At 53.2% G+C, this 120,639-nt stretch overlaps 7 protein-coding genes and 2 long non-coding RNA genes across 14 annotated transcripts; 5 read left to right on the top strand and 4 right to left on the bottom strand.

The window, feature by feature from the left end:
- Nucleotides 1–7,441: 7,441 nt before the first annotated feature.
- On the bottom strand, nt 7,442–8,805 carry LOC132010889 (uncharacterized). The gene is made up of 3 exons (XR_009402300.1): nt 8,719–8,805; nt 8,384–8,530; nt 7,442–7,719 (listed from the first exon to the last, which is right to left on the bottom strand). It is a non-coding gene; the product is annotated as an uncharacterized LOC132010889 (long non-coding RNA).
- Nucleotides 8,743–41,547, top strand: CERS4 (ceramide synthase 4). Of its 3 annotated transcripts, none has more exons than XM_059388848.1 (11): nt 8,743–8,852; nt 33,429–33,602; nt 36,459–36,576; nt 37,258–37,376; nt 37,474–37,531; nt 37,799–37,849; nt 38,201–38,293; nt 38,750–38,878; nt 39,194–39,300; nt 40,838–40,994; nt 41,098–41,547. In XM_059388848.1, exons 2-11 carry the CDS (start codon nt 33,430–33,432, stop codon nt 41,272–41,274), a joined length of 1,182 nt encoding a protein of 393 aa, XP_059244831.1. In that variant the 5' UTR covers nt 8,743–8,852; nt 33,429; the 3' UTR covers nt 41,275–41,547. The 3 variants fall into 3 exon arrangements, with proteins under 3 accessions (XP_059244831.1, XP_059244830.1, XP_059244829.1); XM_059388847.1 differs by lacking the exon at nt 8,743–8,852 and adding an exon at nt 9,512–9,795; XM_059388846.1 differs by lacking the exon at nt 8,743–8,852 and adding an exon at nt 10,126–10,551.
- A 13,972-nt stretch (nt 41,548–55,519) lies between these two features.
- On the top strand, nt 55,520–55,921 carry LOC132009600 (NADH dehydrogenase [ubiquinone] 1 beta subcomplex subunit 4-like). Its single transcript, XM_059387638.1, has one exon. The coding sequence runs from the start codon at nt 55,520–55,522 to the stop codon at nt 55,919–55,921; it is 402 nt and encodes a 133-aa protein (XP_059243621.1).
- A 6,081-nt stretch (nt 55,922–62,002) lies between these two features.
- On the bottom strand, nt 62,003–66,368 carry CD320 (CD320 molecule). The gene is made up of 5 exons (XM_059387696.1): nt 66,166–66,368; nt 63,561–63,674; nt 62,989–63,222; nt 62,572–62,730; nt 62,003–62,456 (listed from the first exon to the last, which is right to left on the bottom strand). Exons 1-5 carry the CDS (start codon nt 66,290–66,292, stop codon nt 62,314–62,316), a joined length of 777 nt encoding a protein of 258 aa, XP_059243679.1. The 5' UTR covers nt 66,293–66,368; the 3' UTR covers nt 62,003–62,313.
- A 3,298-nt stretch (nt 66,369–69,666) lies between these two features.
- NDUFA7 (NADH:ubiquinone oxidoreductase subunit A7) lies at nt 69,667–76,486 on the bottom strand. Its single transcript, XM_059388844.1, has 4 exons — nt 76,376–76,486; nt 75,902–75,951; nt 72,781–72,930; nt 69,667–69,856 (listed from the first exon to the last, which is right to left on the bottom strand). The coding sequence occupies exons 1-4, from the start codon at nt 76,424–76,426 to the stop codon at nt 69,766–69,768; spliced, it is 342 nt and encodes a 113-aa protein (XP_059244827.1). The 5' UTR covers nt 76,427–76,486; the 3' UTR covers nt 69,667–69,765.
- Nucleotides 76,487–76,525: 39 nt separating this feature from the next.
- RPS28 (ribosomal protein S28) lies at nt 76,526–77,602 on the top strand. The gene is made up of 4 exons (XM_059388845.1): nt 76,526–76,631; nt 76,729–76,776; nt 77,198–77,331; nt 77,526–77,602. Exons 1-3 carry the CDS (start codon nt 76,593–76,595, stop codon nt 77,318–77,320), a joined length of 210 nt encoding a protein of 69 aa, XP_059244828.1. The 5' UTR covers nt 76,526–76,592; the 3' UTR covers nt 77,321–77,331; nt 77,526–77,602.
- A 107-nt stretch (nt 77,603–77,709) lies between these two features.
- Nucleotides 77,710–88,923, bottom strand: KANK3 (KN motif and ankyrin repeat domains 3). Of its 4 annotated transcripts, XM_059388840.1 has the most exons (12): nt 88,853–88,923; nt 86,170–86,298; nt 85,838–85,899; nt 83,679–84,986; nt 83,500–83,599; nt 83,092–83,298; nt 82,906–82,990; nt 82,240–82,456; nt 78,908–79,050; nt 78,584–78,784; nt 78,402–78,500; nt 77,710–78,021 (listed from the first exon to the last, which is right to left on the bottom strand). In XM_059388840.1, the coding sequence occupies exons 3-12, from the start codon at nt 85,869–85,871 to the stop codon at nt 77,944–77,946; spliced, it is 2,472 nt and encodes an 823-aa protein (XP_059244823.1). In that variant the 5' UTR covers nt 85,872–85,899; nt 86,170–86,298; nt 88,853–88,923; the 3' UTR covers nt 77,710–77,943. The 4 variants fall into 4 exon arrangements, with proteins under 4 accessions (XP_059244823.1, XP_059244824.1, XP_059244826.1 ...); XM_059388841.1 differs by lacking the exon at nt 86,170–86,298 and having other exon boundaries at nt 88,853–88,878; XM_059388843.1 differs by lacking the exons at nt 78,584–78,784; nt 78,908–79,050; nt 88,853–88,923.
- Nucleotides 88,924–89,065: 142 nt separating this feature from the next.
- Nucleotides 89,066–91,113, top strand: LOC132009672 (uncharacterized). The gene is made up of 3 exons (XR_009402031.1): nt 89,066–89,280; nt 89,835–89,941; nt 90,364–91,113. It is a non-coding gene; the product is annotated as an uncharacterized LOC132009672 (long non-coding RNA).
- Nucleotides 91,114–113,922: 22,809 nt separating this feature from the next.
- On the top strand, nt 113,923–120,127 carry ANGPTL4 (angiopoietin like 4). The gene is made up of 7 exons (XM_059388839.1): nt 113,923–114,729; nt 114,894–115,004; nt 115,139–115,256; nt 117,410–117,523; nt 117,863–117,958; nt 118,048–118,329; nt 119,458–120,127. The coding sequence occupies exons 1-7, from the start codon at nt 114,394–114,396 to the stop codon at nt 119,637–119,639; spliced, it is 1,239 nt and encodes a 412-aa protein (XP_059244822.1). The 5' UTR covers nt 113,923–114,393; the 3' UTR covers nt 119,640–120,127.
- The last annotated feature ends 512 nt before the right edge of the window (nt 120,128–120,639 follow it).

Below are 120,639 nucleotides of genomic sequence, written 5' to 3'. Positions count from 1 at the left end.
AAAAAAGAGTGCCCACCTCACAGGGCCACTGAACGGTCTGATGAGTCATTTAATGGCACTCAAGGCATCCCGGGACAGTTTTTTTGTGGGTGTTTTTACTTTAAATAGGCAAGAAGCCGAGGACATGCCCTGCCTTTGGGAAATGGTCAATACATGATGTTTTCCCCTCCCACGCCTCCTCGCGGATTGTCTCCGTGCTGTTCTTGACCCAGGAGGATCTAGAGGCCAAGTTCCAGCAAGTCTGCCCCATGGCCTCTGCTGCCTGAGTGCAGAGGGCAGCCCATTCCACCAGCCCTGGGAGATAGGCAGGACAAGCCCTGGCCAGTGGCCCCTTGCAGTTAGGCCTAACCTTTCTCCGTAGCCCCCTCTCTTGCCCTCACCCATGGGGACTGTCACCTCCGGGTGTCCTGCCCTCCCATGGCTCTGCCTGCGGGCGGACACCAGGGACCACACCTCTCCAGCTCAGAGAGACACAGCGAGCTTCCAATGCATCCCTCTCATGGTCATTAGGACTTCTCCCCTGCGACCGGGCACTGTCCCACCAAGTCTTCTGTTGCCCCGTGCCCCCCACTCAGGGTCACCCACCTGGCCAGCCAGTCAGAGAGGGATATCATGCGACGCGCAGTCCGGACCTACCCATGACTCTCTCAGGCTGCCCCCTCTCAGGTCACATTGGACTTTGTTTCAAGGGACCCCCCACCCCCACCCCGCCCTGCTTCCCAGCCCCCTGCATCTCTGCCTACCTGTCCCCTAAGCTAAGGGACATTCTGTCTTTGGGAAGATCACCGTGACCTCCTACCCATGTCCTGAACGTCTCGTGCCCACCCAACGTCCCCCGTCACACACCCAGCCCATTGACCTGGAATAACCAACAGGCCTCTTCAACAGCTTTGGCTCACTGGTCCCAGAGAAAAGCCCCTCCAGTGAACACTGGCACCAAAAGGCCAAAGCGAGAAACAAAAGGGTTGATTGGAAGGAACTGTGTCTTTTGAAAACAGAGTACAAATTATGACAAGGAATTCATTCTACTTTAGAGTAAACAAGATGTGAGCTTCAGTTATACACTACAGGCTAATTCTTCAAACAAAAAAAGAAATTAAATCATTGGGAGTTTTTTGGAAGGGCATTCCCCCCACCACCAAGTTGTATTTCATAATTTAAATTTAATATTGTAATAGGATTCTGGAGTCATTGGAGGAGAAAATAGACAAAGAAAGAGAGAGAGTGCGCAAAACACAACAAAAATGCTTGGAGGGTACTGTGGTTTGAATTGTGTCCCCCAGAAAGATATGTTGAAGCCCTAACTCCCAGTATCTGGGAATGTGACTTTTTAAAGATTTTATTTATTTATTTGACAGAGAGAGAGACAGCGATCGAGAGAGACAACACAAGCAGGGGGAGTAGGAGAGGGAAAAGCAGGCCTCCTGTTGAGCGATGCCAGGAGGTGGGGGGCGGGGGTAGGGGTCGATCCCAGGATTCTGGGATCATGACCTGACCACCTGATCCAGGCAGATGCTTAATGATGGAGCCACCCAGACACCCTGGGAATGTGACCTTTATTTGGAAATAGGATCTTTGTAGATACAATCAAATCAAGGTGAGGTCATCCTGGAATTGAGTGGGCCCGTAATCCGAGGACCTCGCGGGAGAAGTTTGGACAGAGAGACATGCAGAGGAGGGAAATGCAGGCACCGGAATGACATGTCCACAAGAGTTCAGGCAGCCAAGGAGTTCAGGCAGCCATGAAAGCTAGAAGAGGCAGGAAAGAGCCTTCCTTGGAGCTGTCGGAGGGGGCACGGCCCTGTGGATCCCTTGATATTGGACAAGGAACTCCGTTATGGCGGCCTCAGGAAACCAGACAGGGGTCTGCGTCTGACCCATCTAACGTCTGAGTCACTCACCCGGGAGCAGCCTGTCCCGCCTCAACCAATGGGCACTTTCTCCGTGTTTAATTATTCCTCCAGCCCACCACCCATCCCTCCTTGGTCGAAAACTCACCTGCATTTTGGTCCCTGCCCACAGCCACTTTCTCTCACCACATGAAATCCCACCAGGTTGCCAGGCTGGTCATATCATTTTTCAATAAACTTGCATTGTGTTCACGTCGTTTTGGGGGCGGGGAGGGGGACAAACAAACAAACAAAGAAACATCGTTTGGGGGAATGTTTACAACATCCCACAACCAGAGAACAATGGATCCCCTCCGCCCCACCAAAAAAAAAAATAAATAAATAAAATAAAATCGTGTTCCATGGTTGTGGCTTGGGGCTGATATAATCCTAGAGACTGAAGTGGGGTCTGATTTCTTAAATCATCAATTTAGTAATAAACAGCTTTCCCATTGTGACAACTCTAGCTTCCCTCCACACTCTACTACTACCCTCCTTACAGAAGGGACGGCCCTAGCCAGCTCCCAGATCGCACATCTAAAGGATGGCTGATGCCTCAAATGTCGCGGGGACAACCAGGAGAATAAGTCGGATCCCTACCTCACACCTTACCTCAGTATAAATTCCTGAGGGGCCAAAGTTTTACACGTGAGAAATAAAATCATGAAAGGTGAGGCTGAGCGAGGGGAAAAAAAACACATGGGGACCTCATAAAAATAGTAATTTGAGAATAGGTAAGGTCTTTCTAAGAAAAATAATTAAACACAAAAGCCGTGAAAGAAAGCAGAGTCCAGCTTCCTAAAAATCCAAATAGATGCATGGGGAGAGAACACTATAAACCAGGTAAAAGTACAACAAATGGGGGGTGGGGGTGGAAACGGTATTGCTGCTTGTATCAGAGAATATGAAGTTATTTCCTTATATTTCCTTAATACTGAAAAGAGCTTTGGGGCACCTGGATGGCTCAGTTGGGGGACCGTGAGAACCCTGATCTCAGGATTGTGAGTGCAAGCCCCACATCAGGAGTTGAGATTGCTTAAATACTTTTTTTTTTTTTAAATCTCCTAGATGTATGGGGCACCTGGGTGGCTCAGTGGGTTAAAGCCTCTGCCTTTGGCTCAGGTTGTGATCCCAGGATCCTGGGATCGAGCCCCACATCAGACTCTCTGCCCAGCAGGGAGCCTGCTTCCGCCTCTCTCTCTCTCTCTGCCTGCCTCTCCACCCACTTGTGATCTCTGTCAAATAAATAAATAAAATCTTTTAAAAATAATAAAATGAAAGCTTCTAGGCGTATTTTCCCATAATTTTTTAAAAAACTGAGACGCTCAGCCTCACCTAAAGCAATTAAAAATGCAAACTCCATTATTGTTAATTTCTCAGATTAGCAAAGCTTGATAGAACTGCTACTGTGCAGAGTGGGGAACCGAGGCAAAATTCTACCTTTGGGAAAAAATCTACCTTTGACACCCTCTGACTGGCACTTCTTCTGGGGATGTATGGCTTGACATCACCTTAACATCACTGGCTAGAATCACCTCTGCACCAGGGTCCTCAAAGGAAGGGACTGGTTCCCTTAGAAAGAACAATGGCGTGGGGGACCTGGCCAGCTCACTTGTTAGAGCACGCGACTCTTGATCTTGGGATCATGAGTTTAAGCCCCACACTGGGTGTAGAGCTTACTTAAAAACAAACAAACAAACAAAAATACCCAGATGGTGATAGTTTCCCAACTCTGTGACTATCTTAAAAACCCTCCACCTGAAGAATGTTGTAAATAGGGGAATTAAATGGCATATGAGTTATATCTCTAAAGCTACTATCAAAATAAATAAATAAGTAAATAAAACGACCTCCCTTTCAAAGTGAGAGAGAGAGACCTCTTCATCTATTGGTATCAAGGGACACCCAGGAATATTAATAAAAAACAAGGTTCCGTTTTCTCAGAAAGTTGAACCTAGTTTTACCGTACGAGCCAGGAACTCCTCCTCTGGGTATCCCTGGAAAGCAAGGACTCCAGGAGGTCCCATACCCCATGTTCCCTGTAGCACGACTCACAGTGGCCGGCTGGTGAAACGACCCAAGTGTCCATCGACACATGAATGGATAAAGAAGATTTGGTCCATCCGTGCAATGGAATATTCCTCAGTCATGAAAAAGAATAAAATTCTAATACACGGATGGACCTTGAAAACATTATGTTAAGCGAACTAAGCCAGACACGAAAGGACAAATACTAACTAATTCCACTCATACAAGATGCCTCAGATGGGTACATTCCCAGAGACACAGAGTAGATGGTGGAAGCCAGCTGCGGAACCTGGGGGTGGGGAGTCAGTGTTTCTTGGGGACAGAGGTTCAGTCCAGGAAGATGAGAAAGTTCTGGAGATGGATGGTGGGGATGGTGTTTGAATCTTCTTAATGCCCCTGAGCTGTGGACTTAAAAATGTTACAGTAGAGGGGCGCCTGAGTGGCTCAGTGTGTTAAAGCCTCTGCTTTTGGCTCAGGTCATGATCTCAGGGTCCTGGGATCAAGCCCCACATCGGGCTCTCTGCTCCGCAGGGTGCCTGCTTCCTCTTCTCTCTGCCTGCCTCTCTGCCTACTTGTGATCTCTGTCTCAAATAAATAAATAAAATCTTTTAAAAAAATGTTACAGTAGAGGGGGTGCCTGGCTGGCTCTATCAAGAGAACATGTGACTCTTGGTCTCGGGGTTGTGGGTTCGAGCCCCACGCTGGGTGAAGAGATTACTTTAAAAAATAAAATCTTTTAAAAAAAATTTAAAATGCAAAAAAAAAAAAAAAAAGAAGAAGAAGAACAAGAAGAAAAAGGAGGTATACATTTATACACAAAAACTAATTTCAGGAAGCTGAACCAATTTATTGAGCCTCTAGGAGCCCAGAGCTGGGGACTTGGGAGACAGACAGGGTAGGACTCTTGGCCCTAGTAAACCTTTGCCCAGCGTTTGAATGTTATGTACTGACTGTTCCAAAGAAAAAACATTTCAATGCAAACCAGATTGTCATCTCCTATCTTAAAAAGACTTATAAAGGGGCGCCTGGGTGGCTCAATGGGTTAAGCGTCTGCCTTCAGCTCAGGTCATGATCTCAGGGTCCTGGGATGGAGCCCCAAGGGTGCTCCCTGCTCTGTGGGGAGCCTGCTTCTCTCTCTCTCCCTCTGCCTCTCCCCACCCCTCATGCTCTCTCTTGTTCATTCTCTCTCTCTCAAATAAATAAATAAAATCTCAAAAAAAAATTAAAATACAATGAAATAGTACTCAATTTCCTCCTAATCAAATCCAGGAGAGGGGATGTTGTCTTGAATCTGCAGGTGTTGACATGAGGGCTCCCAGTCTTGCTGTGTCACCGAGGGGAAGTACCCTCACCTCCCACCAGGATGACCAAGCACCTCAGTTGGCTCAGGACCGTCTGGTGCCAGCACTGGAAGCCCCGTATCCCGGCCACATTGGATGGCTGGTCACAGCCCCTCCAGGCCCAGGATGTTTTATCTGCCGGTTTGTACAGACCTTGCGGGTATGCAGGTGGGGATTGGGAGAAATGAGAGCTTCCCGGATGCCCTTGGAGTGTCGGGGTGGGGTGGAGGGGGGAAGGCAGGAATCAAGGACCCAGGAGCCTGGAAGGTAGGTGTGGGGGCCCTTTCCCATTACCCCCAGGGGGCCAGGCCAGCCCTGGGGATAGGGAAGTGCGGACAGTGAGTGAGGGAGTGAGAGGTGTGAGTCTGCCAGGGCTGAGGGAGGGTGAGGATCCTCTGTGTCCCCACCTGGGTGCCTCCAACCCCACAAAGGGAAAGAAAAGTGGGGTTGGGGCACCTGGGTGGCTCAGTGGGTTAAAGCCTCTGCCTTCAGCTTGGGTCATGAGCCTGGAGTCCTGGGATCGAGCCCCATATCGGGCTCCCTGCTCGGTGGGGAGCCTGCTTCCTCCTCTCTCTCTCTCTCTCTGTCTGCCTGCCTCTCTGCCTAATTGTGATCTCTGTCAAATAAATAAATGAAATATTTTTTAAAAAAAAGAAAAGAAAAGGGGGGTTGCTGGCGGAGGATAAGAGGTCAGGAGGAGTTGAGTTCAAAGCTGCCCCCTCTCTGGCTGTGTGGCCTTGGGCAGCTAACTGCACCACTCTGGGCTTGTGTCCTCATCTGTGAAACGGGAATTTTAAATGCACTTGCTTCACAGACAGGCTTGGAGATGTTCACCTCCGTAAAGCTCCCAGCATGTGTGCCTGGCATCCATGCAGTCATGCTGTTCCCTGCCCAGTCATGCTGTTCCCTGCCTGGCTGCTGGGAACCTCAGGCCAGCGGGGGTGGGGGTGGGGGGATGTTGCATCATCAACTCAAGAGGATTAGCCTGCTGCCCCTGGGGAGCTGGGAGGGCCCTTGGAGAGGCAGCAGCAGAATTAGAAGAAGGCAGAGCTGCTCCAGGGAGAAAAGCGCATCTTCCTCCCTCCCACGTCCCCACCCCTGCAGGCAGCCAGAGAAGTTGACGCTGCCTGCGCTGCCTGCGTCCATGCTCAGATGCTTGCACACAAACACACACAAAGAAACACAGAAACACACAGAGACCCAGACCTGCAGGCGCACAGACAAGGACACACAGACTCAGACACACCCAGCAGGCTCCCTTCTGAACCTTTCCAGAACAGACTTCATTTCTCACCTTGCCGCTCCCCATTCTCCCCGCCCTTCAAGACCATCTGTGAGACACCGTGTACCAGGCCCCCTTCCTGGCGTTACGGTCACCAGAGGATCAAAATGGAACCCCCCAGCCTTGAGGGGTGAACATTTTCTGGGGGCGGCCATCAGGCACAGGCGAACCTTTCACTACAGACCCAAGGGATGGAGGGAGGACTCGCAGGCAGTGCTGTTCCAGGCAGAAGGAACAATCAGTGCCAAGTCTTCTCCACGCCCCATCCCACCTGTCTCAACCCTCCCCAGCCCTGGCTCAGGCCATTTGGCTGGAGAAGCATGGAGACGGAGGTCCCTCCTGGTTATCCTCCATTCCACAGATGAGCACACCACTGGGCTCAGAGGGGCTGCGTCACCCAGCTGAGGTCACACAGCACAAACGTGCCCCCGCCCCGCCATTGTGAACGGAAGTCTTGATTGGCAAAGGCTGGGCCAGGGAGGACAGTCGGCCACAGGCCTGGGGCAACAGGCCCGGCGTGAGTTGGGCAGTGCAGGGCACAGAGAGGCAGTGACAGACATCTGGGATTTCAGTCCTCACCCTGCTGGAACAAGGGTGCAGCAGCCCTGGAGACCACCAGAGGGGACCAGAGGTCTGGAAGGGGTGGGTGATGCGGGGGGGGGGGGGGGGACACAGGGGGGGGGAGGGAGGATTGGGGGTCTGACCCGGGTGGGGCCCCAGGCTGCTGATTTGGAAAGGGAGTGCAGCTGTGTGTGCTGGGGGAGGGGTTCCTGAGAGCGCAATCAGGCAGGTCTCTGGGTGGGAGAATGGAGGTCTGTGTGAGTTTCCTTTCCAACAGTGATGAACGATGACACATTTGGTGGCTTAAAACAACACACATTAAAAAAAAAACAACAAAAACAAAAACAAAAACCAACACACATTTATCTGATAGTTCTGGAGCTCAGAAGTCCAAACGGGTCTCCTGAGCTCAAGTCAGGGTGTGTGCAGGGCTACATTACTTCTGGAAGCTCTTGGGGAGAACGTGGTTCTGGCTTCTAGGGGCACCTGCTTTGCTTGGCTCGTGGTCCCCTTCTCCATCGTCTGAATCAACAGTCTAGCCTCTTCCACCTGGATCAGGGCTTCTGCTGCTCCGGGCCTACCCTTCTGTCCCCCGTTCAAGCGCAAAAGGTGGGGACACCTGGAGGAAAGGCAAGGGGCTTCCCATGTCTCCCTCAGGTCCCAGGGTCCCCTGGGTCCCCGCTGCCCCTCCCCAGACACCCCACAATGGACTTGCCATTTCTCCGCTCCTGCCAACCAGGTCCCGGCCTCCCCTGATGCCCAGAGCCCTGGCCAGTTTACCACTCCGTCCCCCTGGAGTCCCTCCTTTCTCTCCTGTCTGCACCCCCTCCCCCACTGGGCCGCAGAAGCACCCACTGCAGAGTCAAAAATGAAGTCTGACTGTGTCTCTCATGGGAGAGCCCTGGAGCGCCTTTGGTGGCTGTCCTCTCTTCTTCACTCACCTCTGGACCCTAACTCGGCTTAATGCCCCCCTCCACTCACCTCGCAGGTTCAGAGGTCACCTCCTCTAGGAAGCCCATCCTGAATACTCCATGCTCACCCATGGGGTGGGGGTAGGGGAAGGAGGGCATCAGGCAGCCAAGCAGCAGCCCAAAGGCAGAGAGCTCAGCCCGCATCTCTTCCTGCCGGCTGACCCTTCCCTCCAGCCACCCCACCTCCCGCCTGAAATCTCTCTCTGACCTCGGCCCACATCTCTCTCAGGGGCTTCCCCCTTCGCTTCTCCCAGGATCTGCTGCTTCTCTCCTGGGGTCTGGACTCCCCCATTCCACTATGTCTCCCCTTACTATGAATAGAAACAGCTGCCGGCTCCGAGCCCCCACAGGCGCAAGGCGATGTCGCCTTAAACGCCATAAAGCAGCTTCCTCTCCCCGATGCGCACAGGAGCTCTTGGGGGTAGCGGTGTGGGGTGCTCTGCAGAGGGCCCCTGAGGCCTGAAGGAGAAGGATGCACACATTTGGAAAGGGAAATCACAGTCTGGTGGAGGAAACAGCAGGTGCAAAAGACGCGAAGCTGGGTTGGGAGGCGCAGGTTCGCTATCCCACGTGTAGAAATCAGACCTCAGCGATGTGAAGCAACTTGCTTGGGGCCCCACAGCCAAGAAGGCGGGGCCTTCCCCCACCTGCCCTGGATCTGCTTCAAGGAGAGGCTTGATGTCCAAAGGTGAAGCCGCTTTTCCAGATGAGGAGACGGTGGCCTAGCCGCTCTGGAACCCCTTCCCTTCAGCCCGGAGCAGCTGGATCATGAGCCCCCCAGGTGGGACACAGGGGTTCACAGACCACCTCTGCCTCGTCCAGCGTTGTCTTCCCTTCGAGGCTGGCCCAGGCTCCCCGCTCCGGGGCGCTGCTGATCCTGGGCCACTTTCACTTGCACCTGACAAGAGAGGGTCCCGGGCTACGCTGCGCCACCACCCACGCTGCCTCTCTCCACAGCTCTACCTCCTGACCCCCGCACCCCACCAGGGTCTGCCTGGCTGACCTCCTCCACTCCCAACCTCCCAACCCGGCAGCTGGCTCCTGCACACGCTTCGGCCTCACCAACCACGAACTCGGGCGTCTTGGCCTGCGAGCTGGGAGACGTCTCCAGGCTTGGGGAACCCGAGGGGGCCTCTGAGGCCTGAGACGGAGTGAGGGCGTCCCCCAGCAACGCCCCGCTGCGAGATCCCGCGGATCCGGGCGCCCGCCGTGTGTATGCGGATGGGCTGGTCAGAGCCACGCCAGAAGAGGGGACCTGGGAGGGGGTCGAGCGGACGTGCCGCGAACGGAACAGAACCCTGGGCCAGACTGAGCGCGGGCCGCGCGGGGGTCAAAGGCGAGAGATAAGGCGCAGGCAAAAGACCTGCGGCTGGATCTCCGCCAAGCGCGCCTCCTGGCGGACCTCGGGGGCGGGCCGGGGGTGGGTCGGGGGCGGGCCGGGGGGCGGAGCTAGGCCCGGCCGGCGGCGCGGGGCGGGGGTCCAGGAAGCGGTCTCGTTGGCGGAGAGGGCCGAGCCCCGCCAGGACCCCGCGTCCCGCCGGGGCCCGCCCCGGCCCCGCCCCTCCAGGCCCCGCCCCTCCAGGCCCCGCCCCGGTCCCCCAACCCCAGCCTACCGCCGGGCCCCACGGCAGAGGCCGCGCTGGGAGCAGAGTCCGGCGGCCGCGTGCGGGGTGCGCGCGCTCCTTCCTCTCCGCGTCCGCCGCCCGCCCCTGCCGTGCCCCCAGGTAAGCGAGCGCCCCGCGCCCCGAACGCCGCCGGGAACGCCACCCTCGCGGCGAGCCCCGGCCCCGCCTCCGCGGCCATGGCGGCCCCGGCCCCCATCACCCCGCCCGGGGCGGCCTCTCGGGGCTTCCCATCCGGTCCCAGGCCCGGGCCGCCGCCCCTAGAGAGACCCGCTTCCCCGAGGGTCGGCGCGCCGCGAGCGCGGGGACGAGGCTGCGAAACGGGCCGGAGGGAGTCGGGGCGAGCCGGCGCGGCGACGCGGGGGAGTCCGGGCGTGTGAATGCGAGCGGCGCGCCGCGAGGGTGGGTCGGGCACCGGGGAAACCATGCGGAGTACCTGCTGGGCGCCACCGACGTGCCCGCGCCGGGGATGCAGTCGGGTCCCTGACCTCGCAGCCCGGCTGCGTAGACGGCTAGCCACCGTGTAAACAGGCTGCGATCACTCCAGCCCGCGCCGAGTGCGGGGAGGACAGCACCTCGGGGAGATGGAGTCAGGGTCAGGGAGCGATTCTCCGAGAGGGTGTCATCCCGGCCTGAGTGGACCAGCCCGCGAGGGCTTTTGAGGCCCAGGAAGCGACAAGATTTGGAGGCAGGGCCCAGCGTGGTGTGTTTGCAGGGCAGAAAAGAGGCCAGCTTGGCTGGAGCTCCGGGAGGGAGGCTTGGAGGTGGGAAGAGGTTGGCCCGCGCCTCGAAGATGGCGGGGAGTGAGTGGATTCCATTCTCAAGTCTGGGGGGGTCACGGGAGCGACGCCGAGCAAAGTGAGTAACCCGGTCCTGCTGTGTCTTAGGAAGAGCCCCTGCTGTGCGCGGGAGGGCTGGGAGGAAGCCCGGCAGGAGGCTGCAGGTTTGGGCCCCGCCGGAAGGGGTGGTGGAAAGGGGGTGACGCGGGGAGGAGGGGTGCGTTTTGGCAGAAGAACATGCTCTGTGTTCCCTGCCTGCTCAGAAGTGGGGCGTGAAGGAACCCGAGCGGAGATTTCTGGAGCTGGCAGTTGGGAGTATGCACAGACCTTGCCTTGTTGAGATGGGGAAACTGAGGGAGACGCAGGTGGGGTGGGGCCATCGTGGCTGAGTCTGACTTGCAAAACCTGTGAAATGCCACCTGACCGGGGAGGCTCCCGGAGGAGGCACCCGGAGATGGACTCCACACCCAGGCAAGGTCTCCCGCGGCCCAGTGCAGGGGTCAAGCTGGCTCCAGTCTAGTGACCTGAATCTCTTTTAGGGAGGCTGCCGGAGAAAGACATTCTGGAGTGTGGGGTTGTCTTTGAAGGTCCCAGGGTCCCCAGGCTCCACTCAGGGCCGTTTCAAGAGCAGCTGCTGTGAATAAACGTGGCTGGGGCATGGGTGCCGGGAGACTCACTCAGCACACCTGAGTCCCCACAGGCCAAGCTGGGACCTTCCCTGCCTCCTTTCCCAGCACACCTGCTCCCAGTGGAGGTGTCTTGAGAGGGGAGCGAAGAGGCGGTAGAAATGAGCTGGGACACTTGGTGGTGGAACTGGCCTCGTGAGCCCCCAGGGAGAGTTTTCCAAGGTTCAGTTTGCCCATCTGTAAAATGGGTCAGTAGAACCTATCCCTGGGAGTGTTGTTCTGATCCAAGGACGTCTTGGCTAGGAAAGGGCTTGGCTGATCCCAGTGGCGGCCTCTGGCCTCGAGGGACTGGGGAAGGGCACCAGAGCCAGCAGGAGTTCACAGCCTAATGAGCCCCCATTTCCTGCTCTGAGAAATGGGGGCGCTGTGTAACTGTGGCCACCTCCAGACCAGGGCCTTCTGCAGATGGAGTGAGTCAGGCGTGTAAAGTGTTCGGCTGGCCCAGCGCCTGGCTTGGAGTGATCACTCGGCACAGGAGCCCCTGGGCTAGTTGGCCAGGAGGTGAGGGGGAGAGAGGAATGGGCCTCCCCCCACCCTCGGGATGCCCACAGGAAAGCAGGCGCCCGGGGACAGTCTCCTCTTATCTGGGCACCACAGGCTGTCCTCTCTCCCGCTGTCTGGAGGCTGCCTTTGACCTTGTCCTGCCCGCTTGAGTTCGGTGCCCGCAGGCTAGTGACTTCACCTTTTTCTTGCTTCAGCTGCTTCTGTAAAATGGGACTAATAGCAGTCATCACCGCAGAGGTGAGCACAGCACCCGCTGCTAATAAGCACCTGAATGCTAATAGGCATCCAGGTGCCTGGATGTCTGGGGGGAGGGAGCCCGCAGGAGTGTGGCTGGTTCATCCCGGGGTGAGCCTCCCCAGGGAAGGCTTCTTGGAGGAGGTGATCATTGGTGAGTTACTAAGGATGATTCAGAGGGAACAGGGTGGAGAGACCAGGGTACAGGGATGTGGAGGAGCTAAGAGACCAGCCTGGAAACAACCTCACTGGTCCAGATGGAGGTTAGGATGAAGAAGTGATGAGGTCCTGGAGAGAGCGCCGGTGGGGGTGGGGGAGCAGCGGCTGATTGGGGAGCAGGTGGTTTATTGGGGAGCAGGCTCAGGTGCGTCTGAAAGTTGTGATGTTGCTAGACACCCAGGTGGATGTGAGGTGCAGGGTGGGCTTTGAAGAAGCAAGCTTGGAGTTTGGGAGACACCCCCACCTGGGGGGAATTGGGCAGAGAGAGGGCACAAGGAAACAGTAGGTGGCAAGCCAGGAGCCAGGGAGCAAGGGCTTCAAAAAGGAGGAAATGGTCAGCTCGGCTGCATCTCTGAATCCTCTGCTTGAATAATTCAGTGAGAGAGGTCTCCCTCCCTTACTTGGCTGTCTTGCCCACTCCACCCCAAGCCATTCAGAATGGGCCCTTCTTTGCCACACTTTGAATGGGCTCAGGCCAGAGTGGCATAGAGGAGGTCTTTCTCCTCCTTCGATCTCGACTTCATACCTTTGTTAATATGAGACGGTCCCACCAGTTCCGCACAATGAATGGGCAGGAGCTCAACTCTCTCCCTACCCCATCTTGGGCTCCCAATCCCATCTTTTGCTCCAGGATCCCATGACTGTGAATCTGAGGAGGGGCCAAGCCCGTACCATCCACACCCTGGAGAGAGCCCCGCTAGCCTGTGCTTGTCCCCCCCCCCCTCCCTGCCCCCACCTCTGTCTACCCCCGTATCTGTCACTTATACGTGCCGCACATATGGGTGTGAAACCTGGGTGAGGAAGAGCCAGGTGGACATCTGGAGGAAGGGCAGTCCAACCAGAGGCACCAGCATGTGCAAAGGTCCTCAGGCAGAAGCTGGTCGGGCATGTTGGAGGTATACCAAGGAGGACAGCGTGGCTGGATTGAAGTGAGCAGGGGGGAGCGTGGGCAGAGGGGCAGATGAAGAGACCGAAGGTCTCAGGGGGCCCCAGTCCAACGACAGCAGACCCTGGGAGGGTCCTGGCTTGAAGGGTAAGAGGTTGTGGAGCCCCATCGCTTTGCAGTTTGCGGGGTGCTTTGTCCCCTAAGTGCAGGGGTCATTCCAGGAACCCTGGTGGCCCAGGAGGCTGGCAGGAGGAAGAAAGAGAATCCACCCCTTATCCTGGTGGGCAGGTCTACCCGTTCCCATGATGGGAACTCCACTGACCTTGAAGACTTCCCCGAGGAAGTGAAGCAGCCAGGGAGAGGGCGCAGGTAGGGGGAGGCAGAGAGGAGACTGCAGGAGGAGGGGGTGGGCGGCAGCGGGGACCCGGTGGGCAGGCCAGGCAGGGCACAGAGCTCCGTATGGAACAGGATGCTCTCGGGGAGGGGACAGAGATGGCAGGTGGCCCCAAACCAATGCAACTGTATACCGAGCATGGTCCCGCCATCAGCCTGCCAACACTCCGTTTCCAGGTGGAGGAGAAAGGACCCAGCCCCCCACTCCCTGCATGTGCGAGGGCCTGGCTGCCTGGATCTTGTCCCCCTTCTCACCCTCACCACCGACCCAGGCGTGTCCCCAAACCTTAGCAGCTTCAATGCTTTTTTTTTTTTTTTTTAAGATTTTATTTATTTATTTGACAGACAGAGATCACAAGTTTGCAGAGAGGCAGGCAGAGAGAGAGAGAGAGAAAGGAGGAAGCAGGCTCCCCACTGAGCAGAGAGCCCAATGCGGGACTTGATCCCAGGACCCTGGGACCATGACCTGAGCTGAAGGCAGGGGCTTTAACCCACTGAGCCACCCAGGCGCCCCAGCTTCAGATGCTTTAATGAGAGGATGCAGACACTTGGACTCTGGAAGGGACATCGGTGGTCCCGCTGGGCCCGGGCCCTGTGGCTGCCACTGTCCTCCCCACCCACCCCTCTCCAAACTGGGGATGGGTGCGCCTAAGGGCAGCTCCCTTTGGCCCCGGCTCTGCTATGACAATGATCCTGGCAGGCACCATGGAGCTACAGCTGGAGCGAGGGAGACTGACTCCCCTCTTAGATTCAGGGGACAAGGACAGAGACAGAAGGGGAGAGTAGGCAGGACAAGCTCTGCAGACTTGGGCCTCTGGATCTCATTTTTCCATCGGTGTTGTTGACTGGGGTAGGCTTTAATATAGGGCTGTCACCTCTCTGCCCTCATGTCTTCCCGCATACCCCTCTGTTCAGCCCTGTGGGCTTCATCTGGATCACTTGAAGCTACTGCCTGTGGCCCAGCCTCAGGGCCTTTGCACAGCCTGTTCCCTTTGCCTGGAGTGGTCTATGCCCATGGCTTCTTCATCTCTTTTCTCAAGCAACACTTTTTTTTTTTTTAAGATTTTATTGTTGGGGCGCCTGGGTGGCTCAGTGGGTTAAAGCCTCTGCCTTCGGCTCAGGTCATGATCCCAGCCTGGGATCGAGCCCCGCATCGGGCTGTCCGCTCTGCGGAGAGCCTGCTTCCTCCTCTCTCTCTTTCTACCGGCCTCTCTGCCTACTTGTGATCTCTGTCTGTCAAATAAATAAAGTGTTAAAAAAAAAAAAAAAAGATTTTATTGTTTATCTGACACACAGAGAGAGCCAAAGAGCGCAAGCTGGGGTGTAGAGCAGGCTCCCCACTGAGTAGGGAGTGCAGGGGCTCTATCCCAGGACCCAGGGATCATGACCCAAGCTGAAGGCAGATGCTTAACCAGCCGAGCCCCCCAAGCACCCCTCAAGCATCACCTTCTTATTTTTTTTTAATTTTTTAAAAACATTTTATTTATTTATTTGGCAGAGATCACAAGTAGGCAGAGAGGCAGGCAGAGAGAGGCAGAAGCAGGCTCCCTACTGAGCAGACAGCCCGATGTGGGGCTCGATCCCAGGACCCTGGAATCATGACCTGAGCCAAAGGCAGAGGCCTTAACCCACTGAGCCACCCAGGCGCCCCAAGCATCACCTTCTTAAGGAGACCATCCTGAGCTTCCCGTTTAAAATCACAGCCCCCACTGCCCAATTCCTGATCTCTTTCCCCTAACCTGTTTTTCTTTCCACTACGGGGCATAATGAAATTAATTAATAAAATGTATAGTATTTGCCACCCCTAACCCTCACCCTGTCCTGGACCTCAGCTCCAGGCACACAGTGTGCCGCAATGACAAGGAGGCAGCCTTTGCAGACGGGCGGGATAACCCAACCCCCTGCCTTCTCCTTTGTGCTCTTGGGCGATTCTGTGCCTCAGTTTACACAGCTGCAAAATGTGGATGACAGAAGCAGTTGGTGGCAATTTAGACTCTGAGGCAGGACACTTAGAACTTTCCCCCACATAGTCCTAGAATTTTCCACAAGCGTGTTGAGAGTGGGGGGGAGGGGGGCCGAGCCTTTCTAAGGAGGTCCTGTTTTTTCCCCTCTTCATAGATTTCAGATCTTTCACTTTTGAATAAGAAGGAAATTTTTCTGATAGACCATGAACCCCAGGCGAATGCCATGACCCTTTAGGATGCTTCATTTCTAACACCGACGTCCTGTTTCTCCTCCACTGAGAGTCGAGAGGTCCCTTGGGTCTGCAGACTGAGGCGGTTCTGGGGGGTGGGTGCCAGGTTATACCCATGCCTGTGCTTCCTCTAAGGTCGTTCTTCCTGGCAAAGGACTGATTGTGAATTTTGACACTTGTAGCTTTTTTTACGCCCTGAAATTTATATAATTCCCGAGAAATATTGTGATGCAGGCAATAGGAATTGCTCATTAAATCCAAGAGCTGTGGGATGGGCTCAGGGAACGAGGTCTCTCGCTTACACGCCTGACTGGTTGGTCCCACGTTTAGTGAAGCTGGCCATTGGGGCTGCAGATTTTCAGATCACTTTCCCGAGGGTGGGGCTGTGGGTACCCGTCAGAGCTTTGGCTTTGGCATTGATGACCTGTCAAAGGTGCTTGCAGTAACTTCTGGATTGAGACAGGAGCAAGCCAGAGGGCAGGAGCTGCTTACCGGTTTCAACCTGTTTCAACGTTGGGCGGTAGAGGTAGGACCAAGTGAACACACTGATTAAACTTCTGGAAATAGGTGAAGAGGTCGTGCCTTGGGACCTTGGGAAATCCAACCAGTACATAAGTCACTTGCACAGCATTGCTCAAATACTGCCTAGAGATCGGGCGGAGAATATTTAGAAACCATTACTACGTGGACATTTGAAGCCACTGGCTTTCATCTGGAGTAGCTTGCTCTTGCCCAGGACACACAGACTGGATGCCTCTATTATTCCTGAAATATTCTGGAAAGCCCTTTGTATGTTTCAGTAGCATCTTCTTTGTAGCTTGCGAAGGCATTCTTCATTGCTGTGCTGATGTAACCTGGGTCTTGTCTTCTGAGGAGGTCTTGTTGGAACCGAGGCCTGAGTTGGAGTGGACAGTGGACACAGCCAGGAATCGGACCCCGTTGATTGCCCTCCCAGAGCCCCCTGCCGCGTTCTTTGGGGAGATAGATAGAGATACATTGTTACAAGGCAAAATAAAGCAGACCAAATGGAGAGCCCATGGTGCAGCCCGGAAGTCTCAGAAGGCTTCCTAGAAGCAGCAACAGGCAGGCTACTTACTTTGAAGGGTTGGAGGAACAGCGAATAGTGACTCAGGCCGAAGAGATATCCGGGGATTGCATTAGAGTGATGTTCCTGAAATCCGACCGGACCCTGGGAATCTGGCCACAGACCCTGGCTGAGAACCGTGGATGTGGGTGGGTGGTGTCTGCAGGAGGTCCCTGGGGGGACCAGGTCGGGGGGGAGGGGAGGCTTGTCCTTTGAGCTGTGTGCTGCGGAGGGTGGGGACGAGGGCTCAGCCTGCTTGCACCCCCCCGCCGCATCTGTGTGCTTCCCATCTGAGAGGAGGGGCTGCCCCCAACGGGTCGGTCATGGTCATCATTGGAGAGGAAGTGCAGCTTGGCCTCTAGTTACGCAAACACCTCTGGTCCTTAAAGGGCCCACGGACAGCCTGGCATTCTGGCAGGGGGGCCCTTCTCTGCTCACCCCATGAGGTTTGGGACCCCAGCCCAGGCCCCCAGAGGGCGACCAGTGCTCACAGGCACCCCGCACAGGCTCCATCCCCTTTCTGGGCAGGTGAGAGTTTCACAGAAGGGGCTGCTGGCCAGAGACCACCCCCCAGGAGCAGATCTGCCCAGGTGTGTGGACCTGAAGTTCACGGTTGGCAGCTGTGTGATCTGGAACCTGGACAAGGGCGTGGGCCCACGTTCAGAAGCATGGCAGTCGGGGCAGGGAGGCAGTGCCTGGGGGATGCTGGGGCTACAGAGCCCTCAAGGACCTGCTCTTCCCCAGCATCACCCCTTTATGTGTTCAGAAGGCACCTTCTCCGAGTCCCACATCCTGGATTCCCCCACAAGGGCTCTTCTTGGCCCCACCCACGCCTGGGCTGCGGATCCCCAAATTCCTGCCAGGCAGGGAGTTCCCAGATCAGTTGCCCACCCCAACATCCTCAACCCTCCTGCCCTTGAAGATGTCCCTCCTCAGCCCTGTCTCAGCCACTGAGGAGCTCTTGGGGAAACATTTCCGTCACCTTTGAAACCCAAGGACCGCCCACGCTCAAGGAGGGGTCACGGTATTGGCTCCCTGCTGGCGACCTCGCAGCGGGACCCGCCCACGCCCCCACTGTACCTTATGGCCTAGGTGACAGGCACTTTCACCCTCCCCCTCGAACCAGGAGAACTCTGACCGACTGGACTGGCAGCCTCGCCAGTATCCAGCTCTGGTCAGGACTGAATGTCATCTTGTTTCCATTGTATCTGTCTTATGGCTACTGTCGGGCAGTGACATTGACTTTCTCTGTAGGAGAGGGAGGGAAAGTTTCTTCTGAAAATAAACATGCTGAAAAACAAAGCGAGCCTTTTGGAGGAGTTTGGTGGGTGCGTAGTGCGCAGATGGGAGAGGCTTGGGCCGACCAGTGACCGGGCTGTGGGAGGGATGGAGGGGAGGCTCCCAGTCCGGCCCAGGGACACTGGGCAGGGCTTCCTGGCCACCGAGGGTGAGAACAGAGTCTTGAAGAAGCGGAAGGCATTTGGCAGGCAGAAAGGGCATTACTGGTAGGGGGAACAGCCCGGACACAGCGCTGTGGGGGGCAGGAACGTTTGCAGGATTTCAAGCCAAGGCTGTGATTCTTAGGTTCGAAGGGCAGCCTGGGCCAAACCCGAGGCTGGGAGCCCGGGGAGGAAGGCCCAGTTAGTGACAGGAGAGGAGAGGGCGTCGCTGTGGGCCATGAGCGGGAAGGGAACTGCTCCGTGGTCACGTGGCAGGCGGACACGGTTGCAGCAGGCGAGGAGGGGCCGAGCGGCCCGGCTGTGCGCGGTGGACTCCGGGACATCTCCCAGATTCCTGTCCGCAAAGCCTGGGTGGAAGGTGGGACCTTGGCCAAGAAGCCTGGGGAGGAAGAGTGCACACTCTGGTGCAGGGTGACTTGATCTTGATCGTGGTGTGTCCGGGCAAGGAGCGGGCAGGTGCTCCGGGCTTGTCAGGTTTGTTGGGGGAGACACCTGGGCGCTGCGGGAATCGGAAACCCACCATGCACCTGTGCCCGTGGCAGATCCCAGGCGCGTGCGATTTCCAGGCACAGCAGATGGCAGTGGGGGGTCCAAGACTGGATTGGGAGCCAAAGGGGAGGAAGACCAGCGTGGATTAGAGACAGAACAGCAGAGAGGGGAACCAGGATGCTACAGCTCTTGGAAGGAGGGGCGGACAAGGGGTCCCATATGCAATCAGGGGTCATGAATACATAGACAAAGAATTGGCCACTGCAATTAGCCATGGAAGGGGGGGCATGTGTCCCCAGGGAACTAGGCAGAGTGCAAAGCAGACAGGTGGAGATGGAGTGGAGCCCGGGCTCAGAGGCAGGTTCTGCTTTCCAAGAATGCCAGAGGAGCTGTGGAGGAGCTGAGGTTCCGTGAGCCTGGGTTCATCTCGGATGCCCAGTGGTGTGGAGCAGAGTTGAGATGCTAGCTGGGTGACCCTGGGTAGATGACTCAGGGTCCCCGAGACTCAGTTCATTCATGAAATAGGGACGCTGGAGCACCTGGGTGGCTCAGTGGGTTGGGTGTCTGTCAATTTCAGCTCAAGTCATGATCTCAGGGTCATGAGATCAAGCCCAGCGTGGGGCTCTGTGCTGGGCATGACGCCTCCTCAAGAGTCTCTCCCTCTCCATCTGCCCCTCCCCGTCTCCCCCCCACCTTCCCCACCACACACACATTCTCTCTCCCTAAAGGAAGAAGGAACTATGGATGCCGACAGCATCTTCCTCAGGGCATGTCTAACAACATTTCCGAGGTAGGAAGGCAGGGCACTTGGCGCAGGGCCTGCCGTGGGTAAACCTCTCTGGGTGGCACCTGGCACGGTACCAGCACCCCAGGTACGTTGGGCAATCCCTGCTACAGGTGTGGGCAAGGCCTGCTGTCCCAGAAAGCAGCCTGGCTTTTGGGGCTCCTTGGCCCTACCTGAACCTGCCTCCATCTATGCCGTCACCAGGAAGTGGCAGAGGGGCCCAGTGGCCAGCTGGTGGGAAAGAGGAGGGCAGATGTGAGACCAGGTTGGGTGGAGAAGGTGCCATCAGAGTGCAGCCTGGAACCCACAGTTGTCTCTGCCCTGGAAGGTGGGTAGTAGCATTGCTGGAGGGGATGATTGTGTTTGGGAATGGGTTTCGTAATGATGAGCTGGGGTGGGGAGCTGGTTGACAGCTAACGTCACCTCTGAGCCTGTATATCCTCTACCAGCCACCCCTTCAGCAGAAACCTTTATTTTCCTTTTGTGCTAATATGATTTTCTGTTTAAAAAGTCACCTTTAATGTTTATACTCACTAGACTCTTATTCAACCTTAAAAGGAAGGATATTCCGGGGGCACCTGGGTGGCTCAGTGGGTTAAGCCTCTGCCTTTGGCTCACTCAGGTCATGATCTCAGTGTCCTGGGATCGAGTCCCACATCGGTCTCTCTGCTCAGCGGGGAGCCTGCTTCCTCTTCTCTCTGCCTGCCTCTCTGCCTACTTGTGATCTCTCTCTGTCAAATAAATAAATAAAATCTTTAAAAAAAAAAAAAAAAGGGAAGGACGTTCTGACACCTGCTACAACATGAATGGACCTTGAGGACATTATGCTCCATGAGGGACACCAGACACAGAAGGACACACTGTATGATTCCACTTACAGGAGGGACCTAGAGTCGTCAAATCCATAGAAACAGAAAGCAGAGTGGAGGTGACCAAGGGTCAGGGGTGGAGGAGTTGGGGGTTAGTGTTTAATAGGGACAGAGTATCAGTTTTACAAGATGCAAAGAGTTCTAGAGACGGATGGCGGTGATGGTCGCCCAATGATATGACCACAATTAATACCACCGATCTGTACACATAGAAATGGTTAAGATGGTATATTTTTATGTTATTTGTATTTGACCACAATTTAAAAATTAGGACACCTGGTGGCTCAGTTGGTTAAGTGACTGCCTTTGGCGCAGGGCATGATCCTTGCGTCCTCGGATCCAGCCCCGCATCAGGCTACCTGCTCAGCAGGGACTCTTGCTTCTCCCTCCCCCGGTGTTCTCACTGGCTCTCTCTCTCTTTACCTCTCAAATAAAGAAAATTTTAAAAAATAATAAAACAATAAAAATGTATGTAGCTGTGAAACATTCCTTGTAAAAATCAGTGAATCACAAAACAAGCAGACCAGCTCCTCCCTTCCCTGACTTCCTGATGCAATAACTCTGAGCATAGACTACATCCTTATGGCCTATTTCCATGAGTTCATGTGCATATGTGTAGCTGTGGGAAAAAATACAGAGTCTTCATATGCTTTAAATATTTTTTCCTGCCCACATTCTTCTTCCTTTCTCTTGTTGGGCCTGTTAGATCTTCTGATAGTCCCAAAGGTCACTGGGACTGTGTACTTTTTTTTTCCCAATTGTGGTAAAACATACAAAAGATAGAATTTACCATTTTAAAAAATTTACCATTTTAACCATTTTTAAGTGTGCTACTTAGTAGCCCTAAGTCCCTTCACAGCATTGTGAGGATGGCACCACTATTTCCAGATGGCGTTTTTTTTGTTTTTGTTTTTGTTTTTTTTTTTTAAGATTTTGCTTTTAAATAATCTCTACACCCAACCTGGGGCTAAAATTTACAACCCTGACATCAAGACTCACAGGCTGTACCAGCAGAGCCAGCTAGACACCCCAAGTTTATTTATTTATTTTTCTTTTAAAAATCTCTATACCTATCATGGAGTTCAAACTCACAACCCCGAGACCAAGAGTTGCATGCTCTTCTCTGTGAGCCAGCCCAGCCCAGCATCTCCCAGATGACACATTTCTTTTTTTTCTTCCTTTTTTTTTTTTTTTTTAAGATTTTATTTATTTACTTGACAGAGATCACAAGTAGCCAGAGAGGCAGGCAGAGAGGTGGGGGGGGGGGAGCAGGCTCCCCTCCAAGCAGAGAGCCCAATGGGGGACTCAATCCCAGGACCCTGAGATCATGACCTGAGCCAAAGGCAGAGGCTTAACCCACTGAGCCACCCAGGTGCCCCACTAGATGACACATTTCTATTTCATCTTTGTTTTTTCTTCTCTGTTCTTCCGTTTGAATATTTGCTATTATCTAGCTCCAAATTTGTTAACTCTTCAATAATCTCTGATTGCTATCAAGCCCACGTGTGATTTTGTAATTGCAAGTATTGCATTTTTGCAGTTTTAGAATTTACATTTGATTCATTTTTTTACCTTTCCACTGAGGTTTCTTTTTTTTTTTTTTTTTAAGAATTTATTTATTTATTTGACAGACAGAGATCACAAGTAAGCAGAGAGGCAGGCAGAGAGAGGAGGAAGCAGGCTCCCCGCTAAGCAGAGAGCCCGATGTGGGGCTCGATCCCAGGACCCTGGGATCACGACCTGAGCCGAAGGCAGAGGCGTTAACCCGCTGAGCCACCCGGGTGCTCCTCCACTGAGGTTTCTTATTTGTTTGTTCATTAGGAGCTATTTTTTTTCCTTTCCATCCTTGAATAGATCATAATAGCTGCTTCAAAATCTGTATCTGTTCCTTCCAACATCTTGGTCACCTCAGATTTTAGTCCCTGTTAATTTCCTTCTGTCTTGAGTATGGTTCGTGTTGTCTTGTTTCTCCAAAGATCAAGTAATTTGGGGTTGTATTCTGGACATCATCAAGATGTTATCGTGGTGACTCTGGGTTCTGTTATGTTCCTCTGGAGAGCACTGATTTTTTTTTTTTTTTTTTTTAATCAGGCAATTAACCTGTCTGGACTCAGGCTCCAAAGTCTGTTGTCCTCATGGTGGGTAGCAGGTGAAATCTCTCTTCCTTTCTTTTAGCCTTAGCTGGCCTGGTTGGAGTCTGCCCTACACACGTGTGGTTCAGGGCTTAGCAGGAGACCTTTTGTGCACAGACCTTTTGTGTAGAATTCGGAACTTCCTTTTTCGGACTTGCTCCCTTCCTTCATGCTCCATCCTGTTGTTAAGCAATTGTGATCTTTCTGGGCTCTTCTCATTTTTCAAGCCAGTTTCTATTTCCAGCAAAGAGCAGTACAAATGAGAAACCCACCTCCCATATACCAGGTATAGACTCCCCTCCAACTACTATCTCTTTGGCGTCACTCTAGAGCAGTACCACCTGGTAGAACTTTCTGCAAGGATGGAAATGTTCCATACCTGCACAAATCTGGTGGCCATAAGCCACGTGTGGCTCTTGAGCAGAGAAATTTTGCTGTGTGCAACTGAGGAATTGAATTTGAAATTGTGTTTCATTTCAGTTCATTGTAATTCAAATAGTCCTATGCTGCTGGTAGCTACCATGTGGGGACATCACAGCACCGGGCTTTCAAGTAGTCTGTTTTTGTATGTCAGCCAGGGTTTCTGGTTGTCTCCAGTGGGGCTGGTCTGAAGCAGCTGATTCTGACTTCAGTGGAACTGAGCTCTCCTGGTGCTTTTCCATTGCCTAAATGACGTATGAGGCCATTAGTGGCTCCCCGCATTTTGCTTTTATTTTATTTTTTTAACTCCCTGAGCCCCCATTCCGCTCACTCAAGTCAATGAGCATAATATTCCTCCTCTTTTTTCCCCTTTGGTGATTTTTTTAAAAGATATATTTATTTATTTCAGAGAGAGAAGACATGAGCAGGATGGGGAGAGGGAGAGAGAATCCCAAGCAGACTCCAAGGTGCGGAGCTGTACATGGGGCTTGATCTCATGACATCAAGAGCATTACCTGAGCTGAAACCAAGAGTCAGTTGCTTAACTGCACTATCTGGGTGCCCCTCCTTTGGTCGTTTTTTAAAATTAATAATTGGGGGGGCACCTGAGTGGCTCAGTGGGTTAAAGCCTCTGCTTTTGGCTCAGGTCATGGTCCCAAGGATCGAGCCCTGCATCAGGCTCTCTGCTCAGCAGGGAGCCTGCTTCCCTTCCTCTCTGCCTGCCTCTCTGCCTACTTGTGATCTGTCAAATAAAAAAAAAATCTTAAAATTAATAATTGGGGGCACCTGAGTGGCATAGTTGGTTAAGCATCTGACTCTTGATTTCAGCTCAGGTCATGATCTCAGGGCCATGAGATCGAGCCCCCCACTGGGTTTCATGCAGGGCATGGAGCCTTCCTAGGATTCTCTCTCTCCCTCTCCCTCCGTCTTTCAAAAAAAGTAAGTGTTGTAAAATACACATGACATCAAACTTACCATCTTGACCATTTTTGAGTGCACAGTTTAGTATTGATATATTCACATTGTTGTGCATCCCTCTCCAGAACTTTCTCATCTCCCTAATCTGAGACTCTGTCTCCCCACCCCCCCCCACCCCTGGCACCCACCATCCACTTCCTGTCTCTACAGATGGATCTCTCTAGGGACCTCCTGTGAGCGGAATCCTACAGTGTCTGTCTTGTTGTGACTAGCTTCCTCAAAGGACATCCTCAAGGTCCATCCATGATGTATTTTCCTCTATCTTTCGGACTGTAATGTAAGATTTCTTCACATGGAGCCCTGAGGTTTCCAGTCCCCGACTGTTAGACATCCAGATTGCAAATTTGCCCTGGAGGGGAGAGGGGGATGGACTCCAGAAGGGCACCGGGAAATTCATGGAGCGATGGATATGTTCGTTATCTCGGTTGAGGGTGACGATTTCACATGTACATACATAGGTTAGAACACATCAGATCACACACTTTAAATGTGCACTTTCTTGTGTGTCAAGGATACCTCAAAACTGTATTTTTGTTTTTATTGTAATGGCCCAAGTGGGCTCCCCTTATCCCCCACCTGTAAGCTTCATCAGTCCCTGTGCGGGTAATAGTCAGCTCCTGCTGCCCACCCCCTCCCCCATCCCCACTTGCTTTTGGGGCTGAGGACTGCTCCCTTCCCCCTCAATGTCCAAGAGACCTGATCCTCTCTCCTATCTTGGTCCTTGAAACCTCCCTGACCACCCCCAATACACTAGGTGAGGCTGGGGACCCCAGAGATCTCTCCTGGGCTCTCCCTGCCCAGGGGGACACCCAGAGCCAGCAAGCTCTCTAAGCTCCAGGGCTCAAGAAAGCTCCAAAGAAAGGCCCAGGGATAGGGCACAGTGAGATGGGCAAGGCTGTGGGGAGGGGGCTCTGCTGTGTGGGGGGAAGCCTCTTGAGGAGGCCTCTTAAGGAGGAAATAGAATCTGACCCAGGTCTTGAAAGGCTAGTGGGAACCGGCCCCCTGAAGCAGGCATTTAGGGCAGAAGGCGGAGGGCGGATGCTAAGTCCCTGCTGGGCGGGGCCCTAGGAGGGAGCTGAGGCCATCAGAGTGGCCCACAGCCAGCCCAAGGCAGCTGCAGTGATCCTCCTGGCCCCGCTGGTGGCTGTCTTCTCTGGGGGGTGGGGCATTGCCAAGAGGGTGGCCAGCAGGGGTGCAGCTCACCTAAGCCCCCCGGGCCTGCCCAGGGGTGTAGCAGTTAAGAAATCATGTGCTGAGGGGCGCCTGGGTGGCGAAGTGGGATAAGCCTCCAACTCTTGATTTGGGGCCGGGTTGTGATCTCAGGGTTGTGGGATCGAGCCCCGCGTCAAACTCAGCCCAGTGTCTGCTTGTCCTCCTCTCTTGCTGTTTCCCCCACATGCGCTCATCCTCTCTCTCTCTCAAATAAATAAATAAAATCTTAAAAAAAAAAAGAAGAGAAGAGAAGAGGGGTGCCTGGGTGGCTCAGTTGGTTAAGCCACTGCCTTTGGCTCAAGTCATCCGGGATCGAGTCCCACATCAGGCTTCCAGCTCCGCAGGGAGCCTGCTTCTCTCTCTGACCTTCTCCCCTCTCCTGCTCTCTCTCTCACTCTCAAATAAATAAGTAAAATCTTTGAAAAAAGAAATTATATGCTGAGCAACTGGTTCGCTGAAAACACAGAGAGGGTGGGGGAGGGGCTTGAACCTGGAGAATGATTGACAGGCAGAGGCAGGCCCGGGGGGCGGCTGCACAGAGTCCCATGAGCCCTGAGCCCACTGGTGGTACAGGGCAGCCCCCTCACCACCCTGATGAGCTTCTGGTTCCAGCTCTCGCCCTTGCTGGCTAAATGGCCGGTAGCTTCTTGCTTTAAGCCTCGGGCTTCCCAGTTCTGAAATGGGGCAACAGGGAATCTCCTTTACTGGGATCGAGCTGACCTTGCCTGTTGAAACAGATGGTTTCTTTTTAAGTAGGCTCCACACCCAGTGAGGGGCTTGAACTCACAGCCCCAAGATCAAGAGTCACCCGCTCCTCCAACTGAGCCAATCAGGAGACCCGGTGGGGTTGGGTTTTTTTCTTTTCTAGAAGATCTCACCACCTGCACTGAAGTCCTCGCATCCACCCATCTGTCCATGTGTCTGCACTACTCATACCCATTCATTCGTCTGCTTAGCACTTAGTTGGCACCCGGTGTTGTGGGAGGCCCTAGCTTAGGATACTGCAGTGCCTAAAACAACATTCTAGCCTTCAGGAGTCTTATATCTTGGGTGAGGCAGAAAAACAAATAATAGATCAAATAGGACAAGAGGGCTGAAGGAACAAAACAGGATGAGGAGATGGAACAATACACAGGCTTCTTGGGTAGCGATCTGAGAAGATTTCTCTGAGCTGAGATGTGAATAATGAGCGCTGGACACAGGGATGTGTAGGGGAACAGCATGTGCAAAGGCCCTTGGTTAAGAATGAGCTTGGTGAATTGAACACAGCACATGCAAAAGCCCTGGGGCAGGAATGAGCTTTTTGAGCTAGGTATGTATATGTAAAGGTCCTGGGGTAGGAATGAGCTTAGTGAATTAGAAGGCCAGCAAGCAGCCATTGCCAACAGTTGAGTTGGTGGGGTGTGGGAGGGTGTATCAACAGAACCAGAGTATGGAGGGCAGACGTGTGTCGTCTTTTTTTTCTTATTTTTAAAAATTATTTAAAATTTATTTAGAGAAAGAAGAGGGAAAGAGAGACTCTTAAGCAGGCCCCACACCCAGCACAGAGCCTGACACAGGGCTTGATCTCACAACCCTGAGATCATTACCAGGGTGGAAATCAAGAGTCGGACACTCAACCAACTGAGCCACCCAGGCGCCCTCAACAGTGTGTCTAAATCTGAGGGGTTGGGGTGGGAGGCAGAGTCCTGGACCTGGGGCTGGGCAGGGAACACCACCCGTAGGGATTCTGCTCAGAGAGGTTCATGGTGGAGGAGCCAAGGCCAGCCACAGGGGACAGCCGGGGCCCAGGGCAGGGGAGGCTGTGGCTGTCTCCACACCACCCCCACTTAGCACATCATGTGTTCCCTGCCTGGGCCTCCAGCCGCGGGAGTCAGGTGACCCCCGGCAGCAGGCCAGGCTGCAGGAGCCCGGAGGGGTGTGTGTGTGTGTGTGTGTGTGTGTGTGTGTGTGTGTCCGTCCGTCCATCGTCACTGGGCAGCCCAGACATCTGGAGTCTGAATTGATTTCCTTTTTCACAACCCCGGGCAAGTCGTGCATTTCCAGCCAGGTTTAAAATAAAACAAACCTTCTGTGCACAGCCCTGCTCTGCTGGCCAGTCTGGGTGGCGCTCAGGACTTCCAGGGAGCAGGAAGGATGGAGTCCGCTCCCTCGGACCCCTGAGAGGGGACAGGGATCCTCCGCTCATCCTCCCCTGCCCGTACTATCACAAAGCCCTAATCCCTCTCTCTCCCCCGGTCTGAGGATATATTTTTAGCCACTCGGAAGGATTATCAGAGTCTGGCTCCCAGGTGGCAGGGGCAGGGCTGGGAGTGAGGCCAAAAAGGCTTCAAGACACAGCGGCCTTGCTGGGAGACTGGGGGGCAGGGCAGGGGTGATGGGGGCAGGGTAGGGGTGTGGGGGGTTGTAGGCTCAGGCTGGTTGGGCTGACCAGCCACTCCCTCACTCGGTGAGTCTCCAGATGACCCCTCAGTGGCCCTGGCTAAGCCCAGCCTGAGTTCATGAGCTACAGCTTGAAGGGAAAGCTGCAGAGGTCAGGGAGGTTCTGGGAAGAACCTTCCAGAATCTGCTGCAGGCCAGCACCCCACCTCCCCAGGCTGCCCCTCATCCCACCACCCCTCTCTGCTGCTAATAACATGCAGGTCAGTCCTACTTACCACTCACTCCACTGCCCCATGTGGAAAGGGTTCTTATTAGCCTATTTTACAGATGAGGAAACGGAGGCACAGAACAGCCTGCTTGCCTGCCTGAGGTTGATTGCCTGGTGAATGGGTGAGGCAGGAGTCACCTCGGCGTGGTACGGCCCCTGGCCCACACAACAAACTGGAAAGCAGGTGGTTTGGCTGTACCCATTTTTCAGATGGGGCAGCTGTATGGCAGAGTCCCAGGAAATGAGCAGAGGAAATGAACAAGGAAAATCTGAGCCTGAGCCTCCTTCCTTCCCGTCCTCTGGGAAGGAGGGCTCTGATGAGGGTCAGGTGGTGGGAGAAGAGAAGTCTGGGCCTTGCTGGTCGTGAATGTTTAGTAACAGCCGCACATGAGTCCCTCCTGTGTGCTAGGAGGGGACAGACAGACAGACAGGTTGGAGAAGGGGTAGGGCTTCCAGGGCTGAGACCTCTGCAGTCCAGGTGGGTCAGTCTAATGTGGACGCCAGAAAGGACCAGGCTTGCTTCAGCTGAGGGGACTGGGGCTCCAGGCTGGTCACGCATCCTTCCTTCTCCACCCCGGGCTGTCGCCAGAGAGCCTCCGTGACGAGCTCCCAACCTCACAGTGAGTGAAGCAGGACTGGGGGAGTGTGCTTCAACTAAATCCAATCAGGAGCTACTTCCAGGAGGAAGCAATAAATGAACTGGGTTTTGAGGGATGCCTAGGAGTTTGCCAGACAGACAGGGAAGGTGTATAAGCCCTGTGGAGACTGTTTCATGTTCTCAGCACCCAGCATAGGGCAATAAATATTCAATGGGCAGTCTAGGCAGAGGGCAGCACTTGCAAAAGGGGCTGTATGAAATCCTATGGTGTGGTGGGAGCCGAAAGTGTCAGGCAGTGAATGGGGGGCTTGAGAAGCCCAGGACATCAGTGGAGGCCTGAGATTGGAAGATGCCCGTAGTCTTGTGTGTTCCCCCTTGTCTCTGAAGCTCATCACGACTTGCTGGTGGCACAGAGGCAGTGGGTATTCATCTGGGCATCCTTGAGTGGGGGAAGCATATGGGGCAGGGGGCCAGGACTCCCGGGTATCTGCTTCAGCTCTGGCTGGCTGGGGGCTTTCCTGGGACTCCTTGCCTATTTGCATCTGCACTGGGCGGCAGAGGGAGGGAGGTCTGCTGAGAAAGTGGGAGGAGGCCAGAGGTACCATGCAGTAGATGTGGCTCCAGTTGGGAGGTGGGAATCCCAGGCTGGGCATGCGCCCTCAGGTGGGGGGTGAGGGCAGTGCACCAGATCAAGCCAACCTTGCCTGTCAGTGCAGCTAGTTTCTTGTAGAGCAATCAACCACCCAGACAGAAGACTCTGTGCCCATCTGTCCCTTCTGTCTGGGCCATCTGAGCCTGCTAGGTCTAGACTAGCCGCTGTCACATACCCTTGTTTGTCAGGCTGCTGGTGCTGCTCATCACCTCACTGACTGCCAGATGTCCCCCCCACCGCCATGGGGACTGCAGACTGCTCCTTCATCTCCGTCCCTCCCTGGGCTGGCCCATCCCTCCCCATGGACTTGAACGCCGGCCACATGCTGGTTCTGAGACCCAGACTCTCAGAATTTTTCTTTTTTCTGTATTTGACTTGTGATGTTATGATTTATAGTAAGAAAGAAATATTTGTTCTTTGTCTCCGGTCTCACACTGAACTCCTAAAACCCTTGGAATTTCCAGCGATGGGGGTGATCTAGGTGTCCTTTGTTAGGTTGACATGGCCGACTTTGGGAAAGCCTCTGGGGCACCAGGGTGGGTGGCAGGGTTGTCAGGGAAGGCAAAGAGTGAAGAGAGAGACAGTAGAAATTTCGTGCGGGCCCCTCCCACCTCCAGGGAGGGGAAGGGGCTGCAGGCTGACTCACTGGGCAGTGAGCAATGATTTAATCGAGCATGCCTTTGTAATGAACCTCCCCAGAAACCCAAAGGGCGAGGTTCAGACAGCTTCTTGGTTGGTGCGTGCATGGAAATTTGGGGAGAGTGATGCACGTGGAGGTGGGGGCCCCGCCTCCACCTTGCTGTCTACGTCTCTTCCATCGGGCCGTTCCTGAGTTGTGTCCTTGTCTAATGAACCGGTGACCTAGTAAGTAAACTTCTTTCCGAGTTCTGTGAGCCCCTCTAGTGAATTACTCAAAACCTCCAGGAGGGGGTCGGGGGGCCTCTGGTTTACAGCCAGTTGGCCAGAAGCACAGGTGACGATTTCATGTAGACACACCTGGCGGCAGAAGTGGGGGGACAGTCTCTGTAGGACTGAGCCCCTTACCCCATGGGATCTGACCCCACCTCCAGGTCCAGTGTCAGAACTGAGTTGAGTCCCGTGGACAAGCCCACAAGGTGGGATTGGAATCAGATGGTGGACTCTTAAAATGCAGGCATTTTCATGAGCAGGAGAAAAGGGCCCACACCAGAGATGGATGACTCAGGGAATTTCCTCAACCAGAAGAGCACTGGCTCGGATCGGGAGACGGAACATGCCAGCCTTAGGCAACCCCACAGGGCCCCTCTGGTCACTGTCCCAAAGGCAGCCGCCTGTCCCGATGCCCAGCAGTGTGGTCACGGACTAATGCCCCCTAAAGACGCCACGTCCTGATCCTGGAGCTTTGTGTGACGAAGGGGTCTAGAGGTTGCTGACGGTGTGGGGGCTGACCCCGGATTCCCCGGTGACTCAGTGTCATCCCAGCAGCCTTTATAAGGGGGAGGCAGGAGGGTCAGAGAGAGAGATGTTGGCTTGGAAGACAAAGATGGGACCTTCATCCAGGGAGTGCAAGTGGTTTCTAGAAGCCAGAAAAGGCAGGAATGGATTCTTCCCCAGAGCTCCGAAGGAGCCCAGCCCTGCCCAACCTTGCACTCAGCCCAGCGAGACCCCATTTCAGACTCCTGAGCCCCAGAACCATGAGAGAACACATCTGCCACTGCGTTAGTGGTAACCGGCGACAGTGGCTGCGGGACACAGATGCCGCCATCCTCGGGCCGTTTTGCCTGCTGTTGAACTTGATAAAAATGGAATTCTCTGTGTGCGTCTCTGCCCTGCATCGGGCTCTCTGCTCAGCGGGGAGCCTGCTTCCCCTTCTCTCTCTGCCTGCCTCTCGGCCTACTGGTGATCTCTCTCTCTCTCTCTCTGTCAGATAAATAAGTAAAATCTTAAATAAACAAACAGGGGCGCCTGGGTGGCTCAGTGGGTTAAAGCCTCTGCCTTCGGCTCAGGTCATGATCCCAGGGTCCTGGGATCAAGCCCCGCATCCGGCTCTCTGCTCTGCCAGGAGCCTGCTTCCTCCTCTCTCTGCCTGCCTCTCTGCCTACTTGTGATCTCTGTCTGTCAAATGAATAAATAAAATCTTTAAACAAACAAACAAACAAAGAAGTCTCTGGAAACCTGCCCCTCCTCTCTACCCCCTTCCAGTGGACAGCACCTCCTTCTGGCCTCCGAAAGGCCACTTCCCACGAGGCTGCCAACACCCCATGGCTTGTGTCCTTATCTAAAATAAAACCCAGGGCCACAGAACCCCCGGACATCCAGAAAACAGTTTGGCCGCTGCTTATGAAGTCAGATGGGCGGCTTCCCTGCCGGGCTGACCCGGGAGATGTGTCTGCTCGTAATCGCTGTATTCCTAATCACCCCAAATGGGAAGCATTCCAGTTGCCATCAACAAGCAGATGGTACATATCCACGATTTGGGGGCAGCGGGGCGGCGGGGGGAGCTACCAGTAGATGCTATGACACACAAATCTCAAAACGGTTCCCCAGAGCGAAAGCAGCCAGACAGGAAGATGGAGTGTGTGATTCTGTTTATAGGAAGTTCTAGCGCAGACAGGATGAATGCATGGTGGGAACGAAAGTCAGAAGCCAGGTTACCTTTAGCTGGAGGAGATGGAGGTTGACCACAGAGGGGCATGGAGAGCTTTGCGGGGGGAGGAGGATGTGTCCGTGGTTGGAGGCTGCGTCACGCGGCTGCCTGTATTTGTTCGGACTCGGCAACCGTTCGGTGAAGGATTTATGCATTTCGCTCTAGCAGATTTTACCTTGAAAGAAAAAAAAAACCCATTAGCAAATATTGAAGCCTAGCTAATGATCTGCGTGCTGAAATATTTAGGGGTGATGCAGCTTGATGTCTGCTGCTTGTTTTAAAATGCATCCAGGAAAATAAGATGGCCTGATCTGGGGGGGGCGGTGGGGGGAATGGATGCACTCGCAGATATCCGATAGAGCAGACAGAGCAAACTGTGGGCGGCAGAATCTAGTGCTGGGGTGTAGGAGTTCACTGTAAATTCTTCCAACTTTTATGTAGGTTTGAAATTTTTCATCACGAATGTCATCCCAACTCCTCCCTGAAGCCCACAGGCCCAGCACGACCTGCCCCTGTCCCCTTCCCTCTCCCCCGCACCTTGCTCATTCTGCTCCAGGGGCCTCTTGCTCTTCCCCTAACACTCTATGAGCTCAGTCCTGCCTCAGGGCCTTTGCACCTGCTGCTGCTTTCTCTGAAAGTCCCTCCCTACTACCACTACTCTCCTCTGCGTAAACCCAGGCCCTTCTCATCTCTGGGTCTCTGCCTAGAAGGCATCTCCTTAGACTTTCATTGGTCACCTCGTTTAAAATCGTGGTACCCTGCTCATTTTCTACCAGGCCTCATCACACGGTCCTGTCTCATTTACGAATCTGTATACTTGTGTGTTGGCTGCCCCCCGTATGGGGACAGGAATATGTCTGCTTTTTTCCCTGATGTGTCCCTAACACCTAGCTGCATGCTGGCATGAACAAGTCAATCAGAGAACACCTTGTGGATGGACAGACAGATGGACAGTCGGGCAGGCACATGGATGGATGGACGGATGGACAGATGGGTAGATGGACAGACAGATGGGCAGGCAGGTGGATGGATGAACATACAACTGGATGGACGGATAGATGGATGGTGGGTGGGTGGGTTGGTTGGTAGGTAGATGAATTGGAGGGACACGTGGATGGACAGACATCAGCAGGTAACGTGGGTGTTTAGATGGATGGATGGATGGATGGACAGACATAAGGATGAACAAACCTCCCAAGTGGGGGCTAGTGTGGGGGTCCAGGCACTTGTCTTAAGATCTCGGGAAAGGGCAAAGCTGCTTGGGCGCCTCAAGATGGCTGTCGGAAAGCCTTCTTGGTGGAAGGAAAGCTCACTTAATTGCGGCTCCAGTGATCAGGCAGGCACCGTCACGCACCAGGGACTCTTGCCCAGCCGCAGCCCAGCCTCACAGCCAGCGGGGCTGCTGACCTTCACACCCGGAAGGATGCTCAGGAAGGGAATTGCGGATTTCCTCAGCTTCTCACCTTTGGGCTGCCTTGGAGACACCTTCCCACAATGGCGGGACACCTCCCGTGACATTGGAGAACTCGAGTTTATGACCCCAGTCAGCCAGTCCCTTGACTTCCAGCCACCTTTTTTTGCACCTGTGAAGTGCAGAGCACTAACTCTTTTCATGAGGTGTGTCTCTGGGACCAGCAGGCAGGGAGACACTTTGCCTAAGTGGGCTGGGCTCCCAGGTGGGCTGCTGTCCCTGTATGACAAATGAACTTGAGATTCAGAGCCGGCAGGTCACTTGCCTGAGGGCACACAGCGCAAGTCTCTCTTTCACACCGGTTGTCATAAAGTCAAGGTTGCGGGGGCGGGGCGTTGGGGCACAAGGGGGTGAGGATGGGGTGGTGGGCCCTCCCACACGCTGAGCTCCCACTAACGGGACCCTGTGCCCACAGGATGTTGTCCAGCCTCAGCGAATGGTTTTGGCAGGAGAGGCTGTGGCTGCCGCCCAACAACACGTGGGCTGCCCTAGAGGACCGGGATGGCCTGGTCTATCCTCACGCCCGCGACTTGCTGGCAGCCCTGCCCGTGGCGCTGGCCCTGGTGGTCATGCGCTTGGCCTTCGAGAGGTGAGTTTATGCCTCGCGGTGGTGCCTGGCCCTGTTGTCCTCCCCTGTGCACAGTGCTCACCCTGGCCAACTGTCCTGTGTTGTTTCGTCCTCATGTGTCCTGGATAGAGCCTGGTTTGGAGCTGGCGTGCCTTTCCTGGCACCCCCCTTGCCCCTAGCTGCTACCACCCACACTCCTCCAGCCTCTGAGGGCTGGTTCCCTGTCACCATGGCCGCTGCTCCAGTCTGGAGGCACCTGCATCTTTGGCAAACCTGGGGGGCGGGGGGTTGGGGGAGTGGGCCTGGAGGGCGCGTTCTTGCTTTGCTGACCACGTAAGGGTCTGCAGAGGCCAGTCAGTGAGCAAAGAAACGTGTTTTTTTTTTTTTTTTAAGATTTTATTTATTTGAGAGAAAGAGGGCACAAGGCCTGGGGGTCGGGCAGGGGGCTAGGGTATAGGGAGTAGCAGAGACTCCCCACCGAGCAGGAAGCCTGATGCAGTTGGGGGAGGGGAGCAGCACCATTCCAGGACCCTGAGATCATGACCTGAGCTGCTTACCCAGCTGAGCCACCCAGACTTGCTTCTCGCCCACTCCCTCCTGCCTCTCTCCTATGGGCAAGGTGACCCTCCACCCCTCCTTCCTGGCTCCTAAGGCTTCCCTCCTCCCTTTGTAGCAAAGGAAGGAGCAAAAAGCACTGGCTTCCCCTTTTGTGCCCTAAACCACCCCACCCCACCCCCGGCGGTCCCCACCCCCAATCTCTTGCAGCCTGCTGGTGCCCACACCCCTGAGTGTTTGCCGCAACCCCCCCCCCACAGGTTCCCAGCAACCTGGTTCCCAAACTCTGTAGATTTTCAGTCATTTCTCATGGGACCCAGACCCTGCTTCCAACCGAGTCTCCTCCTCTTTTCCTGGCTGGCTGTCTCCTGGGTGTGGGCATCTCTCTGGGGTCCCTTTCCTGGGTCCCAGGTACTTCCCACCAATTCTGTAGTTACAGCTTTCAGACCTGTTCTGCCAAGTCCCTTGGCTGCCGGCACCCCCATGATCCAACCCCCCACCATGATCAGCTGCCTCCCCAAGATTCCCTCTCCGGCCTCCCGCCCCACGCCCTGCCCTCTGCAGGTCCGCTACTCCCCATGTGGCCACCCAGCCTTTGCACTCTGTCCTCTGCAGTCCCTTCAAAGCTGGGTTGCAGAAATGCCCACCAGGCCCCTCCGCCATCCCCCCCCCCCCCCTCCAGAGCCCTTATCCCCCTTCAACCCCCTCCACAGCCCCCGGAATCCCCCCTCCCCCCGCTTTGGGTCCCTGGCTTTGCCCTCCCCTGATGACAGGGACTCGGGAGCATTCTACTTCTTGCTTTGTCTCTCCAGGCCAGGCTTCCTGGATATAGGCTGGACCCCAGGAGACCCAGGGAATACCCACAGAGGTTGTATTTATGTCACAGATACCCTCTGAGCGCCTACTGTGTGCCTATCATTGCTCTGAGCAGCTTATGCATCCTAAGGCAGCCCTTAGCGCAACCCCGTGAGGCGGCACTAATGCTCTCCCCATTCTACAGAATAGGAAATGGAGGCACAGAGGTTGAAGGACCAGCCTGTGGTCACCCAGAGGGAGAGTCATCTGGGACTGAGGCCTTTGCCTAAGGGGTTCTAAGAGGCTCAAGTCAGCGGGGGACAGGAGACCTGGCCCGATTCACTACTGGAGCGTGGAGTGAGCAGTTGTTTATTTAACTGATGGCCTCATCAGACGTAGGTGGGGTGTGTTCACATCCCAGAGGTGATAGCTTTGGTGAAGTTTGGAATATAGGGCAGGTTCAGTGGGGGTGGGGTTGGGAGCCAAGAAAGAATTCTTGAGACCTCTTTGGTGGTTTATTAAAGCTCCGGGGACGGGCGCTGGAGGCAGCCGAAAGCTGCTGCACTGGGCTTGTGAGGGATTAGGTACCAGGGGTTAGGGAGGTAAGGAACAAGGTTTTAAAAGAGCTTTCCTATGCTAAAAAGGACCTTTGATACCAGAGGGCTTGCCATTGTCAGGTTCAGGAGGGTGTTTTCCCCTCTAGCAAGGCTTTACCCTTAAGATAGTTGGGAAATTCTTGGAAGAATGGCACACACGAGTCCCACCCAGGACTGGGGGTGGGGGGAGCTCACAGGGTGACAGCTTCTGCTTTGTCCTCAGCCGGCCTTCTGTCCCCTCATCAGCTTTTCCAAGGTCGAAGGCAGAGGTTTTCGCCATTTTTAAAGTCAATGCTGGGCCCATCTGCTCCTCCCTAGCCGGGCAGCCCTGGGCATCGCTCTGACCTGTCTGAGCCCTGTTTGCCCATCAGGACAGTGGGGACTATGACAGTAGAGTCAGACGAGCTGCAGCTGATGCGGATTTGTACCCATGCTCGGCACTCATAAAATGACAGCCCCCTCCTCCCCCACATCCTGTCACTGTTGCGCTGGAAGGAGTTCCTTGCTGAGCTGCCCTGAGCCTCAGTTTCCCCAAATGCAGGCTGATGGTCGGTGGGTATGAAGTGCTGGGGGACACCCCCCCATTGTGGGACATGTGGTGACCGGCCAGGGACCAGGGACCTCTGCCTGTCTACACCGCTCCTGCCTGTGGGGACCCCTGAGCCAGGCAGGGGACAGACAGGGACCCAGACCATGAGACAGGCAGTGAGGAGGCCCTTCTTCCTGATGGGGACTGTGTGAAGCTACCTGAGACCCCGCAAGTTAACCTGCACACCCCCACCCTGAAGACCGGTCACCCAACTGCCTTTTCTTAGGTTTGGTCCCAGTGCCGTGGCCGGGCTACCCCTCCGGGCTCCCAGCATGTGACCCGGCCCCTTTGAGCCTCAGTTTCCCCACCTAGATTGACAGGCTCTGTCTCCCCTGCACCCAGATTTGTTGGCCTGCCCCTGGGCCGGCTGCTCGGTGTGCGTGATCAGACCAGGAGGCCGGCGAGGCCCAATGCCACTCTGGAGAAGTACTTCCTCACAGAAGGGTGGAAACCCAAGGAGGTGAGAGTCCCCCTCTGCCCCCCTCCATCCCCTTCAGCCAGCCCAGGCCCCCTTGTGGGCGGGGCCTGGGGAATGGGATGTGGCCCTGTTGCCAGGAACAGGGAAGTCCAGGGCGGCCTCTGCACACCCACAGTGCTCCTACCCCCAGGCCACCAGTGGGCAGATCCTGCGACTGCGGGGCTGGGGAGCTGAGGGCGGTTGGGGGGGGCTGGTATCTCCTGAGCTGGTGAGGAGAGGAAGACCTGACTGACTGATGGGGTTGGGGGGAGACCACAGCAGGCCTGGGACACCTCCGCATTCCCGTGTGTACTGTGCTCTGGCTGTCCCTATGCAGGACCTTCCTCCCTCTCTCTACAGGTAGGGGTGGGAGGCGAGGTCGCAACTGCCTGCCTGGGGTGGGGGTAAGACCGGACTTTTCTGGAAGGGTAGAGGAAAACCTGTGCTCCACCACCGCCCCCTTTCTTAGTCCCGGTCCCTGTCAGCCACCTGTCTCTCCTGTGAGCGGGGCTGGCTTGTATACGGCCTGTTTCGGGGGGCCGCCTCCGTGTCTACAGGCAGACAGTCCCACAGGCAAGGTCTGGGGGAGCAGGGGAAGGGGTAACGCGGCCGGGTCTCATCTGTTCTGGGACAGGGACAGGAAGGAAGCCACCTCTGTGACCTCCCCCACTCACCCCTCCCCAGCACCAGATGGCCGTCCTCGCGGTCCAGTGCGGCCTCACGCTGCCACAGATCCAGCGCTGGTTCCGGAGGCGCCGGAACCAGGACCGGCCCTCCCTGACCAAGAAGTTCTGCGAGGCCAGGTGAGCCCGGGGCTGGGGGGAAGCGGGGGGCGCTGGGGGTGCAGGGGGAAGCGGGCGCCTCCGGTGGCTGCCTCACGGGCTCCCTCCCCGCCTGCAGCTGGAGGTTCAGCTTCTACTTCTGCTCCTTCTTCGGAGGCTTGTCGGTCCTCTACCACGTGAGTGCGCCGATGCACTGGGCCCGGACTGGGGGGTGTGGAGGGGTGCGGGCAGAGGGGGGAGCCCGTGCAAAAGCACAGGGAGGGGAGAGCACTGGGAATGGGCGTGGCGGACATCCACGTGCCTGGGAGGACACACCATGCCCAGGAACTGGGGGTCCAGAATGAGAGCAAGCGGCCCTGGGGATACCCCACCCACCCACCCCCACGGTAGAGGGCTGGGCAACCTCTGACCTCTGAGCAGCCTCAGACTCCGTGTCCCTGCAGGAGTCATGGCTGTGGGCACCGGTCATGTGCTGGGACAATTACCCAAATCAGGTGAGTGGCAGGGAGAGCCCGGAGGCTGGTGGGGGCTTGGGGTAGTCAGAGTTCCTTCAGCCACAGCCGGGAGAGCCAAACCCAAACATGACATGACTCCCCCCCAGGTTCCGATCTATATTTTTGCCTCCCCTTTGGGATGGATAGGGGCCAGACTCCGGGAAACGGGGAGCAGGAGCTGCCGCAGAACCACTGCCCTTGCCTACCTCCGGGGACAGGGATCTCACTCCTTCTTCACTCATTGGGATTCAAGGGTCCTGGTTCTGAGCAATGGAGGAGGGCCCTGGGGAGCCTCCCTGCCCCTGGGGAGCCTCCACCCCCCACAGCTAACCTTGGCGGACACCCCTGCAGCCCTTGCAACCGGCCCTGTACTACTGGTACCTCCTGGAGCTGAGTTTCTACGTCTCACTGCTGATCACGCTGCCCTTTGATGTCAGACGCAAGGTGAGGCCTGGCTGGGAAGTGACGCGGGAAGAGGGGAAAAGGACCCAGTCTTGCATGTGGGATGGCCTCACCGCCTACCCTGAGACCCCCTGGTGCCTCAGGTGGGAGACCCAGAGTCCATAGGGTACAGACGCCAGGGGCGCCTGGGTGGCTCAGTCGTTACACGTCCGTCTGCGGCTCAGGTCATGATCCCAGGATCCTGGGACTGAGCCCTGCATCAGGCTCCCTGCTCTTTGGGAGGCCTGCTTCTCCCTCTCCCACTCCCCCTGCTTGTGTTCCCTCTCTCTCTGTGTCTTTCTGTCAAACAAATAAATAAAAGCTTTTTTAAAAAAAAGTACAGACGCCAGCCAACCAGCTCCCTGCGAGGGCCTCCACCCATCCCGGCGGGGTGTTCCCCCGCCCCCCACCCCCGTACCACCCGGCCTCATCCCTGCTGTGACCCGCTGTCTCCCGCAGGATTTCAAGGAGCAGGTGACACACCACTTCGTGACCATCCTGCTGATCTCGTTCTCCTACAGTTCAAACCTGCTGCGCATCGGCTCTCTGGTGCTGCTGCTGCACGACGCCTCTGACTACCTCCTGGAGGTGGACCTGGCCCAGCCCGACCCTCCCCCCGCCCCCCCCACAACACCCTCCCCCAACACCCTAGCCCTTCGTGAGGCCACGCCCCCGGCCACGAGGCCACGCCCCCGGCCACGAGGCCACGCCCCCTCGTGGCTTGCGGGGGGGGGGGGGGGGGGGGGCGGGGGCGGTGGAAATGAAGGTTCTCACGCTCCGCACTACACCTTTCTACACAGTTCCTGGAGAGGAGGCCCCGCTCTTTCCCAGTGCCCTGCTTCTCACCTACTTTCCTGTCCCCACCATTGGCCTGAGGCCGGTTCTCTCTGTTGCCCTCCGCAGGCTGGCAAGATGTTCAATTACACGCACTGGCGGAAAGTGTGCGACACCCTCTTCATCATCTTCTCCTTGGTCTTCTTCTATACTCGCCTCGTGCTCTTCCCTACGCAGTGAGCACGCCGTTGGGGGAGCAGGGAGGGAGGGCATGTCTGAGATCCAGGCCTGCCTCCCTCTGGGTTTCCTGACCCATGGACTTGGGGCTGTGGGCTGGGTGGCTTCCAGGAGAAGGCAAGGAAAGGTGTTCCTGGAACTGGGCACAGCATGTGCAAAGACCCCGTGGTAGGAGAGACAGAAGTCTGGACTCAGTCATTCCCCCCTGTGCCTGGAACATGGAGCAGGAGGCAGGGTTGGGCACCCACTCACTAAAGTCTGCCCAGTCTGTTTGCTGATGAGGGAGCAAGGTGAAGATACCTGCTCAGGTGGGGCTAATGTGTGTGGGGGTGGGGGGGACTATAGTAAATAAGGCAAACAGGTAGAATCTAAAGCATGAGAGAATGACGTGCTAAAGAGAAAGTGAGGTTGAGAAGGGCACAGGGAGTGCGTTGGTAGTTGGAATTAGGCTGGTCAGGGAAAAGGCAGCATTCATTGGGAAGGACTGGAGGGAGAGAACTTAAAACCGATCTTATGGAAAGAGTGGTCAAAACAGCAGGCACAGCATGTGCAAAGGCCCCGGGGCAGAACTGGGCCTGGTGTGGAGGTATGGCACGGAGGCCCCTGTGGGTGGAGCAGAGTGAGTGAGGAGGGGACGGGGAAGGTCATTTGGGGCTTTGGGGTTCTCCGGGAGGACTTGGGCTTTTACCCCAATGACGAGGGAGCCCTGGAGGTTTGTGGGCAGAGGAGGGACATACCCACGGGCTCACAGGCGCCCTCTGCTGGCTGCTGGGGAATAGCGGATGAGAGGCCTGAGCAGGAACTGTGGGGGCCCAGGGAGGTCAAGCGGAGGGGACTGGGCTGGCCCAGGTGAGCCATGGTGGGGCTGGACCAGTGCAGGTGACAGAGGTGGGTACAGTCAGAGTCATCGAGGCTCATGAAATGGGTATGAGGCCGGAGTTGCTGCTTGAGGAACAGGTGCGCAGCTGTGGCTGTGCTGGTTTGCAGGGTCTGTGGGGGGACTTAGAAATGTCATGGAGAAGGCATGAGCACACCAGCCTGGGGTTCTGGACAGAGATGTACGTGTCTAGAGTTTGTAGCCACAAGCCTGGAGGAGGTCACTGGGTGACCTGGAGCCCTCGATATTTGCAGGCCGGGGGAGCCTGTGGAGGAAACAGAGGGCTGTGGGTCCCTGAAGGCCCAGGAAGAGAGAGCCAGCTGCCCGAGCAAGGCTGGCTCATGGTGGCCCCACAGCCAAGCCAGGGGGCAGGGCAGGGCAGAAGCTCACTGCCTGGGGGACCAGGGTGGGGGAGGGAGCAGCTGGGCCACTAAGCATCCCCTTGGGGTTCATGTGTGTTCTGACAAGTTAATATGACCAGGCAAGAAGGGCACTTAAATGCCCAGCTAAAGAATATCACTTTCTCTGGGGGGGGGGGGGGGGGCAGCAGAGGGAGCCATGGTAGGTTGTAGAGCAAGGAGGGTCACACAAGTTAGAGGTTCCAAGGACTGGGGGCCTTGGTGGCGGCTGAAGCCCGTCTCCCCACTCCCCTGCTGTAGGATCCTCTACACCACCTACTACGAGTCCATCGCCAAGTGGGACCCCTTCTTCGGCTACTACTTCTTCAATGTCCTCCTGGTGATGCTGCAGCTGCTGCACGTGTTCTGGTCGTGCCTCATCCTCCGCATGATCTACAGCTTCGTGAAGAAAGGCCGGGTAGGGCCGGGGTAGGGCAGGGTGGGCGGGACCGGGGGGGGCCGCCTGCGGGTGCCTCCCTCCAGCCCCCGGCCCAAGCCTCATGCCCCGCCCCGCCCCGCAGATGGAGAAGGACGTGCGCAGCGACGTGGAGGAGTCCGATTCGAGCGACGGGGAGGCGGTCCCCGAGCACCTGCCGCTGAAGAACGGCGCGGCTGCCAGGCCCGGGGCGGCCCCGACCGACGGCCCTCGGAGCCGGACGGCTGGGCGGCTGGCCAACGGGCACACGCCGGCCACATAGCTCGCAGAGGCCCGGCCTTGAGGGCCGCCCCCAGTGCCCCATAGCTGGGATTTGGCTGGGGGCGGCTGGACTGGTAGCCCTGGGGCCAGCTCTGGAGACTGGGATGGCCCTCGCCCGGGGGAGGGGAGAGGGCTCATGATCTGTCTCCAGCCCCTTCCTTCTGCCTGCCCTGCCCTGCCCTGCCCTTGGGCAACTGGACAGAGCCGGGGAGGGTGGGCAGCAGCGGAGGGCCCAGCTCCAGGCTGAAAGGGGCCCAATAAAACTTGAATGGAACCAGCTTCTCTGAGAGCTTATGTCCCTGTTAAGAGTCCCTGGTCCATCCCCAGAGGCCCCAAGGGGACTCTAATTACCCTACTGATGAGACACCTTCACCCCAAAACACACGTGCACCCCCAGGGGACTCAGCAAGCAGTGTGCGTGGGGACGCCCCCCCACCCCAGGTGAGTCCCTACTGGGCTCACGCAAGTGAGAGGCTGGGCGGCCCCTGCTCAAGGCTGGCAGAGTTCCAGGGCCTTCCTGGGGACAGTGAAATCAGGCCCAGGGGCTGAGGTCCTGTGGCCCTCCACAGGTTCAGCCTGGGTAAGGCCGCCCCCTCCTGCAGGAGCTCTGCGGGAAAGGAAGGCGTTGAGGGTCCAGGAACCACGCGACAGCCCCACACCCCACCCAAGGCCACTGCAGAGGAGGCCTGGGAGCCAGAGGTGGCAGAGGACAGGGACCCTGGGGAGAGGAAGTGTGTTAGAGGACATCACTGAGGGTGAGAAAGAAAAGACAGTAGAGGAGCAGAGGTGGGGGAGGAAGTAGAGGGCGAGGGGGGGGGAGCAGGCGAAGACGGGACAGGAAGTGGGGGAGGGGTGCGGATCCGGTCACACTGGCTCAGCAAAGGGGAGGAGAAAGGCCCTGCTTTGTGCCCCCCCACACACACACCTGGAAGAGGGACTGGCAGGACAGGGAAAGGGGAGCACCGAGGAGGTGCAGGCAGCGTGGGTGGGGGCGAGCACCCAGGAGTAAGGAAAGGAGAGACCCTGAGGGCTCAGCCAGGGTGCGCGGGGCTGGGAACCGGGAGCTGGAGGCTGAGACATTCCCGAGGAGATGGAAAGACCTGGAGGGAAGAGAAACGAGAGCCCAAGGACCAGAGCAGGCGTTACCAGAAAGGAAGGTGGAAAGTGAAACAGTGAGAAAGAGAAGCGGGGGCGCCTGGGTGGCTCAGCTGGTGAAGTGTCCTGGGATCGAGTCCTGCGCCGGGCTCCCTGCTCAGTGGGGAGCCTGTTCCTCTCCTGCTCCCCCTGCTTGTGCTCTCCCTCTCTCTGCCAAACAAATAAATAAAATATTTTTTTAAAGAGAGAGAAGCAATGTCAATTATCCCTCTTTTTTTTTTTTCTTTTAAGATTTATTTATTTACTTGACAGAGAGCTTACAAATGGGCAGAGAGGCAGGCAGAGAGGGGGAAGCAGGCTCCCCGCTGAGCAGAGAGCCCGATGCGGGGCTCGATCCCAGGACCCTGGGACCATGACCTGAGCTGAAGGCCAAGGCTTTAACCCACTGAGCCACCCGGGTGCCCCCATCCCTCTGTTTTTATGCATCAGTGAAGAGAGCTGATCTGAGAGGAGGAGGAGGAGGGAGGTAGGAGGCGAGCAGGTGGTCCACAGGAAGGGGACGAATGGAAAGGTGCTCGAGCTCACTCAGCACAAGCTGGGAGAAAGGCAGGGGGCAGCTGAAGACTGCAGTGACATCTCCTTCTCACCAGCTGTCCTGGTACAAACACTGTTGGCACCCACTGCTGGGACAGGCAGGGAAAAGGGACCGGTCCTGGCAGGCCCCCTGAGGAGGGGAATCCAGCAAGAACTAGAAGTACAAACGCCTTTCCTCCTTGTCCCTAAAGACACATCCCGATGTTCTCAAGAAACTCCCAAATGAGCACGAAAAGACAGAAAACAGAACCAGAAGACACGGACACTTATAGCAGAGAAAACAGTCAAGACCGAGAAGCGTAAGACGGATTCAGTCTCATTAATGATCAGGGACATGCAAAGCAAGACTAGCAGATACCATTTCAGACCCATTCAACTGGCAGAAAGACATTGGACAAAGCCAGTGCTGGAGGACATCAGGATCAGGAATCTCCCATCTGCTACAGCAGGAAACGTGAGTTGATAAAATCGTTTTTGGGAAACCATTCAGCATCATGTAAAATTGTGGACCATTGGACAAAGTTCGATGCAACCAAGGAGATGATGTACCCTGGAGGCCCGAACATCTGTTCAGTAGGGCTGGTTCTTTAGGAAACAGGAAATAGAAAGTCAGAATCGTGATGTTACCTTTGACCTTGGGAGGGCAGGAGGATGCGATTTAGGTAGCTAGACCTACAGCCACTTTTTCAGCCTTCAGAGATGTTAAGCATGGTGAGAGACACTCATTTTAATAAATGTCAGTTGAAAGGGACATGTGAAAAGACAGCCCGCAGAGTGGAAGGAAGTATTTGCAAACCACAGATCTGAAAAGGGCCTAGTCCCCAGCATATGTAAAGAAGTTCTGAAACACTACAGCAGCAAGAAACAAAAGGTGAGCAATGGACTTGAATTGATTTTTTTTTTTAAGATGTTATGTATTTTTTGACGGAGAGACAGCGAGAGAGGAAACACAAGCAGGACAAGTGGGAGAGGGAGAGGCAGGCTTCCCGCTGGGCAGGGAGCCTGATGTGGGGCTCAATCCCAGGATCCTGGGATCGTGACCTGAGCTGAAGGCAGATGCTTAACCCACTGAGCCCCCCAGGGACCCTGAACTGACATTTCTTCAAAAAAGATACACGAATAACCAAAAAGCTCATGAGAAGAGGTTCAGCGTCGAAAGTCCTAGAGAAATGTAAATGAGGGTGCCTGGGTGGCTCAGTGGGTTAAGCCGCTGCCTTCGGCTCAGGTCATGATCTCAGGGTCCTGGGATCGAGGCCCGCATCGGGCTCTCTGCTCAGCGGGGAGCCTGCTTCCCTCTCTCTCTCTCTCTGTCTGCCTCTCTGTCTACTTGTGATCTCTCTCTGTCAAATAAATAAATAAAATCTTAAAAAACAAAAACAACAACAACAAAAAAAGCATTAATTAAAAAAAAAAAAAAGAAAAAAGAAATGTAAATGAAAACCACAAGATAGTACTTCACATCCATAAGGATGGATAAAGGAAAAAAAAAAAAACTAAAAAAACAATGTTAGTAAATATGTGGAGAAAGGAACAACCCACATACTTTGCTGGTAGGAATGTAAAATGGCCAGTCACTGTAGGATGCTGTTTGGCAATTCCTCAAAAAGTTAAACAGAATTAGCACATGACCCAGCAATTCCGCTCCGGGTATATACCCCCAGAGAACTGAAAACAGATAAACAACGCTTGTACATGAATGTTCAAAGCAGCACCATTCACGAGCCAAAAGACAGAAACAACCTAACTGTCCATTAGCGAGCACATGGGTAAACAGTTTCCATACCAAGAAATACTGTTTGCCGGAAAAAGGAAATACTGATTCATACTATAACATGGATGAACCCTGAAAACATGAAACACACAAAAGAAGCCAGACACAAAAGCCAGACACATTTTATGGTTCCTTTTATATGAAGTACCCGGATTAGCTAAAGCTATACAAAATAGAATGTAAATTTATGGTGGTCAGCGGCTGGGCGGGAAGGGGGGAATAGGGAATAATTGTTTAGTGGGTAGGGATTCTTTTTTTCTCCGAGTGAGCCTTGCTAAAGAACTCTTGGCGGGGGGTGGTGCCAGATGGCTCCGTCGTACAGCATGGGACTCCTGATCTTGGGGTTTGAGCCCCATAATGGGCACGGAGATGACTTAAAATTGAAAGAAAGGAGGGGGGGGGAGGGAAAGGAAAAAAGGAAACAAAAGGGAAAGGAGAGAAGAAAGGAACAGAGAAAGGAAATGAAAGAAAAGGAGTTCCAAATATCACTGAGTAGAAGAGCCACCCGAAAGAAAGAGGTCAAGGGGCGCCTGGGTGGCTCAGCGGGTTAAAGCCGCTGCCTTCAGCTCAGGTCACGATTTCAGGGTCCTGGGATCGAGCCCCACATCGGGCTCTCTGCTCAGCGGGGAGCCTGCTTCCTCCTCTCTCTCTGCCTGCCTCTCTGCCTACTTGTGATCTCTGTCTGTCAAATAAATAAATAAAATCTTAAAAAAAAAAAAAGTTAAAAAAAAAAAAGAGGTCAACAGGATATAAACAAGCATGTCACAGAAGTGGAATTTTTTAAACATGAGAAATACAATGGCGGGGCACCTGGGTGGCTCAGTGGGTTAAACCTCCACCTTCGGCTCAGGTTGTGATCTCAGGGTCCTGGGATTGAGCTCCACAAAGGGCTCTCTGCTCAGCGGGGATCCCCCTCTCTACCTGCCTGCCTCTCTGTCTACTTGTAATCTCTGTCAAATAAATAAATAAATAAAATCTTCCCCAAAAAAAGAAAAGAAAGAAAGAAAGAAAAGAGTTAAAAAATATTTTAAGTAAAATTTTTTTAAAAATGCAATGGAATATAATCTTAAAAAGGAAAGAAATTCGGATACATGCAATGACATAGACAAACTGTGAGAACACTATCCTAACTGAAATAAGTCAGACACAGAAAGACAAACATTGTATGAGTCCACTTATGAAGTGTCTAAAGTAGTCATATTCATAGAATCAGAAAGTAGAATGGTGGTTGCCAGGGGCAGGAAGAGGGAAAAATGAAGAATTATTTAAGAGGTAGAGAGTTTCTGTTTTGCAGGATGGAAAGAATTCTGGAGATTGGCTACAATGTGAATACACTTAAACCTACTGAAGTGCACACTTAAAGTAGCTACAATAGTAACTTTTCTGTTACCTGTATCTTACCATACAGCTTGCTTGCTTTGTCAGAGAGAGCACAAGCAGGGGGAGTAGGAGAGATAGAAGGAGGCTCTCCGCGGAGCAAGGGAACCTGATTTAGAATTCGATCCCAGGATGCTGGGATCATGACCTGAACCAAAGGCAGACGCTTAACTGAGTGAGCCACCCAGGCATCCCGTGTATCTTAACCATAATTTCAAAGGGTGGTGGGGGGGGGGGGGCGTCTGGGTGGTTCAGTCCCTAAGCGTCTGCCTTCGCCTTGGGCTCAGGTCATGATCCCAGGATCCTGGGATCGAGCCCTTGCTCCGTGGAAAACCTGCTTCTCCCTCCCACTCACCCTGCTTGTATTCCCTCTCTCGCTGTCTGACTCTGTCAAATAAAATCTTTAAAAATAAGTAAATAAATAAAAGATGGGGGAAAAACATGGGGATGCCGGTAAACTAGGAATAGAGGGGAATTTCCTCATCTTGATAAAGAATATCTACAGGGTTCCTGGGTGGCTCAGTGGGTTAAGTCACTGACTTCGGCTCAGGTCATGTCCCAGAGTCCTGGGATCGAGTCCCACATCAGGCTCTCTGCTCCGCGGGGAGCCTGCTTCCCCCCCCCCACCGCCACCAGCCTGCCTCACTGCCTACTTGTGTTCTGTCTCTGTCAAATAAATAAATAAATTCTTTAAAAAAAAAAAAGTCTACAAAACCCCGCAGCTAGCATCCTACTTAATGGGGAGAAGCTCGAAGCTTTCTAAGAACAGGACTACGGCAAATCAGGCTCCCAGTTCTGTGGGAAGCCTACTTCTCCATCTCCTACTCCCCCTGCTTCTGTTCCCTCTCTCGCTGTCTCTCTCTCTCTCTGTCAAATAAATAAAATCTTAAAAAGAAAAAAAAATCCAAAATAATTGACAAAAAAGTCCTCCTGGAACTAATAAGCACTTGGAGTAATGTGGCAAGATACAAGGTCAGTGTATAAAAGTCTATCACTTTCCTATGTACTAGCCGTCAGAAAGCGGAATTTGAAATTAAAAGCACAATATCATTTATACTATCACCCCCCAAATTAAATCCACTGGTATCAATCTAACAAAATACATACAAGTCCTTCATGAGGAAAACTGCACAACTCTGATGAAAGCTCCGTGTTCATGGACAGGAGCGCTCACAGTGTCAAGCCTTTAGTTTTCACCAACTTGATGTACAGAAGAAATGCACTTCTGGGGGCGCCTGGGTGGCTCAGTGGGTTAAAGCCTCTGTCTTCAGCTCAGGTCATGATCTCAGGGTTCTGGGATTGAGCCCCGCATCAGACTCTCTGCTCAGCGGGGAGCTTGCTTCTCTCTTTCCCTCTGCCTCCCCCCCAACCCACTTGTGTGCTCTTTCTCAAAAGTGAAATCTTAAAAAAAATAATAACAAATAAATAAAATGAAAAATTCCTGCTCGGAGAGAGACGGCATCAACAGAGTGAGAAGACAGGTACAGACTGGGAGGAAAAATTGCAAAAACATGTGATAACTCTTCTCTAAAAAAAATAAGGAATACTTGGGGCACCTGGGTGGCTCAATGGGTTAAGCCTCTGCCTTTGGCTCAGGTCATGGTCTCGGGGTCCTGGGATCGAGCCCCGCATCGGGCTCTCTGCTCAGCAGAGAGTCTGCTTCCTCCTCTCTCTCTGCCTGCCTGTGATCTGTCACATAAATAAATAAAACCTTTGAAAAAAATAAAATCCTTAAAAACAAAACAAAACAAAAAATAAGAATACCCAAACTCCGGAGCGCTGACAACACAGTTGCTGGCGAGCAGGCCAAGCAACAGGCCTGCCGGTCCCCAGAGCATGATGGCAGCAGGTTCTCTGACTGGACCAAAGGTACCCATCCGGTGGGGGTGGCGGCTGTGGGGTAGGCTGTGCCTGTATGTGGCAGTGAGTATATGGGAGCTCTGGTTTCAGTGTTGCTGTGAAGCTAAAACTTCTCTGGAAAAAAAGTCTATTAATAAAATATAAAAAAGCAATCAGCCTCCCTAATGGTCAGGAAAATGCCTATGGAAAGCCCCGTGAGACTTCCTTTCCAATCAGGAGGGAGGAAAAAAGGTAAATTCGATAATATCAAATGTTAATGAGATGGCGGGAGGGGGGGTGATGTTTTCCTGGGGGGCAAACCGACGCAGGTCATTTATGAAGACAAGTAGGCACTAACTAAAACAGCTGAAAATATGCTGACCCCACAAGCCCCCACCTCTGTTTCCCAGCATTTCAGACACACGGGGAAAGGCTGAGGCCGTAGGGGCTTCGCAGCTAGCAGGAAAAAGGAAAGGTGTCCAACAGGCCAGTACCAGGGAAAGGTACTAGCAAAATGCACAAGATCAGTGCAAATGACAGTCATATCTTCAACCTGGAGAGGCACCAAAAACATGCTATTAGAGTAAAGGAAAAAAAAACTTGCTAAAATATGTATAGAATCACATCTACATAAAAATACAAAATTATGGTTTTATATATATATATAAATATTCTAATGTGAACTAAAGACTGTGTAGTAGGGGGCGCCTGAGTGGCTCACTTAGTTAAGTGTCTGCCTTCAGCTCGGGTCATGATCCCAGAGTCCCGGGATCAAGCCCTGAGTTGGGCTCCCTGCTTATCAGGGAGTCTGCTTCTCCCGCACTCTGCCCCCTCCCTCCCCATTCATGTCTCTCTCTCTCTCTTTCTCTCTCAAATAAATAAATAAAATCTTTTTTAAAAATTAAAAAATAATTGGGGTGCCTGGGTGGCTCAATGGGTTAAGCCTCTATGTTCGATCTCAGGGTCCTGGGATCAAGCCCTGCATCAGGCTCTCTGCTCAGCAGGGAGCCTCCTTCCCCCCTCTCTCTGCCTGCCTCTCTGCCTACTTGTGATCTCTGTCAAATAAATAAATAAAATCTTTAAAAAAAATTTTTTTAATTAAAAAATAAAAGACTACGTAGTAGAAGGTTGGAGACCAGAAGGCAGTTTCATTATAACTTCCTCCTTTTTAAGGATGCATTTATTTATAAATTATTGGTATATTTTTTAAGACTTTAAGTCATCTCTACATCCAGTGTGGGCCTCAGCCTTACAACCCAGAGGTCTAGAATTGCATGCTCTACCAACAGAGCCAGCCAGGCAAGTGAAAATTATTTGCATATTTTTAAACAAATATACACAGAAAATAGTAGAAGCAAATATGTCAAAACATCAATGGTAATGAATTTGGGGCGGTTGAGGTAGCGAGGATTATCACTTTGTTTCTCCTGTTAGTATTTCCCTGTTTTTCATTTTTGCCAAAATTCCAATAAAACAAAATGGGAGGGAAGAAAGTGCGAGAATGAGCTTTTTAACTGAAAAGTGGGTGTAAGCAGGTGTTCACTTATAAGTATCCATAATGTTTGCTTGGTGTACCTTTTTATAGATGCCGACTCACAATAAAACAATAAAAAGATTTCGAAAACTGAGTAGGGGTGGGACAAGGTGCCCAGCTGGTTCAGTGGAAGGAGCATGTGACTTCAGCTCTGGGTTGTGAGTTTGAGCCCCAACGTGGGACACAGAGATTACTTAAACACACACACACACACACATACACACAATCCTGTGCAGAGGAAGCCGGCAGACTGCAGAGGGGCTGGCTAGAGCAAACTGGAGTCTCCTTCATACTCCACATCTACAGAAATGATGGAAAACTTCTCCTTAATATATGTTATTCTATGGAGGTCAAATTCACATAAAATTAATCATTTTAAAGTGAACGATTCGAGGTCACCTGGGTGGCTCAGTCGGTTAAGCGTCTGCCTTCGGCTGGCGTCATGATCCCGGGGTCCTGAGATCGAGCCCCACATCGGGCTCCCCGTTTCTCCCTCTGCCTGGTGCTCCCCTGCTCCCCTGTGTCAAATACATAAATAAAATATTTTTAAAAAGTAAATCAATCGTTAAAGTGAATGATTCAGTGGCAAGCCACCACCGCCTCTACTGGGTTCCAAGACACTTCCATCCCCACCAAAGGGCTCACCCCCCACTGGTACTCACCCCCGCCCCTCCTTCCTCGAGCCCCTGTCAACCACCCACCTGCCTTCTGTCTCTCTGGGTTTGCCTGTTCCAAGCCACAGAACCATAGCGATGGCATCACAGGAGCCATGACCTATCGTGTCCACGCCTCTCACTCAGCCCCATGTTTTGAACGCTCATTATGTTGTTCATTACCCTTCATTCCTCTTGATGCGTGAATGCTAGTCCATGGTCCGGCTAGGTTACATCTGGTTTATCCATTCGCTCACCAACAGACATCCAGGTTGTTTCTTTCGACCATTGTGAACTACGCTGCTATGATCGTTCATGTGCAAATCTTTGAAGATCTGTTTCTGGGTCAGGTGTGTTCTTTTTTATTTTTTTTTAAGATTTTATTTATTTATTTGGCAGACAGAGATCACAAGTAGGCAGAGAGGCAGGCAGAGAGAGGAAGGGAAGCAGGCTTCCTGCTGAGCAGAGAGCCCGATGTGGGGCTCGATCCCAGGACCCTGGGACCATGACCTGAGCCGAAGGCAGAGGCTTAACCTGCTGAGCCACTCAGGCGCCCTGTGGGTCAGGTGTGTTCTGATACTCACTGAGGTCACGCTGCTTGCAGCCCATACGTGCTCAGGTGTGCTCCCCGTCGTATCTTCATGTGTTTCTCCTTGCAACCTAGGCATGCTGTCCTGTGTATCTGTGCGCTTTCTCTACAGTTGTTTTGTTCTTATTCTAGGAATAAGGTTTTTTTCCATTCTTTAGAGGGGCCCACAAGCCCTCTCCAAGATGCTAAAGGCTCACCATTCAAGGCCCACTTCTACCCACCTCTCAGCCCAGACAAGGCTACTCCTCCAGGAAGCCCTCCAGAATTGCTCTCATCTCTTCTTTGACTGGCTTCACCCCCTTAATGGATGCAACATCCCATTACCTTACCTGTACCTGAGTCCCCAACCCTGCCCTACCGCTCAGCCCTGAGAAGCCTGGCCTCACCCACGCAGACCCTAGATTCACAATCCAGGGCCGGGAGCCCATCAGCCTGGCTGGGATCTCTGAACAGGATTGCAGCCACCCAGCCAGGCACTCCCATGGCAGGAGGCTGAGTGCAGCCAGAAAGGGGACCTGGCGGCAGGCCAGCAAGTGCACAATAGAGAAAACCCCACACAAGAAAACAAGGAAATAACACAGATTAAAGCGGGAATCAACCATACAGAAGGCAAAGGAACAAAAACGCCAAGAATAAAAACCAAACCCTGGCTCTTTGGGAAGACTCAGGAGATAAACACTTGGGGAAAATGAGCGGGGGCAAGTGAGGAGAGTTTTAAAAATATACGTGAGGTTAAGAGCAACTGTAAGTCAGAACGGTGAGAAGTAACAACCGCCTCGGGCCAGGGACAGAGGAGATGCCCCGTGCACCTGCCGGTGGGAGAGCGAACAGGTGCAACTTACCATGCTGGAAAAGAGTCCAGAGGGTCCTCAAAAAACAAAAGCGAGAACCGCCACTGATCCAGTAATTCCACTTTTGGGAATTTACCCAAAGGAAGTAAAATCTGCCGTGAAAAGATATCCACAGCCCCAGGTTTTCTGCCATGTGACTCGCGAGAGCCGAGACAGGGGAAGAACCTAAGTGTCCATCCATGGATAAAGAAAAGGGATACATACAACATGATACAACTCGCTTCAAGAAAGAGGGAAATCCTGCCATTTCCGACAACATGGACGGACCTTGAGGGTGTTCTGCTCAGTGAGATAAGTCAGAGACAAACACTGCATGACCTCACTTGTAGAATCCAAAAACAAAAACAAAACAAAACAAAACAAATAAAAAAAATAAAACCCCAAATCGAATTCAGATACAAAGAACAGATTGGTGGCTACAGGGATGGCGGGTGAGGGGTGGTAAAAACAAAACAAAACAAAACAGAAGACTGAAACGAAACCAAAGAACTCTAGGGTCGCCTGGGTGGCTCAGATGGTCACCTGCTGCCTTCAGTTCAGGTCATGATCCTAGGGTCCTGGGACTGGGCCCCGCGTCCCTCTGTCTGCCACTCCCCCTGCTTATGCGTATGCTCTGTCTCTCTCTGTCTCCTCTCAAATGATTAAGCAAAATATTTAAAAGCAAAAAACCAGAGAACTATAAGCCCATAAATCTGAAGATCCAGCTGAAATAAATACATTTATGGGGAAACATAAAAAGCAAAAACTCACACCAAGAAGAATCAGAAAACCTAAGTAGATCCATAAATGTGACTGATGGAAACAATGGGGGGACAAGGCCCTCCTCCGGAAAGGACAGAACCAAGGTTGTTAAACCACAATCAAGTTTTATCAGCCTTTCAGGTAGCAGATAATTCCCATCTGATGCTGGTTGATATCAAGAATAGGAAAAGGGAGCAAGAGGAGGGGAACAGCTGGTTTCCTTTCCGAGGACGGAGTAACATACTACAAGATGCTAAGGGAAAGAAGCCAGACACACACAGTGACATATCGCGTGATTCTGTTCGTATGACATCTCCACAATGGGCAAATCCATGGTGACACAAGGCAGATCGGTGGTTACCTATGAAAAAGGGAAGGGTGGGGGGTGGGCATTGCAACTGCTTAATGAGTATGGGGTTTCCTTCTGTGGGGATGGGAACGTTCTGGAACCAGACAAAGGCGGTAGCTGTGAAACACTGTGAACGTACTATGTGTCATTGAATTGTTTGTTCAAAGGGTTAATTTTATTTTTCTTTTCTTTATTTATTAGAGAGAGAAAAAGAGAGTGAGCACAAGCGGGGAGGGGCGGAGGGAGAGAGAGAATCTCAAGCAGACTCGGTACTGAGCCTGGAGCCCGACCACGCACAGGGCTCAATCTCATAAGCCTGAGGTCATGAACTGGGCCAAAATCAAGAGTCTAGTGCTTGGGGCGCTGGGGTGGTTTAGTGGGTTAAAGCCTCTGCCTTCAGCTCCCGTCATGATCCAAGGATCCTGGGATGGAGCCCTGCACTGGGCTCTTTGCTCAGCAGGGAGTCTGCTTCCCCCATCCCCCTGCCTGCCTCTCTGCCTACTTGTGATCTGTCAAATAAATAAATAAAATCTTAAAAAAAAGAGTCCAGTGCTTAACTGAGTCACCCAGGCACCCCTCAAGGGTTCATTTTCTTATGTAAATTTCACTTCAATAAAAATGAAAACAGGTAAGGCCCTGGACCAAGACAAGAAAATTGACACCAATTTTCAGTACTGTCCCTCGAAGCAGAAATCCTAACATACTGCCGACCAAATCTCACCAGCGGAGCAGGCGGCAGGGGTTGGGGGTAGGGGACTTCAGAATTATATCATGACCAAAGGACAATTCAGCCAGAAAAGCTCAGATGAGTAAACCTCAGAAAATCAGGGTAATTTAGCTCTGGCAGCTGACCCACTTGTCTCTGACATTGATACTTGCTTTTGCCACGGCATCATGGACAGGTTCTCCGAACTCGGACCTGCAGCATGATAGGGCTAGGGCAGACCCAGGGCTGGGGCAGCGCACGCAATGTCCTTGCAAGTCTGTTAGCAAAGCATTGAGGAAAGGAGAAGCCAGCTTAAAATGCACACTAGCTCAGTTTAAAAGACTTGTCACATTTCTAGTCCATGGAAGGAAATAAGGGAGCCTTTCAGAAATAAAAATAAAAATAAAAAATACAGAAATCCTGACACCTGCTGCCACATGACAGCAAACACGTTGGAGGTCAAAGGAGCCAGGCACAAAGAGCCAAAGGAGGCATGATTCCACTGCTGTGAGGTCCCTGGAGGAGTCAAAGTCATAGAGACAGAAAGTAGACAGTGGGAGCCAGGGGCGGGGGAGGTGGAGTGTAACAGGGTCAGACGAGCTTCAGTTTTGCAAGATGGAGAGCTCTGGAAGCGGATGATGGTGACGGCTGCACACCATGCCACTGAAATGTGTACCTAGAAATGGTTAAAACGATAAACTTCGTGTTATGTATGCATTTTTTAAATGATTTTATTTATTAGAGCAGGCGGGTGCATGGGGGGAAGGGGCAGAGGGAGAGAAACAAACCCCACGTGGGGCTCCATCCCAGCACCCCTAGATCATGCCCTGAGCGGGAGCCAGCTGCTTCACGGGGACACCCCCCCCCCCCATTTATGTTTATTTTACAACAAGGAAAACACAAAGGTGAAGGTCACCTGAAGGGACAGCGAGCGAAGGTCAGAAACAAAAGCAAACGCGGAACCCGGGGAAGAACTATGGGAAAGAACCAGAAGCAGCACGTGGTGAGGGGGAGACTCCAGGCCGGATGGTGAAGGGAGGGAGCGCCACCTGCAGGTCGCTCGCGGCATTCTCGGGGACGCCGGCGCACCGCGCACCGCGCAGCGCCGCCCCAGCCCATCTGTCGTCCTGCGGAAATCGCGCTCCCACCCTTGGGGCAGAACAGACGCCCCATCCCGGAAACAGACACCAGCAGAAAGACATCCTTAGTCATCACAGCTGCCAGCCTGCACCTAGACCCACAGGCCAGCCTTCCCTCCGGGGCTGTGGGTAAACAACGTGCCCGGAGCCCGGGCAAAGCCCCCGGGGGCCACCAGCTCCCAGACCTTGCCCCGGGGGCCACCAGCTCCAAGACAGGCTTGCCTATGCCAGAAGCCACCCCAGAACCCTCCCTCTGCACCAGATGGTTCCCATCAGCACATAGATAGGCTGGGTCATCTTCCACCTTTTGCTTTTTTCCGGGGGGGTGGTGGTGGTGGTTTTATCGTTGAGATGAAATTCACATAACATAAAATTAAACTTCAGCAGCGAAGAGTACACTTAAAAGTAAACCTTGGTGGCAGTTAGTGTATGTACAAGGCTATGCAACTGATTTCTAGTTCCGAAACATATCACATGGCAAAGAAGCGTTCAAAAGATGTTCCGCACATCTGTGATCAGGGAATTGCAAATTAAAACAAGATACCGCTACGCACCTACTAAAAACCCAAATTGGGGGGGGCGCCTGGGTGGCTCAGTGGGTTAAAGCCTCTGCCTTCAGCTCAGGTAATGATCCCAGGGTCCTGGGATTGAGCCCCACATAGGGCTCCCTGCTCAGCAGGGAGCCTGCTTCCCCCCAACCCCGCTCTGTCTCTCTGCCTACTTGTGATCTCTGTGTGTCAAATAAATAAATAAAATCTTTAACAAACAAAACAAAACCCGCCAAACTGGTGATGCCGGGGCGGGGGGGTTGCTCAGTTGGTTAAGCATCTGCCTTTGGCTCAGGTCATGATCCCTGGGTGGTGGGTTCAAGCCCCACATCAGGCTCCCTGCTCAGCAGGAAGCCTGCATCTCCCTCTCCCTCTTCCTGCCCCTCCCCATGCTTGTATTCTGTCAAATAAATAAAATCTTAAAAAACAGGCAGGCGCAGTTGTGTGCCGGATTGCCAAGATGTCATTCCCTAAGTACCAGCCGTTGCCTCTGGCTACCCTACCCTCTACCCTCAACCCTGCTGAATACAACATCTCTCTGGAAGCCCCAAAGGCACAAACCTACCGGTTGGCCGCAAGATCCCAACCTAAATGGGAGTATATGCTTCAGTACAATGACCCCAAATGCCAAGAGCTCATGGAAGATCCTGTCTTGATCCGTTGCACCCAGGCAAGATCAGGAAACATCTATCCCAATTTCAGACCCACTCCCAAGACTTCGCTCTTAGGAGCTCCGTTTGGGATTGGGCCCCTTTTCTTCTGGTTTTATGTTTTCAAAACTGACAGAGATAAGAAAGAAAAACTTATCCAGGAAGGAAAATTGGATCGAACATGGAACATTTCATATTCAGTCTGGCAGTGATGACTGTGTATTATTGTTTAAATAAATCTATTAATCATTTTTTTAAATCTTAAAAAGAATAATAATAGGGACGCCTGGGTGGCTCAGTGGGTTAAGCCTCTGCCTTCGGCTCAGGTCATGATCTCAGGGTCCTGGGATGGAACCCCACATCAGGCTCTCTGCTCAGCGGGGAGCCTGCTTCCCCCCTCTCTGCCTGCTGCTCTGCCTTCTTGTGATGTCTTTCTCTCTCTCTGTCAAATTAATAAAATCTTTTAAAAAGAACTCTTTAAAAAATAATTAATAAAAATAAAAGAACCTCTGAGGTATGACACACCATTTAGTCTGCTAAGGTGACCATAACCAAACACGCCACACTCTAGGACTTAGTTTTTTTTCTTACAGTTCTGGAGACTAGAAGTCCAGCTCAAGATGCCAGGAAAGCTGGTTCCCTCTGAGGCCTCCCTCCTCTGCTGGCAGGTGGCACCTTCTCCCTGTGATCGCATGTGGTCATCCCTCCGTGTCCACATCCGTGACCTGCTCTGTGTATCCAAAATTTCCTTTGCCCAAAGGACACCCAACAAGGGGCGCCTGGGTGGCTCAGTGGGTTAAGCCGCTGCCTTCGGCTCGGGTCGTGATCTCCGGGTCCTGGGATCGAGTCCCACATCGGGCTCTCTGCTCGGCGGGGAGCCTGCTTCCTCCTCTCTCTCTCTGCCTGCCTCTCTGCCTACTTGTGATCTCTCTCTGTCAAATAAATAAATAAATAAAATCTTTAAAAAAAAAAAAAAGGACACCCAACAGATTGGATCGGGGCCCACTCCAGTGGCTTCCTGAATCACCTCCTTAAAGGTGTCACAATTTAAAAAATTAAAAGTAAATGATAAAGGCCCCATCCCTAAATACAGTCATGTTTTGAGGTACAGAAGATTAGGGCTTCTGCACAGAAGTTGGGAGAGGACACGACTCAGCCCACGACATACCCTAGAAGACCCTAGAATTCGCCCACTACATTTTGTTTGATTTTAGGAGTTCAGGAGATTTAGGATATTTTAGGATATTTGCAGATTTTGTGCCACGAGCACTATGAGGAATTGTAGGGGATTTCAGCCCTCAAGGAGAAACCCCACAGCCTCTAGCTACCTACCCCTATCCCTCTCTCCTCCCCAGACCCCGGCAACCACTCTCTTTCTGCCCCTAGCTGGGATACGAACGGGACCATATGATACCTGACCTTCTGCTCCTTTCACTTCCCGTATTTTCAAGGCTCTCCCGTGCTGTAATACGACTTCACTCCTTTTTACGGCTGAGTAAGACCCCCTTGTACAGATGAGCCCCGTCAGGTTTATCCATTCATCCCCTGATGGACCTTTCCACTGGTTCTACATTTGGGCTCTTGGCGACTGGCTGGCTGGGAACATTCATCTACAGCAAATACGTTTTGAATAAACGAAGAAACCTAATCATGTAACCCAAAGAACCCCATCCAAGTGGAAATTTCACACTGTAATGAGAATAGAAGAAAGCATCCAAGATTCCTTTCTTCCCCAGTCTGGCCTTTTGTTCCGCATTACAAATTATAACGTAAGCGTGGCTTCAGCACAAAGTGTACCTACACACCGCGGCTACTAAACCAATTTGGCAAAAACAAATGAAAAAAAAACCCTTGTCCTGAGCCAGAAGATTTCAGTTAGATAAATCACTGCCTTAAAGAGGGATTTTTTTCGTTATTGCAGGAAGACCCTTCAAAGCCTAAGTCAGACCATGCATCTCTCCGCTGAAAACTCCAAGAGGACCCACCATACCTCCCTCACTCTGTGCCTCCCACCCCCCCCCCAGCCATCTCTGACATCACCTCTTACCACTGCACCACCCCCTCCACAAGCCTCCCGACTTCCTGTTTCTGGAACGCACTTCTGCCTCAGGGCCTTTGCACTTGCTGTTTGCTCTTCTCAGAATGTTCTCCACCTATATACCCGCACTGTTCACCTTACTTCCTTCATGTCTCCCCTCAAGTGTCTCCATACTCTGGAAGCCTCTTTTGATTATCAAATAGAAAGATAGTGACCCTTCTTCCCCCAACCCAGCAAGCCCACCCCTCCTCCTTTGGTACTCAGATTCCAGAACTTAGCACCATCTGACACTGATGTGGTTTTAGTAGGGTTTAGTAGCTGACCATCTGCTCCGTCACGCCACCTCCACTAACTCCTCTCCATGGGGGAAGGGGTCTTGTTCGGTTCAAGGCGAGTCTCCACCATCTACAACACCTGCTACCGTGTCGATGCTCAATGAATATTTGTCCTCCTCCACAAACTAACCTAGAAATGCAGTGCGATCCCAAAGTCCCAAGTCGATATTTTCTGAAATGCTACACGCCCGTGAAAAGATTCGCGCACTACCTATTAGAGGTGCTGGTTCCAGAACATTACGAGTGTGCTAAATGCCAGGGAGTTGTTCTCTTGAAAATGATTAATTTTCTCTTACGTCAATTTCACATCAATGAACAATGGCTTGATGTCATACTATCACGCTCCTATTAGAATGGCTAAAATTCCAAAGGCTGCCCACAGCAAGCGAAGGGACAAGAATAAATACGTTGCTTGGGGAGGAAAGTAAGAGTGCACCCACTCTGTAAGGCACGTTGGCATTTCTTTAAAATTAAAAGGGGCACCTGGTTGGCTCAGTTGGTAGCGCTTGTGACTCTTGATCTCAGGGTTGTGAGTTCAAGCCCCGTTTTGGGCATGGAAGCTACTTAAAAAAATTAAATTAAATTAAATTAAATATATACCTACCATGTGATGCAACCACTCCTCTCCTGGGGTACTTACCCAAAAGGAATAAGAGCACATGAAGAAACTTAGACCTAACTTCAAAGCAGGGGGCACCTGGGTGGCTCAGTCGATAAGCCTCTGCCTTTGGCTCAGGTCATGATTCCAGAGTCCTAGGACGGAGCCTGCTTCCGGCTCCCTGCTCGGTGTGGAACCTGCTTCCCCCTCTCCCTCTGCCTGCCTCTCTGCCTACTTGTGATCTCTATTAAGTGGGTAAATTTTAAAAAAATCTTTAAAAAAAAAATGAGTTAACTTTTAGCACATGCAACAACGGGTACAGATCTTAAATATGTCAAGTAAAAAACACCAGATAGAACAGGCCACCTATGACATGCGTCTAAAACTGCAGTTGGGGGCTCAGTCGGAAGAGCGTGCAACTCTTGATAGAGTTCGAGCCCCACATTAGGTATAGAGATTATTTAAATAAATATTTTTTAAAAATAGAAACATGATGAATCTATAGTGTCAGAAGCCAATCAATCGTTGCCTGGGTCATGAGGGGGTAATGAAAAAGGGGCACCGGGAAACGCCGGGGGAAGACCCTTGAACACTTGATGCTAGGTGCAAGAAGTATGGCATCAGAGGCCACCTGCGGTAGACTCCATCGTTATGACATGTCCCGATCAGGCAGTCCCACAGAAATGGGAAGTGGGTTATTAGGAGTCGGGGGCTGGGGGATGGCCATGGGGAGTGAGGGCTAATGAGGGTTAGGGTTTCCTTTTGGGGGATGACAAGGTGCCGGAACTAGGTGCCCAACACTGTGAATGTACTAAGTACCACGGAATGTCTACTTAAACTGGTTATGGTTAATCCAATGTTAATTTTTCCTTAATTAAAAAAAAAAAGAGGAAGGTCAAGAGTTAGAGAGACAAGCACACCCCCCCCCAGGCTCCCATCATCCCCTGGAGCCTCTAACCCCCCAAACACCTGCTCCCAGCCACCTGTCAGGGTCCACCACCTCCTCTTCCTGGGCTCCCCAAACACTGCCCTCCCCAACTTTTAAGTTTGGACCGTCCCTGTGGTTTCCTGGAAGTGACTCACTGAGCCTGCTGTACGGGACAGCAGAGCGAACCCCACTCCGGGGGAACAGAGGCAGCTGCAACCCCAGCCTCTTCAGAGCGACAGACATTGGTCCCCGTGCCTGTCCCAGCAAGCAAATGGCAGAACTGCTGTCCCACATGACATTACACAGAACTGTCATCGGCATGCTGGGACAGGCGCGGGGACCAATGTCAGTCTGTGGGCAGAGCCGCGGGCCCACAGATAGTCAGCTGGCTGATGGGGACAGGCGTCCCCCCACACCGGCCTGCCCCACCCTCTGCCCTCTGCCCTCTTCGTGGAAGGTGGCCTGCAAGCATGGCACCACGATGCGGGTCCTGTCAAGGTTCATGCCCTTGTGCGGTCCCCACGCACATGTGGGCTGACCTAGGACTCCACAGAAGCAAGAGCAGGCATCCAAAGGACGCTGGGCCGTCGCGCTCAGGGGGCCAGAGAGGGGAGGGGGTGGCTCCACTGCCCTGGCCATCCCAAGGCACCAGACATGCCACAGAAAATCTAGATGCCGATGTCCACCCGGCCCAGCCCCCAGAGGACAGCAGCCACCATTCACTACGTGGGACGGAAGAGCGGCAGCAGACGTGACAGAGAACACGTGGCGGGAGGTTTGCGCCTCTGAACCCACGTGATGCCGACGGATGATTAGGTGACATGTGCCAGTGGCTTCATACCCCCCTTCCTCCCTTGCCCTCTGACCCACGGATGCTGACAATGCCTGAGCAAAGGGGACAAAAACCTAAAAACAAGAAAATCCAGCCGAGCTCCAAGCAACACGGCCAGATAAGGAATCCGTTTACCTGCCCCTGAAACTCCCTCTTGCTGAAAGCTCTGGGGGGCCTAGATAGTCGACTGCCCAAGTTACCCCACTTCTCCTTCCCAGCCTCAATTCCTCTTTTTATGCTTCAAATTCACTAAAAAAGGGGACACCTGGGGGCCTCAGTCGGTGAAGCGTCTGCCTTCAGCTCAGGTCATGATCTCAGAGTCCTGGGATCGAGCCCCGTGTCTGGCTCTCTGCTCAGCGGGGAGCCTGCTTCCCTCTCTCCCTCTGCCTGCCTCTCTGCCTACTTGTGATTTCTGTCAAATAAATACAATCTTAAAAATAAATAAATAAATCCATCAGTGAAGTGTGAGTTCCCAAAACCCTGGACATTCCGCCCTCGGACCCTGACAAAGGCAGAGCCCCAGGTCCACTCTTTCTCTCTCTCTCTCTCTCTAGGTTCCCTGTGACCTCGCTGTGTGGCCGGCGGGGCTGCCGTGTGCCCTCTGGTGAGGACCCGTGAGTCATCACCCTCGTTCCTCGAAGTTCCCAGATAGTCTTTGCTGAAATGCGTCCAGCGATTGTAAGAACCCCAAGCACCGACCCAGCCGGAACACTGGCTGCAGACAGGAAAGGTAAGTGGAGGCAGGCCGGGCAGAGCAGAAACCCAGGCGGATGCCACAGGCGCTCCTAGCCCGTGGCGACCCTGTCAACAGGCCAGTACCTACAGGACAGACAGTGCCTGCTCCCAGAGCCCGCTGGGGTTATTCCAACGAGCCAACCCCAAGCCCACCTGCCCACGGGAACCACAATAAACCTTCTTGCCCATGTTCTCCTCGAGCTCCCCCCGACTCCGGACCCTGGTGCTTTCTTCCTGGGCATGGGGTAGTGTGCCCCCTGCCCCCCGTCTTTTGGGAACTGTGAGTCTTTTCAGTGGCAGTCCACAGCCCAGAGCACAAAGCCCCCATGTTAAAACTGGGTGGATGGGGCTTCTGGGAGGCTCAGTGGGTTAAAGCCTCTGCCCTCAGCTCCGGTCATGATCCCAGCATCCTGGGATCGAGCCCCGCATCGGGCTCTCTGCTCAGCAAGGAGCCTGCTTCCCTTCCCCTCTCTCTGCCTGCCTCTCTGCCTACTTGTGATTTGTCAAATAAACAAATAAAACCTTTAAAAAAACCAAAAAATCCGGGTGGAGCCCAGATCAACCCTGGGATGCCAGCTTACATCTCAGGGAGCGAGAAGCCCCGACAGGCGGCGGTCCCCCGGGACTCGGCACCGGGGCTGGCAGGTAAGGAAGGCCACCCCGCTGCCCCAGGCCCACCGCCTCCTCCTCTGGGTCCCAGGAAGCCAGAGGCAGAGCGGCCGAGGGAGCGCGCAGGGCTGGGTCCCTGAGCCCCACCCTCTGGGGAAACTACCACCGTGGAGGAGGGGCTGCCCGGGCAGAGGGAGACAGAGGCCCAGAGGCAGACGGAGGATGTGAAGTAACTTTAATCAGCACCTTCCGATGAGGGCAGGAGGAGTGTCTACGTGTGGGGCCGCGCCCCGGAGCAGACTGGGGCCAGCCCCTCCGTTCCGACTGTGATGCACTCCCCATCCAGGGGCCCGGCACCCCCAGCCTCTCTGGGACCAGCTGCAGGAGCTCGGCTCCACGGTGCTGCCTGGCCAGAAGGACCCATGGCTGAGGGCCGGTGTGCCAGCACCCGTGCGCTGCCGCTGATGTACCAGGTCTCCAGAGCTGTCGCCGCTCCGGGACCGGGAGCCTGGGTGGCAAGAGCTTGTCCTCAGAGCAGCGAGGGCTTCCTGTCTGACAGCAGCAGCGACTCCTTCACGACCACCAGCAGCCCCAGCGGGTGCAGGCGCCCACGGGCACAGAGCCGGGACAGCACGAACAGGGAGATGGCGGCCACACCGGCACTCAGCACCACTGTGGGGTCAGACAGGCAGGGGTCAGCAGGAGCAGGAGCTGGCCGCACAGAGAGGGGCGTTTGCAGCCTGTGTCCTCCCCAAGCCCCAGGAGGAGGAGGGCCTGGCCATCTTACCCGCAGCTGCGATAACCCCCCAAGCACTCCGGTTTCCAGACTGGACGGAGTCCTCGTCCCCAGTGGGGGTGGCTGTGACATTCCTGAGAGAAGGGACACTGTGCGGGGTCACGGGAGTCCCCGTGGATGTGGCAGTCCCTTCCTGGAGGGTCTCAGTTCCTGCAATAAGTCCAGGCATTCAGCAGCTGGGGGTGGGCGGGGAGACCCTGGGGACACAAACATGTGTTCCAAATGCGGGGGACGGGGGCGGGAGGGACCTTGCGGCTCATCTCCCGCTGCCCCCAGGGGATGCAGGCCCAGGTGGATGCAAGTGTCCACACTTTCAGCCTGGTCACCCACCAGAGGGTGTCAAGTGTCCTTATCTAACGGCCAGCCCACCCCACCCCTCCAGACACGCTGAGGTCCCAGGGCACACACCACAGCCAAGTTCATCACTGGAGTCGGGACAGTCGGGATGGCCATCGCAGAGCCACGTGTGTGGGACACAGGCACCGCCCAGCAGGCAGCGGAGCTCCCCCGCCGGGCAGGGCTGGGAACTGCAGTTGTGACCGTTCTCGTGGATGCCATCTGGGCAGTCCTCGACGTTGTCACAAGGGCAGGGGCTGCCAGTGGGTGGCTGGCACTCTCCGTCCTGGGCACAAGGCTTGATACCTGGGGTACAAGGTCAGTCAGGTCCCAAACACCCACCCAACAGTGCTGCGGTACGCCCCTCCACCAAGCCTTCTCCTAAGCCCCGCCTTCCAGGAACAGGTGACCTTAGAAAACCCACACATCCTAAAGATCCCCCCCTTGTGAGCTCCACCTGCCAGGCCCGGCCTCCCTTCAAGCCCCTCTTCCCGAGCCCCACCCCCAAGTCCCCTTCTCAGTCAACCCACCTCTTCTTGTAAGCCCTGCCCACTCTCAGGCCCCGCCCCATCACCCCCAAGACCACACCCCTTGCACCAGCGCCTCACCCCATGCGGCCCCAACCCCAGAGCGAAGCCACTCACTGCAGTCCTCCTCATCGCTGCCGTCGGGGCAGTCCTGGTCACCGTCGCAGCGCAGAATGAGGGGCACGCAGAAGCCACTCGTGCGGCACTGGAAGCTGGTGGGCGAGCAGGAGCCTACAAGGAGCACACAAGTGAGGTCTGGGAGGCACCAGTCCTGGCTCCCTCCGCCAGGGGCATGGAGGTTACAGACTGCGACCACTAGAGACAGGCCAGGTCCCAGGGCGCTGGAATGACACTGGTAGCCACCATTTGCGGAGGACCTACTCGGTGGGAGGCCTGGAGCGCAGGTTCTCCTGCCATGCCCATGCTGCGGAAGACACTGAGGAGAGTGACAAAGCCCCAGGCTGCAGCGCTGGTGGCAGAGTCCAGGTCTGAACCCAGGTCTCACTGATCCCAGAGTCTTTACAGGCTCCAGGCCAGACGGTCTCCCCAAGAGGCCCTCCAAGATCCACAGGTCAAAGCACTGGGGTAGCGGCCATCTCCAAGCCTGCCCCGCACCAGGCCCGTGGTCAGGGTCAGCACGGCCCGTTATATCCCACCTGCTTAGCCAAGGGGAAACTGAGGCCCTGGGCAGAGGACCTGCTTAGTTAGCAAGGCTTGTCCACTCACCTCCTAAATTCCTCCCAGATCCAACCACCTTCCCCATCCTGAACGTGCCGCCTCCTCACAAGGCCCCGTCCCCACCTCCATTTGGACACTGGGGACCACAGAGCCACATCATTTAGTCACCTGCCCTTGCCCCCGCCTCTGCTCAAAACCATGCCCCCTTCTCGTGCCAAATCCGTTTTGTCTGTGGGGTTGCAAGGCCTGGCCCGGCCCCACCGCTTCCGGGACCTCACCGCCTCCCTCCGCCTCCCTCTTCAACCAGCTCCCTCTGGCCTGACTGGCTCGTTCCCACCTCAGGGACTTTGCCCATGCAGGTTCCTGGCCCAGTCCTCCCTCTCTCCTCCCCACTCTGCAACTGGCGATTCCTTCTCAGCCTTCAGATCTCAGCTTCTTTCTCGGAAAGCGTCTCCTGCACCTCTCAGAGAGGCCTGACGCTCTGCCTTCCCCCAGTAACAACGGTCCTCAAACTGGTATCCACACAGACTGGACACGTGGTGGAGATCAGGGCCGGGACCTCGTGGCCGCAAGCCCAGGGCGATATAGACACGAGTCACACCAAGGTCCAGGCTGTGTCCTGATGAGAGCTGAGCCTTCCTGGGCCCCAGGCAGTGAGGCTCAAGCTACGTGCGGATCTGGAGGAGCACGGACGGCCTAGAACGAGGGCCAGCAGGAGGGAGTCTGACAGACGGAGGAAAGGAATGGCCCTTCTCTTGGGTGCAGTGGTGGGAGAGAAGGGGGGGGCACAAATACCCCAACCTAGTGGCTCTCCAGTCCATCCTGGTACTCTTGCCACTTTCACCTTTACTTGGGCCTGTGCCTCCAGACCCCCTGTTCCCCAGAGCCAGTCTGTCCACAGGCCCCCGGGCACAATGATACCTGTGGCCCACAAAGTCCCTGAGCTTTTGAAGTCAGGAAGAGGTATGGCCGGACCTGGATCTGGCTTCCTTCCCCGCCCACGAGGGTGGGGGTGTCTGGCCATCTCTGGGTGCGGTTTCCTCTCCAGGCCTAGCCATTCTCAGCCCTGCAAACCTCCAGACCTCCCTCCCTGGAGTGTGGGTTCTTCCTGGACACTGGGAGGGGGGGGGGGGCAAAGCACAGCACACCAGGCCTCATAGGGCTGTGGGGTCAGACAGGAGTTAGAAGTGACCAGTGGGGGAAAAAATGAAAGTGACCGGTGACTTTTCCGTCCAGCCTCAGTTCCCTCCCCTGTAAAACGAGCACTCTAGAAGTCCCTATCATAGGGTCCGGAGGAGACCACTTGCAGTTTGGTACTTGGTTAAAGTGAGTCCTGCCCCCTTAAAGGACCCAGGAACATTTAGCCTGTAAAGGCAAGGTCTTTGGGATGAGCCAGGAGACCAGATCAGACGGGAGCTCCCAGCTGAAAGCGAGGGTCACCTGTGCCTACAGGGAGATCACTCTATCCCACCGCTCTGGGAACCTCAGAGATGGCCACCAAGATCACTTAGGCCCAGGAGCAGGTGTCCAAGGGCCTGGGGTTACCGGGAGAGAGAGAAACCTTTTGCTCTCTAAAGCCAGAGGAGCAAGGCGCAGGGATGGGGAGGGTGGGGCCTGGTGGCCCAGGAAACTCTGCCATATGGCCTCGGGGTCGGACGGGGGTATATTCGCCCCAGCGGCTGCCAAGAGGCGCCAGGTGACCGGCCATGCAGTTAGAGGTCGGACAACCGGAGCCTCCAGCAAGCCTTCCTGCCCACGCTGGGCTGAAGGGCTGCTTGGAGGTGACAAAGGGGTCCGCCAAAGCGGAGCGGGAGTGGAGTGTGAGAAGGCAGAAGCCGGGCAGCGAGAAGCAGTCAGGGTCACCCAGGCGACGATCGCTCTCTGGGGATGGCTGGCTCAAGGGCCAGGCTCCCGGCACGCCAGAGTCTCAAGCCACGTGCGGGGGGAGTGTCCGGGACCCGCGAGCGGCACAGCCAATAGCGAGGCGCCGCCGGGGCGCGGGGCGGGCCGGCGGAGGGGTGCGCGGGGCGCGGAGCTCACTCACCTGGGGCCTGGGCCAAGGACTGGGTCGGCATCGGGGTCGGGGCTGCCTGCAGGCCCAGCCCGAAGCCGAGCAGCAGCCGCAGAGCCAGGCCCAGGGCTGCCGGCCGCCGCACTCCGCCCTGCGCCATGCAGCTCCTCGCCGCACCGCCCCTGCCCTGGAACTGACCACGCGCCGACCCGGCCTCGCTTTTATCCCCGCGCACGCGCGCCGCCGTCGGGGGCGGGGCCCACGCCTCGAAGATGTGCGGCGCCCCCGGCTACGCCTACCGTAAAGGTCCGAATACGAGGAGACCCACAATTTGAGGCTCTAACCCACTTTTCCCAGTGACAAGGTCTATGGAAAAATCCAGGCCCGTTTGAAGTTAGAAACTGTGGGGATGTAAGGGAACTCGTCGGTGTCTACTCACAACATCGAAGGCGTCGTATGAGTCCTGCGGCAAATGTGACTGTCTAATTATTATAGTTAATATGGCAGCCATCCCCTGAGGCACGCTCCAGCCTCTGCCTCCTCCAGCTTCTCTTCTGCACCCAGCCTTTGCTACTTTGCTCACTTTGACCTAGTGTCTCTTGACCCACTAGAAGGTCAGTGGTAGGACAGGAGTGCTGTGTTGTTCACTGCGTCCCCAGTGCCCAGCACAGGGTCTGCCACCATAACGGGCTCTTCAATATTTAGTGAATAAGTGAATGAAACACTTCCAGAAGTTCCATCAGGGGTCCTGTCCCTCGCACCTGGGAGCGCTCACCCACGCCCACTGCCTCCTTCAGTCTTCCTCACCGGGAAGTAGGTCGTATTCTTCCAGAACAAGATACACGAAGGCCGCCCATGGGCTTTCTCTTCTTGTGCTTAATCCATAGGCACATAAAATACAAATCTTCTGGGGCGACTGGGGGGCTCAGTCGGTTAAGCGTCCGCCTTTCCCTGGGGTCACGATCCTTAGGGTCCTGGGATCAAGCCTTGCATTGGGCTTCCCGCTCAGCGGGGAGCTTGCTTCTCCCTCTCCCTGCGGCTCTGCCTACTTGTGCGCTCTGTGTCAAATAAAATCTTTAAAAAAAAAAAAAAAAAAAACCTTCTACAGACTTTCTAGCCAATGAGTGGCTGAGTTTTCTTGAAAATAAATACTTTATCAATAGCTCTGCCTTCAGAAGAGGCAACAGGTGGACTGCCAGCAGAACCCCAGACAAGTGGTGCGCCCTCAGTGTTAGGTGTACAAGCATTGACCCCCCACCCCAAACCCCCACCCCCGGTTCCTGGGAAGCAACACTAAGCATCCCGAGTTTTCCCACAAGGGGCTCTGTTTGCAGGTTGTTGGCAAGCTTCACTATTTGAAAATGTTGAAAGTTATAGCTGCTTTTGGAGTGTGTATATTATATGTGTCTGTTGGGGTTTTTTGTTGTTTAAAAAAAAAAAAACCCGGGGTGCCTGGGTGGCTCAGTGGGTTAAGCCGCTGCCTTCGGCTCAGGTCATGATCTCAGGGTCCTGGGATCGAGTCCCGCATTGGGCTCTCTGCTTGGCAGGGAGCCTGCTTCCTCCTCTCTCTCTCTGCCTGCCTCTCCAACTACTTGTGATTTCTCTCTGTCAAATAAATAAATAAGATCTTTAAAAAAAAAAATTAAAAAAAATTAAAAAAAAAAAACTCCCAGATATCCCAGGGGAAATGGGTTAAGAGGCAAAGGTGTACAGGTGCAGAGGCAGATGGAAAGCTGACAAACAGGACTGTGCATGGCAGAGGTGGGGAGTGCCCCATCTTTGAGGCTCAGGGGTCTCTGGGGTGCAGGGATAAAAGCTGAAGATGCCATGGATCTATAGTTGTTAGGCAGACTCATCAGCTGTCAGGTTCAATGTCATTGAGCCTGAGCAAGTTCTTGTCCTTCCATTCCTGTTTTTCTGCTGAGGGGGTGTGGCATCATCCATGACCTCCCAGGATTGTTCCACAAAGGAGCCGAGATCCCCAGAGCGTTCAAAACAGTACCTTGCGCACAGACCTTAGGTGTCAGACCTCCTTCCCACCCCCACTCCCTTGCAAAACTTCAAGTCTGTGTCACGGAACTATTCAGAAACCTCTTGCCCGCAGTCTGTGGAAGCCCTCAGGGCAGCCTTCCTTGTGACCTAATTACAACCTGCCCAGACTTCCTCTCCCTACCAATCTCTTTCCAGAATCTGACTCAGCCTTTGCTCTAATCAGAGTCCCACCTCCTCCAGAAAACCTGCCCTGGGGGCTGCAGCCTGGGGTTTTCTCCCAGGTGAGCTTTTAGCATTTCTATTGCCAACTCTGAGGCTCCAAGATACAACCTGCCTTGCTCTTGGCTTCCTGAGAGCAGCGCAGTAGCAACACCCAGATCTTCCTACATCTCTTCACCCACTGAAGGACTGTGGGGTTCTTCCGCAGGGCAGCCATGTCACGCCCCCACTTGAGGTCCCTACATGGCTCCCCATTGTTCCTTCGGACAGACCTGGTTTTTCTGGCTTTCACTCAACATCTCATTCCTCCACAAGTACCAGCCCCTTCTTTTCCTAGGCTGACTCCACCTTGCTCCCCAAGACCACAATGAAAGGTTTCTGGTTCATGGGGTGCCTGGGTGGCTTAAGCCTTTGCCTTTGGCTCAGGTCATGATCTCAGGGTCCTGGGATCTAGCGTGCATTGCTTTCCACCCACCCCACCCTCCCCCAACCCCACCCCTCCCCCCACCCCCACTCCCCACCCAGCCTCTGCCTGCCTCTCTGCCTACTTGTGATCTCTGTCAAATAAATAAAATCTTTTAAAAAAAAGAAAGAAGAAAGAAAGAAAGAAAGGTAGGTAGGAAGGTAGGTATCTGGTTCAGGGAGGCCTTTCTTCACCTGTTCTAGGTGAGCCTTCTCTGGGAGTTGCCCTGCAGTCCTCGGTCACCCCCATGAAGCTGCAGGGCATTCCAGGCCAGATGGGGGCAGCCGTGGAAGGGCGCTGGCTGGTGTCTACATGAACAACAGCAATGGGAACGCGAGAAACCTAAGGGAGCAGCTTGCGTTCAGCCCTGGGGTCCTTCACAGTCAGTGCCCCCCAAACAACCAAAGGTCCTAGAACCCAGCCTACTGATCTCTAGGTTAGCCAGGCCCCCAAGAAGGGATGGTGACAACACCAGAGCCTCTGGACCCCATGGCATCAGACTCGGTGCCCAGTGACAGCGTGTCACCCTGAAGCTCAGGAACCCCTCTCCCTCCTGCCACCCTGGAGCGCTGGCAGAGTGAACAGAATGGGCACCAACTTCCCCAGGAAATCCAGGAAGTCGTATGCAGCTTCAAAAAGTCAGAAGAGGGGGCACCTGGGTGGCTCAGTGGATTAAGCCGCTGCCTTCAGCTCGGGTCATGATCTCAGGGTCCTGGGATCGAGTCCCGCATCGGGCTCCCTGTTCAGCGGGGAGCCTGCTTCCCTCTCTCTCTCTCTGCCTGCCTCTCCGACTACTTGTGATCTCTCTGTCAAATAAATAAATAAAATCTTAAAAAAAAAAAAAAAAGTCAGAACAGAAGTGACACTGGAGAGCTGCGTGTATTTGTCATAAATTAGGTCGCGTTCTCCTTGGAAGGAACACACGGAGGGGAAGCACTCAGGTGGCCCTGGGAGCAGAGTCACAGGTAAGGCTGGTCTTTGGACAGCTCCCACCTCTTCATGGGAGGGGCTGGCGACACAGCCTTCTTCTCAGTGGCAGCTGCGGCTGAGCTGGAAGGGAAGAGACTTTGGTTAGGGCCAGGTCTCTGGAGAGCAGCGTGGGCGGATCTGAGGGAGCCCCACACCTGCGCCCAGCAAGACCAGGCCTGCCAGGACTGTGTGCAGGCCAGCAGGAGCGTGTTTCAGAATGCCCAGACGCCTTCACTGGGGTCCCCCAGAGGGTCAGCCAACCCTCGCTGGGAGCTGGCCAGCCCCCTACCCACCCAAGCCCCTACTTAATGCCCAGTCAGCCTGCCTGGCTCCTGAGCTCAAAGGCAGCCATGAAGGGCTGGCCGCCTCCTCTAGTACCCCCTCCCACTTGTGGCCCTAGGGTGGACAAGCACCCCACTCCTGTTGCCCCCAAATAGGATACTGGCAAAAGGGCCAAGCAATCAGGTGACGGGTGCCCACTGCTCTCTCCCCCTCGGGTGCTGAGCACTTGACACGTGGCAGGCACTGCCCGTACCCTGGCAGAGCGGTAAGACCGGGCCTCAGTCTAATGAGGCTGAGAGTCAAGTGCAATTGGTAAATACTCTGTTTGGGGAGCCCGGGTGGTTTAGTCAGCTAGGCGTCGGACTCTTGGTTTCAGTTCAGGTCATGATCTCAGGGTCCTAAGACAGCCCCGCATCAGGCTCCCGGCTGAGTGGGGAGTCTGTCCCCACCACCCTGCTCCCGACTCTCCCCCTGCTCGTGTGTGCATGCATGTGCCAGCTCTCTCTCTAAAATCAATCAATCTTAAAAAAAAAAAGAGGAAAAAAAAAAAAAAGAATGCACCATTTGACCCACAGTGAGCCCCAAGAGAGACACTAGCAACAAATCCAAGGAGGGTGTCCAGAGACACCCAAGCCCCTGGGCCCCTGGTGCCTCGGGCCGGAGAGGCTGGCGCATGCTCAGCCAACTAAGGAGAGGAGGCGGTGGGGAGGTTCTCTTGTGCAAAAGACCCCCAAGAGCAGGGGTTCCAGGGCTGCCCGCCCTCCCAGGGGTCTGAAGGAGGTATAAGAGACAGAAGTGGCCTCCCTAGGAAAGTCAGGCATCCCAGGAGCAGGTGAGGGGCTGTGGGGGGAACTTGGTAGTGTGCCAGTCTGGTGCTGGACTCTGGAGAATCAGAAGGTAACAAGGACCATGACATTGGCCATTCACCGAGTTCTAACACAGCAGGTCTTGCCTGGCCTCATCACCTTACAGATCTCGCCACAGTGCAAGCCTACCCTCCCATTTTACAGATGTAGAAACTAAGGCTCAAGAAGGACGGAACGGGGCGCCTGGGTGGCTCAGTGGGTTAAAGCCTCTGCCTTCAGCTCAGGTCATGATCCCAGGGTTCTGGGATCGAGCCCCACATCGGGCTCTCTGCTCAGCGGGGAGCCTGCTTCCTCCTCTCTCTCTGCCTGCCGCTCTGCCTACTTGTGATCTCTGTCTGTCAAATAAATAAATAAAATCTTTAAAAAAAAAAAAAGAAGGAGGACGGAACACTGGCTGCAGACCATACGATGAACCAGCTGTAGAGCCCAGACACCACTGGGGGGCTGAGCAAACTGGTCTGAAATCCTGCTTCTGCTCCTCACTAGCTGTGTGACCCAGATAGGTCACATGGCCTCTCTGTGTCTTGATTTCCTCTTCTGCAACAGGGGCCATCACTGCCCAACTTGTGGAGGGATCAGTAGGCAGGCAGGGCCGACTCCATTCTAAAACCTTACAAATATTAACTATGAAGATTAAACTTCCTAACAACTCTGCTATAGACTCAATGTTTTGTGCCTCCCAAACTCCTGCTGAAATCTCAACCCCCAACATGACAGCATTTGGAGGCAGGGCTCTTGGGAGGTGATTAGGTCCTAAGGGAGGAGCCCTCATGAATGGGATTAGTGCCCTCATAAGAGACCCCAGACACCCCTTACCCTTCTACCACGTGAGGACAGAGAAAGAAAATGCCATCTGCGAATCAAGAAGAATGCACTCGCCAGACACAGAACCTGCCAGCACCTTGATCCTGGACTTCCCAGCCTCCAGAAGTGTGCCAAAGAGGTTTCTGTTGTTTATAAGCCACAGCAGTCTATGCTACTGTCACAGCAGCTCAGTGGACTGAGATACACTCCCTAAAGTAGATACTATTATCATCCCCTTTTATTTGAGAGAAGGCACCTGAGGCCACAGACCAAACTGGGTTTTAAGGGACCTGAGATTTACACGATTCTTTCTTTGGGGCGCCTGGCTGCTTCAGTCAGTGAAGCAGCCGACTCTGGATCTTAGGGTCCTGAGTTTGAGCCCCATGTTGGGCGTGGAGCCTACTTGAAAAGAAAATACAATTCTTTCTTTAAGAAGAGTTCAAAGAGGGACACCTGGGTGGCTCAGTTGGCTGGACGACTGCCTTCGGCTCAGGTCATGATCCTGGAGTCTCGGGATCGAGTCCCGCATCGGGCTCCCAGCTCCATGGGGAGTCGGCTTCTCTTTCTGACTTTCTCCTCGCTCATGCTCTCTCACTGTCTCTCTCTCAAATAAATAAATAAAATCTTTAAAAAAAAAAAAAAAAAGAAGAAAAGGAGTTCAAAGAAAATGTGGTGGTATGTGTATATGTATATATATACACATACACACACGTACACGCACAATGTATGCAAATACCAAATCTTTACCTTGTGCACCTGAAACTCACATAATGTTATAGGTCAATTAACACCTCCATTTCAAAAAAAAAAAAATTGCAAAAACAAGGCCTGGGCTTCTCCCAGAGCCCTTGATGGGAGCACAGAGCTTCATTTGCTTTGTAGGAAATGCAGCCCAGGCTGAGGACCCAACCGTTACTCTGGGCTGGGTAGGGATGAACAGAGCTCTCCCATGAAAAGCCCCCACAGCACAGTTCCTGACACAGGTTACGCTCAGTGGGCCCTTGAAAAGCACAAGCAAGAGAAAGGGCTGGTTCCGGACTGTGGGGTCCTCACCTCTCCGCAAGCTTGCCGGACGCCAGTACCTTCTGGGAGGACATGATGACTGAGGGCGGCACAGCTTCCCGGCGGCCATCGCGAGTGCAGTAGTGGTTATTGGAGAGCTTGTGGCTAGGGCCCACGGGAAGCTTGGGAGGAGGCTGAGTTCTGCGGGAAAAAAAACATCACCATTGAAGCAAACAGAAAATCACTTTAAGAAATTTTATTTATTTGAGAGAGCGAATGCAAGTGTGCACGCTCACATAAAGATTCTGAAGCAGACTCCCCACTGTGCACAGAGCCCAACATGGGCCTTGATCCCACGACCCCAAGATCATGACCTGAGCGGAAACCGAGAGTCGGACGCTTAACTGAGCCCCCCAGGCAGCCCTAATATAAAGTCACTCTTCCTGGCTACACTGGCCTGGGCTGCCTCCATCACTGCTGCAGGCCAGGACAATTCCTTGATCCGCTGTCGTGGATGCATGGCTAGGGAGGATCCAGGGCCCTGAAGCAGGTAGCAGTCTCTGCTTCGGGTGGGAAGGTGCTGGAAGGCAAGGCCTAGATATGCCCCAAATGCATGGAGGACCTTTTTCTGAGACTTCTCAGGGAAGAGGGCAGCCCAGATTGGACACCCAGGCCTGTTCCCACTCCACCATGGCCCAAAGCTTCCATCTGGCCTCACTTCCAGCTGCAGGACAGCCCCAGACCTCGTGCATTGTGTGTTCTGAGGGTCTTTGTTCCCAAAAGCCAGGCTACAGAACTCCTGGGCTTCCCGTTACCTCAGGAACTCTGAAGAACCATGCTGGGATCAAGGCTTACTACTCAAATAGCACCTTGTCCTCTGAGGTCTCTGCATTTCCTGCCTGGTCACCAACACTATAGTCAGGGCTGGACGAGTGAACAGAGCTCTGCCCTGGGTTGGGCTAAAACCTTTGTAAAACCTTCTTTACAAAGAAGCCAGAAGCCTAAAATGGAAATGCTAACCTCAAAACAAGAGAGAAGCCTCCCTGGAAAACATAGCAGAGAGGAGAAGACAGAGAAAATAAGAGAAATCATAAAATCACCGGATCTTCATTCAACCCTGTTTTACAGTAATTGGTTTAACTAATTTACAATAATTGGTTAGCCGTTTTGCCAGGATTTAAGTTCTTTTTTAAAAACAAGCAACAGCCATTGTATTAAAAAAATGAGAAATATACATAAAAATATAAAAATTTGGTATTAAAAGCAATATCCTGGGGCACCGTGTGGCTCAGTCGGTTAAGTGTCCCACTTTTGGTTTTGGCTCAGGGCATGATCTCAGGTCCCCACATCAGGCTCTGCGCTCAGTATGCCTCTGCTTGAGATGCTCTTTCTCCTGCTTCTGTCCTGCCCCCAGTTCACACGTGTGTGCATGCTCGCTATCAAACAATCAATCAATCAATCAGATCTTTGGAGTAAATAAGTAAAAGCAATATCCTCGGGTACCTGGCTGGCCTGGTCAGTGGTGCATGCGACGCTTTTTTTAAGATTTTATTTATTTGACAGAGAGACATAGCCAGAGAGGGAAAACAAGCAGGGGGAGTGGGAGAGGGAGAATCAGGCTTCCCACTGAACCAGGAGCTGAATGCGGTGGCACGCATGACCTGAGCCACAGGCAGACGCTTAATGACTGAGCCACCCATGCTGTGTGACTCTCGATCTCTGGGTTGTGAGTTCAAGCACCATGTTTGGTGTACAGATTACTTAGAAATAAAATCTTAAAAGCGGGGGGGGGGGGGACTATCCCGTGTGGCAGTTAGCATTTGCTTAACCCCTAGAGTGCAGAGGACACCCCCCCCCACCCTCGGTGGGTGGGCCATAGCTTTCTGCCACCTAGCAGAAAGGTTAAAAACCACACGCCCAAGAGACACAAAGGAATCACTAGGGGGCGCCAGGCCCTAAGGAAGTTTGTAAATTTTATAAATCCTTTTCCTCAACTGGTCTACCAACTACCCTGGCTAGAAAGCAACCTGAAACTTCTGATATTTGGAATTAGTTGTAACAGGTAGACATTCACATAAGTTTGGTTATTCAAATGCTAGTTGTCTTCCTTTCGTGCTAATTCTCAATGGCTGCCTTACCTTTGCCTACTCCTCTGACTTCCAATATACTGATATCCCTCCTTCCCTCCAAGTGTTCCAGCCACAGACCTCCTTCCTACTTCTGGCTCTGTCAGGCCTCAACAGCCTTGGCACATACTGTTCCCTCCGTTCAGAATGTTCTTTCAATCATGACCATTTGGCTCATTACTCTGGTCATTCAAATGTCAATCCCAGAAAAAAGACCTTTTCTGACCACTTGACCTAATGTAGCCACCCCACAGCTGACTCTAATTTAGTTTGTCTTCAGAGCATTCCAGAATGCTCTTTACCTGTTGCATTTATTTCCCTACTATATCTTTCTCTTTCTAGAACTTGAGCTCCGTGAAAGGAATGGGGATAACTTTTCTTCTTGGTCCTGGTATCCCTGAGGACATGGCAGGGCCTTATAAATATTAAGTAATTTTTGCCCATTTTAAATGAGTTTGGAATCAAGGCACCTATGGGTTCAAATCCCAGCTGTCACTTTCTAGCTTCTGAGTGACTTTAAGAAAATGATCGATCGTCTCTCTGAAACTCACATTTTTTCATTTGTAGCTTGAGGATGATAACCCTAACTGGCAGGACCACACTGAGGACTCCACAGCTACACGATCCCCACTCTGAATTCATGTCCAACCTAACTATATCACGAGCAGCCGGCTGTGAGTACAGGAAAGTTAAAAGCAAACCTCTGCTTCCACAGCCTGCCAGGGGCAGGAGGGAAGATGCCGGTCCAGCAAACTGGGGACCTAAAGGACAAGCATTTTGTTCCCCATGTTAAGAATAACAGGACAAAGGGGCGCCTGGGTGGCTCAGTGGGTTAAGCCTCTGCCTTTGGCTCAGGTCATGATCTCAGGGTCCTGGAATCCAGCCCCGCATCAGGCTCTCTGCTCAGCAGGGAGCCTGCTCCCCCCACCAACCGCCTGCCTCTCTGCCGACTTGTGATCTCTGTCAAATAGTTTAAAAACCTTAAAAAAAAAAAAATAAATAACAGGACAAGGCCAGAGTGTAGGCAGCGAGCGGGGCTTGCTCACCGCTTGGAGATCTCCTGGTAGCGCAGCTGCAACTTCGACTGCAAATCGTGCTGTGGGAGGGGGGGGGGGAGAGGAAGGCAGTCAACCCGCAGGGTCCTCCAGGAGAGGAGAGAGCGAGGGAACGGGGCATCCCAGGGGTGTAGAAGGGAAGGTCGGACGGAGATGGTACAGGGATGTGGGCCCTAGAGGTAAAGACGAAAGCTAAGGCCGGGGCCTCAGAATACAAAGTTAAGAAGGTCCGGGACTAGATAGATCTCAGTCCAGAATGGGTCCAGGGCTGGGGTGCAGTTGCTTGTGTTGGCTGAGGCAGTCACCAGTTGGGGGTCCCGGGCTGAGACACGGGTTCCGACCTAAGGGGATCTCGGTACTAAAAGCCTCAGGCCCAAGGGTGCAGAAAGAAGGGGACTAGTGGGAGCGGGTCCAAGGCGCACGCAACCCTCAGCCTCCCCGTTTGGCCCCTTCCGCCCCGCGCACCCCCGACGCCCAGTTCCGCAGCCGCTGGATGAAGCGAGTGGCGGACGCCATCTTCCGTTTGCACTGAAGGACGCCGGTGACGTCCCTACCGCGAAGGCTGCTGGGAAGAACGTACGCGGTCTCGCGAGAGGATGGGCAGGCGGGGCTAGGATGTACTATAAAAGGTCTCCTCGGAGCACGTGACCCCTCTCCGCCCGACCGCCGCCGCGCCGCCATTATGGACACGAGCCGTGTGCAGCCCATCAAGTTGGCCAGGGTGAGGTGGGGAGTCCTGTTTTGGGGGGCCCGGGATGAAGAGGCATGGGGTGGCGGGCTCGGGCTGCCTAGGTCTGATCGCAGCTTCCCTCCGCTAGGTCACCAAAGTTCTGGGCAGGACCGGCTCGCAGGGACAGTGCACACAGGTGAGCACGCGGGTGGGGACGCCCCAGGGTCTGAGCCCTGCTGACTGCCTGGCCAGCTGGACCCTGAAAACCGGAGTCCGTATATAGTACTCTGACGTTCCTCTTTCTTGTGGCTTAGCCGGTCCCAGCGATCTCTTTGTGGCTCCATGCCCTGCTGAGTGTGTCCCTCTCCCGAACAGGACTGGAGCTGCCGCTGGCCCTCCTGGTGGCTGCTCTTCCCGCTCGAGAACTTTGTTCTCCGCGACTTGTCTCTCTCGGGTTTCTCTCCTGGCTCTGCTCTGCCTCCCAGGCGCAGCCCCCTTTTTAAGTATCTCTGGGTGGGTCCCAACAACGTCCTTTGAATCGAAACCTGTTGCCCAGCCCGCGGTGCCTATCTGCGGCTCTAGCTGACTCGTTGGCGTCCTCGGGGTGGGCCCCGTAGGTGCGCGTGGAGTTCATGGACGACACGAGCCGCTCCATCATCCGCAACGTGAAAGGCCCCGTGCGCGAGGGCGACGTGCTCACCCTGCTGGAGTCAGAGCGAGAAGCTCGGAGGTTACGCTGAACTTGGAGTTGGTGAGTGCGGGACAGGGGTGGGGATCGGCAGGCCTATTAGACCCTTCCTTGGTGGTAGTAGGGAGGCTTCCCAAGTCCATGGCGTGAGAGGCTCATGGGGTGGGAAGTGTAGAAAGAGGCTATTGAGATTTGGAAGACCAGGGAGGGAGTTGCTGGGCGGCCCCTCAGTATCTCATCTTTGGGTTTGTTTACAGGGTCCTGGATATCTGGGTTGGCCGCTTGCTCGCAGGGATGATCTGCATGGATTAATAAATCATTTGTCTGGCTCTGAGTAAGGCTTATAAAATCTTCTAGAGGGAGCCTCTTCCACCTTTTTGGGCTCTGGTGAGTTGGGGGGAGGGGGAACTATGTGTATGTGCCCCCAAAACAAGACACAGGTTGAGTTAGTAATGTTTTATTCTGCAACAGGGTGGACTCGGGCCTTGTCAGTTTCCAGCCCCTTCCTCACCCCACTGGTCCAAAGCGAGCCGCTCCTGAGCACTGGGTCATCTGAGCCTTTCTCTTGGCCCACGGTAACATCTGGATAGCAAACCCTGGCCCTTGTGTGACCCAGAGGCTGGGGTGGAGGAAGGAACAGACTCTTTGCAATCCAGGTCCAGGGTGCCAGGCTGCTCACTGAGTCTGGGGGTCATCTTCATGGTCGCTGTGTTCTCCTTCACCAGGTGCAGCTGTGGGGGACTCAAGGGGTGCCTGGGGAAAGGTGGGGGAGGGGTCCTGTTAGTTACTGGTGGGCAGGATTCCCCTGTGGTGGAAGCCTCTTGGAGGCGGTAGCAGGAGTTTCCCTACAGTGAAGGTGGGATTTAGGTCTAACAGCTCCCACATGCTCTTAGATCACTGCCCCTTTGGAGACGTTGGGCTTGTGACATGGAGGTGTGTCTCACAGGTGTTTTGCAGGGGGACCCTCAGGTCCCAGTCACATGCAAGGGGTCAAACCCAGGTTCCCCTGACCCTGGGTGCTTCCCCAGGAAAGCCGGAAAGGAGGCCTCCTTCCTGGGGCACCCTTGGTATGCTCTGTGAAGCCAGCGTGTGGTGGGGGAGCCTGGTCCCTGCAGTCTAGGGGCTGCACTCACCGGGGACTGCGGCTGGCCCGAGCTCAGGTGTGCATGCAGCAGTGCAGCCACCTCGTCCTGCTCGGCCTCCAAGGCAATGGCCAGGGCGCTGGTGCCCTCCTGAGGGATAGTGGGAACAGTCAGGTCCCTGAACCAAGGCATGGCTCCCCTGCCATCCCCATGTCAGCCCCGTGGTGGCTCACATTGTCCAGGAGGGCTGGGTCACAGCCGGGTTGGGCCAGCAGCAGCCGGACCGTGTCCAGGCGCCCATACTCGCTGGCACACATCAGCGCTGTGGCCCCATCTGCATCCTGGGCATTCACATCTGCCCCACATGCCAGCAGGGCCGCCACCATGTCCTGGCGGCCGTGGCTGATGGCCAGCATGAGGGCTGTCTGTCCTGTCTGGGGACAACGAAGGGGAGATGGCTGTGGGGGAGCAGCACTGGAGGAAGGGAGGTCCAGAGACAAACCCAAAGCAAAAGTGACCCCACCAGACAGGGAGCAAGGGAAGAAGTGTCCACGCACCTGGCTGGCCTTGGCATTAACGTTGCCCATGTGGAAGAGTCTCTGAACCACAGCCATGTCCTCTTCCCGCCCCACAGAGGTGAGTGCAGCCAGCATGAGGGCTGTGTAGCCAGCCCGATTCTGGCGGTCAACCTCGCAGACCCCTGGGAGAGTGGAGGGGGTCAGTGAGCCAAGATGCTGACACCCTCAGCCCAACCTGGTTTACTCCCCTGCCCCCACACACAACAGGTTTACCGCCAGTGTAAGGGGGTTGGTCACTGGTCATGGATTTACTATTTCCTCTGCCTCTTAGGCTCTCCCTGCCAAGAACCACATGGCTCCGTGCCCTTCAGGGTCTGCTCAGATCTCTATTTCAAGCTGGTTCAGACTTGGCTTTCTGCTGTATCTCCCAGACCTAACACCTGACCCATAGTACATCCTCAATAAACCAGTGCTTCTATTTTTGTGGCTATCATCCACCAAACCAATATCATTGCCCACCCCACCCCTGCCTCCACCCAAGTACTATATTAACTTGGGGCATCTGGGTGGCTCAGTCAGTTAAGCATCCAACTCATTTTTGGCTCGGGTGGTGAGATCAAGCCTGGTGTTAGGCTCTGCGCTGGGAGTGGAACTTAAGAAGTTTCCCTCTGCCCCCCCTAAAAAACAAACTAAAAAAAGCTATGTCGGCTGGTTCCCTTTTATGTCCAAATCCACTCATTCCCATGCAGATCAAGAGGAATTTGGCTCAGTCACTTATTTAAGACACACATCTCCCCATTGCTCCTGGAATACAGGCCACTGTCCACCATGGCTTCTGCAGCTGTCCCCTAACTTGTCCCTTCCTCTGGAACCCTTTCTCCTCCAAGCCTGTGTTACATATTAAGTTGTGTCCTACCCCCATAGCTACAAAGTTGTACCTACCCTGTACCTGCAAATGTGACCTTAATTGAAAATGGGGTCTTTGCAAATGTAATCAAGTTAAGGTGAGGTCATGATGGTAGGCCCTAATCCAGTGTGGCTGGTGTCCTTAGAAGAGACCCAGAGACCTGCAGAAGGCCACGTGAAGACAAAGGCAGAGAAGAGAAGCTGCTATCAGCCACCGGATGCCAAAGATGGCAGGCAACAGCCAGGAGCTTGGAGAAAGGTCTGGAGCAGATTGCTTGGAGCTCCTCAGGAACCAGGCCTGCCAACCTGGATTTTGGATTTTGGGCCTCCTGAACTACAAGAAAATGCCCATGTTGTGCTATTTTGTTATAGCAGTTCAAGGAAGGAGCACTGAACACGAACACTGGCTCTGTCCTTTGGGATCATCCCCGAGGATGATCATGACCTGCCATCACAGCATCTCCTCTGGGCACAGTTAGCAGAGTGACTGATGCTGTTGTACCCCACTGTTTGGAAAGTTCCATGAGGCTACAAAAGCTTGGGGAGGTCTGAGGCTTGGGTCAGGGTCATGGAGTGGATGCCCTGTAGAGAGGGTCTCAAACAGTGGGCTGGGAAGAAAAGGGGTTAAGTAGTATGGAAAGGAGGAGGGTGGGTTTCCTGGTCCTGCAGCATGCCCTGTAGTGTTCACTGCCCCCACGAACTGCTGTGACACTGCTGGAGTGTGCTGGAGTGGGGAGGGGCACATAGAAACAACCACAGTGGGGCCTCTGCTGGGTAGTGGGGGCACCCGGCTTCCTCTGCCCTCCTACCTCAGGCCTTCCTAAGCCAAAGGGTCAGTCCATTTGATTTCCTCCCGTTGTGTTTGGTTGTGGCCCTCCCTGTTTGTAACCATTTCACATTTCCCCCGTCTCCCCATAATGCACGTGCTCACAGCCATTCGTTCTACATTCATGAGCATTTGCTCATTCAACTGGCACTTTAGGGTCTACGGAGCTCGGTGCTGGGGCCTGCCATGCAAGTAGGGTGAGGTGAAGGGGGCCGTGGGGAGGAGTTTGGAAAGGGACAGAAGTAGTTAATGACAAGGAAGCAGCGGGCAATGATGTGAAGGCCGGGGGGTAGGGGGGACAGACCATGGTCCTGTGATGACCAAGGGCTGTTAGGGCTGGGCAACTGGAGAGCTGAAATGTTGGGAGGTGAGAGCTGAGAAGAGACTGGAGGGGGCGTGGTTATCAGTGACCTCCAGATCTTGGGGTGACCTTACAAGTGTAAGCTGATGTAGGGCGGAGGTCAAGGAGAAAGGAGGAGCAGGGGGGTCAAGGCGCTGAGAAGCCTGGAGGTGGTGGGAGTGATGCTTCATGAGGATCCTGAAACTGGGGAGGATTCACCTGCAAAGAGGAGCTGCTGAGCTGCAGAAAGGAAGAATGGCCTCTATTGTTTGGAGGGAGATGCCAGAAGGGGTGGAGGGAATAGGGGTCTGATGGATTGGAGGCTCCAGGGTAGGACGGAAGGGGGAAGGGTCTGGAGGTAGAGATGAGGGGCAAGGATACACAGCCACGTCCAGCGCAGCGTGGAACAAACCTGATGTGGGGAGTACATTGAGGACTCAGGGTCCTGGGGCAGGGGAGGGACCCGACAGCAGGCAGAAGGGCAGAGGGAGCCCGGGGCGAGGTCTGGGGAGTTGGAGCTTGGGGGACTGGCATGAATGGGAATAAAGGGTCTGTGAGGTTTGGGCTGCTTGTGACTGACCGCCAAGCCTGCCTTGCCTGTTGCTGAAGCCCCGCCCCAGCTCCCTTGAGGGGAGGAGATGCCTTGAATCATGTATCGACCTTTCCTCCCAAGCTCAAGCTCCGGGTCCAGCTCAGAGCAACTGTACCCTTCCCCAGGTCACCAAGATCTTCAGAGACGGGACAGACCTGTATGTCTGGGGGCATTGGGGCCGGGGAGGGAACAGTAGGGCCTGCCGTGAAGGTGAGACCCCTCCAACAACAGGCCCCGGCAGATACTGGACCTGAAGGAGAACACCCAGGAGGGCTCTTGGTGGGCAGTCTGTCTACTGCCCTCTGCTGGGAGTCCCCTGCGGAAAGTAGCTGTATGTGGGTGGCCCACCCCCACCCCCGCACAGTACTGGAACCTAGTAGGCTTTCAATACATGTCTGTGGGCTCAGGAACACCTGGGTGTGTGTATCTCAGCTCCAGAGGGGGGAAGCTGGGGAGAGAATGAGCAAAAGCAAGTGGCAGGAGATAGAAATGGGTAAAATGTGGAGTTGCATCCCCATTTCCCAGATGAGGAAGGTAAGGCTGGTGACACTAATTCCTCTAAGTTTAGGTCAACCTAACTAAAGCTGGGTATTCGGCAAAGTGAGAGGCAGGGTCCGGGTGGAGTGCTCAGAGCAGAAAAGCCTAAAGGCCCTTGGCAGTCTGCCCAGGACACGCGGATCCTCTAACCCTGGGAGGAAGGTGCTGACCGGTATCCAGCAGCAAGCTCGAGATGGCCAGGTTCCCGTGGGACACGCTGTAGTGCAGGGCTGTGTTCCCGTTGCCGTCGGCCAGGTTCACCACGTGCGCCAGGAGCTCGGGTCCCAGGCGCGCCACCGCGCCCAGGACCCCCGCCACGGGCTCCGCCTGAGAGCGCCGCTGACTTGACACTCGAAACCACTCCTGGGCCACTAGGCGCGCCGCGCCCTGCCGGGACCGGAGGAAAGACGTCAGAGATGGTCCAGGCTGTGGGGGCGGGGAGGGCGTGGGGGCGGGGCTGGGAATCGAGGCGGGGAGGATGGTCGCGGCTTGTCTGAGGGGGTGCGTGGGGCCGCACCCTTTTGTAGGAGGGAGTACAGCCAGTGCGGGTCCCAGGCTCAAGCCAGCAGGGGTCCTCCCCTCTGGGAAAGAGCCTGTGGGAGAACCTGGAGTGGAGGAAGGCGGTGAGAGCTTGCCTTTGGGGAGTATGGGGGTGGGCCCGGGGCTTGGGGTGCACCCTTTTGGGGGAAACAGAAGTCTTGGAGCCAAGGGGTGGAACTTGGGACCGCCCCCCACCCCAACTCTAAGAAATCCGATGCACTTCCCCTAGAGGGCGTTAGGGGAGGTCCTAGATGGGGCCACGACTCCAGGTGTGAAGGGCTCTGGCTGGCACTCACGCCATCGCGGGTGATTCCTCGGGGCCCGCTCAGCTGTCGCTGCAGCGCTGCGCACGCCTCCCTCAAACGCGGGCTCAGCTCGCACCTATCAAGGTGGTCGGGAGACGCTCAGGAGTCGGAGGTGGGGTGCGAGGCAGACAGAAAAGAAAGCAGCGGTCCCCACTCTGTGTCCCTAACGCTGCTCACCTCCCCTGCGCACCAGGCTGAGGCTCGCGCTCGGGCTCCGGCTCGGGCTCCGGCTCCAGCTCCGGGTCCAGGGCATCCCTGCCACTGTCGTCCCCAACATCCCTGCCACTGTCCTCCCCGGAGGAGCTGCTCCTTGGAGGCTCGGCAGCACCGTCCTCGCTGTCGCTGTCACTGTCGCTGTCGTCCTCGCTGGATGAGCTCTCGTACCTGGGGGCAGGGTGGGAGGCGGCCGCTGAGCCACCACGTGGGCTCATTCTTGTGTCCTGCGCGGTGGGAGTGGTTTCCCCACTTTACAGAAGAAGAAAACAGGCTTTCCAAGACCACACTGCGAGTCAGGGGCAGAGCCGGGATTCAAACCCCAGACTATGTCCCTGCAGGTGCTGCCTCGGGGAGGGGTAAAGTGCTCACTCTCCATTGAGGACCCCAACAAACTGCAGGCTCTTGGGTCCGGGGCTGGGCTGGGCGCCAGGTGTACCATCCCTCCTCTTCATGATGGATTTGAGGATGCCTAGCAGGGGTCAGATGAGGGTACTGAGTTCGAGTCCAGCAGCCATCAAGCTGGGGCTTGGGCAGGGCTTGGGACTCACCCGCAGGGGCCAGGGCTCTGTCCGCATCCATGGATCCCGTCAGGTTCTCCTGGCTCAGGCCAGGGCCCTCGGCGGGGGTCTCGGTCTGTGTGGCCTTCGCGGCACAAGCCCACGGGGTCTGGGTAGCAGCCTCGCGCGGCTGGGGCTGAGCCGCCGCAGCTGCCGCGGCCTCCTCTTCGGCAGCCTCGCGGGCCTCCTCCAGCTCTCGCAGCCGGCAGCGCAGGAGCTCGCTCACCCCGCGCTGGTGCTCCAGGCTGGCGCGGAGCAGCTCCAGCTCGCGCTCGGCGGCCTCGGGCATCCCCAGCAGCGCCTCGGTCACCCACGCGTCCGACTCGAGGGTCTCAGGAGCCGCTTCTACGCTGGCCTCCCGGGTCTCCGGCACTGCCTGGGCCGTGGTGTCTTGGGTCTCCAGCACCGCCTGTACGCCAGCCTCCCGCGTCTGCAGCGCCCCGTCTGGAGTCCCGGCCGCGTCGGGGACCTCGAGCGTGCCCTCACTGCCCCTAGAAGCCGGCCCGTCGGGGCCATCGGCCCAGGGACTGGCCCTGGAGCGAACGCCACGCTCGGAGGTGGCGAGGCGCTCGGTGAGCCGGCGCAGCTGAGCTAGCTTGTCCGGGCGCGCCTCGGCCTCCCCGTCGGGCTCCGGCTGCCCGCGTCCTGCCAGCAGCCGAGCCTTCTCCGCACGCAGCAAGCGCACCTGCTCCTGCAGCCCGGGCAGCGCGCGCGCCTGTTCCTCCAGCTCGCGCAGGCGCCGCAGAGCCCCGGCCATCTGCTCGCGCACCAGCTGCAATTGCGCGGGACCGGGAGAAGCGAGGGCGGGGTTGGAGGCGGGGCTGGGGGCGGGGCTGCTGCGGCCAGATCCTCGCGGACTGCGCAGAACAGCGCGGGCGGGGCTGGGCGCGCGCTCGTGCGCCTGCGCCAGCTCCAGCCGTCGGCTAGTTTCCAGGAGCGTGTGCTCGACGCGCGGGTTACGCACGGGCACTCGCGGCGACAGCGGCGGCAGCAGGAGTCCCGAGGGCGCGCCGGGGGAGAGTGCGCCCGATGCTCCCCCATCGTCACTGGCCAGAGATTCGCTGGAGGTCCAGGCGCCTGGGCTACGCGCGCCTGCGAGGCCCCCCCGGGGTGCACGGGGGCGGCGCGCAGGTGGGGGGCCGGGGGCGCGGCGGATGGCGGGGCCGCGCTCCAGCTCCTCCACGTACTTGAGGAAGTCCAAATCCAGATGGAAGCCATAGGGCGTCTCCACTGAGTAGGGCGAGCTCGGGCTGCGGGTGCCCGCGGTGGTGCCGGGGCATAGGCGAGGGCCACCCAGGTCTGCAGGCATGACGGGGTTTGGGGGGGGGTTGTCAGGCTGGGGGAGGGGACGCCCCTGGGGGAAACTGGACAAATAGAGCGCTTCCCCCGCGGCCCCATGACAAGGAGTCCTGCAGGGCTCCACCTGCACCAAACCCTACACACCTGCCCTTCCGCACATGCATACCCGAGGACCAAATACCTATCTGCACCAAACAGTCAAGCAATCCCACCCTTACTGAGCACCTACTATGTGCCAAGAACTTTTCTAGGCGCTGGGGACACATGAGTGAACAAGACAGACAAACCCCTGTCCTCTGATAGATAAATAAACACGATTGTTCCAAATGATGCTTAGGGCTCATAATAATAACAAGATGAAATACAAGTAACCGGAGGAGGTGCGTGACTTTGGCTCTAATTGTCAAGGCTGGTTTCCTGCGGAAGGGACTTAAAAGCTGAGCCCTGACCCGAGGAGGAGGAAGCAGTTGGGGACAGAAGGTTCCTGAAGGGAAACAGTCAGAGCAAAGGTCCCGGGATATAGTGAGCAGGGTGGACTGGAGTTAACAGTGAGGTGGACGGAGGTGGGGGTACCCGAAACAGAGTGAAAGAAGGAAGAGGGAGAGGAGTCCGAGAGGTGGTTTGGGGCCAGATCGTGGGGGGCCTCCCAGGCCCCAATGAGGAGTTACGATGATATTGCACGCGTGATAGACCACCACAGGCAGGGTTGAAGCAGAGCCATGACATTATCAATGGACCTTTAGAAAGGGCTCCCTGGCCACATGCAATGGAGGGAACCACAGGACTGTGTCCATATATGGGCACCAAGTATCAATCCGTGCACACACACATATCCCACTTTGCACACTCACCAGGCAGGTTCTGATTCAGGGCAAACTTGGCCATGTTTTCTGGAGTAGCTGCCAGACACACCCTGGAAAATGTCCCCAGAGGGGGTGAGGCTGGGGCTGGGACTCTAAGTGAGTAAACAGACCCGCATCCACCCTCCCACACACATATATGTGTCCTCCCTGATCCTTCAAGAGGCCTTGGAACTTCAGAATGAATGAATGCAAGCGGGCGTCCCCAGGTCCAGGCCTCAGCGTGCTGGGGAGGGGGAGGCAGGAAGGGCGACAAGAAGAGAGGAGAGTGATCAGAGAATGGGAGGGACTAGCTGTGGGGGCTGGGAAGGGTCATTCCAGACCTGCCAAGCTCGGTCAGTCCCAGGGCAAAATTAGAAGCTGGTGCTCAAAGGGATGAGGTGTGAACCTTCAGAAGAAGGTGAGAGCTGGAAGCCCTCCATGGGCTCCGCAGAAATTCATCTGGTCAGATTCTGCATATTAAGAAAGGGACAAACGCAGGATCACTTGAATCCTTTTTTCCTTAAAGAAATGCAGACAAGATATAATTGTGCATCTGAGTTTTTACCAGGTCACATGCGAGAGCCTTGTGGTCAGGATGGAGAGTCGTGGGCCAGATGTACCAAGGATTCAAATCAATGGAGACTTTTCTCCCTAGGATGTCTCTAGTGGAGTGCCACAGAGTTCTGTTCCTGGCTCGTAGGAGCTTGTAATGGAACTATAAGCACCAGGTTGTCAGAGCTGTGGCCATACCTGGGGCTGGGGGGACTCTTCAGGAAACGTGATGGAGGCTCTACGAAACCGAGGGACGGCGGGCCACATCTCATGTGATAATTAACAGGGACAATCAGAAAGCACAGGGCAGGGAAAATGGGGCTTTGACGAGCTCACTTGAAAAACTTTGCGGAAGGGAAAGCTGCTTGTCTTCAGTACCTACTGTATGCCCTGCCTGATTAAATGCAAGCTCCATACAATCGTGTAAGGTGGATATTATCATTCACATTTTCCAGATGGGGAAACTAAGGCACAGAGCAACTAGGTCCGCTCTCTGCGGGAAATGCCCTCAGACTGGGCTCTGCCCATCTTCCGGGGACCCTCTGCCCACCGAGCCTCCACCACCAGGAGCCTGCCAGACCCATCTGTCCTCTCCCTGACCCAGTGCTCTATGTGCCCACCACCTGGCAACCTTTGCTGTCGCCCCTCCCCACCTCCCTTGCTTCCGATGACCACCTCTGTCCCGACACCCACCAGCCATTGACTATCCCCTGCTCCACTGCTGGGGGAACCCCGCCACTCCGGACCTACGCCCAGTCTGTGTCCCTAAAACCTCCCTCACCCCACCCCCAGGCAGGCAGGGCCCCTTCCAGTCCTGAAGCAGCTGTTTCCTGTCCCCTCACACCGGCCGAGAGGGGCAGGCCAGCAGGGCATCTGGTCATCGGGGAGGACGGCCCGTGCTCGCACAACTTGTTTTCAGGAAACTGCCAGGGAAGAGTTGAGTCGCGGAAAAAAAACCTGGGCGGACTTAGGGGTCTGGGCCCGCCTCCCACAGCTGGCAGTGTGACTCAATGGGCTCAGCCCCCTCCTCTGGTGACCTTGTCACACCCAAATTTGAGGCCCTGGGAACGTAAAAAAAAAATCAAAACAAAACAAAAAAACAGTTGTGGGCCGTCCCTAAGACCCCAAGAAGCTAGAGCAGCTGGACCTAGGCACTAGGGTGAGAAATGATGCCTCAAGAATGATAAATAATAATAATAACAACAACAACACTTTTGCCATTTACTGTGGGTCTCTCTCTACTAAAAGCAATTTGTGGGTATTAACTTAAAAAAAAAAAAAATCCTAGCTAACCACTCTGAAGAAGGTTTTCTTATCATTACGCTTTACCCTACTGCACAGATGGAGAAACCGAGACCCAGAGAGATTAAGGGACCCGTCCCAGGTCAAACATGGGCAGAGGCAGGATTTTAACCCAGGAGGTTTTGCCAGTGTTTCTGCATTGGCCACCCACTTGATGGCCTTCTAGAAGCAGCCCTCTTCTGCAGGGCAGTGGCAGAGAGCCCGATGGGGTTCATCCCTCCCAGCCCTCATCGCTGCCCATCCCTGCGTGCTTCCCTAAGGGGGGAAGAGGCAGGCCCACGCCGCGGCGGCTCCAGGGGCCGCAGTCCGACCAGAGTGGGGGCGCGGCTGCCCTCCCCTCTTCTCCGCTCCCTGCAGGAGATGTCAGCTAGATCGGATCCTCTGCCTAAGACCCCCTCATTAGGCCGTCAGAGCCGACGCCATACGCCCCCGCTCCCGCCCCAGGGACTATTTCGGGACTTGGAGTTGCGATCAGGAAACCTGCAGGGTGGGGGACTCGGCGGGTAGCGCGGATCCCGGTCCTGGGGATTGGGGGGGTTCTTCCCGGCTTGAGGCCCTGAATGGTAGCATCCCCTAAAGTTGGCGCTGGATTCTCAGACCCCTGACGTGGGCGTGGAGGCTGATGATGGTGGGAGGGGGAGATACTTCTCCCTCCAGGTACCCCCCGCCACCCCCAGCACACACACACACACACCCCAAGACAGCCTCGTAGAGACAGAGCAGTTTCCTGCAGGAAACGCCGCCGGGCGGTTCCATCCGCTACCCATTGTCTGCCCGCCCGGGGGCCGTCCGTCCCTCCCCCCAACGCGGTTTCCGTATCACCCCCCACACCCAGGTCCAGAATGAGGGACTGGAACCAGGTCCCCAAGCTCTCCAGGAGCGACGCCGGGAAAGTCCCGGAGTCGGTTGGGGCGCTACAGGGTGAACAAGCCCCCCACTTGGCTCCTAAGGGCGGCAGAAGGGCCATCTCCCGAGTCCAGTGTCCCCAACTCTGCTCGCTGCCCACCTGGGGCTCCCAGTGCGGGAGGGGTCCCAGCCAGAGGACATCAAGGCCACCCCATCACAGGGCACTGAGCAAGCAGAAGGGCAGGAGGCGCAGTACCCCTTTCCGGTACGCCCACTAATTCCCCCCAAAACCCCCATTGATGGCCCCGAAAATTGGCGCTTTACCTGAAGCCGCAGCCCCCGCCGCGCCCGCACCCGAGCCCGCCCCCTCGAAGCTCGGGGACGGGTTATCAAGGCCTTGGTCCTAACTGATGGCGACGCCAGCCAATCAGCGCCCGATGTTCTCCGAACTGTCCAATGGTGACGGGGGTAGGCGGTGCTGGTCTGGACAGAGTGTGGGGCGGGGCTGGGGGCGGGGCCTGAAGTGACTGTCCCCGTGCGCCTGCCGGCCAGGAGGAGAAGGTAGGGGGCGGGGGCGAGCGGCGGGGGACGGCCAAATTCCTCCCAGCGCAGGACTGAGGAGCTTGGATTTGATCCATTGGGAGCTAGGGAGCCATGGGAAGACCGCGAGAGACTGTCCCGATGGGATTTGTGTGTTTCGAAGAGCCTTGGGTGGAAACTAGGAAGACTGATGCTCGTGTCCCAGTGTTTGGGTGAGGTTCCAATACCCTGGCTCTTTCCTACCACAGGATCTTGGCACAAGCTGTCCCATCTTTCTGAACTGTTCTTCCCTGCACATGTTCCCATGGGCGACCTCTATTCCGGATGACTCGATCTGTGTGTTCCCAGCTCTAAGGGCTTAATGCGGCCCGCCTCCAGCCTCTCTCTTTCCCATTGCTCTGTTTTATTAACTTGATAGCTACTTTCGTTATCTGAAAGAAAAAAGAATCTCTGTCCTTTGTTTACTTGCTTGCCGTCTATCTCTGCCTCCAAAGTGTCAACACCATAGGACAGGGAACTGATTGATTTTGGTCACTGCTTCATCCGGGGGCCCTGGCACACAGTAGGTGCTTAATAAATGTTTGTTAATTTTTTTGAACTACTTAAATTTTTTTCGTTAAAGTAGAACACGTGCCCAACATGGGGCTTGGACTCCCAACCTTGAGATCAAGAGTTGCATTTTCTCCTGCCTGAGCCATCCAGAGACCCCTGTTGAATGATTTTTAAAATAAGATTGAATTCTTTACCCATTTCCCGATTCATTTAGCATTTATTGAGCACCTAACCTACACCAGGCACTGTGCGGGTCCCTGAGGGGTCACAATGCCTGCCATCCTGGGCCACAATGCTGAGAGGCAGAGAGAGACTTTCAAGGTAATGTTTATGGTAAGAGGGTGACAGAATGGATGGGAGGAAAAGGGAGGGGCAAATCCCTGACTTTCAGGGTTCAGGGAGGCAGCCTGCGGTGGGGACACTTCGAGAATTGTGCTCCAAATGGGATAAACTACACAGGCAAAGGAGAAGTACAAAGCTTCACAGATGGGGAGCTCACGGTACTTCTAGATTCATCTGTCTTGTTCGTCCCAGTGCCAGTCTGCTTTAACTACTGTAGCTTCAGGATACGGCTCGATATCTGCTAGTCCTCTTTTTACAAAATTCCTGGCATTTTTCCATTGTCTTTTTTTTTCCCCCCTAGATTTTTCTTTCCCCCTGTAGATGTCAGTTGAGTTTCCCATGAAAACGCCATTGGAAATTTAAAAGTTTTTTTTTTAAGATTTTATTTATTTATTTGACAGAGACAGAGAGCAAGTAGGGGGAGCAGCAGGAAGAGAAAGAGGGAGAAGCCGGCTCCCTGCTGAGCAGAAGCTCTATCCCAGGACTGCAAGATCATGACCCGAGCCAAAGGCAGACGCTCAACCAACTGAGCCACCCAAGAGTCCATGAATGTATTTTTATTGTGAAATAAAGTGCATACACACACAGAGTCTGATCCAGGAACCCACACAAAACAAATATATTGCCTCTGGAGGTACTGAAGAGGACATTCCCAACCAGGGGTAATTTTGTTCTTAGGGGACACCGAACAATATCTGGGAGACACTTTTGGATTGTCATGGGGGGGGGGGGAAGAGCTGTTATTGTCATCTAGTGGGTGGAGGTCAGGGATGTTGCCAAACATCCTGTGATACACAAAGCACCCCCCCCCCCAAGAATGATCTGGCCTGAATGTCAAAAGAGCTGAGTTTGAGAAACCCAGCTCGCAGGTGAACATCATGATAACCCCCACCCTGGTCCACATGTAGCATGTCATCAGCAACCCCAGAAGTCCCTCCATGCCCCACGTCCCGGTCCCAGTGACTCTTCTCTCCACAAAGTAACCAACTGTTGTGACTTTGATAATAATCCCTGCTTTGTGTTTTTGAATAGTCTGTCACCCAAGCAGGGTCTGCAAACATGGTAGTTTTGTCTTGCACATCCAAAAAGGAAATGATATGTCTTTTAAGTCTCTTTTAATTCGCAGTGTTCCCCGTCACCCCATTCCTTCCCTTCCAATAAATCAATCGCTTAACTCATGCTGTTTGTTCTGGAGCATTTCCCAGGGTCCGGGTGTTGCTGATCCCACACTGGCGTCCCTCTGTCCTCCACATTCCCTGCAAATTGGCAGCTGGGTCTGGAACTGGGGTCAGACTCAGGTTTACTCCTTTGGCACAACTATGGGGTGTGCTCGGGTCTCCCACCAGAACCCCCACATTCTGATGGTCTCTCCTGCGTGGGGCTAGCAGCTGCTGACGTAGCGGTTCTCTGGGGTTGCACCATGGTGATGTCCTCCTAGTCTCTCTTTCTCACTAACAAGCTAGAATTCTTCCCTTGCCAGATGCTTCTCCTTGCATCCCATTTGGCTACCCAGGGGCATGTTCATAGAAGAAAGGCAAGACAAGTGTTTGATTCTTTTTCCCTTCATATATCACTTTTCAAAATAATGAACTGAGTCCCCATCATCCTCTGAAGGTGATGAATTAGGTTGTTGTTGTTGTTTTTCTGAAGATTTTATTTATTTATTTGACAGACAGAGACCACAAGTAGGCAGAGAGGCAGGCAGAGAGAGAGGAGGAAGCAGGCTCCCTGCTGAGCAGAGAGCCCCATGTGGGGCTCGATCCCAGGACCCTGAGATCAGGACCTGAGCTGAAGGCAGAGGCTTTAACCCACTGAGCCACCCAGGCGCCCCGAATTAGGTTTTTTTAAAAAAAGTTGGGCCACCTGGGTGGCTTAGAGCTCAGTGGCTCAGCTCTCTCTGTCAAATAAATAAATAAAATATTTTTTCAAAAGGAAATCTTTATACAAAACGGATGAACACAGAGGAAGGGAAGGAAAAATAAAGTAAGATAAAAACAGAGAGAGAGGCAAACCACAGGAGACTCTTAATAATAGAGAACAAACTGAGGGTTGCTGGAGGGGGGTGGGGGATGGGCTAGAGGGGTGGTGAGCATTAAGGAAGACTCTCGTTATGATGAGCACTGCGTGTTCTGGGTAAGTGATGAGTCACTAAATTCTACTCCTGATACCAATGTTACTGTATACATTAACTAACTTGAATTTAAATAAAAACTTGGAGAAGGAAAAAAATAAAAATAAAAAAGTCATCATGAGCTTATTAGTTTAAACACATCATGTTTCAATCCATTGTGGTTTTCCTCTCTGCTAGGTCCACGTGGCTAGCGGGAGCCTTTGCAGGTTGGGACCTGGGTAGCTCATTTGGTTAAGTGTCTCTCTGGTTCGGATCATGATCTTAGGGTCCTGGGATGGAGCCCAGAGTGCGGCTCCCTGCTCACCTGGGAGCCTGCTTCCCTCTCTTCCTCCTCCCCTCCCCCTTCTTGTGCTCACTCAGGCTCTCTCTCTCAAATAAATAAATAAAACCTTTAAAATAAAATAAAATGTCTATAGTGGCCTTTGATAGGGCTCTTGCTCTCTCCATGACCAGATGTTCCAGGCTCATTTCAGACACCTTCTGCCCCTCACCTGCATCAGATAGAAACTCCAAAAAACTCTAGGTTTTTTGGTGGGAAGTTCTATTAGTTTGGGTGCTAGGAATGTTTATTACTAGGTTGGTAATTGTGACCAGACTTTATAGTGAACAAAGTTGGGGGGAATATATATTATATTTTACATATACATATGTACTGTGCATACAATATAACATATTATGATATATAATTCATAATATACATAATAATCACAGTATACATTGTACAATATCATAAGACACTATCAATAGAGTGAAAAGACAACCCACAAATGGAAGAAAATATTGCAAATCATATGCCTGATAAGGAATTAATATCCAGAATATATGAAGAATTCCTACAACTCAACAAGCAATTCAAAAAAAACGAACAATTTAAAAATGGGCAAAGAACTTCAGTATATGTTTCTCCAAAGAACTAGCAGTAGTCACCCTTCCTATCCACCGTTTCACTTTCTATGTTTTTTGGGGAGGAGGGAGGGGGGTTTTCTTTGTAGTAGGAGGAGGGGGAAAAGGTTTATTTATTTATTTTACTTTTTAAAGTTATCTCTACACCCAATGTGGGTTCCAACTCATGACCCTGAGATCAAGAGTCACACGCTCCACCTACTGAGCCAGCCAGGAGCCCCAATGCTTTACGTAGTTTTAGTTACTTGTGGTCATCCATGGTCAGGAAGCCAATGATCCTCCCGCATGGTGAGGTCAAGAGTAGCCTAGCACTGGGGCACCTGGATGGCTCACTGGAAGCCTCTGCCTTCAGCTCAGGTCATGATCCCAGGGTCCTGGGATTGAGCCCCACATCGGGCTCTCTGCTCAGCAGGAAGCCTGCTTCCCTTCCTCTCTCTGCCTGCCTCTCTGCCTACTTGTGATCTCTCTCTCTCTCTCTCTCTCTGTGTCAAATAAATAAATAAATAAAATCTTAAAAAAGAAAAAAAAAAAAAGAGTAGCCTAATACTATGTCAAAATGCTGACATCATTCACCTCACTTCACCTCATGACTTAGGCGATTTATCATCTCACATCATCACAGGAAGACGGGTGAATACAGCACAATAACATACTTTCAGAGAGAGCGAGACCCCAGTGACATGACTTTTATTAGAGTATATTGTTATAATTGTCCTATTTTATTATTTGTTACTACTGTTAATTTTTTACTGTGCCTAATTTATAGACTATGTCATAGGTATATATGACTGGGGGGAAACATAGTATTTATAGTATATAAATGTAAACACAGTATATGTGTATATAGGGTTCAATATATTCCACTGGGGTCCACGGAAGTCTTGGAACATGTGCTCGTGGAAAAGGGGGGAAGACCGTACACATTACAATGCTGTACGAGCACACAAGAAAATGTCCAACATCACTAGTTATCAGGGAAATGCACATCAAAACTGCGATGAGATACCCTTCACGCCCACGAGAATGGCTATTATCAAAATAAGCATTGGCAAGAATGCAGAGAAGTCTGAACCCTCCTCCGTTGCTGGTGGGAGTGTAATCGGATAGAGCCACCTTGGAAAAAGATTTGGTGGTTCCTCTAAAAGCTAAACATTGTTTTTTCCAGATTCCTAACACCATTCCTGGTAGGAAATGGGGCACTTCTCTGTGCCATCCTGTCCAGCTGAGGCTTGAGCTGGAAGAGGCTTGAGAAGAGAGGGGGGCCTCCTGGTCACTCCAGGACTCACGTGAACCTCTTGGGAGCCACTTCAGCCCCTTTGCCAGATCTAGGGCCTCCTGGAAACTGCAGAGCAGCCCACACCCCAGCGTGGAATGTCCAGCTGCCCCAGAGTGGCTGTGTCGGGCCCCGCAGCACTCACTCCTCCCAACGTGAGAGCTGATGGGCGCCAGGTGGGAGTCTGGAAGGGCAGGATCCTTCCATCCACTCTCCAGTCTCAGCCACCCCGCCTCCTCCCCAGACTCCGAATCCAGCTGATCCACAGCCTGTTGGTTGCCTCACCTGAAAAGCTCTGGAATCCTTGTCTGGTTAACCCAGGACCCCATCACGCCAGGCTTCGCTGCCCTCCAGCCCCCCGCCCCCCAGCTTTGAACAATTTGTACATTTCAGCAGGCAGGAGTGGTGCTGGAGCTTCTCTCTTTCTGCTGCGTCAACTTCTCAGCCTGGCTGAAAGTTACAGAAGTGTGTGTTGCCTTTTTACTCCGTACATTTCACATGCATGTTAAAAGCAGGCTTTGGGGTACCTGGGTGGCTCGGTCTGTTAAGCATCTGCCTTCAGCTCCAGTTGTGATCTAGAAGTCCTGGGATGGAGCCTGGAGTCGGGCTCCCTGCTCGGTGGGGAGCCTCCTTCTCCCTTTGCCTGCTGCTCCCCTTGCTTGTGCACTCTCTCTCTCGCTCGCTCTCTTTCAAATAAATAAAATCTTTATTTTAAAAAAAGCAGCCTTTTGTCCTTATTCAGTATTTATTTAAAACAATCTTGAAGTAACCAATCTGGACAATGATGCAGGCAAGAAACTAGCGGGTGAAAGTTTGAGGACAAACAGTATCATTGCGTAGCTTCCATGTATCTGCTTAGAGGATACATATTGATTACAAAGGAGAGAATTTTAAGGCTGCGGAGAAACAGAAGGGATCTGAACCATGTGACTGTAGTTACAATGGCTGGTAATGGAGAGTATCACGCGCTTCCTGATACGGCGCACAGAGGACACACCATCACCTGGGCAGCGTTCTTCCCAAAGATGCAGAACCCGGATCTAATCATGAGGAAAAGTCAGACAAACCCAAACAGGGACACACTATGAAATGACTGGCCTATGATCTCCAAAAATGTCACCGTCACGAAAGACAAGTAAAGGAGGTCGAGGAGGAAGAATGTTCCGGGGAAAGGAAGTTAAAAGGGCAGTGGAGTGCCCCAGTGGCTCAGTCGGTTGAGCATCTGATTCTTGATTTTGGCTCAGGTCCTGATCTCAGGGTTGTGAGATCAAGCATCACGTTAGGCTCTGCACTGAGCGTGCACCCTACTTGGGATTCTCTCTCTCTTCCTCTCCCTCTACCCCTTACTCACCCCCAACTCTCTCTCTTTCTCTCAAATCAATTAATTAATTAATTTAAAAAGCAGGGGATGTGGCTGCCACATGGTCCACATGATCCTGGATTAGACCAGAGAGCAGAAAATGAACATTGTTCTAAAGGATCTTACTGGATGATTGATAAAATTTCAACACGGGGGCGCCTGGGTGGCTCAGTGGGTTAAGCCTCTGCCTTCAGCTCAAGGTCATAATCTCAGGGTCTTGGGATCAAGCCCCGCATCAGGCTTTCTGCTCAGCAGGGAGCCTGCTTCCCTCTCTCTCCGCCTGCCTCTCTGCCTACTTGTGATCTGTCTCTGTCAAATAAATAAAACATTTTAAAAAATTTTCAACACGGTCTGTAGTTTAAGGAGCAGCATCATATCAATATTAGGTTTCCTGATTGTGATGATTGTACCATGGTTGTACAAGCAAAGTTTTGTAACTGGAGCCAGTTCTGTTACCCAGGGGACATCATGGGGGGCGTGTGCTCCTGACATCCAGTGGGTGGAGGCCACAGAGGCCAAAAATTCTACCATACATTGGGCGGTCCCCCACAGCAAAGAATTCTCCAGCCCACTTGTCAACAGTGACAAGGCAGAGAAACCCTTTGTAAGAGAGTGTCTTTCTTATCAGAGAATGCAGATGGGCGGATAAGATGGGGTCTTATCTGGGACTAGCTCTCTAAACCTTTAGGAAAAAAAAATTGTGTGTTTCTAACTAGACCCCACCTTTCTCTCTCTCTCTTTCTCTCTCTCACCATGGACCCTCTTTATGTTCCCTACACACATCAGCCACATTCCTTCCTCAGGGCCTCTGCCCTGGCTATTCCCTCTGCCTGGAATGCTCTTCCCCCCCCAGATACCTGCTTGACTTACCTCTCTATTTAAAATCGCGAACATCGTGGGGGAGCTGGGTGATGGACATCGGGGAGGGTATGTGCTATAGTGAGTACTGTGAACTGTGTAAGACGGATGAATCACAGACATGTATCCCTGAGACAAATAATACATTATATGTTAATAAAAAAAAAAAAGGAAAGAAAGAAATTGCAAGCCCCCCCTCTATTCCAATAACTCCCTTCCTGGATTTATTTTTCTCCCTAGTATCCCTCATCATGTAATATGCTATATATTTCCCTTCCTTATCTTGTTTATCATGTCCCTGAGACACAGTTATTGTGCCACGTCCTTGTTTAGGACAAGGACCTTTGTGCCCATGACGAGGCACACAGTAGGTTCTCAATAAATGTTGGATGTATGGCCTAAAAGAAGGAGGAGGAGGAAGAGGAAAGTTGCTGTTCATCATCTCCACATCTCCCCCTTGGACTACTCCTCTGGATCTCTCATCTCCTAGGCCAAGCCCCCCCCCGAGGCCACCTCGGTCGCCCCCGCTGCCTTCCGGAGTCGCACAAAAGGGGTGCCTGGAGCACCTCACCTCCCTCGGGTCTGGAAGAGCGGGAATGGGAAGCCCAAGGGCTGCTCTCGGGTCCGCCACCAGGGGGCGCTTCCCTCCGGCCAAATCCCGGGCTGGGGCGCTTGTGCGCTGAGTATCTGCGAAGAAGTTTCCCTTCCGAACAAAAAAGGGCAACTTAGATTTTTCTTATTGTTATTAAAAAACTAACTTCTAAAAATTAACATATTCATTACAGATATTTAGGAAACTAAAGAGAAAGACAAAAATTGCTGCCATAGCCCCCCCCCCCCAACTCAAAATGAGATCTACCAGCATATTTTACTTTGATCACCATGTGCTCACTCTAAAATTTTTATTTTAACTTTTATTTTGGAGAATTTTAAACAAACAAATAAAGAAATGTACTTCATGCCACTAAACTGTACACTTAAAATGGTTAAAATGGTAAATTTTATGTTACGTATCTTCTCCCATAATGAAAAAAAATCTGTATATATCATAAACCAGGTTATCAACTCAATCCTGCTTCGTCTCCTTTCATTTCCTACTTCCTTCACAATTGGATTCTTTTTTTTTTTTTTTTAAGATTTTATTTATTTGCGAGGGGGAGAGCAAGAGAGCACAAGCTGGGGGCTGCCAGAAGGGGAGGGAGAATCAGGCTCCCCACTGAGCAGGGAGCCCTACTAGGGGCTAGACCTCAGGACTCCAGCCAGGATCATGACCCCAGAGGAAGACAGTCACTTAACCTACTGAGCCACTCAAGCACCTCTAGCCACTTTAATTTTTTTTTAAAGATTTTACTTATTTATTTGACAGAGAGAGATCACAAGTAGGCAGAGAGGCAGGCAGAGAGAGGGGAAGGGAAGCAGGCCCCCTGCTGAGCAGAGAGCCCGATGCGGGACTCGATCCCAGGACCCTGAGATCATGACCTGATCCGAAGGCAGTGGCTTAACCTACTGAGCCACCCAGGCGCCCTAGTCACTTTAATTTTAAAAGGCAAAGCCGGGGTGCCTGGGTGGCTCAGTGGGTTAAAGCCTCTACCTTCAGCTCAGCTCATGATCCCAGGGTCCTGGGATTGAGCTCTGCATCCAGCTCCCGGCTGGGAGCCTGCTTCCCCCTCTCTCTCTCTGCCTGCTTGTGATCTCTCAGTGTCAAATAAATAAATAAAATCTTTAAAAATAAAGGGAAATAAGGTGGAATGTATTGTAATCATTTCATTTTAACTCAGCATATCCAAAATTTAGTTATTCCAACACACAATCAATATCAAAAATTAGTGAGGAATGCCCAGGTGATTCAGTCAGTTAAGCATCTGCCTTTGGCTCAGATCATGATCTTGGAGTCCTGGGATGGAGCCCAACATCAGGATCTGCTTCTCCCTCCCCCCCCAACCCCCCACATGCTCTCTCTCACTATCATTCTCTCTTTCCAATAAATAAATACAAATTTTTTTAGGGGCGCCTGGGTGGCTCAGTGGGTTAAAGCCTCTGCCTTTAGCTCAGGTCATGATCTCAGGGTCCTGGGATCGAGTCCCGCATCGGGCTCTCTGCTCAGCAGGGAGCCTGCTTCCTCCTCTCTCTCTCTGCCTGCCTCTCTGCCTACTTGTGATCTCTGTCTGTCAAATAAATAAATAAAATCTTTTAAAAAATCCTTTTTAAAAAAATAGTCATATATTTCACACTCTTCTCTTTTCTTTTTTCTTTTTCTTTTTCTTTTCTTTTCTTTTTTAGCCAAGTCTTCCAGCTCTGGTTTGTTGCTTCGAGCACATCTCAACTTAGACCAGCCACACTTCCAGGGCTTGTACGCCACTGGTAACTCATTGTTATTATTTTGGACAATGAATGAACTCTGGATGTTTTTTCATCTTCAAGTTTGATTTTTCAGCAGGCCGACTTTATCAGTGGCGATGCACACTTTCATTTAGTGGTCCACGCTTCCTCTCTTCTGTGACATAGCAGCAGTAAATATCCTAGTGAATGAATGAATGTGCCCACAGAAAACTTGCCGGAGGTCATTCATCTGCTTGTGTGTCTCTCACCAGCGTCCTTTCTTGTAAACATGTTTAAAAAGAGGAATTGGAGGGGTACCTGGGTGGCTCAGGGGGTTGGACCTCTGCCTTCTGCTCAGGTTATGATCTCAGGGTCCTGGGATTGAGCCCTGCATCAGCCTCTCTGCTCAGCAGGGAGCCTGCTTCCCCCTCTCTCTCTGCCTGCCTCTCTGCCTACTTATGATCTCTCTCTCTCTCTCAAATAAATAAATAAAGTCCTTTAAAAAAAAAAAAAAAAGGAAAGAGAAATTGGAATGCCACCAGTTACGCAGTTTGGATTTTTCATTTAACACACCTTACATTTTTTTCCCCAGGTCCCTAATGCTTCCTTAAACCAGCTTGCAGTTTGAAAGTATGTTGCACTCAAGGTCTTTCCCCCAATTTTGGAACACTTAGGTCGTTTCCTGAGTGTTACTGTTGCAACAGATCATTGTTTCAGGAGGTGGTGTAGCTAGTGTGTTAAAATGTTCTGGCTTAGGGGGCTCCCGGCTGGCTCAGTCCGAGAGCACCCTGCTCTCGATCTTAGGATCCCGAGTTGGATGCCGACTCTACTTCACGTGTAGAGATGATATTTTTTAAATGTTGTTGTTTGAGTCAAATATTTATGCATAAAAATAAAACCATAAATTCTCAACCAAAAACTGGAGAATTATCCTGCAAAAGTAAGATTTTCTGAGACTTAAAACCCAGAAATTTAAAAAAAAAAAAGTTTCTTCTTTCTCACACAGAAATAAAACTTCTCTATGGCAAATAATATATTCAGAGCAGGCAGCTGCTCTTTCTGACCCTGGGTTCTGTCCCCATGTTTAATAAAATCTCCTTTTTGCACCAAAAAAAAAATTATATATGTGTGTGTGTGTATACACACATATATGCATGTGTGTATATATATACATATTTACATATACATATATATATAAATATATATATATATTTTTCAAAGCAAAGAGGCACCTGGCTGAGTCAGCTGATAAAGCAAGCGATTCTTTTTTTTTTTTTTTTCATTTATTTGACAGAGATACAGTGAGAGAGAGAACACAAGCATGCGGAGTGGGAGAGAGAGAAGCAGGCTTCCCACCGAGCAGGGAGCCTGACACAGGGCTCGATCCCAGGACTCTGGGACTGTGACCCAAGCCAAAGGCAGATGCCCAACGACTCAGCCACCCAGGTGCCCTAAACATGCAATTCTTAATCTCAGGGTTGGGAGCTCAAGCCCCACATTGAGTGTGGAGCCTACTTAAAATAAATATATAAATATATAGATACAGATATAGATATGCTGAAAAAATTACATATGTACTTGTATATAATATATTCCTATATATTATATACGGTATGTGTATATATTAAGTATAAACTTATATATATAAATGATATATGCACATATATAGTTCATATATATGAAATTAGATATAGATATAGATATATATAAACTGAAAAAAGTTTGCCATTCGTATCCCAGAAACAATCTGTCTGACTGATAAGGAACTGCTAGAAATTAGGAAGAAAAAGGACAAACCAATTTCCTCCCAAAAAGATAAAGGAAATATAAATGGCTATTAAACATTTGAAAAGATAATCTTGTACTACGATAACCTTCTACTAAGATGATACTTAAATGATGAGATGCCATTTTCTGCATCTGGATCAGATTGGCAAAAGCCTGGAAGTTTAGTAAGACGCTCCATTGACCATGCTGTGGGGGGAATAAGTGCTCTCATACATTGTTGGGCCAGCCCATACTGGCCAAACTCCAGCGAGAGCAGTTTGGTAATGGTTGTCAAAATCACAAATATACATCCCCTCTGACCCAGTAATTCCACTGTGGGAAATTCATTCTGAAGGTCTAATTGCACAAGTGCAAAATGGTCATCTGCAAGGTTATTACTGCACGGCTTATAGTAGCAAAAGATTAGAGATCTGGTTAAATAAATTATAGTACAAACATAAATGGAATATTATATACCCATAAAAATGACCGATCAGACCTCTGAGACTTATGTCAAGTGAAAAAAGATACAAAACAGTGTGTGCGTTGCCCTATCCTCTGTGTAAAAAGAACTTTTGGAGAGATCGCTTATATCTGTCTAAATAAACACAAGAAGGATAGAAAGAACTCTTGACAGTGATTTTATGAGGGGGACTGAGCAGTAAGCAAGAGGAGTGCCAGGGAAATTAAAATTAAAATCTGAAATTAGGGGCATCTGGCTGGCTCAGTCAGTAGAGCATGTGACTCTTGGGTCAGAGTTTGAGCCCCACACTGGGTGTAGAGATTACTTAAAAAATAATAATAGGGCGCCTGGGTGGCTCAGTGGGTTAAGCCGCTGCCTTCGGCTCAGGTCATGATCTCAGGGTCCTGGGATCGAGTCCCGCATCGGGCTCTCTGCTCAGCAGGGAGCCTGCTTCCCTCTCTCTCTCTCTCTGCCTGCCTCTCTATCTACTTGTGATTTCTCTCTGTCAAATAAATAAATAAAATCTTTAAAAAATAATAATAATAATAAATACATAAAAATGAATAAAATGAAATGTTAAAAAAGATCCCTGGGGCCTCTGGCTGGTTCAGTCAGTAGAGCATGTGACTCTTGATCTTAGGGTTGTGGGTTAGAGCCCCATGTCAGGTGTAGGCAGTACTTAGAAATAAAAGCTTAAAAAAAAAAAAATCCCCGCAGGGACAACTGGGTAGCTCAGTCTGTTGAGCCTCTACCCTGGGCTTGAGTCATGATCCTGGAGTCCTAGGATTGAGCCCAGGGGGGGGGGGGGGGGGGGGGGGGGTCCCTGCTCAGCAGGGAGTCTGCTTATCCCTCCCCCTTCTGCCCTGACCCTACCGAATGCACACACTCTTTCTCTCAAATAAATAAAAAAATTTTTTTCTAAATTCCACCAAAAGAAATGAAAGTATTGTCCAATCAAAATCTTGTCCATAAATGTCCATAGCAACTTTATTCATAGGAAAACAATCCGAATGTCCTTCAGCAGAGGAATGGATAAAGACACTGTGGTTTATCCATATTATCATTAAACATAAATACGTTATTTTTTAAAAGATTTTATTTATTTATTTATTTGACAGAGAGAGAGAGATCACAAGTAGGCAGAGAGGCAGGCAGAGAGAGAGGGGGAAGCAGGCTCCCTGCTGAGCAGAGAGCCCCATGCGGGGCTCGATCCCAGGATTCTGAGATCATGACCTGAGCCAAAGGCAGAGAGGCTTCACGCACTGAGCCACCCAGGTGCCCCCCAAAATAAATATACTATTGATCTCCAACGGGAATGAATCTCAAAGTAAACATGCTGAGTGAAAGAAGCCGGACAAAAAAAAGAGTGTGTTTTATCTGATGCCATGGATATAAAATTCTAGGGAAAAAACAACATACTCTGTAGGGACAGAAAGCAAGTCACCAGTACACACAGGAAAGTGGGAAAATCCAGTGGAAAGGGTTCCCAAGAAGCACCACGAAGCTTGTATGTGATAGATAGAAGCAAAAGGAAGCTTGGGTGTGATAGATATGTCCATTACCTTGATTATGGTGTTAGTTTCACAGGCATATATATATATGTCAGTGCCAATTACATTGTGCCCTTGAAACATGCCAAATTATAGCCATGTCATTCGACTTCAGCATGCTATATTAGTCATCTTCGGCTGCTACAGCAAAATACCACAGTCTGAGTGGCTTAAACAACAGACACTTAATGCTCACAGTTCTGGAGGCTGGAAAGTCCGAGATCAAGGTGCTGGTAAGATTTGGTTCCTGGGAGAGCTCTCTTCCTGGAGTGTAGGCAGCCAACCTCTCGCTGCATCCTCACATATATTCTCTCTGTGTCTCTTTTTATAAGGACAACACTGTCATCATTGGGGTCCCACCCTCATAACCTAATCACTTGCAAAAGCCCCCGTCTCCAAATACCATAACACTGGGGGCTTAGGGTTTCCACATGTGAACTGTAAGGGAATACAAACGTTCTGTCTATAACAATTTTTTATTTTATATTTTTAAAATTTTATGTATTTATTTATTTGACAGACTGAGATCACAAGTAGGCAGAGAGCCAGGCAGAGAGAGAGGAGGAAGCAGGCTCCCCGCTGAGCAGAGAGCCCGATGTGGAGCTCGATCCCAGGACCGTGAGGTCATGACCTGAGCCGAACGTAGAGGCCCAACCCACAGATCAACCCAGGTGCCCTGATTTATTTTTATTTTTAAAAAGATTTTCTTTGGGGCACCTGGGTGGCTCCGTGGGTTAAGCCGATGCCTTCGGCTCAGGTCATGATCTCAGGGTCCTGGGATCAAGTCCCGCATCAGGCTCTCCGCTCAGCGGGGGGCCTGCTTCCCTCACTCTCTCTCTGCCTGCCTCTCTGCCTACTTGTGATCTCTGTCAAATAAATAAATAAAATCTTCAAAAAATTTTTTTCTTTATTTATTTGTCAGAGCGAAAGAGAGAGAGCACAATCAAGGGGAGCAGTAGGTAGAGGGAGAAGCAGGCTCCCCGCTGAGCAGAGAGCCTGATGTGGGACTCGATCCCAGGACCCCAGGATCATGACCCGAGCCAAAGGCAGATGCTTAACTGAATGAACCACCAGGCATCCATGTCCAGAAAAATTTTTAAATGAGGATATTTAAATGTACCAAAACCCCCTGAAAAGTGATAGATAAACATTCTCCAAGTTTTGTGTTGACACAGTATTAGGAAAAAGGGACTTCTCCAGCATCTTTTTAGACTTTTTGGGGTTTGGTGCAGTGTAAATGCATTACGCATTCAAAACTGTCATTTACCAAAAAAGAGGCAAGATTTAAAAAAAAAAAAATCCAGTGATTTGGAACTAGAAAGAACTAGATTAAAATCTTGTCTCTTCCAAGCGGTGTGACTTTGGCCAAGTATCTGAACGTTTCTGAACCTCAGTCTTCCCGACAGTCAGAAAAGAAAGGAACACTTGTCCTTTCAGGGCTGATCTGAGAATGATGTAACATGGGCCATGCACGGGCCCAGGGGTACAGAGATGAGCACTCAATAAAGGGGCTGTTTATGGTTATTACTCCTTCCTTAGTGATTTGAGAGCTGTTGACTGCCAGGTTCACATGCACACAGCTCCCAGGCTGGGAGAACTCTGAGGCAGGGTGCCCATGGGTGCCCTGCCCCATTCCTTTCTGGGGACCAACCCACAATCTGACTCATCCTTTTTTTCTCTGAGCCTGTGAGCCTCCTGTCCTGAGGCTGACTATTCCTGGTGACCTGGCTGTGACCAGAGGCTGGCAGGAAAGGGCATGAGCAGTAGCTGGAGATGGTGAGGGCCATTCCCTGGACAGAGGCCAGCAGCTTCCCTTGGGGTGTCCACATAAACAACCCCAGTGTCCCTCTGGGTTTGTCTGGGAGGGACTGGGCATGCATCCCAGGCTATAGTGCATTTTCCATGCTCTCCCTCCAATCTGGGCCATCCGTTCCTTACCTTCTTAATCTGGTTGGTCTTAGTATCTCTCAGCTTCTGGGCCTCTGCCCCAGGAAGGCTTGCCTTGTGGGATTGGTCCCTTTTCTGGGCTGTCCTAGGTTCACATGCTTCCTGCATGACTGACCATCCAGTATTAAATTTAAAGTTAAAATAATCACTATTCGATCAAATTTCTAGTTCTAAAATAAATAAGTTCTGGGGTGTAACATACAGCTTGGTCACTATAGTTAATAATACTGTAGGGGCACCTGGTCGGCTCAGTGGGTTAAAGCCTCTGCCTTCGGCTCACGTCATGATCCCAGGGTCCTGGGATGGAGCCCTGCATCAGGCTCTCTGCTCAGCAGGGAGCCTGCTTCCGCCTCTCTCTCTGCCTGCCTCTCTGCCTGTCAAATAAATAAATAAAATATTTAAAAATAATAATAATAATACTGTAGTGAGCATTTGAAAGATGCTAAGACAATAGATCTTAAAAGTTCTCATTACTACAACAAAACATTTTGTAACTATGAAGAGCGACAGGTGGCAATTAGACGTATAGTGGTGATCATTTTGCAACCTATACAAATATTGGATCATTGTGTTGTATACCTGAAACTGGCATAATGTTATATATCAGTTATGCCCCCAATAAAAAAATAAATTAAAAAAAAAATCACAACAGGAGCGTGTGGGTGGCTCAGTGGGTTAAGCCTCTGCCTTCAGCTCAGGTCATGGTCTCAGGGCCCTGGAATAGAGCCCCGCATTGGGCTCTCTGCTCTGCAGGGAGCCTGTTTCCCCCTCTCTCTCTGCCTAACTCTGCCTACTTGTGATCTCTCTCTCTGTTAAATAAATAAATAAAATCTTTTTTTTAAAAAAATCACAACAAACAGTGCTGGCAAGGGACAGACGGACATCACGTGCTTCCTGATATACACAGAGGAGGACAAAATATCACTGCCCAAAAAATGTCTAATCAAGAGGAAGACAAATGCAAAGCAAGGGACCCTCTATAAATAACCGGTGTGGAGACTTCAGAAATGTCCATGCCCTGAAGGACAAAAAAGGAACAAGGAATTGGTCCAGATGAAGGGGGACAGGGGGCTGAAGAGACACAGAAACCAAAGGCAGCATGTGATCCTGGATGAGATCCCAAGAGAAAACCAGCTGGAAAGGACACGGTGGAATATGAACCACAGAGTAGATAATGGCGATGTGTCAGGGTCACATTTCCTTCCGTTGCGAACCGTGCTGCGGAGCCCGGGAGAGTGGCCTTGTTGTCGGCACAAGATCCAAGCCCAAGGCAGAGCCACACATCGTGTGTGCAACACACCTTCACCCTGTTCAGAAAAAAATCAATGTGTGTGTGCATGTGTGTGAAAGAGTATATGTCACCTTTCTTTTTCCCTCTGTGCCTGCTTATTATATCCATATCTGTATCTACATGTGTATTTTGTATTTATGGGCATGACTAATATATTCCGTGTATATATCATGTGTATGTATGTGCGTGTCTCTGTACATAAATGTGGCTCTCTCCATATACATGTAGAGTTTGTGCTATGTATGTATCTGTATGTATTAATATGTCCCTGCATATGTGTATTATATATATTTATGTATGTGTGTATGTTATATATCTCTTTGTATGTTATGTAGCTCTCTACATGTGTGTGTATTATACATGTGTCTCTCTCCGTAAATGTTTGACATATTCATTTCTCAAAATATTTTTGTGTTTATATAAATATATATATACATATATATATATATATATAGTGTGTGTGTGTGTGTGTGTGTATTCCATTCCTGTATCTATTCCTACATGGGATTTATGGATCGTTAGAATGGTAAATCTAGTGTAGTAAGTTAACAATTGGCAAATCTCTATGAAGAGTATACAGGAAGTCTATGACCTCTTGCAACATTTCTATAAGCTGAAGTTAGTTCGGAATTTTAAAAAAATTTTTTAAAGATTTTATTTATTTATTTGACAGAGAGAGAGATCACAAGTAGGCAGAGAGGCAGGCAGAGAGAGAGAGAGGGAAGCAGGCTCCCCGCTGATCAGAGAGCCCGATCCGGGACTCAATCCCAGGACCCTGAGACCATGACCTGAGCCGAAGGCAGCGGCTTAACCCACTGAGCCACCCAGGTGCCCCCGGAATTAAAAATTTTTAAAAAAAGAAATTGCAGGGTCATGGGGTCTGTCTTCTCGGGCAAGCTTTTCCAGAAAGAGCCTAAAGGGTAAGTTCTTTTTAAGCCCCTACAAAAGCATGTGGGATTTGAAAACAAAACATACCTTCTTGCAAATCTGGGAAGAAAAAGAAAGATCTGCAATATTAAAGTTAATGCATATGTAGTCAGATGTCTGCAAAATGCCACGTGGTAACAACTTGACTTCAACTCAGCTCTGTGCTGGTAATTCATCCCGGGGCCCTGGTCCCCTACTGATTTGTGAAGTCTTGAGCACAGGACTGTGTCGACCTGCCCTGGGTTGTATCCCCACCGGATGGCACAGGGCCTTGGCACATGATAGGTAATCAACATCTGCAGAACATATGAAGCGAGCCAGTGCTGGTTCTGGCCCCCAGACCGGGGATCTCTGTGATAGCAATGCCAGGATCTTGATTTGCATGGAGTCCCTAGTGCCATGGAGAAGTCCTCCCCAACATCTGCAGGGCCAGGGTAAGAGTACCAACAGAGGTCCATATACCATTTATCTAAATATGTGAAGTTTGGGGCGCCTGGGTGGCTCAGTGGGTTAAAGCCTCTGCCTCCAGCTCAGGTCATGATCTCAGGGTCCTGGGATTGAGCCCCAAACCCAGCTCTCTGCTCAGCAGGGAGCCTGCCTCTCTGCCTACTTGTGATATCTGTCTGTCAAATAAATAAATAAAAACCTTTAAAAAAATATGTGAAGTTTGACATCAAGTAAACTGCGGGGGTGGGGGTGTTCACTAATCGCCCCCAGTGCTTCACTCATAGTGGTACCCATGCCCTTGTGTGGCACTGGCTGCTGGGGCATCAGCAAAGGAGATCCAAGCCAAGGCTTAAAACATCTTGGATCTTGGGGCGCCTGGGTGGTTCAGTGGGTTAAAGCCTCTGCCTTCAGCTCAGGTCATGATCCCAGAGTCCTGGGTTCGAGCCCCGCATCAGGCTCTTTGCTCAACAGGGAGTCTGCTTCCTCCTCTCTCTCTTTGCTTGCCTCTCTGCCTACTTGTGATCTCTGTCACATTTATTTCTGTCAAATAAATAAATAAAATCTTAAAAAAAAAAACATATCTTGGATCTTGGGTCTTAGTCTCTTGCAACACTGTGTTGACCATATAAGTTCAGTCAGTACTATAGAGGAGAACGAGGGGTCCTGTCCCATAGCCCCAGCTAGCCACCAGACACCAAGTGTTCACCTTGGATCATCCGTTCCCAGTGGGGCTCAGGCGACTTTTGGGTGACCTCCAATGGACCAAACACTCTCCAAGTCCCGTGAATGTGGTTGTGAGCCCCTACGTTCTGAGAATGTTTGTTACACAACCATAATAGGAAACTAATACCCTAATTATCTGTCGTCAAATAACAAAATCTGTCCTATCCTTGTTATTAAATATATTTATTAAATATATCCTCAGCATTATATAAAAGGCCAAGTTCAGATTTATTACTTCTTTTTTGTCTTACCAAGATTTCTTTTTTTTTTTTAAGATTTATTTATTTATTTCATACACACACATACACACACACACACGGAACACAAGCAGGGGGAGCTGGAGATAGAGAGCGAGACACAGGCTTCCCGCTGAGCAGGGAGCCTGGATGTGGGGCTCCATCTCAGGACCCAGAGATCATGACCCGAGCTGAAGGCGACGTTCAACCAATTGAGCCACCAAGGCACCCCCATTTTAACCATTTTAAACTATACTATTCAGCTACGTACATTCACGATGGACTACCATCATCATTACACGATGTACTACCATCATCATTACATGGTTGCAGAACTTTTTCAGCACACTAAATGGAAACACTGTACCCTTGGTCTAGAAGGAGTCTGTAAGCTCCAGTAAACACACCCCTTCTCCCAGGACTTCTCAGCTGGCAGGGGGAGTTCACCCTTTAAGTGCAGTGGCCTCATAGAAGTCCCTCTTGCCCAGGTCTGAGGCTGGTACTGGCGACAGAAAATCACCAGCCCAAAGGCAGTGACCAAAGCCCTTAGGGATGTGCAAAAGACAGAGCATAAAAAGGACTGTGTCCCACGGCAGTGACAGGGTAGGAAGGCTTGCCCTGGCCAAAGAGACAGCTTCCCATCCACTCTGGCCCCATTGCAAACGGGCAGGACTGCAGACCACCCTTCCTGGTCCTTCCAGTTTTGCAAGGAAACCAAAAATCTAGATTTTTGTTAGGAAGCTCCTGATATTCAAAATTCTGGCCAGACCCAAGCAAGCATATCTATCTTCAGGCAGGGTTCGGCCAGTGGGACCCAGTGTAGGATCATGCAAGGTCTGTGCCTAAAACATGGGCAAGGGGTGAAGTGGATGCCAGAGGAGAAAGGACGGAGGGGCCATGGCTTCTGCAAATGTGGGAAGGTGACAGGATTGTAACTCAGGGGCTGGCATTAACTGCGCCCACTGTCAGCCCCTGACAGAACTCAAAACAGAATACAGTTGCAAGGGTGCCTGGGGGGCTCAGTCAGCTAAGCGTCTGCCTTCTGCTTAGGTCATGATCCAGGGGTCTGGGGATTGAGCCCCGCATTGGGCTCCTCGCTCAGCACGGAGCCTGCTTCTTGCTCTCCCTCTGTCTGCCACTTCCCCCGCTTGCGCTCGTGCTCTCTCTCTCTCTCTTGCTCTTTCTCTTTCTGATTTTTTAGTTATTTATTTGACCCAGAGAGAGACACAGCAAGAGAGGGAACCCAAGCAGGGGTAGAGGGAGAGGGAGAAGCAGGCTTCGTGCTGAGCAGGGAGCCCATCCCAAGATGCTGGGATCATGACCTGAGCCGAAGGCAGACGCTTACCCAACAGAGCCACCCAGGTGTCCCATAAATAAAATCTTAAAAAGAAGAAGAGGAGGGGCACCTGGGTGGCTCCATGGGTTAAGCCACTGCCTTCGGCTCGGGTCATGATCTCAGGGTCCTGGGATCAAGTCCCAAATCCGGCCCTCTGCTCAGCGGGGAGTCTGCTTCCCTCTCTCTCTCTCTGCCTGCGTCTCCATCTACTTGTGATCTCTCTGTCAAATAAATAAATAAAATCTCTAAGAAGAAGAAGAAGAAGAAGAGGAAGAAGAAGAAGAAGAAGAAGACATTTGCAGCTGGTTTAAGCCCAATAATAGCTCCCAGTCTTCCTGGGAGACAAGCCCCCTCCCACCGCCTCTCAGGTCACGTGACCTCTCTGTACCTGTTTTCTCTTCTTTCTTTAACTTTTTAAACTTCTGTTTTAATTTGGGGCACCTGGGTGGTTCAGTCGTTAAGCATCTGCCTTTGGCTCAGGTCATGATCCCAGGGTCCTGGGATCGAGCCCCGCATCGGGCTCTCTGCTCTGCAAGAAGCCTGCATCTTCCTTTACCTCTCCCTCTGCTTGTGCTCCCTCTCTCTCTCTCTCTCTCTGTGTCAAATAAATAAATAAAATCTTCTTAAAAGAGAGAGAGAACATTCTGCTTTTTTTTTTTTTAAGTAGTTTCCACACCCAACTTGGGACTTGAGCTCACAACCCTGAGATCAAGAGTCCTGAGCTCTACCATCTGAGCCAGCCAGCTGCCCCTGCTCTTCTTTAAAATGGAGAGTAAGGGTGCCTGGGTGGCCCAGTCATTGGGTGGCTGCCTTCGGGTCACGATCCCAGGACCCTGTGATCAAGGCCCACATAGGGCTCCCTGCTCAATGGGAAGCCTGGTTCTCCCTCTCCCACTCCCCCTGCTTGTGTTCCCTCTCTCATTCTCTGTCAAATAAATAAATTTTTTAAATCTTAAAAAAAATAAAATACGGGGCTCCTGGGTGGCTCAATGGGTTAAGTCTCTGCCTTTGGCTCAGGTCATGGTCTCAGGGTCCTGGGATCCAGCCCCTCGGCTGGCTCTCTGCTCAGCAGGGAGCCTGCTTCCCCCTCTCTCTCTGCCTGCCACTCTGCCTGCTTGTGCTCTTTCTCTGTATCAAATAAATAAATAAAATATTTAAAAATAAAACGGAGATTAAAACAGGACCATACCAACCTCATTGGGCATACTAAGTGAATGAATGTATGTAAAATACTTAAAATAGTGCCCGGGCATAGAGCGGGACGAAAAGTCATTGGCTATGGTATTAGCTATCTATTGAGTTAGCTGCATATTGGATCCGGCTTGGGGGTGTGCCTTATGATGTTGCTAACACGTATCAGCTGAGGCTGCATCAATTGGAAGCTGGACTGGGGCTGCAGGATCTGCTTCCAAAATAACCCCCTTACAAGCACATGGGTGGCTCAGTCGGTTAAGTGCCGACTTTCTATTTTGGTTCAGATCCTGAAATCAAGCCCTACCTCAGGCTCTGGGCTCAGTGGGGGGTCGGCTTCTATTTCCTCTACCTCTGCCCCTCCCCCCCTTTCTCTAACAATCAATCTTCAGAATAGCTCCCTTGCCTGGCGACAGGCTGATGTTGATCTTTGTGGGAGAGAGGGCCAGTTCATCATGACACCCTGTGGATTTCTCCAAAGGGCTGCTTGAGTGTCCTCACAGCAGGAAGGCCAGCTTCTCCCAGAGTAACTGATCTAATCCAGAAGACAGAAGCCACATGGTTTTTCATGATCTGACCTAGGAAGTTGCACACACCATCATCTCAATAACATCCTCTTGGTTACACCACAGGGATGTAAGGGCACGGGTGACAGGAGGCAAGAATCGCAGAGCTGTTATGAACAAAGTGGCATATCGCGGCTCCCAAGAACACAGTTGTGAGTCAGCTAGCCCGGTGTCAATTCCTAGCTCTGTCCAGATCATCGTGAGAATTTCAACAAGGACTTAATCTTATATTGTGTCTAGTGTCTATAAAATAGAATAATAACAGCTCTTAACTCCTTTGGAGTTGTTATGAGGATATTTATGTTAAGAACACAGTAGGTGTTTGCTGCTATTTTGATTACAAGCAGTCTCTCTGCTGACAGACTGTCCCACCCCCCAGAAGACCGAAGACGAGATTAGTAAAGAGGGACAGAGGGACCCTTTGTAACCTAGGTTCTAGAGACACAGATGGAAAGATACACTTCATGAGACTATGTACTGTGCCAGAATGAAATCTCCAAAAAAAAAAAAAAAAACCAGTCCAGGGGTGCCTGAGTGGCTCAGTGGTTTAAAGCCTCTGCCTTCAGCTCAGGTCATGATAACCAGGGTCCTGGGATCGAGCTCCGCATCGGGCTTTCTGCTCAGTAGGGAGCCTGCTTCCCCCTCTCTCTTTCTTCGGGCCTCTCTGCCTACTTATGATCTCTGTCAAATAAATAAATAAAATCTTTAAAAAAAATCTGTCTTTAAAAAAAAAAAAGTCCATCTCACTGCTTCCCTGGTTTGGTGAGAGATCCAAGGCCACGTGTCGCATTCCTGATGTTATTTGCTTTGACCAGAGTAGCTGACATGGGGAATAGGAGTGTCTTACCTACCATTATGGCCCCAGTACAGAATCTATCACACAGCAGGTACTCAAGAAACAACTGAGAAGGGGGGGTGGTGGTGGTGGACTGTTTCATTGTTGGGTCAGAGGGATGTTGCGGGGCAGTTTTTGTTTGTTTGTTTGTTTGTTTGTTTGTTTTTAAAGATTTCATTTATTTACTTGACAGATCACAAGCAGGCAGAGAGGCAGGCAGAGAGAGAGGAGGAAACAGGCTCCCTGCTGAGCAGAGAGCCCGATGTGGGGCTCTATCCCAGGACCCTGAGATCATGACCTGAGCCGAAGGCAGAGGCTTTAACCCACTGAGCCACCCAGGTGCCCCTGGGGGGGGCATTTTTTTAGGATGCTGTCCAGAGCCAGTTCCTGGGGCCCCTGGACAAATTCTTTCTCATAGCACCTTCACAGCAGGTGCCTCTAAGAACTTTTGGCCTGGTTTGCGCCCTCTGAAACCAGGCCCAAAGGACAAAGCCCAAAAGGGCATCATCAGGTTGAGAAAGTAACTGATCATTTCTCTCAGAGCGAGAAGCCGGGAGGGAAGACAGCACCCCTGACACCTGTATCACCCACCCAGGGAGAGAGGCCAGGGCCTGGGGGATGGGCAGGCCGGCTGCCAGCGGCAGATGGTGGCTGTCTGGATCTACTCCCTGCAGCAGAAAGACTCTCCTTCCTGCCCTCCCCATCTGCCTGTCACGGCTGCCCCGGATCAGCCAGCCTGGCATCTGGCCCAGGGGCTGGGCCAAGTGCATGAGTCTTGACCCGCCAGTCAGCCCCAGGGTATGCAGTTTCAGATTCCAGAGGCTGAGCTGGCTTCCAGCCCTGCTGAGTCAACTCTGTTCTTGCTGGAGCTCCAAGCCAACCTGCCCAGGGTTCTTCCTGGCACACAGGCTTTTCTTTGCCAGCCTCAATTTCCTGACAGGGTAGAGTGGGGCTGGTGGGGGAGGAGGGAGAGGACTTCAGTCAAAGTTTGTTGAATGAGGGGCGCCTGGGTGGCTGAGTCAGTGAAGCGACTGACGCTTTGGTTTTGGCTCAGGTCATGATCTTAGGGGTGGTGGGATCAGGCCCTCCATCCAGCTCCTGGCTCAACAGGGAGTCGGCTGGAAAGATTCTCGCCCTCTGCCTCTCCCCCAACCCTGGCTCGGGAATAAGCATGAGCCAGCACGCTCTCGCTCAAAATAAATAAATCTTAAAAAAAAAAAAAAAAATGTTTGCTGCCTGAATGCTTGGACTTTCGGAATGGACATGGTCCAGCCCCACAGCCGCACTTAGTGCTTCTTTTGTCCCAGCCTTGCCTCCTACCCCAGGCTGAGTGTTGGGCTTTCTCCAGTAGCCTGGGAATTACTACCTGATAACAGGACTGTTTGTTGAATGAATGAATGAGCAGGAGGAGCCCGTCTTTCCTCTATCCTGTTCTGAGGTGTCTGCTTTGATACAGGCCAAGATTGACGACACTACAGACCCTGGGGTAGAGGTAAGACTGGGGAGTGAGCCCCGAGCTAGAGGGTGAACAAGAGAGACCCCGGGGCCAGCCTTAGGGCGCTCAGTTGCGGGAAGTGCGATGAGAGACGTTAGACGATCCCAGGAACACATCTGCAGTGATGAATCCGTGAGCGGGAAGGAGCGTGGGAGCCCCGAGACGGCTCCCTAGCGGTCCAGCCCCGGGCCTTCGGCTGCTCTCCTCTCCGGGAAGTCTCTGCAGGCGGGGGTGTTGGAGGGGTCCCGGGCTCCATGCCCCGCCTTGCTGGACCCAGCGCACCAGGGCCCTTGCTTATTCGTCTCTTTCCGCCCTCTCCCCAGCTTCTGACTTGGGGAGCAGAGTCCGGAGGACCCCCCAGCCCCGAGGGTCCCCGTTGAGCGCAGCGGGTGCGGCGTGGAGGGCTTGAGATCCAGCGCTTGGAATGGGGGCCGGGGAGAGTTACGTCTCGCATCGTCGGCGGAGAAGACCCTCCGAGGCCTGGCGGGGAGGAGCTAGAGCTTTGCACCCCCAGGGCGCCCCTCCACACGCAGAACTAGCCGACCCCGGGAGCACAGAACCCCACCCCCGCCGCACGGCCCCGCCCCTGGCACTCCCTGCGCCCCGCCTCCGAGGCTCCCGCTACCCTCTGCACCGGCCTTATAAGAGGGGGAGTCGCGGGGATAAACCAAACCCAAAGGGCCGGAGGCTGTGATCTGAGGTTCCTTTGTGGTTGTGGCTGCTCACGTGAGTGAGTCTCCGCCAGGGCCGCCGCGTCTCCAGCCCTCGACTCCCGAGCCCCGGCGTCCCCGAGTCCAGGACACCCCCGGAAGGATGCGCCGCGCTCCGACGGCTTCGGCAGCCCTCATGCTGTGTGCGGCCACCGCCGGGCTGCTGAGCGCGCAGGGCCGCCCCGCGCCCCCTCCCGCGCCGCGGCGCTTCGCGTCCTGGGACGAGGTGAACGTGCTGGCGCACGGGCTCCTGCAGCTCGGCCACGGGCTGCGCGAGCACGTGGAGCGCACCCGGGGGCAGCTGGGCGCGCTGGAGCGGCGCCTGAGCGCCTGCGGGGCAGCCTGCAAGGACTCCGGGGGGTCCGCCGCGCCCCCGCGCGCGCCCGACGGTCCGGGCCCCAGTGGCGAAGCTGTCCCCGACACTCTCCGCAGCCTGCAGGTACTGGTGCTCCTGCTTCTCCCCCGCGGGTCTTAAACGGTGGGACCAGTGGGGACTGGGAGGGGGATGCGTCCGGGCTTCCCTGGGAGGGAGAGACCAGGGTATGGATGGGGAGGCTTGCCGCCGAAGACCGGGTCCTGACCACTGTTTTCTCGCTCTCCCAGACTCAGCTCAAGACTCAGAACAGCAGGATTGAGCATCTCGTCCACAAGGTAGCCCAGCAGCAGCGGCACCTGGAGAAGCAGCACCTGAAAATACAGAATCTGCAAAGCCAGGTGCTGATGCTTGCCCGGGGTGGGGCAGGAGGTCGAAGCTCGCTCAATCTGTGGGTGTGGACTTGGAGGCCGGTTAAGCAGCTTAGAGCCCAGGGAGCCAGCCAGACCTGATATTCTCCTCCTGTCCTGCCCAGGTGGGTCTCCTGGTCCCCACACACCTGGACCACGGGATGGCCAAGCCTGCCAGGAAGAAGAGGCTTCCCAAGACGGTGCAGCTCGGGGACCCTGCTCACAATATCAGCCGCCTGCGCAGTGAGTGTCCGGTCCTTTGCTGTCCTCTGGCAAGCCCCCGCCCCCAACCATACACACACACACACACACACACACACACACACGCCATTTCTGTCCCCCTCCTGGTCTGGTCCACCTTACTAGAAAGAGGAGAGGCCCCAGCTCTGGGTTCCTGGGGGCTCACTTGTCTCAGGTAAAGGGCTGAGGGGGGTACATCCCACCTCATCCCTCTGACCAGCCAGGCCACCCCATCCTTCTTCCTTCCAGTGGCTCTCCCCAAAGCCTCACTGGCCACTAGCTGGAGCAGGGGTTGGGGAAGAGGGTCCAGGAGGAAACAGAGCTGCAGGGGCATGGGGAAGGGGGTGTTGCAGTGAAAGGACACCTTCCTGAAGGCTGGGACCTCCTCTGAGGGCACAGTGGTGGACAAGAGGGTGCTAGCTAGGGATCCTGGAGTTCTGGTTGGCTGAAGAGAGATGGCTGCCTGGGATGGGGGTTCTGAGCTTGGGCGCTCTGTGGTCTCTTGGAGTGCAGATCTAGGAGGGGGGCAAAGGCAGGGAACCTCCATGTCCCTGCCCAGACACACCACTCACTCTTGAATCTCTTACAAATCCAGGGTTCCTGACCCACACATCGGTCCCTCACCTCTCTCTTGGTCCCAAAGTCTCTGATCACCCCCCCCCTTCCTTTTCCCCCATTCGTGCTAACAATGAGCCTTTGCGACTGTCACAAGTTCTGGGTCCTCTAGTGCGCATCCCAGATCGCCCCAAATCTCCTCCTGCAGATGTTTCTGTGTGTCTGGCACAGGATCCCCGCTCCTGGTTTCTCTGTCCCCACCCTAAATTCAGGGCTCCCGTTGCCACTGGCTTCCCTGTAGTCCTCCTGTCCCATCACCGCAATCTGGCACGGAGAGCTTTGCGCAGCCACAGCCGACAGTGAGAGCTCGGATTTCCCCCTTCACACCCGGGGGCTGGGGCTGGCTGTCAGCCCTCTCAGCTGGAGAGCTCCTCCTCCCCTCCCCACCCTCCAGCTCCCTCGCTGACTCTTCCTCCATCCCAGGCCAGTAAGGGTCCAGGGTACCCTCCCAACCGTCCCCCCCTGGGAGGGGCTTGGAGCTAGCCAGCAGCCATGGGTCTGGGCTGGGGGATGTGAGCTGTGGGGTGCATGGGTTTGGGGACTCCCAGACTCGGGGCTCAGCCCTGCCAAGTAGGGGAAGGTTCAGAGCTGGAGAGACAAACAGCTGGTGTTAATGGAAGCCACATTGGTGGTTTGGCCGGGTGCCGTCCAGATTGGAAGAGAAGAAAGTAGGGGAAAGGGGAGCTGCTCCAGGGGCCGGAAAATGTCTCCAGTCATGCTGGCCCTGCCCCCATCCCCCCATCCGCCCCCCCCTCCGGTGTGGACTTCCCCCTCCCCCTGGCGACCTTTCCCCTACTTTCCTGGCTGGGCTGGGGGTGGGACTTCCCCAGCTTTTGCACCTCCGGGAGCCCCTCTTCCTCCTCCCCTCCTTCTTTTCCTCTTCCATTCATCAGTCCTTCCCCTCCTGGAAACCCACCCCTGCAGACCCCATGCAGGCCCTCCCCTGACAAAGCAGGGCTACTTCAGCTTGGCTCCCCTTCCCCTTCCCCACTCTGGCCCAGCTTCTCACTCAGTCATTCCTCCAGTCTCTATTAAACACCTGCTGTGGGCTAGGATCAGCCTGGGCACTGGTGCCAGACTGTGGACAAAGAGCCACTCTGTCCCTGGCCCCATGTTATCCTCATTCAGTGGCGGAGAGACCACCAGATGACCCTAGTGGTGTTGGGAGTGGGAAATCATCAGTGCTCCTTTTGGGAGGCTGGCCTGGTCTGGGAGTCAGGAAAGGCATCCCTTCTAGAAGCTGGGATCTTTAGAATGAGGCAGGAAAGGCCTGAGGGAAGAGGGCCCTGGGCAGCATGACTGGCATGTGCAAAGTCCCTGTGGCAGGAGGGCGCGTGGGGCGGGGAAGGCTGTGTGGCCAGAGGTCGGAGGGCGGTGTGGGAGGAGGGAGGATGACTCAGGGACCATCCAGGAGGGAGCCTTTGTGAACCTAGGACTGCCCCCGCATGTCCCCGTCACCCACTGCCCAGCCCCTCACATGCCTGTTTCCTGGGAACCCTCCTGCCTCACTCTCCCTGCTCCTCTCTCTGCCTGCCCTTCAGGGCTGCCCAGGGACTGCCAAGAGCTGTTTGACGAGGGAGAGAGGCAGAGTGGACTGTTCCAGATCCAGCCTCAGGAGTCCCCGCCCTTCCTGGTTAACTGCAAGATGACCTCAGGTAGGATTCACGGGCCTCCTGGGGTCATCTCTCTGTCAGATGTGTCTCCCCACCACTACCCCCTTGTTGAGCCAGGTTCCGAAGGCCCCCAGAAGCCCTCTAGATTTCTGCTACCCTATCCCTCCCCACTGGGTCCTTGGGACAATCAATGCTCCAGGCTGAGCCCCTTGCCCAGTGGCCAGCCCACCTTTGACCATCTTCCTCCAGTCCTTCTGGGCTGTATGAAAACAACATTGCCCTTTCCAGATTTGGAGGCAGTTTGGGGTTTGAGAGTCAGGTGGGGAGTCCGAATCCCCCGCCAGCAGGGTCCTCCTGATGACATTGCACCTTTCTGGGCAGATGGAGGCTGGACTGTAATTCAGAGACGCCAGGATGGCTCTGTGGACTTTAACCAGCCCTGGGAAGCCTACAAGGCTGGCTTTGGAGACCCCCAAGGTGGGTATTTCCAGTGGGGGGCCAGAGGCACTGGGGGCAGGAGGGGGCTAGAGACGGGTCTGTCTTGTTGATCGGCCTCTCCCTGGTAGGTGAGTTCTGGCTAGGCTTGGAGAAAGTGCACCGCATCCTGGGGGACCGCGGCAGCCGCCTGGCCGTGCAGCTGCATGACTGGGAGGGCCACGCCGAGTCGCTGCAGTTCCCCGTCCACCTGGGCGGTGAGGACACCGCCTACAGCCTGCAACTTACAGCCCCCGTGGCCAGTGAATTGGGGGCCACCACTGTGGTGCCCAGTGGTCTCTCCCTGCCCTTCTCCACTTGGGATCAGGACCACGACCTCCGTGGGGACAAGAACTGTGCCAAGAGCCTCTCTGGTGAGCAAGCTCTGCCCTTCCCCGTACTGCCTTGTACCTCAAGGGCAAGACCTCCCCTGCCCCCCCTTTCCGCGTCCCTGTCCTGCCTTCAAGGCCAAATTCCACCGATTCTCTGCCTCCATTTCTCCATAAGCGCTGTTTGCCTTTGGGCAGCTGACTTAGCCTCTGCCTTCAGTTTGCCATCTTTAAAATGGGTGTAGCCAGTGCCCGCTCCATAGGCTTATTTCGAGATGACATTCATGGGATAGTGGCTGGCATGTGACAAACCCACCAAGATAAACCCTGTTTTGTTCTAATGAAATCAGAGGCAGAGCCTAGGCCCTGTAAAGTAAAATCGTGAGGCCGCTTTTTGGTGGGTCAAAAAATGACAGAAAACCAGTAATTTCATGTGGGTCAGTCTAATATATAAATTGATGAGCCGGACAATGATCATAGAAAGTCTTTAATAAACATATGCCATTAGGGTATGTTGGTGGCTCAATCTGTTAAGTATCTGCCTCCGGCTCAGGTCATGATCCCAGGGTCCTGGGATGGAGCCCCGCACTGGGCTCCCTCTGCTCAGCAGGACACCTGCTTCTCTCTCTTCCTCTGCCTGCTGCTCCCCTTGCATGTGCTCGCTCGCTCTATCTTTCTGTCAAATAAATAAAATCCTTTAAAAATAAAATAAACAGGGGCGCCTGGGTGGCTCAGTGGGTTAAGCCGCTGCCTTCTGCTCAGGTCATGATCTCAGGGTCCTGGGATCGAGTCCCGCGTCGGGCTCTCTGCTTGGCAGGGAGCCTGCTTCCCTCCCTCTCTCTCTCTGCCTGCCTGTCCATCTACTTGTGATTTCTCTCTGTCAAATAAATAAATAAATCTTAAAAAAATATATATAAAATAAATAAAATAAACATTTGCCATGTGCCAGGTACAGAAAAGGAATGTGCCACAGTCATAGGCATGAAAGCTGTAGTTCTGGGAAGTGGGGGGGAGCCTTTGTCACAACCTCCGGACACAGTGTGATGATCACTAGAAATGTCTTCCCCTCTAAAATTTTGTAAAGTCCGCCCCCTAGCCTCCTCTCCATCCCAGCCCCAGCGGAGGCACGAGGACCCCAGCCTGACCAGGTTCTGTTTTCTCGGACCCCACCAGGTGGCTGGTGGTTTGGCACCTGTGGCCATTCCAACCTCAACGGCCAGTACTTCCGTTCCATCCCACACCAGCGGCAGCAGCGTAAGAAGGGCATCTTCTGGAAGACCTGGCGGGGCCGTTACTACCCACTACAGGCCACCACGATGCTGATCCGGCCCACAGAGACTGAAGCGGCCTCCTAGCCTCCTCCCTGGGGCCTGGTCTCAGGCTCATAGAGGATAGTGACTCTGACTCTGGCCCGGCATGTGGCCGCTTCCTGCCTCGCCAGGGGCTCAAGACAGGGCCATCTGGAGCCTCGTGGACAGAGAAGCAGCTCACGAGTGGAGATGTCCCCTTTTCCGAGTGGGGGAGCTGCAGGTGATATCCTCTGAGGACAGAGCTGTAGGGCTACAGGGCATAGATTCCTGGAAGCGTGAGACTGAGCGGTGTTGAGACCTACTCCTTGCCCGCGTGAGGAGTCGGGGACCTGGAGGGACCATTTGGGGGCAGCCAGGCCAGCCCTCGAAGGCGGATTCAGTCACATTGACTGTCTGGGGGACCAGGGCTTCCATGGGCGCCCAGTGCCCTTACCGTGCTCCGGTGTGTGGGTGCTCTGCGATGACCCATCGCCCGGGGTGTCCGGGCGGAGCTCGCAAAATCCTTGTAATAAAAGCAACCTCAGAACATTTCATTCTTCTTTGTTCTTCAGTTTGTTTTTTTTTTAAAGTGGGCAGTTTCAAAGTCCACAGAAATATGTTCCCAGGATAGAGGGTGAACACTCCCAGATTTCTTGAGGACAGCGCTGGTTAGTCCTACTACCTGACAACTGATTTTAATTTCCTTTGCTCATGATTTCGCAACGTGTGTCTCAATTTTTATTTTCAAAAGAACTAAAACCCTCATTCGATCCTTCCGGAAGCAGATAATGGGGAAAAGGAGAGCCCCTTCGTGATCATACTTACACACATGAACCACAGTGAACTTCTTAGCCTCTGGCCATCTGATAGAAACAGAATGTGAGTCACATGTTGAATTTTATTTTTTTTCTAATGGTCATGTTAAACAAACACACACACACCCAAAAACAAAGTTAAAAAAAAAATAAAGTCGGGGCGCCTGGATGGCTCAGTCACTAAAGCATCTGCCTTTGGCTCAGGTCATGATCTCAGGGTCCTGGGATGGAGCCCACATCAGGCTCTCTGC

The sequence above is a fragment of the Mustela nigripes genome, chromosome 2, assembly GCF_022355385.1.
Source record: "Mustela nigripes isolate SB6536 chromosome 2, MUSNIG.SB6536, whole genome shotgun sequence".
Lineage (NCBI taxonomy): Eukaryota > Metazoa > Chordata > Mammalia > Carnivora > Mustelidae > Mustela > Mustela nigripes.
Note: the sequence above shows the minus strand (reverse complement) of the source record. Positions and strands in the feature narration are given on the sequence as shown.

What these genes read in the sequence shown, in the direction of transcription:
- CERS4 (XM_059388846.1), top strand. Translation starts at nt 10,487, where the DNA reads ATGGCGGGGAGTGAGTGGATTCCATTCTCAAGTCTGGGGGGGTCACGG. An exon ending in AAGGGTGGAAACCCAAGGAG is followed by an intron (nt 36,577 to 37,257) that starts GTGAGAGTCCCC and finishes ACCCCTCCCCAG; the next exon opens with CACCAGATGGCCGTCCTCGC. An exon ending in CCTTTGATGTCAGACGCAAG is followed by an intron (nt 38,294 to 38,749) that starts GTGAGGCCTGGC and finishes TGTCTCCCGCAG; the next exon opens with GATTTCAAGGAGCAGGTGAC.
- LOC132009600 (XM_059387638.1), top strand. Translation starts at nt 55,520, where the DNA reads ATGTCATTCCCTAAGTACCAGCCGTTGCCTCTGGCTACCCTACCCTCT.
- CD320 (XM_059387696.1), bottom strand. Translation starts at nt 66,292, where the DNA reads ATGGCGCAGGGCGGAGTGCGGCGGCCGGCAGCCCTGGGCCTGGCTCTG. An exon ending in CAGCGATGAGGAGGACTGCA is followed by an intron (nt 63,223 to 63,560) that starts GTGAGTGGCTTC and finishes CTTGTACCCCAG; the next exon opens with GTATCAAGCCTTGTGCCCAG. An exon ending in GGGGGTTATCGCAGCTGCGG is followed by an intron (nt 62,457 to 62,571) that starts GTAAGATGGCCA and finishes CTGACCCCACAG; the next exon opens with TGGTGCTGAGTGCCGGTGTG.
- NDUFA7 (XM_059388844.1), bottom strand. Translation starts at nt 76,426, where the DNA reads ATGGCGTCCGCCACTCGCTTCATCCAGCGGCTGCGGAACTGGGCGTCG. An exon ending in TGCGGAACTGGGCGTCGGGG is followed by an intron (nt 75,952 to 76,375) that starts GTGCGCGGGGCG and finishes CCCCTCCCACAG; the next exon opens with CACGATTTGCAGTCGAAGTT. An exon ending in TCCGGCAAGCTTGCGGAGAG is followed by an intron (nt 69,857 to 72,780) that starts GTGAGGACCCCA and finishes CTTCCCTTCCAG; the next exon opens with CTCAGCCGCAGCTGCCACTG.
- RPS28 (XM_059388845.1), top strand. Translation starts at nt 76,593, where the DNA reads ATGGACACGAGCCGTGTGCAGCCCATCAAGTTGGCCAGG. An exon ending in AGCCCATCAAGTTGGCCAGG is followed by an intron (nt 76,632 to 76,728) that starts GTGAGGTGGGGA and finishes TCCCTCCGCTAG; the next exon opens with GTCACCAAAGTTCTGGGCAG. An exon ending in CGCAGGGACAGTGCACACAG is followed by an intron (nt 76,777 to 77,197) that starts GTGAGCACGCGG and finishes TGGGCCCCGTAG; the next exon opens with GTGCGCGTGGAGTTCATGGA.
- KANK3 (XM_059388840.1), bottom strand. Translation starts at nt 85,871, where the DNA reads ATGGCCAAGTTTGCCCTGAATCAGAACCTGCCTG. An exon ending in CAGAGCCCTGGCCCCTGCGG is followed by an intron (nt 83,600 to 83,678) that starts GTGAGTCCCAAG and finishes GACCCCTGCTAG; the next exon opens with GCATCCTCAAATCCATCATG. An exon ending in GAGCTTGCTGCTGGATACCG is followed by an intron (nt 79,051 to 82,239) that starts GTCAGCACCTTC and finishes CCACTCTCCCAG; the next exon opens with GGGTCTGCGAGGTTGACCGC.
- ANGPTL4 (XM_059388839.1), top strand. Translation starts at nt 114,394, where the DNA reads ATGCGCCGCGCTCCGACGGCTTCGGCAGCCCTCATGCTGTGTGCGGCC. An exon ending in TAACTGCAAGATGACCTCAG is followed by an intron (nt 117,524 to 117,862) that starts GTAGGATTCACG and finishes CTTTCTGGGCAG; the next exon opens with ATGGAGGCTGGACTGTAATT. An exon ending in CTGTGCCAAGAGCCTCTCTG is followed by an intron (nt 118,330 to 119,457) that starts GTGAGCAAGCTC and finishes GGACCCCACCAG; the next exon opens with GTGGCTGGTGGTTTGGCACC.